General features: G+C 42.0%; 1 protein-coding gene across 1 annotated transcript; it reads right to left on the bottom strand.

The window, feature by feature from the left end:
• Nucleotides 1–13,132: 13,132 nt before the first annotated feature.
• On the bottom strand, nucleotides 13,133–100,660 carry LOC124622933 (juvenile hormone esterase-like). Its single transcript, XM_047148724.1, has 10 exons — nucleotides 100,577–100,660; nucleotides 92,078–92,212; nucleotides 65,791–66,055; nucleotides 54,222–54,407; nucleotides 50,670–50,890; nucleotides 34,246–34,411; nucleotides 30,731–30,897; nucleotides 26,333–26,456; nucleotides 19,532–19,664; nucleotides 13,133–13,376 (listed from the first exon to the last, which is right to left on the bottom strand). Exons 1-10 carry the CDS (start codon nucleotides 100,658–100,660, stop codon nucleotides 13,229–13,231), a joined length of 1,629 nt encoding a protein of 542 aa, XP_047004680.1. The 3' UTR covers nucleotides 13,133–13,228.
• Between the last annotated feature and the right edge of the window lie 11,227 nt (nucleotides 100,661–111,887).

Below are 111,887 nucleotides of genomic sequence, written 5' to 3'. Positions count from 1 at the left end.
AACGACTGCGTTTTACTGATTACTTATTCAAGGCACTCTGCGGATGCGAATATTACGTAAATATTTATTTCATGCAACAGATTTGACAACTATTTCAAACTGAATCTTCAGCTTCAACGGATCACTGAAAAAGTAAGGAACCACAAGAGTGCATCGTGTCAGCGTAAGACGTGATAACTTCCTTATAGCCGACTGAACTAAATCGTACCGCGCAAACACTGCTGTTAACAGGATCCGTTGCTGATGTACAGAGCGGTAATTTACTTATTTTGCAATAGGCTTACAGCCTTTAAAGGAATTAATAAACAAAAGGACCACAAAATCATTACATGTGCGAATCCTCCCAACCAGCTAAGCACAATCCACTTGAAGAATACAAAGAGGCGATGAAAATCATGGGATACCACTCAAAGTCACGTAGAACCTCCTTTTAGCCAGCGTACTGCAGCATCTTGGCGTGATACGGACTCAACAACTCGTTGAAAGTCCCTTGCAGAAATACTGAGCCAAGCTGCCTCTGTAGTCGCTCAGAATTGAGAAAGTGTTGCCGGCGTAGGATTTTATGCATGAAATCACCTCTTAATTATGTCCCATAATGTCGGGCAATCTGGGAGGCCAAACCATTCTCTCGAATTGCCCACAATATTCTTCAAACCAATCTCGAACAACCGTGTCCAGGTGACACGGCTCAATGTCACCCATAAAAATTTCATCGTTGTTTGGGAACATGAAGTCCATGAATGGCTGCAAAAGGTCTCCAAATATCAGAACATAACCATTTCCAGTCCATCTCGGTTGAGTTGGACCAGAGCACCCAGTCCATTTTATGTAAACACAAACCACACCATTATGGAGTCACCGCAATCTTGCACAGTATCTCTTTGACAACTTGGATCCATGGCTTCGTGTAGTCTGCGCAACACCCGAACACTACTGTCAGCTCTCACCAACTGAAATCGGGACTCATCTGACCACGCCACGTTCTCCAGTCGCCTGGTGTCCAACCGATATGGTCACGAGCCCACGAGATGCACTGCAGGCGATGCCGTGCTGTTAACAAAGGCACTCGCATCAGCCGTCTGCTGCCATAGTCCATTAACGACAAATTTCGCCGCTCTGTCCTAACGGATACGTTCGTCGTATGTCTCACACTGATTTCACTCAGTGTAGCTTGTCTGTTAGCTCTGACTGTTTTATGCAAACGCCGCTGCTGTCGGTAGTTAAGTGAAGGCCGTCGGTCACTGAGTTATCCGTGGTGAGAGGTAATGCCTGAAATTTGGTATTCTCGCCTCACTCTTGACGCTGTGGATCGCGGAAGTTTGAATTACCTATTTTCGAAGTGAAAGGTCCCAAGGGTTTAGCTACAACTACCATTCCGCGTTTCAAAGTCTATTGCCGTCGTTCGTTCATAATCACCTCGGAAATCTTTCCACACGACTCACCTGAGAACAAATGACAGCTCCGCTAATGCACTGCCATTTTATACCTTCAGTACGCGATACTACCGCCATCTGCACGTGTGAAAATCGCTATTCAATAACTTTTGTCACCTCATTGTAATACTGACATATTCTAAATTCCATGAGAATAGTCTGAGCTAGAAAGTGAGTAGGAACGTTAGTATACACGATCAACACTACGCTGTCGAGAAATGGGACGCCTTTTACTGTTTATCCATGATTTATGGTTAGTGCAGTTACCCGTGATACTCAATGCTGTCTGCGTTTGAAGTGAAACTTCAAGTTGTGCCCTCAGTGCGAGTTTGATTACAGCCACATTTTCCATGTTGGTGGGTGGTGGGGGTCACGAAGAAAAGACTGCAGGTCTTTGAACGAATGTGTTTTGGAATACTAATGAATAATTCATAGATAGACAAATGAACAACTTTTTAATAAGACTGAAGAATAAACTAATGCTGGGCTGTAAGGTTGTGGACAGGATAAATTTATAGACATTTCTCTTTTATAATAAATAATATAGAAAAGTAATTGATAGAAGAGTGTGAGAGAAACTCTAACACTTCAGTGCACATGTAAAATTGGTAAAATGTTCTGCATTGAAGAGATTTGTGGAAGCCTGTGATAAATAGAGGACTAAAACTGTTATCGACCAATCTGTGGCTTGAGAAATGAAGAAAACCCAAAAGAAGAAACCTAGGCAGCCACAGTGTATGGAGATCTTCACCGATTAAAAGCAGTAAGTAATGACAACTGTCAAACCTATACTGCATGACATTTGGGAACTGTATAAACTTCAAACCCACTTTCGCACACATTACGCAATATCCTATAAAAGTAATTAAGAAAGTGCCTTTATAAACCAGTTTCAGCAGTTGCGTTTAATTTAGTTATTTGAAGATTCTGTTAATCATATTTATAATGTATCATAATGAGGTAGAACTTTTTAGGTAGCTGACAAATACACAGAATATTTTCTTTAGGATCTGGCCACACATGATTGGGTTACATATTTCTCTCGGAATTCACTTAAATTGATTAACAGCGTCTATCCAGGAACAGATCTGTAGACTAGAAGGAGAGTCAAAAGAATATTTGACCTTTTTTGGCGAACTTTGCTGCCTTCTCTGTAAAACAGACAGAGAGAAACAGCCTAATAGTGAGCGCACAGGGGTCGACGGTTCGAATCCGTGTACAGCGATCAAGATTTAGGATTTCCACAGTTTTCCTAAATCGCTCCAGGCAAATGTCAGGAGGGTTCCTTTGAAAGGACACGACCGATCATCATCCTTACAAACCTTCCACCCTTTCTTCTTTTCTTTAAGAAGATGGTAACGGAGGAAATCTTTGTCGCAATTATTATGTTTGTAGCTGGTACTATTACTTTTAAATTATCGTCAATGATTTTCCTCACAACGTATATTTGTGCAAAGAGCTGATACAGAATTACTTGTTTCTGAATTATTGACTGCCCCAAAATATTGTTCAATATGCCATTAATGATTTGTGGCACTTAATTTACAAAAACCTTCTGTTTCTTCTGTAGTAAAATCGACACTCACTCACAGATTAAATGTTGTTGAACTACCGTAATTCTGTGTCACATCTGTAATATGGGACTTCTGATTCCGGTTCTTATCAATTTAATTTCACTTTTTTCCTTTCTGTCATACTCTGTTATGATTCATGATGTTACATCATGTTTTTCTTCAAAATTAAGGGACATCTGGTGTCTACAATAAATTCAAACAACCGTTGCCCCAGCTTAAAAAAAGTCTCTATTAGAGTCGAAACTTCTCCAGTTAGCTCATAAAAGAAAGAGCTTTATTGTTTGAATCAACAATCTTCTGACTAGTTTGTTGCAGCCCACCACCAGTTCATCTCCTGCGTCAACCTCTTCATCTCTCAGAATAACACTTGCAACCTATGTATCCAATTATTTGCTGGATGTGTTCAAATCTCTGCCTTCGTCTACAGTTTTTACCCTCCGCAGTCTGTTACTGCGGAGATTATTCCCTGATCTCTTCACACATGTCCCATCATCGTCTCCTTTTTCTTCGTCAGTGTTTTCCATAACGAGGTGGAATCCAAAATTTTCTGGACTGGTGCTGCCATCTGGAAAGTAGGAATAGTAGATCTTTGCACCGCTAGGTAGCGAAAGCTGCATATCTGATGAGTGAGTGTGCAGAGTGGCATTCAGCTGGGAGGACGTGCTGCATGTTCACAGTGATTTCCGTAATACTCTGTGTTTAGTGTGTGGCGATTTTACGATGGATCCGTGAACAGAACAGCGCATCTGTATCAAATTCTGTGCGAATCTCGGGAAAAGTGCTACAGAGACCCTTGCAATGATTCAACAAGTGTTTGGGGGGCAGGGTACGAGCGGTATGCATGTGTTTGAGTGGCGTGCTCGGTTCAGGACCGGCTGCACACACGTCGAAGATGATGCTGACACTGGAAGGCCCGTTAGCCTCACAACGCCAGACATTGTTGCCAGACTTCAACAATTGGTTCGTGTGGATCGACGTCGAACAGCTCAAGACCTTGCGGATGAAGTGGGTATTGGTTATGGGACACGTCCACGAATGTTGACTGATGAATTGGGCATGCATCACGTCGCCGCAAAATTTGTGCCAAGGATCTTGACTGCCGATCAGAAGGCAAAGCGTGTTGAAGTGTGCATGGACCTTCATCACACCGCATCTGATGATCCAACCTTCTTGTCACGGCTTATCACTGGCGACGATAGCTGGATTTAAGGTTATGATCCAGAGACAAACTAACAATCATCCAAATGGAAGAGCTCGGGGTCTCCAAGACTCAAAAAAGCGAGACAGGTGAAGAGCATGATCATCGTTTTCTTTGATACCAAGCGGCCGGCCGGTGTAGCCGAGCGGTCCTAAGCGCTTCAGTCTGGATCGCGCCTTGGGCATGGATGTGTGTGATGTTGTTAGGTTAGATAGGTTTAAGTAGTTCTAAGTTCTAGGTTACTGATGACCACAGATGTTAAGTCCCATAGTGCTCAGAGCCATTTGAACCATTTTGTGGCGTTTTGCGACGGCTCCGCTAAAACGTGCGGTGACGATGGCATTAACTTTGGCGTCAAGGAACTGGCTGCTGCATCACGACAACGCGCCCTGTCACACGTCCTTGCTCACCAGGACCTTTTTGGCAAAAAACAACATGGCGATTGTACCCCACGCACTGTATTCGCCAGATTTGACACCTTGCGACTTCGCGCTATTCTCAAAACTGAAACTCAAGTTGAAAGGCCATCGATTCGACACTCTAGAGAGGATTCAAGAAGCATCGCTGGCGGTGATAAACACCCTCAAACAACAGGACTTCCAGAAAACGTTTGACAAGTGGCAGAAGCGCTGGTACCGGCGTGTACGTGCGGATGGGAACTACTTCGAGGGTGATGGTGACCAGTAGTCCAAAGGTAAGGTTTTCAACAGTTGGCAGCACCAGTCCCGAAAATTTTGGATAGCACCTCGTATGCCTTTCCTCGCTGATTTTGTGGAGAACCTCCTCATTCCTTACCTTATTAGTCCATCTAACATTCAACATTCTTCTATAGCACTGCATCTCAAATGTTTAGTTCCTTTTCTGTGCCAGTTTTACTACAATCCAATGCTGTGCTCCAAACATACAGCCTCAGAAATTTCTTCCTCAAATTAGATAGATTCTATCACAACAAAAAGGCTGCTTGTTAGGCATCAGTATCAGGAAGAACTCACAATGGTAAGTAAAGCTGGATTCCATATATTATAACAATCCTGCATTAAAACATTCACTCAAGTCACTGTACTTGTGTAGAGATACAGAAATCCAACGTATTAAATTATGCTCATACGTAAAGTAAGCTACTATCATAAGGCTTCATTAAAGGGTGGAGGGTCAAGTTTATATATATTAGAAAAGGAACACAGGTTAAAACCAGGCGTGACCTTACAACACTTAGTGACGTGAGACAACTTGAAATATCAGGTATTGAAGTAAGAGATATTAGTATTTACAAATAATAATAATAATAATAATCGTTATTTGTGTGCACAGATAGTCGTACTATAGACAAATTTTTCAATAAATTAAATGAAGTTCTGTACAAAGTTTTAATATACAAGAACTAGATAATTTATCTGGAGACGTATACACAAATACCATGGATGAAACTAGTAGCAATCTTATAAACATTCTTCACATTTCTGGCACGCTGTAGTTGGTTAACAGTGCAACAAGAGTAACAAAAGCATCCGTATGAGTAATCTATTGTATTATTACAAATGTAAACAGGAAACACTGCATTGTGCGTGTAAGAGGTACTCGGCTCTCTTATCAGACCTGACAATCAAAGTAAAAGCTGTGGTGGATAAGGTCACCAGGTAGCAGGACTACCAAAGACCTATGCGAAACAAAAATTAAGGATTTCGAGGGTGTGGTTAAACCAAAGCCAGGAGTGTATGCAGAAAACAGTGTACATACAGAATTCTCTAAGTTGTGTAGAATATTTTAACTAAAGTTAAGTATTCTTTCCCTAAATTGTTCACGTCAGTAGCAATGCCAAGTGAAAACAAATAAATAACAGCATGTGTAAGAAAGTTCTCCCAGACCATTGAATATCTCAGGTCCATAAGAAAATCGAGTAGTTAGTGACACAGTTCCTAAGCTGTCATTGAAAATATAAAAAATATTTACTGGAAGATGTTTCCCTCAAAAAGTCAGCAAGTAACAAAACAATACTTAATGGTGAAAGTAAAAGCAAAGGATTCCTGGTAAGTTGTAAAACAAGAAACAGGTGACAGGAAAAGAATCACAAAAAATTACAGATAAAAGAAGGGGAAAGACGTTAAACGAAGCATAGAATCTAGAAAATTTTGTGAATGATTGTTTTCAGGTGTAACAGAGACAGCACAACAAAAATTACTTCAATAAAATATTGTCCCATTAAAAAACTGTGCTGCAAGTATACTGTTGTTTTTCCCACCACAGAGTACGAAGTCAGGAAAAGTGTACAAGGATGTTAGAAATAAGAAGGCAGCAGGCATATATAAAGTGCCAGTGTACATAAAGAATGTATGGACAGAATACAAGCTTCAGTAACTAATGTAACAAATGAAATTTTCAGCCCTGATAACTCTAGTATATGAGTAGTCACTCAACTAAAGAAAGATGATGTAGAATATATGGAAAGGACATTCCAATTACTTTTTGTCACCGCTCTAAAATTAGCGGAATCCGTTATGAAAGACGCTCTAGAGGATTACTTGACAAATTTAACATCCTCAATGAAGCACAGGTCGGTTTCTAGGGTAGTAGAAGTACTGAATCAGTCATAGTACAGTTTACAATGAGGTAGACAAAGATGAATGTGTTGCAGATATATTTTTAAATCTTTGAAGAGCCCTTAATAATTTGGCCATAAGATTCTGCTATAAACTAGAATAAACTGGGAATAAGAGGAATTTCCAAGGACTGATTTCGATCACATGTGAAAAACAGTGTGTAAATGGCGGAGGTAAAACTGCTTCAAATGAAACAAATCTTTAGTGAAACGTTTATCAGATTCCATCGATACTAATATACGAGTCCCTCGGAACAGCACCATTAGACCAACATTGTTTTTGATATATATCAATGACTTTCAAGACAGTGTTAGATAGGGGGAAAAATTCTCTTTGCTGCTGACAGCGACGTTGTAATCACAGAAAAAACACCAAAACTACAAATAGAGAAAGCAATAACTGTATCTTAAGAAGAACAGCATTAATTTCAGCTTAAAAAGCTGGGGATTCTAATTGCGCTAAGTGAGTAGGTGTATCAATTGGTTATGCTCATCAAAAGCAGATAATTCAATTGTAAACACCAACATTTACAATCCTGGTGCAAGAAGCAAACTTATATTTAGTGAAAGCAAATAAACAGAAAATACAAAACAGTAATTTTAATAGGGAATAAAATTGTAGAATGAACTGCCTAAGGACATTAAGGAGACATGTAAATCTAAATATCTAAAGAATCATTTACAGCACAGAACGAAGTCCAATCTTATTTAGATAAGGTACAGTAGAGAATGGTAAAAATTAACGTTGTTTAGTAGCAAAGAACTGTCATCCCACAGTTTTCAGTCATAGTTAAATGGATCTCGCTGTGAAATCCTGTGCCCAAGATCTGTGATAGATAATTCTAACCTCTTTCCATTTTTTGAGCTCAACATCTCAGTAGTTGTAATGATGTACCGACTCACCTTTTTCGGATGCATCAAGGAAACAACCCGAAGAAATCGATAAAATGGCAAAGGTATCGTAAAGATCTTATATATTTCTCCTCGTTGCAACATGGAATGTTTATATCTAGAACAAATATCATCTTACTTGAACAATAGAATTCGATGACTCAAACGGCTTACGATTAATTAAGTCACTATGAAGGTTATTTACATGATGTGAGAGAAATATAGAATATTATTCTTTACTTCTGTCGATATGTTGCAAATTAATCTGGTAACATACATTTCTGAATGGATTAGTTCATACATATAAATAAAGGAAGAAGAATTTCTTTACCTTTTTGGTTTTCTATTGCTTCGAGCACATAAGTTAACAAAACTCCAAACACACACTATGTATTACAGTTTGAAATATATTTGACTTTAGTAGCTTTTTCCCAATAATATTAAAATGCTTTCGCCTCTTACAATGACGGTTAATTTTATGTGGCGGCGGAGCTCATTACAAAAACATGTAATTAACCTAGCTAATGAATGAAAACTGAATGCAAACTGATCTTCGTCTCCGTAAGGAGGAAGACAGTTGAATATCTAAACAACAAGAACACACCGTTGCCTCACTGCAAGTCGTAGGAGATCATATCTCTACATTATATGGGAAAAGCTTGAAATTTACTGTGCTGGAGGCTTAAAAATGAAACTGGGATACCGCATTGCTCCCAACATAGGTTGAAATTATACATTTCGGATCATTTCAGCCTACTTTCAAATTATAGAATTAGAGCTATTCTCTTATCCTTTTTTCTCAGGCTCGATCGTAGTGCTCTCAGATATTGCCGTAATTTCATCTCTGCATTTGATTGATGTCGACAGTGTCGAGTTTGTAGTTATTTGCATTTCTTTACCTTCAACATCCTTTTTTAATTAGGCCTATTTGCCTTAGGGAGCTCCAATTTTGTTTTAAACGAAATAGCTGTTTCTTTGCGTTCGGATTAATCTGGCACTGCGTGCTAAAAAGAAGACAGTACGGTGCCTGTCTTTAAGAACAATAACTTGAAATGAGGTAGACTCAAAATTAATTAATTTAGACTCACAAATGGCCGACTTCTACACATCCATCACCGACTACGTAAACAGGCTAAAGTATTGTGACAATGGAAGTACCCAGAGACAAGCGGTAATAAAGCAGCCGAAGCAACCACAGCTTGCACTGTTCGGTATTAGGGAAAAAAAAGAAAAACAATATATCTGCTGACAACGCGACTTCTGAAATTAAGTACGAGGGACTCAAGCAAATTTCGGCGTTAGCATTTAGAAATTTTTAATATATTCGCGTGTTACAAATCTGCAGTATCTTAATGTATTGTATTTGGTTGTATAAATTTTATTTTGAAAGAGTCATAACTATTTTGGCAGTTGTAAGAGCTGAGGGAGTAATGTCATCTTGCCTCAGGACGGGGCAAGATGACTTGAACCACGGGACATGATGACAGTACTGATAAAAGTAGAATAAACATTTAATCTTATAATGTATAAGGCAGAACACTGATTAACTCTACTCTGATGTGTTCCTTATTGAATAGAAGAGATTACTGCGTTGAAAATTAGCTCTAGATGAAAGTTTTTATCATAAAAAAACCGGACAACTGGGAGTAGGAATCGCGATATGACTTTACGTACAAACTTAATTATGTTTGTAGATAATAATTATAGTCATAATTTCGTGCGCCTCAATGACCTGGTGCAAGGCTTTCTATTGGGCGCCACTTCACCGACTTGCGTGTTTCAAATCTAGCATAGTTATCCAACAGGGGAAAGGGGACCTACAGATTCACGTGGAATCCGAAACATGAATTGTTTTTGGCGACTCATCACATTGTTGAGTGGCGAAGGCTACATTAAAATGAAGACTGAAAAATCCGTGGTCCGACCGAGATTCGAAACAGTGACGTTTCGGTTTCCAGGTACGGGCTTTATTGATATACTTCCCAGCCATCTATAAGTTTTTATAATGGGACTAAGTAGAATAAAATATTTAGTGACAGTGAAACACATTGTCTGTTTAGCCGTCTATAATAAAAAATGATCAAATGTCTGACCAGTTTTTCCACAAGAGTTTGTTTTAAAGTCTTGAATATTAATAACACATCAAGCAGTGAGCGCATAAAGTGTATATGGTAGTTGTTTTACGCACACTGACGATAGCGGTTTCACTGTGCAAATTTTTAGTGTCTCGCCGTTGACACGTTAGGGGCACCCGATTGAGTATGCTACTTGCATGTTAGAAGTATGAACTTTCACTACGTGGTTAGTCATCTTATCCCGCTCGTTACCTTCATTTGATCACGAGAAAAGCGAAATCTATTTGTGTCAGACGAATTTTATTTCGTTTAGAAAGAAAAAAAATGCATCAGGTGTCCTAGTATTTTGTTAGATCGCAGTATTACAGTGTATTTCTTTCCAGTTTAATATGTCAGATGTCCTCAACAAATAACAACTACAATAAAACGAAAAAAATTTGCTTTCCTGTGATTATTCTCACTATTTTGTATGACTGTATTTTACTGTTACGTACACGTTGATGTCTTCAGGTATACGAGGTTTCTTCGACAATTTATTGATACTATATTTGCAATTTTAAATGGGAAACCTCTGTCGGAGATAAAGAGAAACTTATTTGGAATGAACTGCATTTAGACTTTCCGTCTCTTCTTTTGTATACTTCATTTCGGCTGATATTCTGAAGGTCTCTTCTGAAGCTGTTTATTGTGACATAATTGAATGTTTTGTGTTTCTAGTTTAGACTGCACTTTTGAACTATCACATCGCCTATTGTGTGTAGCTGACCTTCAGTATCTGAGACTGCTTTTTAAAGTAAACAAACGTAAACTTAGTACTCACATACAAAAATGTGACTTACAAGATTCATCTACCCTGCACGCTTCTTTCCCAGGTATATTGCCGTCGTTACATTGAAAATATTAAGCAGTTTTCCTGTATGTTATTTCTGTCCAGACTCCTTAAACGTTGACAACGAAAACGCCACTCTATGTTGAACACTATCACATTAACTTTTAATCTCTTTAAAACTCCTGAAAATATTCCATAGGGAATGTGCGAAGTGTAATAACTGTAGGTGTGTTGCTAGCTAGTGTCCTTTCTCAATCGGATCGTGTGTATAAATTTGAATATGGTTATTTTGTATATAAAAAGTAATGAGTGTTCTTTCCTCAGCCAATATATTTTTATACAAATAGCCGATTTAGATATCTTTATGTTCCATTATGAAATGTTTCGATTGCCAAAAATTAATACAAGCTCTTGTGCTTGCATCTCTTTCCTTTCGTGAAGTGTCTGACTGACCCATTAAAACGGTTACATTTTTTTCACAGACATAAAAATGGTTAAAATTGTTTTTAGGTTCTGATCAAAGAGATTTTTATGTATACGGCGACAGCCTGCTAAAGTATTTATTGTGCTGCTACCTGTTTTGACCGTAAGTCATCATCTTGCAGACTTTAGAAAGTCTCCGGATGAGACGTATGGTCGAAACAGATAGCACCACAATACATATTTTAGCAGGTTGTCGTCTTATACATGTAAGTGTCTTTGAAAGCTGTTTAATACCCCATTGTGCTTTTGCAGTAGTAAGATGCTAATTTATAGTTTTAAAAAGCTTACTTTCATATTAATTTTTTAATAACCTGCACCAGCCGTAGAATGTTGACAGTATTCAATTTCCTTACTAATTTAAACAAACAATAAAACTGATTTTCTGCACCATATATCTGGTGTACCTGGACTGGAGATCGAACTTCCATTTCTATGTAGGTACGAGAATTTAGAGACGATATGACATCATGAGTGTTTGCTCGAGTACCATAAAGTATGCGCTCTTATAGGCTAGCGATATTAGCATGCATACCAAATGAAGGAACAAGTGTGGGAGTTTACAAATTAAATCAATCGAGCTCTGATACTTGAGAAGCGTGTTACGGAAAGAGAAGACATGGGCTAGCTGAATAAAGCCAATTTATACAAATTGAATGTGATATGTACAATTCCACTTGTTGTCAAAGTTTCATCAGAGAATATACCTGGTAAACGTGGCACTGAAATCGAAGCTCTTCTTTCATTTCACATATCAAAGACATTCAAGGTGTTTCTTAAAGATTTATCTGATTTCTAAGACTATATCCTATGCAATTTTCACTGACGAATTAGAATATAAAGTTTTCATTTTTCAATGGATTTCAGATTTCATTTATATTTCACAGAAGTTTAATGTGTCATCCAGGTGACTTAAGGTACATATATAGATGACAGTCAACATCGTTGCATATATTACCAAGTATGTCCGAAATACTGCATTCACATTTGCTGCCACGCAGCGTCGCAGTTGACATAAACTGAATTTCACGGCACTTTTTTCCCCCTCCCATCCTGTCTGTCGTGAGAGTAATGCTATGGTGCTGTCAATTATCGGATATTTTATTACAGAGATTCGAGTTTAATTAGAAGGGAATGAATACGCCTATTGCAAAATGAGTTATACTTGTTGTAACAAGTGACAGTTGAACTGCACGTGCTGGATTCAGCGTGTACACACACATATCCTGTAAAAGAGAGTGGTGTGGTACCAGCTGTCCATCACAATGGAAGCAGACAGATGGATATTAACAACAAAAGTCACCCATACAGTTGCAAACCAACACCCAGCACTATACTTTGAAATAGCTATGTAACTTCCTGTACATCGTCTGAAGCTGAGCCTGAAAAACGCTTCATGGAAGAAATAACTGCTTCAGAAAATGGACTGGTTGCAGTTTTTCTGTATTTTCTAATCTTGTTGTAATGCCAGGAGTGCTGAAAATACTGTTAGTGTCTCACGACTAACTAAAGAGACAATCATAAGCGCGAAATAATGAGCTGTGAATATCAACAGGAAAACGGCCTACAATACTGAGGACTGACCGTTCTCGACACAAAATTTAAAATGGTACGTATCTCAAGAAGTATTTTCTTTCCGAACACACACGTTTACAGGAGGTGTTTTTTTACACGTGTCGCTCTGTGTGTTCCAAAATTTCTCGAAATTTGTCTCAATCACTTGCTCTGGAACTTAAAGGTGCATCCTTCTCTGAAGTCTTCGAGTAGATTTAGGTGACAAGTAACTGTGGAACTTCATATTTTTTGCAAGGAAACTATATTAATTACTACAAACAATTTTCATAAAAGTACTTGAATAGTTAGTGTATGATATTTGTATGAGAGAACGCAAATGTAGGACTGGGAATACGAAAAAAAAACTGGGCACTTCATTTAGCACGGAAACGTACTTACTATATCATGCTGGACCACAAACGACAAATCATCACTGAAACCATCCACATCTAAAAACTTTAAATGAGAAACTGTGGGTCAGAACTTGAAATGAAACTCAGACTGACATTGTGATTAAATGTTGTTTTCAAACTAAACGCATTAAAATTTATTTTGAAGTGTGCGGAACATAACAAAGAATATCACAACATTCAGCTCTTTAAGAAGCTAGTATATCTCTCCAGAAATCCATCCGTTCCTTGAGGACGTCCTGACGTGTTGTAAACTCCAGTTGCATATCAAGATAGTTGGAAGTATTCGCCGTCAGCCTTTCCCAAACCACTGGACTTCCGGATGGCGCCGGATCACTGGAATACGAAAAACAGCTTGGTCAGTTTATTGTACAGACTTTTGCACTTGGTAGCTGCTGGTTTGCGTGCAATACAATAGAAGCACGTATGTGGAACAGACTTTGACACCAAAGAACCTCCCTTAAAGGCGATGTATGATTAAGCCATGACTTGCGGGTTTCTGCTTACCAGATATTAGTTATTGGAAATAAGTACTCAGTACAGTAGCACTTGGTAGTTACACGATGCCCTTCTTTAAACAGACTCAAGCTGTGCAAAACCGTCTTGAGAAAACGTTTGTGTATGTCGATAAAAGTTCGACAACACTGCGTTCGTCTAGCAGATGAATATATTCAGCAACAAACACTTCAGCGCTAGAGATTATCAGCATGATCCCCGACATTAATATCATAGGGCACTTTTGGAATGAACCCATGAGACATGTTGTTCTCACAGTCGTTCTCCAAACGCCCTTGCCAGAGAGCAGTTTTGTATGACGTTGCTCATTCACATCTCAAGGAAGTTGCTGGTACCATCATTGCTGTATTGGTACTCCCGTTAATCACACAACATATTAGAACTATTTGGGCTGTAGTAGACTGGTATGCTCTTTTTATACTTTTTAAAGCTTTTATGTATGTACATGTGGTCTTTGACTGAACTGGGCTCTGATACTGGGTTCATAATGTGTCTTGACATAGTACATCTATATCGCATCGATAAATAAATCTTAGATTTGTCATTATTATTCACAGTTGTTCCTTTTTTCATATAAAGCTGTACCGGTACCACATTGTTTGAAAGAAATCAACAAATACAGTCTCACTATGCATCAACTGGACGTATCTGGAGTTCCTATGAGGAAATCATTCCACTCTGCAGAGTATACTTGTAGGTTTCACTCAATCACAACGCTCTCAAGTTTACACTTTTAATTTATGAAGCAATTGGTAATGACCACTTACTGAAATCAGCTAATAGTGTAGGATAAAATATTGGTAATGGGAGTCATTGATTTTTAACGTTCTGAGTAGTCCAATATGGTGAAAAGGCTATAATCATAAAAAATGCAAAGCTTCATTGCTTGTAGAACTGCCTCTAGTTAAATGTCGACGTCTGATTGCCAAATCTTAATGCTTATAATACATCCAGATTGTAAGCTTTCCATTTTCAGATACAGTAAATCAGAATATTAGTTCCAAAAATGTAGATTATTCTACTGTGTGCATACGGGGCCATATCAACTCTTTCGATAATTTCTTTCTGCATCAATCGAGTCGTCGTCTTCAGCTGCCCCAAGTAAAAAACATACAGCAACAATAGTACAGCTTCATCGTCCACCTGAAGTATTTTATTTTCCATGTTTTGGTCATAGATAATTTTAGTATTACTGAACAGATTTTTAGGTCAACACTCAAAGATGCCCTTCTAGTGTTTCGCATTGGTTATGGAATTTTATTTGCACGAAAAGCAAACATCAAAATGTTGTCACCTAAGCAAAGGTGGTATACATGTGTTTCAGTAGCACAGTTTACGCAGTTCAAAGACCTGAAAACTTCCACTTGGACTGATAAGAATGATTTGGGTCATAAAATTATGTTATTCCCTATCCTGGTTCCTTATCTATTTCTGAATGGAAGCATTTTACTGACGCATAAATTCTTCAGTGTACAAATATTTCTCAAGGGCATTGTCCTTTATGGAGAGATGGTTGATAGGTACAAAAGTTTTTGCCTCGAGAAGTACCATAATTACACCATTTTCCCAGTTTTCTAGAACTGTATTCCTTCAGTAATTCAACAAATTCTTCACGTATTATTTAACTTTCAACATTTCTATTGCAACACCAGCATCTAATCATCACATCGTTATTTTCGTTATTGCTCTTGTTTCAGATTCATATCTTAAACAACACAATGTTGCTAGCTACGTCATCTTAAGAAATGGAGTGTGACGTTTAGCTAGCACTAGTTTCTGCTTGTTTTCTCCATACCATTTCACTATTTTCAATTGTTTCTTTTATGCAAATTGACGTGGTTTTCTCACATACTCTCGAATTTATTTACGCGTAATTTAGATTAGCCCAACACATTCTGTAACATTCGCTCTATCATTTCTTGGAAATATTGCCTCTTTCACTGCTGCCTTGTTCCACTTGCGATTTTATTTTTTTTAACTTTCTTCATATCTGAAATATCTTTCTTGTTTGCATAAGAATCTTTGTTAAATAATATCCTCATTCAGCTATGTATACTACATCCACTTTGAAGGTTCATGTAATAAAACTCCCTTTTTATATAAATTATCATAGTATACATTTCTGATTTGCTGCTTGATGAGTGTTCGTTAGAAGATTTTTTATTCATTTTTGCTCAAGTTCTTATGTGACTAAGATCACTTAAAATTGTAAAATAGTTTAGGGTCATCACATACTATACAATTTTGTTGTTGTTTGCTACAATATAATCAGTTTTATTTTAATGCCATTTGATTCTTATCATGGCCATTTACTACTTGTTTCGTTGTGGAAGAATGTATTAACGGGAAATAAGCAGACTTTTGTAATACTTATGGTCGTCATTTGTAACATATCCAAAGTTCCCCACTGAAGAGTCCTTATTTCGTGTCCTAATTTCTCATTAAAATCTCATTTTTATTCATAATGAAATTTACTATTCTGTCTTCTACATCCTGATAAGAAATAGGTGAATTGCAGCGGTAATCAACGATACCATCTGAATGTGTCGAACATCCGCTTCGAGCAAATGTTATGCCACTTATACGATGTTATCTTGCAGTAAAACCGGTAAGTATACTTCCAGAATGCGAGAATCTCGGTAATGATTTCAATAAAATCTCTATTGTTTACTTTAAAACTTATCTCGTTATTCTTCCAGAAATCCGTTCAATATCTGTAACTTTTTTTGTAGTTTGAGTTGTAAATCTAGCACGCACCGTTATTTCCTCCCTACTGTGTCCCTCTGTAATGAAACATGTTCTAATTTTAATTTTGGTCTGTATTTTTAGTAGGATTTTTGATCACTCCACTACATACCATTGCCATTCGATTTTAATTATTCCTCTTCCAACGCTATTAACACATGTTTAAATCTCGCAGCCATGCAAATTATTGTCCCTAAATAAAATGTGATTGCAAAACTGTTATTTCTAAGGTACATGTTTTAATAGTGTTGGCTGCAGACGTAACGGATTGTGCACATGATGACGACGCAGGAACTTACCATGGCCTCCGATGACCTAACCTAAACTCCACGAGCCTGCCAGGACGCGCAGTGTTTTGTACTGACTCATAATAGACGTCGACAGAACTGTGCTCATTGCAGTTTCAACCCAGACTGCGAGCTTCTAAATTACAAACCCCTTGATCAAAGTGCCGAATTCGCATCGCAATCAGTTTTTATGTCATTAATGATACGTTTAGATCAGATATGAACATTTATCTGCAGTTCGGTAAAGAATAAACTCTTATTCTTTTCCACCCCATTACTCAGCCGTCCTCACAGCTTCAATTCGAACCATATCTCGTCTCCTATCTTCCAAACTTCACAGAAGCTCTTCTGCAGACCTTGAAGAACTAACGCTCTTGGAAGAAAGGGTATTGCTGAGACATGGCGTAGCCACAGCCTGGGGAATGTTTCCACAGTCAAATTTTCGCTCTGCAGCGGAATGCTTTGCCATTCATGGGCATGTGATGTACCATCTGAGCTACTCAGGGACGGCTCACGACCCTTCTCACAGCTTCAATTCCGCCAGTACTTCGTCTCCTACCTTCCAAACTTCACAGAAGCCCTCCTGCAGACCTTGTAGAAATAGCCCTCCTGGAAAGAAGGATATTGCGGAGACATGGCTTAGCCACAGCCTGGGGGATGTTTCCAGAATGAGAAAGACATAGATTCCGAGTTCGAGTCTCGGTCCGGCACATAGTTTTAATCTGCCAGGAAGTTTCACATTAGTGCACACTCCGCTGCAGTGTGAAAATTTCATTTTGGATAGTAACTGTGGTCTACAAGTTTCGGTCAATTAGATTTGTTTGCAGATCGCACTCTAATAGTCTGCAATCTCTCACTTCCTGAAAAAGGGGAAAATTGAAAAACGTATCATTAGCGGAAGCTTCCTGTCCACATTCACTGATTGTTGTGTTACTACATGCCACTCGATCCAAATGTTTGGGATATGGATCGTGACCTGTCAATAGGTGCACCATACCTCGAGTAAGAGCAGTGTTGCGCAGTTTGGGGCTGTTCTCGATGATTGGAAATATGCCGTACTTCTAGTGTTCCAGTCAGACTGCCATTCATCTAACCTGCAGGCATGTAAACGTCTTTTATTAGTAATATAAGTGATGTGACCTCGTACGCACGATCACATTGCCCACGCCCCAACCAATTCAGCACTGCCCTGTAACGTACAACAATATCCATCGGACATATACCGCGAATCACCAGCAAGTCCTCGACCAGTATAGAGCGCAAGACGCCGGTGAGCCTCAGAAGTACGCTCCAGTGAATTGAGGGCAGTATTGTTTCACAGCTTCCTTGTCGAAGGCGATGCATCTAGACTCTGGAAGCCCGCAACGGTGTAGGAGATAGCTTCATGATATAACCGCACCACAAGCAACGTCAATTTATAATCAGCAGTGTCAGTACGGGCAGTCGTATTCATAATATTAGCCGATTTCTGAGTACCAGCTTTTATATTTCCTAGGAGTTTCTTTTCTCGTCTAGAAGAACACTTAAATACCCACAAATAGTGCTGCGTTTTGCAGAGTTTTCGTGAAGCCTCAAAAAAGGATTTCTGGCAAGAGAAAGTCTTCCCTTCAGACGTATGTGTGTGGTTTTATGAATACCAATAATCAGTTTATTGTCCTTGCACCATTGCAGCAGCTGAGCGAGCACATCATTCGTCTTTGCATCAAGTCCCGCCTGGAGTCTGCAGACACAACTACGACAATGTCATCTGCGTGTGCAACAACACGTTCAGTAGCGTCTGCACGTCTAACAGATATAGTAAGGTTCAATACTAGATCCCAAAACAACGGACCACTTATGAATCCTTGAGGACAGCTCTTGGAAATCTTTCTGTTTATAGTGCTCTGCCCCGCAAGTCACTGGATGTGACGTCCACTAAAATAATCTACAAAGCTCTTCTATAGACGTTAGTGTAACGGGTGAACGGATTCCCATCGCCATTTTCTGCCGAATTGGGTGAAAAGTTATGGTGTACGTGTCTTCATCACCAGATTACACGTCGATGTTCTGGGTTAAGTTCCAAAATTCACTGGAGTGTCTTATGGAGAGAAGGCATGAGGGATTTGATGGTGATCTGCTTTCGATAACCCCTCCAATGAAAGTGTTACTTTCGGCGACCCTTCCGGTGCTGTCCGAGACGATTAAGTTATGTGCCGACATGACTTTTCAATCTCTCCCTTCTTTTTCAGGACAACCAACAACGCAAACATCATACCATACAGCCGACCGCTGTGACAGAGCGATTATAGGCGTTTCAGTCTGGTACCGCCCTGCTGCTACGGTAGTAGGTTCGAATCCTGCTTCCGGCATGGACGTGTGTGATGTCCTTAGGTTAGTTAAGTATAAGTAGCTCTTCTAGGGGACTGATGACCTCGGATGTTAAGTCCCCTAGTGCTTAGAGCCATTTGAACATTACCATACACACACTCATACCAAACGCAAATCTGGACCATTACCTTCAAAATATCTTACACGGAAGCCTTCCAAGTAGTCAAATTAGGAAAAAACATAGGCTTGGACTAGGCCCTGAGATACAAGGATAAATAAAATTACCTGTTTGTATGTCAGCTCATCTCTCTAGAATGTGTCATACATATAACTGAGATCAACAGATAGAACCAAATATTTCAAATCAATAAAAGTTGTTAGTGAAGGCATTTGTTCAAAACATGGCTGCCAGAATGTCTTCTAAACTATCTGATCATTTCACTTGTTACTACAACATACGTTTCGTTTCCAGTGATTAAGTATCATTTTTGTTGATTATTATGCGGTTACTGGTATACAATTTATGATATATTCGCGTTAATATTTTAAATACCACTAGTTAACAACTCATTATCGATTTAGGAAGCTATTGCTCAGCAAAATTAAATAAGTAAAATTCTTATTGTCATGCCTTACCCGTATTTGGGGAAATTGGTCCACAGAGTTGTCAACAGGTCTGCCACCTGCCCATCGTTGGAATTGGGATCCGTGTCTGGTCCCGATGAGTTGCTCGGAAACAGATACGGAGTTTCCCCTGCATGATTCATACCTGCAAAACATTTGTACAACAAACATAATTGGGAATATAATAGGCAGGTTTTCGCGGCCAGAGCCAGTTGACATGAAAGTTTTCTGGTGTTGCAGTAGGGAGCATGTGCATGACAGTGTGGAGAATGCTTGTGGTTTTACCGTACAAATATCAATTCTTCATTTGTATGTATTGTATTGTATGTTAACCGGAGACCTAGAAACGACGGAGAGGCTCCATCCCCGCCGCAGCTGCAGTGGTCCACAACCCTACGACGACTACCGCAGTCCACTTCACCCCTCTGCCGCCCCACACCAAACCCAGGGTTATTGTGCGGTTCGGACCCCCCCCCAGGGAACGTCTCACACCAGACGAGTGTAATCCCTATGTTTCGTGGTAGAGTAATGGTGGTGTACGCGTACATGGAGAACTTGTTTGTGCAGCAATAGCCGACATAGTGTAACTGAGGCGTAATAAGGGGAACCAGCCCACATTCGCTGAGGCAGGTGGAAAAGCGCCTAAAAACCATCCATAGACTAGCCGATTCACCGGACCCTGACACAAATCCGCTGGGCGGATTCGTGCCAGGTCCCAGGAGCTCCTTCCCGCCCAGAAAGCTGTGTGTTAGACCGCACGGCCAACCGGGTGGCCATTCTTCATTTACTAATGAACATTACACTTCATTGTAAGAGGAATATCACTACAGCTGGCCACAATACAGTTCAACCTCCAGGTATGTTTTGAGAGCAGATGATCTGGACATGTGTCCATCGAAGACAGTAAATTTGAAAGACTGGATGTCATGAACTGATATACACTCCTGGAAATTGAAATAAGAACACCGTGAATTCATTGTCCCAGGAAGGGGAAACTTTATTGACACATTCCTGGGGCCAGATACATCACATGATCACACTGACAGAACCACAGGCACATAGACACAGGCAACAGAGCATGCACAATGTCGGCACTAGTACAGTGTATATCCACCTTTCGCAGCAATGCAGGCTGCTATTCTCCCATGGAGACGATCGTAGGGGTGCTGGATGTAGTCCTGTGGAACGGCTTGCCATGCCATTTCCACCTGGCGCCTCAGTTGGACCAGCGTTCGTGCTGGACGTGCAGACCGCGTGAGACGACGCTTCATCCAGTCCCAAACATGCTCAATGGGGGACAGATCCGGAGATCTTGCTGGCCAGGGTAGTTGACTTACACCTTCTAGAGCACGTTGGGTGGCACGGGATACATGCGGACGTGCATTGTCCTGTTGGAACAGCAAGTTCCCTTACCGGTCTAGGAATGGTAGAACGATGGGTTCGATGACGGTTTGGATGTACCGTGCACTATTCAGTGTCCTCTCGACGATCACCAGTGGTGTACGGCCAGTGTAGGAGATCGCTCCCCACACCATGATGCCGGGTGTTGGCCCTGTGTGCCTCGGTCGTATGCAGTCCTGATTGTGGCGCTCACCTGCACGGCGCCAAACACGAATACGACCATCATTGGCACCAAGGCAGAAGCGACTCTCATCAATGAAGACGACACGTCTCCATTCGTCCCTCCATTCACGCCTGTCGCGACACCACTGGAGGCGGGCTGCACGATGTTGGGGCGTGAGCGGAAGACGGCCTAACAGTGTGCGGGACCGTAGCCCAGCTTCGTGGAGACGGTTGCGAATGGTCCTCGCCGATACCCCAGGAGCAACAGTGTCCCTAATTTGCTGGGAAGTGGCGGTGCGGTCCCCTACGGCACTGCGTAGGATCCTACGGTCTTGGCGTGCATCCGTGCGTCGCTGCGGTCCGGTCCCAGGTCGACGGGCACGTGCACCTTCCGCCGACCACTGGCGACAACATCGATGTACTGTGGAGACCTCACGCCCCACGTGTTGAGCAATTCGGCGGTACGTCCACCCGGCCTCCCGCATGCCCACTATACGCCCTCGCTCAAAGTCCGTCAACTGCACATACGGTTCACGTCCACGCTGTCGCGGCATGCTACCAGTGTTAAAGACTGCGATGGAGCTCCGTATGCCACGGCAAACTGGCTGACACTGACGGCGGCGGTGCACAAATGCTGCGCAGCTAGCGCCATTCGACGGCCAACACCGCGGTTCCTGGTGTGTCCGCTGTGCCGTGCGTGTGATCATTGCTTGTACAGCCCTCTCGCAGTGTCCGGAGCAAGTATGGTGGGTCTGACACACCGGTGTCAATGTGTTCTTTTTTCCATTTCCAGGAGTGTATATACATATATATATATATATGTATATATATATATATATATATATATATATATATAATTACTTTTGAACACTATTAAGGTAAATACATTGTTTGTTCTCTGTCAAAATCTTTCATTTGCTAACTATGCGTATCAGTAGTTAGTGCCTTCAGTAGTTAGAATCTTTTATTTAGCTGGCAGTTTTGGCGCTCGCCGTATTGCATAGTTTGTGTAACGAAGATTTTTGTGAGGTAAGTGATTCGTGAAAGGTATAGGTTAATGTTAGTCAGGTCCATTCTTTTGTAAGGATTATTGAAAGTCAGATTGTGTTGTGCTAAAAATATTGTGTGTCAGTTTAGTGATGATCAGAATAAGTAAAGAGAGAAATGTCTCAGTACATTCAGTTTTGCTCAGCTGTTTGAAAATCAAATAAAGTAAGGGGTTTATCAGCACAGTAATGCACTGATTTTTCTAAGGGGACGTTTCACAGACTGCACACGGCACAGTCAGTGATTTTCATACAGAGTGCTACATGATGTTACCAACATAAAAACCTAAACAACCTACTACATAGTCCACATGCTCCCCACAAAAAAATTTTCGAATTGTTTTGGGCAGTGCCCAATACAGATTTGAGGAAATTTTTCATAATTACAATAACAAAGAAATCAAATGCACACACTTATTGATAAAATGTTGGTCAAAAGCTAAAATTTTCTCACAGTCAATAAAGACAGTCCTATCCTGGCAGGGTCGCCATATGTAACGTCCCCTGTCCCCTTCGAAAAATTAGTGAATTACTGTGCTGATAAACCCCTTAAGTTATTTGATTTTCAAACAGCTGAGCAAAACTGAACATACTCAGACATTTCTTTGTTTGCTTATTCTGATCATCACTAAACTGACACGCAATATTTTTAGCGCAACGCAATCTGACTTTCAATAATCCCTACAAAAGAATGGACCTGACTAACATTAACCTATACCTTTCACGAATCACTTACCTCACAAAAATCTTTGTTACTCGAACTACTGCAATACAGCGAGCGCCAATACTGCCAGCTAAATAAAAGATTCTAACTACTGAAGGCACTAACTACTGATACGCATAGTTAGCAAATGAAAGATTTTGACAGAGAACAAACAATGTATTTACCTTAATAGTGTTCAAAAGTCATTATATATATATATATATATATATATATATATATATATATATATATATATATATATATATATATATCAGTTCATGACATCCAGTCTTTCAAATTTACTGTCTTCGATGGACATACGTTCAGATCATCCGCTCTCAAAATTCCGGCATTTCTCTCCCCACATCCGCCACTGCTGGAGGCTGACCTCCAACTGCACAACACTACGTGCTGTTAACAGCCAACTGCCCAGCACTACAATAGCAAATTCCAACAATGCAAACCAGCCACAGACTGCACACAGCAGAGTCAGTTATTTTCATACACAGCTTACATGACGTTACCAACATAAAAACCTAAACAGCCTACTTACAGATTTTCATTGTGTTTTGGAAGGAATCGAAATCTTTATACGCTCACATGCAGACCCTGATAAAATATTAAACGAACAAACGGACCTAAAACATAAAAATTTTCTAGATAACTTTACTGAAATCTTACAGCTCGATTCGGGTTAGTTGTAATAAACACACTACAAAAATGTAACAAAGATTGTAATACCATGCCATAGATAATTACAAATGAATAAACAAATTGTAATCATACAGCATCGCTGGATTAGTTGCAGATCACAATAGTTTATACAAAAGGTAAAAGACCTAGCTTAGATCTGCGAACATCAGAAATTAACAGACATTAAGACAGATATTTTAAAACTTGACTGTAGTTGGAAACGACTTACGCAACAGTAAGATTATAAGACAACGACTGCGCCACGTTGCAATATAGAAGCAAGTCGGAGAATGCTCAGGAAGCAAAGGCAGTTGCACACGCGGTACAAGAAAGATCGGGAGAATGAGGACAGGCAAAAGTTAGTAGAGATTCGTGCTGCTGTAAAAAGAGCGATGCGCAGAGCATACAACCACTACCACCGTCATACCTTAGCAAAAGATCTTGCTGAAAACCCAAGGAAATTCTGGTCTTACGTAAAATCGGTAGCGAGTCGAAGGCTTCCATCCAGCCACTCCCTGATCAGTCTGGCCTGGCAACGGAAGACAGCTAAACGAAAGCTGAAATTTTAAATTTAGCATTTGAGAAATCTCTCACGCAGGAGGATAGTACAAATATACCGCCGTTCGAGTCTCGTACAGATTCCCGTACGGAGGACATAGTGATAGAGATCCCTGGGGTTGTGAAGCAGCTGAATGGGTTGAAAATAAATAAATCGCCAGGTCCTGATGGGATTCCAATTCGGTTTTACAGAGAGTACTCTACTGCATTGGCTCCTTACTTAGCCTGAATTTATCGCGAATCTCTTGCCCAACGTAAAGTCCCGAGCGACTGGAAAAAAGCGCAGGTGACGCCTGTATATAAGATGGGTAGAGGACGGATCCTCAAAATTACAGACCAATATCCTTAGCATCGGTTTGTTGCAGGATTCTCGAACATATTCTCAGTTCGAATATAATGAATTTCCTTGAGACAGACAAGTTGCTGTCCATGCATCAGCACGGCTTTAGAAAGCATCGCTCCTGCGAAACGCAACTCGCCCTTTTTTCACATGATATCTTGCGAACCATGGATGAAGGGTATCAGATGGATGCCATATTCAATGACTTCCGGAAAGAGTTTGACTCGGTGCCCCGCTGCAGACTCCTAACTAAGGTACGAGCATATGGGATTAGTTCCCAATTATGTGAGTGGCTCGAAGACTTCTTAAGTAATAGAACCCAGTACGTTGTCCTCGATGGTGAGTGTTCATCGGAGGTGAGGGTATCATCTGGAGCGCCCCACGGAAGTGTGGCAGGTCCGCTGTTGGTTTTCTATCTACATAAATGATCTTTTGGATAGGGTGGATAGCAATGTGCTGCTGTTTGCTGGTGGTGTACGGGAAGGTGTCGTCGTTGAGTGACTGTAGGAGGATACAAGATGACTTGAACAAAATTTGTGATTGGTGTAAAGAATGGCAGCTAACTCTAAATACAGACAAATGTAAAATAATGCAGATGAATAGGAAAAAGAACCCTGTAATGTTTGAATACTCAATTAGTAGTGTAGCGCTTGACACAGTCACGTCGATTAAATATTTGGGCATAACATTGCAGAGCGATATGAAGTGGGACAAGCATGTAATGGCAGTTGTGGGGAAGGCGTATAGTCGTCTTCGGTTCATTGGTAGAATTTTGGGAAGATGTGGTTCATCTGTAAAGGAGACCGCTTATAAAACACTAATACGACCTATTCTTGAGTACTGCTCGAGCGTTTGGGATCCCTATCAGGTCGGATTGAGGGAGGACATAGAAGCAATTCAGAGGCGGGCTGCTAGATTTGTTACTGGTAGGTTTGATGGTTTGATCATCACGCGAGTGTTACGGAAATGCTTCAGGAACTCGAGCGGAAGTCTCTAGAGGAAAGGAGGCGTTCTTTTCGTGAATCGCTACTGAGGAAATTTAGAGAGCCAGCATTTGAGGCTGACTGCAGTACAGTTTTACTGCCGCCAACTTACATTTCGCGGAAAGGCCACAAAGATAAGATAAGAGAGATTAGGGCTCGTACAGAGGCATATAGGCAGTCATTTTTCCCTCGTTCTGTTTGGGAGTGGAACAGGGAGAGAAGATGCTAGTTGTGGTACGAGGTACCCTCCGCCACGGTCCGTATGGTGGATTGCGGAGTATGTATGTAGATGTAGATACTAGCACACAGCAAAACAAAATTGTTATTAGTTATAATGTTACAATTTTAACAAAGCGTATTTAGTTGCAGATAACCTGAAGATGAAGATTTTGCCAAAATAGATCTATTGCTAATCTAAAACGTCTAGCAACAATTATAGCAATATTCTGCAACATTACCACATTTTATTTTATTTATATTGAAATGTTTCAGCGTCATATTCGTTGCTTCGGAGGTTTTGAAACGACAGAAAGACTCATCCTTTATATGCTTGTGTGTAGCATAGGCTAAAATAACTGGCTGACAGTAGGTTCAGTCTCTGCTATATTGCTTTCTGAAATTCGAAGAAACAAAACTGACAACTATGTAGTGAGTAATACGCCACACTGAAAAGAAAATGCTATAGATTTAGACAACTAGCAGTATTACCCAATAATTAAAGTTATTCTGGATTAGGATTATTGTCACATGTTGTAAAACTAAGACTGCACACAAGTAAGCACACCTTGCAGTAAATGGTTTATTAGAACTACGAAATTTTCGCTAATACTATGGACGTCATTAATACCACAAGAAATGTAGTCATTACGCTTCTCAGGAACATAATACATTTACTTGCAACAGTAACGTCTCAAGACAAACACATACCATAATCTGTAGAGCCAGTTCCATTGTACTCGAAGAAATAGAAGTGAACAGGTAGGCTGTTGGAGTTGGCTACGGTCCTAGCGAAGGAGTCCGCTGATTGTATGAAGTACAAGTCTGAAAATAGCTGCAAATAAATAGTTAAATTGTAGAAATACTTGGGAGACAGCAGATAATTGCATCAACACATACAAAGTAGCACTTGAGACGTCTGTCCTGATAGTGTTTCGCAACAAGCGTATAAAATTTTTGCCATTTGAACCGTCTTACAATACCACTATAGGGAAACACAGCTTATTCGGAGTGCTTAAGCCACTTAATTGGCATTAGGGAGAGGGAGCGCCTCGAATTTCCATTCTGTCTTCCATGCTTATGTTTTCCGTGGTATTCCAAAATGGTTGAAGATGAATGCCGGTATGATTCCTTTGAAAAGAGCGCGATCGATTTCCTCACAGATCTCTACAGAATTCTTCCATATGTCCACCTCCTGACGGACTGCAAAAGACTTATCTTCGTCTCTTCCAACGAGACAGTTACAGCAACCCCAGATGAACGAAATGCAGAGCTTCCAGAATCACTCACTGGGAAAGCGATGGACAACATACTCTGACGTAAACATGAAAGACAAAAAAATAAGCGCATTTTCGGAGTATGAAACACAGTCTACCCTAACAGTCCTTATAGTATGTTTTCTTTACTAGGAATAGGAAACATAAGGCTTTGTCTGTCTTTCGCGGTACCTCTCACTATTTTCATATGGCAAATATAAGTCGAGATTGATTCTGTGGTCGTCCGTCGCCATCTGAGCTCGCTAAGAATGTTGCGGATCTTCAGCTGCCTTCACTTCCGGTTCCTAGATTTGTGTGTCAGCGTTGTTAATAAAACCCTTGATAGTTATAAATTCACGCTCTTCCAGTAAGTGAAATGAAAATTTTATTACTGTAAAAGAAAACACGATTGTAAGGTGGGACGAATCGTGCTTTCGCCATGCCATTTTAACTTACTATTCTGTTTTGACGAAAAGAGTATTAGTAGCAGCCTTATCGAATTTTTTTGTAGCAAGTGTATCATTTCTAACTTTGTTAATGATTTGACAACTCTGCAGGTATCTATCGCAATATACATTTACCACTACTGTTGACAACATATGTCCCACGACTACAAACTATCCCACTAACATTTTGGCACAAAAACATACAACAAAAATGTTTAATTTTGGTCTTTAATATGAAGGTAATCTTTTGGATTGGACCCACCGTATTATCTTGACGCTCTCAGCAGTCTTTAAAAGGTATGGCCTACCGAGGACATAGTGACATTTGTAAATAGTATTCAGATAAAACAGCCACTGGTGTTTGACTGTGTTGCCGATCCATACTTTTGATCTCGTTGTGTCCAGGGTAATCTGACGGTGCTCGCGGCAGAGAATCGAAACCAGTTATGGAAAATGAAACAGTTTGCGACCTGTGGCTGTTTTATCTGTATGTTAGACAGTAGTATGAAAATCCTGACTTCCGCAGTAGATAAAATCAAATCCCTAAAGGAAAAAATGTGATGAGAGGTGGAACACTGCTCAAGAATCTATTCAGGTAGAGGAGGCAGTAAAGCAGTGAGGACAAAAATGTAGGAAATGTAAACGCGCCGTAATATGTTAGTGATGTCAAAGCCCTGGTTAGGAGGTAACTATACTTAAATGGCCTTCCGTAATTTTGTGGTTTCATGGGTTTTTAGTGGCACTGTTTTATTGCTCTCACTATCATATCTTCAACACATGCCGATGCTTAGGACAAGTATGCAATGGTCCGTTTTGTTTTATGTTCTGTTGGGATGAGCAGCCTCTTCCTTTTCCATTACCAGGTCCCGATTTCCTTATCTGCATGATGTGGAAGCATGGGTGTGTATTTTCGAATGTGCGGAGTACATAAGAGAAGTTTCCTTCCCACAATAGTGTCCACACCAACCTTCCGGTTTATGCTCCTTTCCTCTCAGTTTGAGCTGCAATAAAATAACGTGTAGCGAATCTTGAGCGTTACTCGTCTTTCTGTTTTTCAAGTAAACAAAAAAAAAAAAAAAAAAAAAAAAAAAAAAAAAAAAAAAAAAAAAAAGACCACCGCGGATTTTGAGCTTTCCCGTTTTTCTAGTTTACTCGATTGACTAGTCTAGGGGCGCAATACCTTCCCTTTGAGAAAAAAGCGAGGCCGCTTTCTCAATGGACGAGAGGAACCCAGTTTTTTTTGTGGTCTCTCTTCCTGCAGACTCCGACGTGTGAGTGTAGCGATTCGTTTGGAAAATGGTCTTGGTATAAGCCGGATTGAGTTGTGTGAGTTAAGGTGTTGTTAGATTTGAAAGTATCAGCGCTTTCGTTTTCAGTTTCTGATCAATAGTATTCCGCTGAATACCAATAGATTCGTGTGCAAATTAAGGCCTTGTCTTCAAATTTTGTTCTTCGTCCTATCTGTCGATATCTTCCATGTCTTCCCTCAGTTAGCCAGTGCTCTTAGTTTAGCGGAGTAATGATTGAACGAAATGCTTAACGGCAACGAAATTCTAGTAGTGGAGTGGACTTTGTATCTTTTATGAATGAGCGCTCCACGTACGTCCATCCTTTGTGTGGTGCTGGAGAACATTTGGGGACAAAGCTGTGTTTTACGGTTAATAATTCCTTTTACCAGAGAGAACTCGATTCTAAGAGCATAGTGAATATCCATATCAATAATATCAAGTTCTTCTAATGAATTTTACATGAGTTAACGAACTTTGCTGACGTGAGTTGGTCCGTTTCCATTATCCATTCTTAGCCTCTGAACTAACCGTGTGACACTAGTTATCCTGAATAGAATGAACCCACACACACATGGTGATGCTTTCTTTGAACAGGTATTACCGGAATAATTAAATTCTTAAAGAGCATGTTCATCTTGGAGCTTTCTTCTCTCCAGTGCAAATGACATCCCACCTATTAACGAGAAGTGTTCTTGCTCATCAATGTAATTAATTTGATCAATGTCTTTTCATGTGTATAGAAGACCACAGTAATCTAATATTTATCCCTGATAAGGTCGTTCTTTATGTTAAACTGAAATTTTATGTAATAAATAACTGATTTCTATGGGAATTAATCTTCAGTTTGAGACACCCCTTGAAAGACTCCCCCACTGCCGAAGCATCTGAGAGATGCACTAAAATCCGAAGTGTGTGATGAATCCCAATAAAATTGTTCGTCACCGTATGTAATCACGTGCGCTTCCATTGTGTGCTTTTATCATGAGGATCAAATATATTCGGGATTAATCTCTTACCATACTACGATTCAGTCCGTCTCTAATGACCTCGTTGTCGACGGGACGTTAAACACTAACCACCACCACCACCTACGATTCAGTACGACCCTTTTACGTACGATACTTAAATGAGAATAGAGAGAAGTCAGACACATTGTTACTATCGCCAGTTCTGTGTCGGCAATCGACCCAAAATCCATTTTCTGTGGTGAAAGAGGGGATTCGTTAGAAGATGATTGACGAACGCTACAGTAAAGCCTAACATTGAATGATTTCGTGGTTAATCATAAAAAGGCAATAGCAGATAATGATAATTTTATTGCTTCACAACTGTTGATTGCAAGAACTTGGAATTTTCAACAAGATTGTACCTTTTTTAACCTAAGTCTATCAACGATTATTCGATATTTTAACAGTATCAGCCGTTAGCAATATGCTTTTCCAAGTCAAAAAGTGATATACGAGATTAAATATTATACAAGAAAGATCATTCCTGTTTACAATAGTTTGTGTTGGATGTAGCAATGAGTTTGATGGTTATTGTCTACAAATAACACGGGACCAATAAACTTCGATGGATTATTGTCATTGTAATGACAAATGATGGTTGCCCCTTTTTAAAATACTAACTCGGATAATGTTTTACTCATTCTGTAATAAGAACTCTTGAAACGTTTTAAAAGTTGTGAGTTACACAGTAATTTTTGTCGTGGTTTCCCTACGGAGAGTCAGAATGATGAGGGTCCGTCATGTATTACTCGTATTATTATATTACATACAAGATAGCAGAATTAAGGAAGCACAAGCTTCTTATTTTGTATTTTCTACGACACTATCAATAAACCCCATTTAATGATTATCGATTTAATGAGTACCTCTCATGTTAGAATCCAAACCATTCCAAATAAGTTGGTCCTCAGGTGGAGATACACACGCAACTCTTTTGAAACATTTCTTTTGTTTTCAGAAACCTAGAACCTCAACTTGTTGTTGAGGATGTGGTTCTTCCAAGTGGGCAAACCAAGTTTGCCTCTCAAATCGACTCTGAGACTGACGTCATCTCAGCACTACCTTAGAAGATTTCTCTGCTACAGTAGAGTGGTGAATGACATATACTTACATCAATAACGGCTTGCATGTCGTCCGTGGAGAAGCCCTCGTCCCCAAAGTAGAATTGCTCCAGCTGCTCCGCAGCACGAGTCCGCTGTTCCTCCGTGGGCAGCGGCAGCTGGGAGCCGATCAGCACCGTGAAGTTCTCCTTCAAGTCCGCGATCTTTGCTTCGGTCACTAGAACAAACAGACAGTTCTGCAGTAGCAGCCGGATTCTGCGCGCTACAAGCCGATAAAATTTGAGTCCAGCGGCTTCTACAGGACTATGGGTGAACAGTTTCTGATTCCTGTGGCGTGCACTTACATGCTTCTTTAAATTTACGAACTATCAATGTTAGATTGACACATTAGTCTGGTGGTCTATTGGGAGTTTGTTGAGATCTAGTCTGTACTGGCAGCTAATTATTTTCTTTCAATACTACACGAAGATTCGTCACAGACAACGTAAACAAACATCAACAAGATAATAAATGAAAAGCGTTATGAGCTGCCCTACGAAGGTCATTAAAGGCTTTAGAACTTTCCATGCTCCACTCTTGATATTGGCAACTGATGCAGCTGTGACGACCAATATCCACATGGATCAGAGTTTAGCTTTGTTCAGGAGTGTGCAGTAATCGAACTTTATTGTGAACCGAGTACTTTAACAACTACAGTTAGATACAAATTCCTCAAGCCACTGTGCGGTGGAGGGCGGAGGGTACCACGACCATTACTAGTCATTTCCGTTCCTGTTCCACTCGCAAATAGAGCGAGAGAATAACGACAGTCAATGAGCCTCCTTATGACCCCTAATTTCTCTTGTCTTATCTTTGTGAACCTTACGAGAAACGCACGCTAATGGTGGTAGAATCGATATGCAGTCGGCCTCAAATGCTCGTTCCCTTACTTTCGCAGTAGTCCCTCGCGAAAAGAGCGCTGTTTCCGAAGCATCTCCATGATTCTCGAGTGCTGATCGAACCTGCCTGTCGGAGATCTGACAGCACTCCTCTGAATTGCTTCGATATCTTCCTTTGATCCGACCTTGTGGAGATCTCAAAAACTCGCTCAGTAGTGAAGGATGGGTTGCACTAGCATTCTACGCACCGTTTCCTTTATAGATGCGCTACACTTTCTCAAAATTCTCTCAATAAAACGAAGTCGAGCATTCGTCCTCCCTACTACCAACTTCATGTGCTCATTTAATTCCGGATCGCTTTGCAAGGTTACACCTAGATATATAGTCGATATGATTGTTAAGCAGCACACTGCTAATGCTGTGTTAGAACATAATAGGATTGTTTTTCGTACTCATCGGTATTAGCTTACATTTCTCTGTATTTAGGGTAAATTGCCATTCATCACAGCAACTGGAAATCCTGTGTAAGTCAGCTTATGCTCCTACAGTCACTCAACAACAAACCCTTCCTGTAGACTGCCGTGCCATCAGCAAACAACTGTAAATTGGTGCTCACCCTGTCCGTCAGATCATTATGTATGTAGAGATTAAGAGCAGTCCTGTTACACATCCGTGGGGCACTGACGAACACACGCCGTCGAGGGCAACGCAGTGGGTTGTATGAGGGTAATCCCAAAAGTAAGGTCTCCTATTTTTTTATAAGTACAGAACTCTGTTTGTGTGGCAATTGGTCATGCAGCACTGAGGCGCTCAATGTTGGCTTGGCAGCCGTTGAGAATGGAGCTCCCGTTGGATGTTACCGTCAAGTGCGAATTGCGCGTAGTTCTTCGGTTTTTGAACACAAAGGGCACTGTGCCAATTGATATCCATCGCCAGTTGACGGAAGTGTATGGTGAGTCGTGCATGGATGTCAAAAATGTTCGTAAGTGGTGGGGAGAGTTTGCAGCTGGTCGGACCGAAATTCACGACGAACAAAGGAGTGGGAGACCGTCAATTCCTGAGGAGACAATGTTGAAGGTTGAGCAAAGCATGCGTGAAGATCGGCGAATCACCCTGGATGATCTCTGCACGTTGGTTCCTGAGGTTTCCCGAAGCACCGCTCACAGAATTTTAACGGAAACATTGAACTACCAAAAGGTGTGCGCAAGATGGGTGCCACGCATGCTGACTGAGGACCACATGCGGCAACGAGTTGATGCTTCCCGCGCATTTCTTCACCGCCTTGCAGCCGAACAGGACAACTTTCTGGACTCAATTGTCACGGGTGACGAAACCTGAGGGTACCACTTTACACATGAGACCAAGCAACAATCACCCCAGTGGCGGCATCCTTCTTCGCCAAAGCCGCGGAAATTCAAACAAACGCAATATGCCGGTAAAGTCATGACAACCGTTTTTTGGGATCGGAGAGGGGTATTGTTGGTCGAAATTATGCCCACTGGGACCACAATTAACGCTGACAGGTACTGTGAGACACTGAAAAAACTCGAACGGTCAATTCAGAACCGGAGAAGAGGAATGTTGAGCAAGGGCGTACGCATTCTCCATGACAACACTCGGCCACACATCGCTCGGCAAACCGTTGCTCCCCTGCAACAGTTTCAGTGGAACATAATCACTCACCCACCCTACAGTCCTGTCTTGGCGCCCAGTGACTATTACCAGTTCCTTAGGTTCAAGGAACATTTGGCCAGAAAGCGATTCAGCTCCGACGACGAGGTGAAAGAAGAGTCTCATAACTTTCTGAGCAGCATGGCGGCGAGCTGGTATGACATGGGGATACAAAAACTGCCACAGCGTCTACGAAAATGCATCGACAGAAATGGTGATTATGTCGAAAAATAGCTACATGTACAAGTTGTAAACTGATGTAAACCATTGTAGAAATTCGCAGGTCTATTTACTTATAAAAAATATGAGACCTTACTCTTTGGGATTACCCACGTATTACTTAAAGAGGCTTCGAGTCACTCACGTATCCAGGAACGTAGTCCAAATGCTCGGACTCTCGTCAGTGTCTACGGTGAGGCACCGCGTCAAACACTTTCCGGAAATCTGGGAACATGGAATCTGCCTGTTGCTCTCCTTCCTTGGTTTGTAGGAAATCAAGTGAGAAAAGTGGCAAGCTGAGTTTCGCACTAGCGAAGCTTTTTGAATCAGTGCTTATTTCTGGACAGGAACTTTTATGTCTCAAGGAAATTTATTGTATTCTAACTCACAAAGCGTTCAAGAATTCTGCAGCAAACCAAAGGACATTGGTCCGTGATTATGCGAGAGCGTTGTTTTACCTTTGTTATACACAGGAGTCACCTACCTTTTTTCCAGTCGCTTGGGATTATTTTATGGGCGAGAGATTAACGATAAACGCAAGCTAAGTAAGGGGCTAATGCCACAGAATATTTTCTATGAAACCGAATTGGGGTTCCATCTGGACCTGAATCAAAACATGGTGACCTTCGCAGAAATCGTAATCAGAATAACGAAGAAGACAATAGAACCCCCCCCCCCCTCCCCTCCTCACCACAGTATAGTGTATAGATGCAACTATTACAAAAGCTGCATGTATATCATATTTGATTCAAGTAGACGAAGCATAGCAGGGAATGCGCACAGATCATGTTACTTACAGGTGGGTACGACGGTGCCTTCTGCGGAAGTGACGCCCACAATTATGGGCACCTGGTTGTAACTGCCGGTCCTGAGAATGTCTGCTGGAGGCTCGACGATGACTGCCGAGTCCGATGGTGGTTCCACGGCGGGTGCGAACGCCAGCGATAGTGGACAGCGGTTTTCCTGTAAATTTTAGTGGTACCAAAGATATCAGTTACTCTGTTAATATAAATAAGAAATGATCGTCATAACTGTCACAAGATATCATCTAAAGTACAAACTTACTAAAATCAAGTGTATGGAAACAGTCTACCTAGGGTAGTGTGTAACTACAAGACACTAGGTTACAGCTCTAACAATATCTCTTTCAGAATGACTAGTATTCATTGTATTGTATTTCCATGATTCTGCTCTCCGATATCAAAGGATTTTGCTGATTACACCAAGAGATCTGGACCACTTCTATTTTGATTCATCTGTTGCTTCTCATGTACATCAATGACCTTCCATTAGTATTGTTAAGAAATGATAATATTATACTTTTCACAGATGATAGAAGTGTATTACTATTTTTACTTTATATTGAAAAACAACGAGAGTTAATCAAGAAATACAGTAAATACCTTTAAATTCTGAGAAAACATTTGACAATGTTGTAGTAAAAACTGTGAAAAGTTATAAAGTAGTAGTAGATAATAGATCAGATAACTGCATTTCAGACGAAAAAATTATTTATGTTACATCTAGGTGTGGAACTGGCAGACTCATTCGTAGAAAAAAGTTATGAGAATGTAATTTATTCACTTGAATAATGATAGTTGTAATCCAACGTCGTTTACTCAAAATGCGATATCAGTTTCGACGCCAAAAAGCATAGAAACTGATACCATGTTTTGAAGAAATGATGTTGGATTACAATGCAAGTCTCGGTTTCAGTTATCAGTGTACAAGTACTTCATGTCCGGCAGTTGTCCCACTGTCCTCGATGGATTACCGGTGGATGTGATATACCCCCTGCCCTGTTTGATATTTACATCGATTACGCTGTTTGCAGATGAAGTTTTAAATTAAACACGGGGATACACCTAAACGATGCCATATTAGAAGACCTTCTTTGCACTGACTGCCTTAAACTGCTTTCAGGAAAAGAAAATGTCCTCAAGATAAATTTTGATGAATTGAACAAAATGTATTACGAATATGATGGTTAAATTTCAGTACAGAAACCAAAACAATGGCTTTTATTGGAAAGCACTGTGAGGAGCCTGCACCCTCACATAGGATATTATTTATAAGTGCAGTGTTTGCTTCCTATCTCAATCATGTCATGGCTAGTCGGTATCAGCCTGAAATCCAGAGGAAGAATAGATAACTATCTCTGGCACACGATTATAGATACGTTATTGCTGCTTTTAAATTGCGAGTAATTGTGCAGTTGGTGTGTAAGGGTCGTCATTGGCAGTCCTTTGTAGAGCGTGGAAGTATTTTGTACACCATAGTCTTCGAGGATAGTGCTAGTTAGCATTTTCCTGAGACTTATGGAGGCAAAAGTGCGTTAAAGATTAACTACGTTGATAGAATGGAAATAAATGCATTTGTTTACCGTAATTAAATATAAGTTTGAGAGCAGGTACACCTCTCTCTCACTTTAACGACACTGTCAGTCAGATTAAGATTCATATTTTAGGCCATGATCTCGATGTTCCCCAGTACTACGTTTGGTTTATGAGTTTTATACATGAGTAAATTGTGAGCAGAAAGTTCTTATAACAGTACCTGCAACGTGTAGAGAACCTGTACTCGAGGGTCCATCATGGAGGTAACAGAGAACAGGGAGGGAGAGATGGAATGGGGCCTTAAATTCTGAGAGCAACGACAAGGCTATGTGAGTGATTCTAGGAGGCAGCACTCAGTGGATCGTACCTTCAGAGGGACTTCCGGACACAGCACACTCGTCCATCTGCTTAGGGCTGGAGAGGAGGGTGTTGGTTTGCAAAACACTTTACTTGCGCCAGGCGGCAGTCCGTCGCGAAGGCGGCCAGTTGGTGGAAAGTGGATGAAAGAAGCCATTTAAGAGAGACTGTTACAAACTGAGCCTTTGTGCAAATGGTGGGAAAGTCATTCAACTATAGGGATTTTCATGTTGGAAGGTGGGACGATACAGACAGAGTGCCTGGCGTACGTGTTTAGTGAAGGCAAGACTACATCTCCCCTGGCGCCAGGAAGCGGAAATAAACATACATTTCATGGGCATGACTGTCTGGGGAGCATAACAGCCTTCTTTCAGAAATCGGAAATGATCGCCTGGAAAGATTAGATCTCTCCATAAATTAGGGACTGTGATCCCATCTAGACAGTTTTCTTTTGCCCAAACCTGGTCATGCTTAATGTGAGAACGATGCCTTCCTAGCCCAAAATCTCCTTTTTTCAGACAAGAGAGATTTGGGGTGGCTGATTGGCTTCTCCCAGGATACGCAAAGTGAAGGATTGCTCCACTAGCATGGGAATCCTGATGCTGTGTCTGGATTGTTTACCAGGCCAACACAACAGTCGACAGGGCAGATTCGATGAGTCGAGGATAGTTTGACTGGTTTGGACAATATGGTTCAAAAATGGCTCTGAGCACTATGGGACTTAACTTCTGAGGTCATCAGTCCCCTAGAACTTGTTGTTGTTGTGGTCTTCAGTCCTGAGACTGGTTTGATGCAGCTCTCCATGCTACTCTATCCTGTGCGAGCTTCTTCATCTTCCAGTACTTACTGCAATCTACAACCTCCTGAATCTGCTTAGTGTATTCATCTCTTGGTCTCCCTCCACGATTTTTACCCTCCATGCTGCCCTCCAAAACTAAATTTGTGATCCATTGATGTCTCAGAATATGTCCTACCCTTCTTCTAGCCAAGTTGTGCCACAAACTCCTCTTCTCCCCAATTCTATTCAATACCTCCTCATTAGTTAAGTGATCTACCCATCTAATCTTAAGCATTCTTCTGTAGCACCACATTTCGAAAGCTTCTATTCTCTTCTTGTCCAAACTATTTATCATCCATGTTTCACTTCCATACATAGCTACACTCCATACAAATACTTTCAGAAACGACTTCCTGACACTTAAATCTATACTCGATGTTAACAAATTTCTCTTCTTCAGAAACGCTTTCCTTGCCATTGCCAGTCTACACTTTATATCCTCTCTACTTCGACCATCATCGGTTATTTTACCCCCTGAGTAGCAAAACTCCTTTACTACTTTAAGTATCTCATTTCCTAATCTAATTCCCTCAGCATCACCAGACTTAATTCGACAACATTCCATTATCGTCGTTTTGCTTTTGTTGATGTTCATCTTATATCCTTCTTTCAAGACACTGTCCATTCCGTTCAATTGCTCTTCCAAGTCCTTTGCTGTCTCTGACAGAACTACAATGTCATCGGCAAACCTCAAAGTTTTTATTTCTTGTCCGTGGATTTTAATACCTACTCCGAATTTTTCTTTTGTTTCCTTTACTGCTTGCTCAATATGCAGATTGAATAACGTCGGGGAGAGGCTACAACCCTGTCTCACTCCCTTCCCAACCACTGCTTCCCTTTCATGCCCCTCGACTCTTATAACTGCCATCTGGTTTCTGTACAAATTGTAAATAGCCTTTCTCTCCCTGTATTTTACTCCTGCCACCTTCAGAATTTGAAAGAGAGTACTCCTGATAACGACGTCCTCTTGAGTAGTCCCCGCCCGGAGATCCGAATGGGGGACTACTTTACCTCCGGAATATTTTACCCAAGTGGACGCCATCATCATTTAACCATACAGTAAAGCTGCATGCCTTCGGGAAAAATTACGGTTGTAGTTTCCCCTTGCTTTCAGCCGTTCGCAGTACCAGCACAGCAAGGCCGTTTTGGTTAGTGTTACAAGGCCAGATCAGTCAATCATCCAGACTGTTGCCCCTGCAACTACTGAAAAGGCTGCTGCCCCTCTTCAGGAACTACACGTTTGTCTGGCCTCTCAGCAGATACCCCTCCGTTGTGGTTGCACCTACGGTACGGCCATCTGTATCGCTGAGGCACGCAAGCCTCCCCACCAACGGCAAGCCGGCCGGAGTGGCCGTGCGGTTCTAGGCGCTACAATCTGGAACCGAGCGACCGCTACGGTCGCAGGTTCGAATCCTGCCTCGGGCATGGATGTGTGTGATGTCTTTAGGTTAGTTAGGTTTAATTACTTCTAAGTGACTGATGACCTCAGAAGTTAAGTCGCATAGTGCTCAGAGCCATTTGAACCAACGGCAAGGTCCATGGTTCATGTCCTACCAACCGTTCCTTTCTTCTAGTCAAGTTGAACTTAGAACTACTTAAACCTAACTAACCTAAGGACATCACACACATCCATGCCCGAGGCAGGATTCGAACCTGCAACCGTAGCGGTCGCGCGGTTCCAGACTGTAGCGCCTAGAACCGCTCGGTCAATCAGGCCGGCGGACAATCTAGGGACGGTTTCATTTTTGCTAATTAAGCCCCCGTACTGAGGCTTGGTGGCCAGTGGTTGTGATTCTTTGCATTTTTGGTCTTCTGGTCCTCCCCTGGTGGAGAACTCCAGGTCTTTCCCTAGAAGGTAAGACTTGAGGTCTGCATCTTGTGGTGCACTAAGAACCAGTGACAGTTTCCAACTGTGCTGACAGTGGAACTGCGTATCATCTTGGACATATCATGTGTCACGAGGGTGAACTTATTCCTCTTGAGTCAGCCATCTGACGTTTGACAATTCCAGCTTGCACCGTTGTGCTTGTGAGTCTAACTTATTTGTAAAATTTGTGGTAAGATCTTATGGGACCAAACTGCTTAGGTCATCGACCGCTAATCTTACACTCTACTTAATCTAACGTAAACTAACTTACGCTATGGACAACTCACATATGCATTCCCGAGGGAGGACTCGAACCTCCGACGAGGGGGAACCACACGGACCTGCCGCGATTTCAGGGTTCTGATAGGAAAGTTCCCTGCGTGCTGATAAGCAGAACGGCAGACGGCGTGGTTTGCAAATTTTCGTGGACGCGTCAGAACAATGCAGCTGCGACAGTGGGCCGTTACTCGCCCACGGCGCACCGTTTTCTGCTGCCGCCTGAATCAAGTAGGGCTGTTAAATGATATTCACAGCTCTCTGTTCTCCAGTGAACCATAGTTTATGGTGTACTTGGTCGTACTTGATTCCATCTGAATAGAGTTGGACCCCACAGTGGAGTCATGTAAACAAAGCCAGATTGCGTTGTAAAAGGAATTACTTCAGGAAAGAATTTGTATAGCTTACACCCCAAAGTATGCTTTGTCAGTCACACACCATTCCTTTTATGATGTGTGTTTTTCATTTTTGTGTAAGAGAAATCAACTAGTTGTAGTTACAAAAGTATTAGTGAAACTTATCATTACTTTGTAAACTTAAACGCACCACTGTAACCACTCACACTCCCTCAACTACTCACGGTTTTTATTTTATTGTGGTGGTACGTGGGTGCACCAGCAGCTTAAGGTCAATGTTATTAAATTAATTAATTTGTTTATTAATTAGAGCTCTGAAAGTAACCCCAGGCATAGACAACAAAAGCAGTATGAGTGAATTCACTAATTTCATATATAAAAATTATGGGTGTAGCTCACGATTTGAATGTTCCTGAGAAAATAATACCTTTCTTTGCGTTAAGATGATAATATTTGGTATCACTCAGACGCGAATTTATGATTAAAGTAAGTGACAGCTTGCAAGATTCAGTGTGAAAATACAGACAATACCTTTAGCGCTTAATAAAAAGTTGCATATGGTACTTTTGGTGTAACCTATCTTAGAGCAATAAACAATCACTATTTTTACTTTAAGTGTGGTCATCATTATCATTATCAGATAGAACTTTTTGTGAGTCACTTTCCTGTTTAACCATCCAGAAGGAAACAAATGCGAGTAAATCTGAATGCCAACTGTGCCTCATACTGTGTTATATTATTACTGTCATATATGTTACTGTGGAACTTCCAAAGATATAAATATTAACTCTTCTCAGAAAAATAACAAGGACTCTGTAATCAATTAATATGATCTGCGAATGTAATTGCGATCTCTGTATTTTTGCAAAAAGATTCCTTCTCTCCCCTTTTCTTTATTTTTCGGAGTATAAGAAGCCGTTTTGTGACGAGGCACGAAAAAGTGTAAGTTTCATGTAATATTTAGCCTAAATATAATCAAATATAACTTAAAAGTGTTGCCAGTTTTTATATGCACCAGCTCCTACATTCATGAAGAGTTAAAATTAATTTCTTTACCCAAATGTTATAGGGTAACATTGGTGCAGAGGTCAGCGCCATTGCTTTAAGTGATAACGGAGCAGAGTCGTAATAAATATCTTAATATTCCCTAAGTTTGACAAGTAAAAATAAATGTAAATGTAGGAGATTTCTCTTGATTAGCGGTTCTTCCTTTGCAACAATAAAAGTAATTTATATTTTCAATATTGAATCATATTTGAGTAAACTGAGTTCAGTAAATTTTTTCAATTCTCACTTAACAAAATCGTGAGAACCTCCATAGCCTTGCATTTTTACAAAAGTAAAAATAACAAAAATCAGTTTTAATAACAAATACCGTCACATATCTGGAATTTTGTTTGCATATTGGATCAGAAGTTTAAAGCCATGAGATACAAAAAAAGTCGTGCTCTTAAGCCATCCGCATTATACAGATTTCCCTGCTGATACAGAGTTAGCAGCTCGTACGACTGTTGTTGTTGTGGTCTTCAGTCCTGAGGCCGGTTCGATACAGCTCTCCATGCTACTCTATCCTGTGCAAGCTTCTTCATCTCCCAGTACCTCCTGCAACCTACATCCTTCTGAATCTGTTTAGTATATTCACCTCTTGGTCTCCCTCTACGATTTTTACCCTCCAATACTAAATTGGTGATCCCTTGATGCCTCAGAACATGTCCTAAGAACCGATCCCTTCTTCTAGTCAAGTTGTGCTACAAACTTCTCTTTCTCCCCAATCCTATTCAATACCTCCTCTTTAGTTATGTGATCTACCAATCTAATCTTCAGCATTCTTCTGTAGCACCACATTTCAAAGGCTTCTATTCTCTTCTTGTCAAACTATTTATCGTCCATGTTTCACTTCTATACATGGCTACACTCCATACAAGTACTTTCAGAAACGACTTCCTGAAACTTAAATCTATACTCGATGTTAACAAATTTCTCTTCTTCAGAAACGCTTTCCTTGCCATTGCCAGTCTACATTTTATATTCTCTCTACTTCGACCATCGTCAGTTATTTTGCTCCCCAAATAGCAAAACTCCTTTACTACTTTGAGTGTCTCATTTACTAATCTAATTCCCTCTGCATCACCTGACTGAATTCGACTGCATTCCATTATCCTCGTTTTGCTTTTGTTGATGTTCATCTTATATCCTCCTTTCAAGACACTATTCATTCCGTACGACTATACAAAGAGAAAGCCGTGAGCGACCTGATTTCACTATTTCTTTCGATTTGTTATTTAGTATTACAATGTACGCCTTAAGGTGAATAATGCACTAGCTTATATTTGAGATGGCGTCTTTTAAAATAAAAGTAGCAAGTCGGGCAAATTAACTGCGAAAAGCACCACAACTGAGTCAGACAGTGTGCCATGAGCGAGAGTGCTCTCTCTGCCTGCGCTCCTACCCAGCGCTTCGAGCGCAGCGGCGAGTGACGCTGAGGAACGAGCAGGAAAGGGAAAGTAAAGGCTGCAGCGGAGGCCGCTGGTGCAAAGTATTGGCCTTGTCGGACACCAAGCGGTCGCCTGACAATACAGAGTGCGATAAATTAGATTTTCGTTCTGCATTAGGAATACTGTGGCGTCTACACCGTTGTCAAAAAAAGAAAAAGTGGAGAAGCCACATCGTTCAATGCCGAAACGGAATTGCCTTACTTTTCATATCGTTTGAAGGCCATGCAAAGCGCTGAATAAGCCATCACACTATTATGAGCTGGAAAAACACTCATTGGAACGTCATTATAACACCAGCCAGAAAGACGGTACGATGGACTTATCTCCCAATGAGCGACAGTGAATGCTGAAGGTGGCCTTTAGGGAAAAACTGAGTTAATGGTAAGTGGAGTGGTGACAAGATCTTAAACAGGCAACATTACCGATTATTTCAATTTTATTAAGTGTCTTAATGTGAGGAGAGAATCATCTGATAGGAGATGTGGCAGAAAAAATTGATGTTAACAAACAAAAAGTAATCCTGTGCAAAAATCAGCTTCGAATTCATGACATGAGGCATTTCCCGTAGCTCAAGGCAGTCAATTGTGGACGAGACATGACGGACTACGTTTTAGCAATTGAAACAGTTCGTCATGAGTTGTTCAAGAGGTTCCAAGACATTGCACGAATGAAGAAAGATTTCGATTTATTTGTCAGATCATTCTCATTTTTGGCAGGTAACGTACCTCATTATCTCCAGCTTGAGCTAATAGATGTACTCATCTCAAAGAACTGTTTATTCCATGCAAGAATTTACAAGACTTTTATAAAATGTTATTCAAAGAACAATATCCTCGACCGCACTGACAGTCCGCTAAACTTATATCAGAATTGTATTCTCCACATGGGCCGCGAATATTTCTTTTTATGTTATGAAATTGACAAAGTTCCACCAACGTTCAAGTTTAACAGATTTTAGTCTGCGTAACTCCATGTTTTTGACTGTATCACGAACCTTAGACCCAGATATATTACATATTCTGAATTTTAAATGTGTGTAAAAGTATAAACATTACAACTTAATGTTAAATGCTTGTGTGGAAAGATTTTTGTAATTCTGCTCACAGTATTCGCACATTCTAAAATACTTCTTTACTAAAGCAATAAAAGCTATAACTTTCTCAAAAATTAAACGTTAAAACATTCTGCTTATACAAGTACGCTGCAATTATCGCCTCTTAGGTGTAGTTTCAGTAAGTTGCAAACACCTGTTCCTAAGTTTTCCGTGTGTGTAGCCTTTGACACATAACCGTCTCACTCACACACCCACTCGGAACAGCGCAATTATAGGGCAACTGTGCTCACCGAGTGCGAGCGCGCACGGGGAGCGTAGATCTTAGATTAGATTAGATTAGTACTTGTTCCATAGATCATGAACACGACACTTCGTAATGATGTGGAACGTGTCAGCTTAATAAAAGGTCTCCAAACAAGATATTACATTATACAAAATATTACATGACACTTAATTTACTTTGGGTGGGGGGTACGGAAATTACCCACTTACTATATCCAAAAATTCATCTAATGAGTAGAAGGAGTTGCCATTCAGAAATTCTTTTAATTTTCTTTTAAATGCTATATGGCTATTAGGTAAGTGACCAAACACTTTTGTGGCAGCATAATTTACCCCCTTCTGAGCCAAAGTTAGATTTAATCTTGAGTAGTGAAGATCATCCTTTCTCCTAGTGTTTTAGCCATGTACACTGCTATTATATTTGAATTCGTTCGGATTGTTAATAACAAATTTCATAAGTGAATATATATATTGTGAGGTTACAGTGAAGATCTCTAGCTCTTTAAATAAGTGTCTGCAGGATGATCTTGGATGAGTTCCAGCAATTATTCTGATTACACCCTTTTGTCCAATGAACACTCTTTTACTCAATGATGAGTTACCCCAGAATATGACGCCATACGAAAGCAGAGAATGAAAACAGGCGTGGTAAGCTAATTTACTGAGATGTATATCGTCTAAATTCGCAATGACCCTAATAGCATAAGTAGCTGAACTCAAACGTTTCAGCAGATCTGCAGTGTGTTTTTTCCAGTTCAACCTCTCATCAGTGCATACACCTAGAAATTTTGAATATTCTACCTTAGCTACCGATTTCTGATTCAAGTTTATATTTATCAATGGTGCCATTCCATTTACTGTGCGAAAGTGTATAACCGTGTTTCGTCAAAGTTTAATGAGAGGGCATTTGCAGAGAACAACTTAATGATTTTCTGAAAACATCGTTTACAAAATCATCAGGTAATTCTTGTCTGTTGGGTGTGGTAGCTATACTTGTATCATCGGCAAAAAGTACCAGCTTTGCATCTTTGTGAATATAGAATGGCAAGTCATTAATATATATTAAGAACAGCAGAAGACCCAAGACCGAACCTTGCGGCACTCCATTCTAGATTGTTCCCCAGTTTGAGAAATCACCAGTTTTTTTGCATATTATGTGAACTGCTTATTTCAACTTTCTGCACACTTCCAGTTAGGTATGATTTAAACCATTTGTGCGCTGTCCCATTTATACCACAGTAGCTGAGCTTAGCCAGGCCCGACGTATGGTGAGAGAACTTCAAACTTTCAGCGGCTCCTTGGTTTTTCAAGCAACGTTGAACAGGAAAAACTATAGATAGTGAACTTTTATTTCGGTTATGGAAATTACATGTGCGGTGTGCGTGTTTCATTTACTATGGTTGGCAAAATTTAGAGGAGTGACGTAATTAATCAGGAGCAGCAAGGAAGGAAGATCTGTGTTTTACTTGCCGTTGGTAGAGAGGTAATTAGAGACGGAGCACAAGCTCGGATTGGGAAACAGGGTGTTGGGAATGGGGAACGCCGTTGTAAAGGAATCATTCTGGCATTTGCATGAAGTTTAGGAAAATCACTGTAAACCTAAATCTCGATGGCCAGGCGCAGGTATGATCAGGGTACTATTAACAGGAATGTCATTAATGAATCTGAGCTAGTTACCAGAAGTCAAACTGTGGAAGAAATCGAACGTGTAAATTTGAATTTGAACATAGACACCGAATCACGAGATGCGGGAACAGCCAACACTCGTATTCATAACGTAGCTAATGATAATGTGATAGTGCAATTGGTACAAGAAATAAGGATAGATATTCAAAAGTTCAATAATAATAATCAAGAGCTGAGACCTGATGTGAACAGAAATCAGATAATAATAATCAAGAAGTGAACGCAGAAATAACAGTTTTCAAGCACGACATTCATAAAATGTTGGACCAAAAAGTGATAGATATTCGTAATGACATGCAAATCAGTTCAACAAATTTAAAAAAGAATGTAACAAATTGCACAGTGCACCACGATTTGAGTTCATGTGCAAGATAAAGATGCATTGTTACAGACAGAAGTGGATGTTACCAAAGATTAGGATCTCATAAATTTTGAAACAAACTCTTGTCGACAACGCAGGAATGGATAACGAAATAGCTCGTGCGCGAGATCTCTGTGAACAAAATTAAAATTCCGTTTTAATCTAACAAGAAGTACGAAACATAATGAAAGAAAACCATATCGCGAGCTGTTGCACGAACATTATCACTGATAACCTGAACAGTCAAAGACAATTTAAGGAATTCGACCCGTATAAACGATCTCACCCACTCGTGCACAAATTCTCAATGATGCGAAACACTAAGGCAGGAAAACTTTGAATGCCGAGATACAACACCGTGTGGTGCAGTGCAAGACAGATTTTAGAATCGTTCTCCTCTCCAAGCCTCGGGTAAAACCTATGATAAAAAGAGTGTATCTGGATAAACTAAATATAGTTTCGAATGAGACTCGTTCCGACCATGCAATCAATTTAATGGATCATCTCAGAAGATACAATGTTGAAGTGTGATACGAAAGACATCAACGCTGAATTACTAAGAGGAAGAAGAACAAATTACATATGAAGCTCTAAATCCAGTCACTGAGCATAGTGTAAATGGTCGTAAGCTCCAGCCACTACATCCATGAATTTGTATAAAAAACTTCCTGAAACAAAAGAGACACCTTTACCTCTGGCAAACCTTGTACATACAATCACAGCAACAGGTCAGTGAAGTCGCGCCGTTACTGAGCAAGTGCTCGTTGGGTGCAATGGACTGGATTTGTGGTAATGATTGGCTGACAGCAATAAAATTTAGAGCTGTTTTTAGAACAGGATGTTGAAGCACTTGTAATAAGAGTGACGATTTTGGAAATTATTTTCGTCAAATTCAGCAAAGCAGAATAAGAATTAGAAGTTTCTGCAGATTTACCAGATTGACAATGGGATGAAAGCGCCAATTTATAGATAATGTGTACACCGCAAGAGAAGAAAAGAATCTCTAAGTTATACCGAAAATTCAGGAAATGATCGACGGTTTGAGTAACTTTCCCACATCCAACAGAGAAGAATCACCGAAAAGCATGCGTAAGCATGCAGATATAATTTTCAACAAAAATGGATTGATGAAAGGACATCAATTTCAAGTTAAAGTAGGGCCACAAGAAATATTCAAGACGAAACTGTATTTAGTAGTATTAGTTAGAAAATCTGTAGAATAGAAAGTTAATTGTGTGATAGAGAATGATATAGTCGAGAGATATGGCAGTGAATATTACAATCCAATATAAATGTTGATCCAAAAGAATGGCGGCTCAGACTAGTTTTAGATGCCCTAGCTATCAGTCATGTCATGCAACCTCAGCAAGATCAGTTAGAAAACTTGGAAGAGCTGTTGAAACAATGTAATGGCACTTGTTATCTTACTGATTAGATATGCCAAGTAGTTATTGCCAGCTGGAGTTGGAGAACAAAAGCCATAACTTCAGAAACGCTGATTACAGAAATGTAATAGCTTGTGCAGAAACCAGACGGCAGTTATGAGTCGAGGGGCACGAAAAGGAAGCAATGGTTAAGAAGAGAGTGAGACAGACTTGTAGCCTATTCCGGATGTTTTTCAAAATGGTTCAAATGACTCTGAGCACTATGGGACTTAACTTCTGAGGTCATCAGTCCCCTAGAACTTAGAACTACTTAAACCTAACTAACCTAAGGACATCACACACATCCATGCCCGAGGCAGGATTGTATCGCCTAGAACCGCTCGGCCACTACGGTCGGCGATGTTTTTCAATCTGTACAATGAGCAAACAGTAAAACAAAACCAGGAGAAATTAGGAAAGGGAGTTGAAGTTTAAGGAGAAAGATAAAAATCTTTGGGGTTTACCAATGACATTTTGTGTGTGTGGCTTACGGGCGCTCAACGTCGAGGTCATCAGCACCCTGACACACGTTAAAAGAAACGAATGTCGACAAATTTAGTAAAACGGAAGCAGACACGCAAAGAAAGGGGGAAAAGATGAAAAATGCTGTATAAGGTAATGAAACGCAAGGAAAACGAGAAAAGAGCGACAAGGACGCCACCGGAAACTGTCACTGGGTGGCCACTTACGTAAAATATGAGCGAGCCAGTCATCTTGTGAACAAATTAAGACTCTCCCCCCCCCCCCCCCCCCCCCTAAAACCGAGCGAGGTGGCGCAGTGGCTAGGACACTGGACTCGCATTCGGGAGGACGACGGTTCAATCCCGTCTCCAGCCATCCTGATTTAGGTTTTCCGTGATTTCCCTAAACCGCTTCAGGCAAATGCCGGGATGGTTCCTTTGAAAGGGCACGGCCGATTTCCTTCCCAATCCTTCCCTAACCCGAGCTTGCGCTCCGTCTCTAATGACCTCGTTGTCGACGGGACGTTAAAACACTAATCTCCTCCTCCTCCTCCTCCTAAAATCTTGGTAAAAACATTGTACAAGTCACAGAACTTTAAAACTTTAACCACATGCGTTTGAGTATTTCCTAAAAGAGATGGCATATGCGCCGGCAAGTCAGCCGCGGCCCGCTGGTCAAATAAAACGCAAGCCAATAAAACGTGGCGCACAATGACCTGGACGCCACAAGTACCACACATTGGAGGGTCCTCTCGCCGGAGCAGGAGGCCATGCGTCATAGGACTGTAGCCTATGCGAAGACGAGTGAGGAGAACCTCGTCCCGTCTACGGGGCTGGAAAGAAGTACACCACACTCGCGTTGTGGGCTTGACTAAAAGCCATCGCCGCATGACTCGTGAGCTCAATAGTGAGGTGAGTGCGTGCAGGGAGTTGGCACACTGAAAAGCTTGCGGATTGAGACATGCCTCCTTGGCTGCGGGATCTGCCCTTTCGTTCTCAGAAATGCCGACGTGCCCTGGAACCCAGCAGAAAGCCACCTCCTTCCCCAGTCGTTGCAGTTGGAGCAGGGCATCCTGGGTGTTCTGGACTATTTTATCGTCAGAGATGCAAAGGCCTTGCAAGAGCAGTTTTACGGAACGGATAGTCTCTTGAAAAGAGGTTTTAAGATTAATATCTGCAAAAGTAAAAGAAGGGTAAAGGAATTTTTCTGTATTGAATAAGAAATGCTGATAGGATAGGAAGAGAAAGTAATATCTGCTATTTGTTATTTGGTCAGCAAAGTAACTGATGATAGCCAAAACTGAGAGGATACGAAATGGATACTGGCAACACCAAGAAAAGCGTTCTGAAGAAGATTATTTGTTAATATAAATTTAAGTGTAAGGAAGTTTTTCTGAAGGTATTCTACTGCCGGAAAAAAATAAGTACACCTTCTTAGAGGTTTCTGATTCACTCAGGATTTATTGTTGCAACAGTGCATGTGGAGTACATGAATTGATTACGTTTAAAGGTCAATAGCACAAGCGGTTCTGAGTACCAGGTATCAACCCATGCTGAAACATCTACATTAGTACCTGGTTAGCCTCCACGGGCGGAAATACAGGTATTGACTCTGGCATCCAATCGATCGTGCAGACGACGATTACTCTCCTCGGATACATTTTGCCACGCCTGCTCGACCTGTGCACGTAGTCCTGTGAGTACTGTTGGTTGCCGAGTCGCGCGACTCACTTCTCGTCCAATCATGTCGGCTGGAGACAAATCTGGAGATCGTGCTCGCCACGGAAGTTGCTGCACGTCTTGCAGAGCACGTTGAATTTCACGGCCAGTGTGTGGGTGAACATTTCCTGTTGGGACAACATATTACCTTCTTGTTGCAAGAAAGGCGAGAAAACGGGTCTAACAACATCCCGCACTTACCGAGCGCTGGTTAGCATCCCCACCCCCAACAAACACCAAATCTGAACGAGGGTTGTGGCTTATCTGACAAGGCCTGGGATGGGGCCGGTGTGTAATGGGCAATGAACTCTACGAGACAGCGCTTACTAGGTCTACGACGCACGCGCAGAGGACTATCAACTGCGTGGAGGCAGTATCTTCTTCTATCGCTGAAGACCACGGCACGCCATTCCATCTTCTAAGTTTATCTTCTGACGGCACGTCGATGCTGTGGCGTGAGTGGAAGACGGGCTACAAGTATGCGTGTCCGCAGTCTCACTGCTAATAACCGGTTCGCAACAGTTCGTGTTGACACGTCTGGGCTCACAAGCGCTGCGCTGTGGTAGCTGGACAGTCTGCCACTGGTGCCCTTACAATACGACAAACGGCGCTGCTTGGACGTCCAGAATCTCGCCTACGGGTGTGAGGATGTTCACGTGACCACTGATACCAGCGTCGTTGCACAGTTGATACAGCACGTCCAACTTGTGTGGCAGTTCAACGAAAGGATATTCTGCCACTCAGAAGGCCACGATTTAACCCTTTTCAAACTCGTTCAGTTGGCTGTAGGAAGCACGAGTGCACCTCCGTGATATGGTTGCCTGCTTGCTTCACACTTTTGCAACACACTGAGCCTTCTACCTGCGAGAATCCCCTTTTAAAGGGTAGACACAGATGGCGCCCTGTTATTATCTGTTGGCAGACGACGTTGAAACCATTATCAGTACGTGTACCATCCACGTTCGGGGTGCACTCAGCCTCGTGATGCCAATTGAGGAGCTACTCGACCGAACAGTAGCGGCTTCGGTCATGAATACCATCATAACGACCGGGAGAGTGGTGTGCTGACCCCACGCCCCTCCTATCCGCACCCTCCTCTGAGGATAACACGGTCGGATGGTCCCGGTAGACCACTCGTGGGCTGAAGACGGAGTGCTTTTTTTTATACCACCCACGAGCTGGCATATACTGTCATAGGATCAAAATCGACATCGTTTTTCCGGGTGTACCAATATTTTCCGGCAGTGTGTATGGACTGTATGTAATCTTGATAACAGAAACAAGCTTTTGAAAAGTAGTTCTACAGAAGAATGTTGAAAATTAGTTTGGTAGATTGAATACAGAATGAAGATGTACTGAATCGAATTGGGAAAGCACGAAATTTATGGCGCAACTTGATTCAAAAAGGGGATCGATTGACAGGATGTGTCCTGAGGTATTAAGGAATTGTGAATTTGGTAATCGAAGGGAGCAGGGGGGGGGGGGGGGGGGCTAAAACAGTAGAGGAAGGCCAAGGCTTGAGTACAGTACAATGTTGGAATGGATACAGGTCACAGTAGATATATGGAGTTGCAGGGGCTTGCACAGGATGGACTGACGTAGAGAGCTGCATGGGACCAGTCTTTGGACTGAAGACAACAACGACAACAATATGCTTTGAATATATGGTTCGAGCGTAATTTGTTCATTAAAGTTCATGGTTCACTTACGAGATCCGAGAGTGCGATTGAGGTGTCGTTAATGAGGTCTGAGTAGTTGGCAGCGCGAAAGAAGGCAGCCAACCGTACGTCGTCGTCCTCAGTGTGGTTGTCGCTCTGCGCCTGGAAACCGAGCGCCGCTGCCATACGGTAGGCCTTCTCGCGAGGATTGTTAGCCAGCGCCCAGGGGGTCGTCGCTACTCCACTCTGCATGATCACTTGGCTGAAGAGCCCTGTCGAGAAGTTCCAACGAAAATGGATGACTCACATATAATAATCACATGTAGTAATCACAAATGAAATTTATCCCCTACTGTCTTGCATTGATTGTATGTAATATTCGTAAGAAGATTAAATTTTGTATCATGCTATTATTTCAGGACAGGTACCTGTGTTTCACGAGCAGCAGGTTTTAAGATCGGAGATTCTCGAACAAAAACTTGATAAGAAACAGTAAGAACCAATAAGACTGTTGACTAACACACTTAAAACAGAGTCTGATACCTCACGACTAATGCCTCTGTGTGCGCATCCTATTAGTCAGTATCCAATGATCGTTCTACGTGTTTTCAAAGCAATTTTAAATTGGTATTTCGGTTGTTTTGGTGGGACAGGATTTGACTTAGGTTTTTAAATACAATTATTCGTATAAATACAATTACTTATATATTTGGAGACTGAGTGAAACGTAATAATGTGCAAATAACTAGACTCCGTTCAAATTACCTGTTGCTTATTGGCATCACGCTAAGAATATACAGAAACCAAACTATAATGGCCGACTCATGAAAGGCTGTCAGAAGAAAAGAATAATTACCTAACCATGATCATTGCAGTAGGTCGTGTAACTTAGTGGAGACATACAGTGCAAGCCGCTTTCGTCAGTTCAGTAGGAGGTCATATGCATTGAGGAACTGATGATTTCACGATCGCTGATTGCGAATTGAAGGCAAGGCGATGCAGACATGCAACACGCATAAGCAAAAAGGCCCAAAGACCGTATATAGAAGCCCTCAAACATCAGAGTTCCAGACGGAGAAGAGTTGCATCCAGCAGCCTCGTATTAACAACGGCCTGCAGCAGATACTGTGTGATTGAGCATTACATTCAAGTAAGCTTGCACAGTAACAAGGACATGTAAAGCTTGCGTGTTCGTACCTTTGGACTATGGTCACTGATCTAATTCGTATATTTGTCTTCATGTACGTGCTTCTGTTTGTCACTTCCATGGTGAAGTGTGCAACTGACTCTAAGGTTTCGATTAAGAAAACCGGATCTGGCTGTTCCATGACCTGTGGTGTGTATTACCATACGTTGCTACTCTGTATGCCCGAATCCTGAGAGAGTTATAGGCCGGTGTGGCTATTGTTCTTATTACTGACTGGCCGCATTATCTATGTATTACACTTACTGAATTTATAAAACTGTGTCTGTGCTCTTCTCCATGTTCATGGTAAACACATGAAGAAGCATTAAGGGCAGACCAGTAAGCCAACCCAGATTCTCATTTCCTTGTCGTCCCCATCTCTGTCTCCTTAGCCTGACATGGGACTCACTTTGTACTGTCTCAAATCAAAGAGACCTGAAAAATCTCAGCGTGATCCAACTGCTATCTCACTTCTGTACGCATCAGCTCGCTTGTCAGAGGTGGATGACCTGAAATCCCTCGTCATCTCTCATCAGAGTGTCAGCGTCTAAGTAAGTACGTTGCGACGTACGTAGTGTTACGACAAAGTGAAGAAATACAGTCACATTTAAAAAAATGGAAACAGGTACTTAAAAAACGCCGCTCTTGACATATTGTATAAGCTGATGAGGATGCCACTGAATGGAAACATGAAGCAAGACGGTAAGAAAAAAAAATTGTAAACTACATTCATTGATTTATACTACTCAGCCATGCAATTGTTATCCACGGGTATGTTACAGAGATATGTTGTGATACTGAAGTTGTACAAATACAATCTGGGGTCAATGATCATGCATTTCATCTTTATAATTAGGAGTTATAGAAGTTCTCAGAAAACAGAAATTGGAACACTGTGGACTGCGACGAGGCTTTACTCCTGGAATGTTAACATAGAGAGAAGTTTCTTTCTGCAAATTCTGCTTGGATAGGGGTCTGGATAGATGATTTGTATTGTTAAGAGACGCCAATTTTGTAATTGTAAACTTATTGTCCGAGCTTTGGATGAGATTCAGTATTAATGTAATAATCAGTAGTAGGGAAAAGTTTTTCCAAACTATGAGAATATAACTCACGTGTATAAAAGGGAATTTCGACGTGTTACTGTCAATATTAATGATTCTGCGTACAATTGTACGTCGGCGGGTTATGGATCGAATGAATCAGTGGAACGAACTTGTACTTCTGAATTAGCCCTGTCTGGGGAAATATTCAAATTAATTTTAACATACAGTACGACAGCTACGATCCATTAGCCACTGACAGCACCACACTTGAACAACGTGTGAACTTCCTTCCACTTATAAACTATTAAAGAGATTCGAAGAGCATCTTGACTTAACTAAAAAAGCGACCTTTACTATAAGATATTGTTACACCTTCTGAGGAATGCACCTTTCGCATCCAGAGAGAACGCGTAAGACAGTAGTCATAATAGTTAGCTCAATTAGTTACACTCAAATCTTATTATTAAGATTAAAAACTAATAAAAATTAAGTCGTCATGTGCTTTACTATTTAATGAAATTCCAATGCTTGAGTCAACACTACAAGTTTCTCGCTGATTTGTCTATTCAGTGATTCTGTCTAATGATACGACAGGATTATGTAGTGTGTGTACTGTCTTTATTGTATTCGTTGGTAACAATTGTACTACGTTTATGCTGCATGTTTTGAGATTGGTGGAGGATACAGGTCCAGACGGTATCGAATCAAGGACCATCATAAACGAGCTTCATAGTACAGTAGCAGAAAACAATGTCAGTCGCACACACTAACTTTTGTTACCAGATCTCTCCTGTACTAAACTGTCAAAAAATAGTGATCCTTCTAGTTAATTTATTGGTGTTGGGCTGCTGCTGTGGACCGAAATCAAACTGGAGTCTCTAAATACAAGATGAACAACACCAAATACTGTCTCAAAGAGCAAATGCTATTTGTTTCTTGCTGAATACTGATGTAAAGCCAAGATCCCAGATTTCTATACGGTCCAGGGTTCAATTAACATCTGAAAAACTGAGATTAATTTACAATATTTTTAACAGAAAACTTTAAAAATTTGTAAAACGAATAGAGTAAAATGGATGGAACTCAAAAAGAATAACAGAGTGCATAACAACGTCTGTAAACAATAATGACAAGGAGACTAAACTTCCCAGTCAAGGGTTTCACATAACGGCCAACAGTCTGATGCAGAAGGTTGTGACACTCGTTTGCTAACTCAAAGGCAAACACAAGTGGAGTAGGGAAGTGACGAAAAATTTTAATTCCGTCTAATGAGGTGATATATTTTCTTTCTGTATCTGGTTTAGAAGTCTTATAGTTCTTGAGTGAATCCATATGGTTTATACCCTTTATAACTTAAGGGGTGCTTCTCACCTCTGGTCGCTGGCGAAAGGAAGAGATGTGATGTCGAGGCGCCGCCAGCACTCTCACCAAAAATGGCGACCTTGCTAGGATCCCCACCGAAGGCGGCAATGTTGTTCTGCACCCACTGCAGCGCCAGCACCTGGTCCTTGAGGCCCGCATTGCCCGGGATGTCATCGTTCTGCAGGCTCATGAAACCTACCACATGCCAGTAACACATAAGTTTCTCAAACTACTAGACATCAGCTACTTTGTTTATCCAATTTACAAGCTCCTTAAAGTCTAGTTTCTGAATTTTTTGTTCTGAAAAACAAAAATAAAAAGTCCAACATAGAAACAATAGAAAACTAGTCAGAGGAGTCTAGTTAGCGACATCTGCCAGATGACTCTTTATGGTTTCTTTGTCTGCTGTACTCAAGAGTCATATGTATCAATTTTCTATAGGTGCAGGTTAAAGTTGTTGGATATGACGACGCAGTGTCATACCCTGACATGCTAATCTTTAGAACGTAATGCATATGGTTTTTGTTTCATTCAAAACATTAAACTTTTAAATGTATTTTCTGTTTTACATTAAAGACAGTGAACCACTTCACGTAATGGAATACTTCGTCAGCACATCACCGGCTGTATGTTCCATTTGCCAACAGGTCATGCAAGGACATCACGATAGACCAATATGACTGTGGGATTGAAAATTTATTAGAGATATAAAACGTGTCAAATACTGGAAAATACTGCACACTCACTATCGTAATAAATGAATCCAGATTGTTTTGGACCATGCCTAGAGCAGTTTATTCAGATGATAGCAGACTCGAACTTACGAAACGGTCTTTCATGTCAACATGGAAACAATTCTACAAACGCCAGTGTCATTTTACTGTGACCTCAGACTTGTGATATTCTTCTGTGCAGTTTTTTTGAAATATATGACATTTCGCGTTACGTCCTTACTGTGGAGGAAAGATTTATGTCCTCAGAGTCTTTCAGGCAACATAATTGAATAATATCTTCTCAGATTTCAAGACACATGGTTTGCGATAAAATACTCGAGCGTTCCATGACTGTTTCCGCATCGTCGTCAGGCGTCAAAATCACTAACTGCCGGGGCTAGTGTGGTTTCTGTTTATATAGGTATGACTCCAGCATCTGGCACTAATCATAGAGGGCCGAAACGTCGCGTCGCGGAAGGTGACTCGGTTAGCTCTTAGCAGCTCCTTCTCGCCATGAGGCTGGCACCACGTTTGAAACTCCTAAGAAGAAGGATGCGAGACTTGATTATTGTTCCGTTATTTCATTATGGTATGTAGGGTGTGAAAACAATGAAAATTGATCTCCACAACATAAATGTCAGGTACTGCTAAGATGTGCACGACACATTGAGATAAATCCCTTTTCTTAGAGAACCTCTGATAATCTGCATATATTCTTCAATGCTAGATAATACCTTCATCAGCCGACTGACGTAATGTGGATCTGACTCGGCTGTGGAAACCATTGTAACATTTTCTTTAGGCAAGATGTCTGGACAAAGCGAGCTGCGCATATCGTTTTTTTGGTAGAGAGAGATGTTGGCGACTGGGCATGATTATTGGATTCTAAACGAATGAAAAAATTGCATTTATTTTTCTGTCGTAAGTGTCTGAAGCTCAAATCTTGCTGTTGTTCAGCACATACCATGTACTGGGCTCTAGTATGGAAAAGAGTCCACCCGTCGCAAGTATATCACAATTAATAGAAATCAAGAAAAAAAATAAAGACAATTAAAAGAAAAAGCAGTAACAGCGTTACTTTCACCCTTATCAAATATTAACATCCCATTATAGTGATCAGTCTCAAGACACTACGGTGCAGCATATCTCGTGCAAGTCTTTCATATTCTTTCATTTTTCTTCGTCGATGGACGAAGATGTATCGATGACAGAAACCGTAGCTTTCGTAGTTCAGCGGCGGCCCCGTCAGAAGCGGAAGTAACTGCAGAACATAACCGCCAGGCATGCAATTCACACGCCTGGGGAACTACAAAACTGGCGATGTAACTGCCAGCAGGGCAGATGGAAATAAATGCTCTTCCTGCAGCCATTTCAAGAAGGTCCACGTCAGCTGTGCTATGCCACCGTCTTCCTTCTACGACCACCACTGGACACTGCCAGTCTCCTTTGCTAGACTTGCCCAATGCCTTGCCTCGTCATGCTCTACTCCCACAGGAGTTCGCCAGCAGCGTTCGACTGCGGATGATAGGCTCGGAAACATTTTCACCGGATAGATGTTCTACCGATGTCTGGGTCGTGTGGTGCTCTCTGTACTTTCTTACGTTATTATCAAGTGACTGTAACTGGATCCTGTGATAGACACTGATCTCCTGAACTTTGTCAGTTCCTTACACTTTTTGATGACTAACAAATACTGTAAGTGAAAGAATGTTTACTCGTTACTGTAGGTTTCAGCACATATGTATGTGCAGTACCCTGCATCCACTTGAACCTCTTTACTGTGTTCAAGCTTTGGTCGGTACATTTTTTTTTACATGCACAATTCCTTTACCAGTGCCTTGATGCCTCTGTATATCGCCTGTTCATTAATATCTCTCAAATCCGTAGAACCAACTCAATGTACCTATTGAATTTTCAGCATTCGTCTGTACCACCGCATTTCAAATCTTTTATTCTCTCTCGTTGTTCGTCTACGTTCGACGTCAACGTGAAAACAATCACTCACAGGCGGCAGGTGGCAGCACTAGCAGTGGAGGGTAAATGAAGCGTGTCGTGGTTTTGGGGGAGGGGACACGGAGAACAGTGCAGTCGTTGTCGTTACACAGAAACGGAGCGATTTATCTGGCATCCAAAAGGACATGATCACTGGCTTTCGAAACAATAGTTGGAAGCATTTTGAAAACAGCGAAGTTTGTAAACTGCCGTGGTTAAAGCATACCGTGCATGGCAAAATGGTCTATCCAAAACTGGAGCCAAAGCAACTGTGGCGCACCACGAGCCATAGATGAATGGAGTAAACGACGGCTGCGGAGATGTGTACAGGCGAACAGACGTACAACTGTTGAGCAACTGACCGCCCAGATGAACCAAGGGGTTACCTACAGTGTCCCCTCAACGACGATTCAGCGAACGTTGCTGAGTATGGGTTCTCCGCAGCTGGTGCCTGAATTTGTGCTCAAAACTAACTACAGGTGATCGGTGATGAAGGCTGGAACTTGCACGCCAATGCCGCAAATGGACATCCTTTTCAGAAGTTTCACGTTTTGTGTACCATCGGACAGATGGCCGTTGGCGTCTGTGACATGAAACGTCTGAAAACAAACATCCTTCAACAATTGTCGAATGCGTCCGGGAGGCTGGATGGAGCGTTACGGTCTGGGAACTGTGACTGGACAGTGTATATAAAAAATCTTTCAGGAAGGACTTCGTAATAAGACCGCCTAAATTAGGAACTCCGATTATAAACTTCAATTTTTCGCGGCGATTCCAGAGGAATTATCCGAATTCGGACAGAAAATTACCGTCCAGTTGTACACTTCTTCTCACGAGCCAAAACATTATGACTGCTGGTCACAGTGAAACCGAATGAGTTCTGATGTGCTTGTAGATGTGCGAGGCGATAAGGAAGTATATAAACAAAGCAGACACGAATGGGGAATCATTCTACAGATGATGCTGGCCGCAAATTGCAAAATCCAGTGATATATCGCGGTCGTTGACGTGCGTATGTTGAAAGTACGAGTAGGCGACGAGATATTGGACATCCACGGCATCAGAGAACTTTGGGGTTGGGCCATACCCTCCCCTTACAAGTGGGCCGAGCGGTTCTAGGGGCTTCCGTCTGGAACCGCGCGACCGCTAAGGTCACAGGTTCGAATCCTGCCTCGGGCATGGATGTGTGTGATGTCCTTAGGTTAGGTTTAAGTAGTTCTAAGTTCTAGGTGACTGACGACCTCAGATGTTAAGTCCCATAGTGCTCAGAGCCATTTGAACTATTTTTGTTGTAGATCAGGCTACAGAGTACAATGCTGCTGCAGGCAATTAATTGGAGGGTAATTTTCTTTCCGATTTCGGATAATTCCTCAGGAATCCCCACAAGAAGTTTATGATCAGAGACCCTAATTTAGGCAGTTTTATTACGAAGTCTTCCCTAAAATGTATTTTTATATACAGTGTCGAGTCACATTTCCCAGACCGTAACGCTCCGGCCTCCTTCCTGGACCCTTTTAATGATTGTTGCAGGATGTTTGCTCTGAGACGTTTCACGCCATACACGCCTCTTTCGCCAGACACCATTACGTGTTTCCGTGATGACCCAACGACATTGTGCAGTGGGCACAGGATCAACGAGACTGGACCGTGGATGAATATAAATATGTCAACTGGTCGGATAAACCACGTTTCTTGTTGCAGAAGGTCGGTAGTCGTGTCTGGATAGCCATTTTCCAGGCGAACAGCAGCTGGAAACGTACACCGCGCTACGGATGCAGGCTGGTGAGAGTAGTACGAGGGCGAGTCAAATGAAAACTTTAAACATATTTTTAAATTTTATTTATTGTGCAGAAGTAGTACAAAGCTGTATCACTTTTCAACATAATCTCCCCCATGCTCAATGCAAGTCCTCCAGCGCTTACAAAGTGCATAAATTTCTTCTTTAGGAAAAAAAACTTTTGTTAGTCCGCGGAACCACTCATGCACCGCGTGTCGTTCCTCTTCATCAGAAAACAACTTTTTTCCTCCCATTGCGTCTTTGAGTAGTCCAAACATATGGAAATCACTTGGGGCAAGGTCCGGTGAGTATGGTGGATGAGGAAGACACTCAAAATGCAGGTCTGTGATTGTTGCAACTGTTGCACGGGCAGTGTGGGGCCTTGCATTGTCATGTTGCAAAAGGACACCTGCTGACAGTAATCCACGTCACTTTGATTTGATTGCAGGCCGCAGATGATTTTTAGATCTGTATATGATGCACTGGTGACAGTGGTCCCTCTAGGCGTGTAATGCTCCAAAATGACGCCTTTTTCGTCCAAAAAGAGAATCAGCATAACCTTGCCTGCTGATGGTTCTGTTCGAAACTTCTTTGGTTTTGGTGATGAGGAATGGCGCCATTCCTTGCTCGCTCTCTTCGTTTCCGGTTGGTGGAAGTGAACCCAGGTTTCGTTCCCAGTAACGATTCTTGCAAGGAAGCCATCACCTTCTCGTTCAAAGCGCCTAAGAAGTTCTTCACAAGCATCAACACGTCGTTCTCTCATTTCAGGAGTCAGCTGCCATGGCACCCATCTTGCAGACACTTCGTGAAACCAGAGCACATCATGCACAATGTGGTGTGCTGACCCGTGACTAATCTGTAAACATGCTGCAATGTTATTCAGTGTCACTCGGCGGTTTTCCTTCACTATGGCTTCAACTGCTGCAATGTTCTGTGGAGTCACAACTCGTTGTGGCTGGCCTGGACGAGGAGCATCTTCCGCTGAAGTCACACCATTTGTGAACTTCCTACTCAATTCGTAGACTTGCTGCTGTGACAAACGTGCATCATTGCACTGAACCTTTATTCGTCGATGAATTTCAATAGGTTTCACACCTTTACTACCCAAAAACCGAATAACAGAACGCTGTTCTTCCCTGGTGCAAGTCGAAAGTGGGGCGACCATCTTTATACTGATACTCGGGCGGTATGTGTGCATCTGCACTATGCTGCCACCTACATGCCACTCTGCACGCTGTTTGTAGCACGCTTACCAACTTACAGGATAACGGCGCGAAATTTCGATTTGTTATTACAAGTTTAAGGTTTACATTTGACTCACCCTCGTTTTATAGTATGAGGAACATTCATCTAGGCCTGCATGGAAAGTGTGGTAATAAACGAAGGCACCATGGCAGCTGTGGACTACGTGAACATTATTGTGTACTACCTGCAGCCCTTCATACTTCATGTCTTCCCTGACAAGGATGGCCCCTTCTAGCAGGATAGCTGTTCGTGTCACCAGGCCAAAATCATGCCACTGTGGTTTGAGGAACGTGATAGTTAATTCACGGTCGTGTCTTGTCCACTAAAGTCACCTGATCACAAAACAACGGAACGCATTTAGGACGCCATAGGTCACCAGCTCCGCCACACAAACAACTGACCCTATTTTACGGGAATTCCCTGCCCTGTGCGTAGAACTCTGCTGCCAGACACTTCCAAAAACCAGACACACCCAGAGACCTACCAAGGAGTTTTTAATTCCATGCCATGCAGAATCATTGCGTTCCAAGAGTTGACCAACATGCTATTATGCAGGTGGTAAAAATGTACATCGGTGTATACAATGTGCGACTGGACCATGATGATCACTCACGTCTTGTTAATGCGATGTTCTGAGTTTTCATGCAGCTCTAATTTTTTCTGTGAGTTCTATTACTTTCTTAACTCAGTTTTGCACCCGTTTTCTTCTCTGTCTCAGTCTGACTGCACTTCCCTTCTGTCAAAATCTTATATGTATTGGTTCTGAGAACTATGGTACTGAACTTCTGAGGTCATCAGTCCCCCATAACTTAGAACTACTTAAACCGAACTAACCTAAGGACATCACACACATCCATGCTCGAGGCAGGATTCGAACCTGCGACCGTAGCGGTCGCGCGGTTCCAGACTGTAGCGCCTAGAACCTGCTCGGCCAGCCCGGCCGGCCTTATATGTACTATTTCTGTATAAAACGTCCGATGAATTTATCTGAACTCTATGTAGATCGTTTTTAACGTGTTGAATACGGAGTTGTTGCTTGTACGAGTATCTTAAAATTTCGTGGGAGTTTGCTGGGAGTTTGTGGATGCTCCCCTAAGACTTTAATGTTCTTTTTCGAATCCATGCGGCGATGTCGAATAATTTTTCTGTTGTTTCATTTGAGTTTGGTTTGTATCCATCTGTTCTCACCCAGCATATCTCACATATCACCTCCTACAAGGGGCGATCGACACCTTTTCGTTCGAAGTCAGTACAGTCCACAATCGGTATGCCGATCACGCAAAATTGCCGTGAGGATTCTACGTCTGCATCTACATCTACATGGGTACTCCACAAATCACACTAAGGTGCCTGGCAGAGGGTTCATCGAACCACCTTCACAATTCTCTATTATTCCAATCTCGTACAGCGCGCGGAAGGAATGAACACCTATATCTTCCCGTACGAGCTCTGATTTCCCTTATTTTATCGTGGTGACCGTTCCTCCCTACATTGGTCGGTGTCAACAAAATATTTTCGCATTCAGAGGGGAAAGTTGGTGATTGGAATTTCGTGAGAAGATTCCGTTGCAACGAAAAACGCCTTTTTTTTAATGATTTCCAGTCCAGCTCCTGTATCATTTTTGTGACACTCTCTCCCATATTTCGCGATAATACAAAACATACTGCCTTTCTTTGAAGTTTTTCGAAGTACTCCGTCAGTCCTATCTGGTAAGGATCCCACATCGCGCAGCAGTATTCTAAAAGAGGACGGACAAGCGTAGTGTAGGCAGTCTCCCTAGTACATCTGTTATATTTTCTAAGTGTTCTGCCAATAAAACGCAGCCTTTGGTTAGCCTTTCCCACAACATTTTCTATGTGTTCCTTCCAATTTAAGTTGTTCGTAATTGTAATATCTAGGTATTTAGTTGAATTTACGGCTTTTAGGTTAGACTGATTTATCGTGTAACCGAAGTTTAACGAGTTCCTTTTAGCACTCATGTGGATCACCTCACACTTTTTGTTATTTAGGGTCAACTGCCACTTTTCGCACCATTCAGATATCTTTTCTAAAGCGTTCTGCAGTTTGTTTTGATCTTCTGATGACTTTATTAGTCGATAAACGACAGGGTCAACCGCAAACAACCGAAGGCGGCTGCTCAGATTGTCTCCAAAATCGTTTATATAGATAAGTAACAGCAAAGGGCCTATAACACTACCTTGGGGAACGCCAGAAATCACTTCTGTTTTACTTGATGACTTTCCGTCAATTACTACGAACTGTGACGTCTCTGACAGGAAATCACAAATCCAGTCACATAACTGAGACGATATTCCATAAGCAAGCAATTTCACTACGAGCCGCTTGTGTGGTACTGTGTCAAAAGCCTTCCGGAAATCCAGAAATACGGAATCGATCTGAAATCCCTTGTCAATAGCACTGAACACTTCGGGTGAATAGGGAGATAGTTGTGTTTCACAGGAACGACGTTTTCTAAACCCATGTTGGCTGTGTGTCAATAGACCGTTTCCTTCGAGGTAATTCATAATGTTCGAACACAACATATGTTCTAAAATCCTACTGCATGTCGACGTTAACGATATGGGCCTATAATTTGGTGGATTACTCCGACTACCTTTCTTGAATATCGGTGTGACCTGTGCAACTTTTCGGTCTTTGGGTACGGATATTTCGTCTAGCGAAAGGTTGTATATGATTGTTAAGTATGGAGCTAATGCATCACCATACTCCGAAAGGAACCTAATTGGTATACAGTCTTTCGAGGCAATCATCCCACCGGTGCACCAGGTTGAAGATATCCGTTTGGTAAAATACCGTGTCCAGCTGAGTGGAGAGATCCGTAAGTGCCTCCTGCACATACCTGACCGACAGGAGTCGTCGACTCTACAAGGCCTTCGTTTAGGGACTCGATGCGTGTTATTCGCAATGGTAGAGATCGGGACTCTGGGGCGGGTGCTCCAGTGTCTCCCACTTGGATTGGCGGAACTTCTGATTCCCTCCCAGACCTTGTGTCGAATCGTGACCAGCACGAAACTTGGCACACCATTCCACTACGGTGGTTTTCGGGAGACATCTCCCCCATACAAATTCTTCTTCCTCCCTTGGATGTCCACCGGCGTTTGCCTTTCGGCAGCTAAGAAAAATAACAGCACATTGCTCCCGTTTGAATGCATTTGGTAATAACGTCGTCATGGTTCACATACTTGGATTTACCGCACGCACGTCGAAAAGACACAAATACCTACACGTCGGTTTTTATATACCCGCATCGGAACAACGCTCTAACGGAAACACACTACTGGCCATTAAAATTGCTACACCACGATGATGACGTGCTACAGACGCGAAATATAACCGACAGGAAAAAGATGCTGTGATATGCAAATGATTAGATTTTCAGAGCATTCACGCAAGGCTGGCGCCAGTGGCGACACCTACAACGTGCTGACACGAGGGAAGTTTCCAACCGATTTCTCATACACAAACGGCAATTGACCGGCGTTGCCTGGTGAAACGTTGTTGTGATGCCCCGTGTGAGGAGGAGAAATGCGTACCATCACGTTTCCGACTTTGATAAAGGTCGGATTGTAGCCTATCGCGATTGCCGTTTATCGTATCGCGACATTGCTGCTCGCGTTGGTCGAGATCCAATGACTGTTAGCAAAATATGGAATCGATGGGTTGAGGAGGGTAATACGCAACGGCCTTGTATCACTAGCAGTCGAGATGACAGGCATCTTATCCGCATGACTAATGGCTGGTGCAGCCACATCTTGATCCCTGAGCCAATAGATGCGGACCTTTGCAAGACAACAACCATCTGCACGAACAGTTCGACGACGTTTGCAGCAGCACGGACTATCAGCTCGGAGACCATAGCTGCGGTTACCCTTGACGCTGCATCACAGACAGGAGCGCCTGCGATGGTGTACTCAACGACGAACCTGGGTGCACGAGTGGCAAAACGTCATTTTTTCGGATGAATCCCGGTTCTCTTTACAGCATCATGATAGTCGCATCTGTGTTTGGCGACATCACGAAGAACGCACATTAGAAGCGCGTATTCGTCATCGCCATACTGGCGTATCACTCGGCGCGATGGTATGGGGTGCCATTGGCTACAGGTGTCAGTCACCTCTTGTTCGCATTGACGGCCCTTTGAACAGTGGATGTTACATTTCAGATGTGTTACGACCCGTGGCTCTACCCTTTATTCGATCCCAGCGAAACCCTACATTTCAACAGGATAATGCACGACCGCATGTTGCATGTCCTGTACGAGCCTTTCTGGATATAGAAAATGTTCGACTGCTCCCCTGGCCAGCACATTCTCCAGATCTCTCACCAATTGAAAACGTCTGGTCAATGGTGGTCGAGCAACTGGCTCGTCACAAAACGCCAGTCATTACTCTTGATGAACTGTGGTATCGTGTTGAAGTTGCATGGGCAGCTGTACCTGTACACGCCATCCAAGCTCTGTTTGCCTCAATGCCCAGGCGTATCAAGGCCGTTATTACAGCCAGAGGTGGTTGTTCTGGGTACTGATTTCTTAGGATCTATGCATCCAAATGGCGTGAAAATGTAATCACATGTCAGTTCTAGTATAATATATTTGTCCAATGTATACCCGTTTATCATCTGCATTTGTTCTTGGTGTAGCAATTTTAATGGCCAATAGTGTATCTTGCTCGCCCCATATATATGAATATAAGATTTTTGCAGGCATACAGGCCTTATGATTTGATAATTATGTTGTAGAGTTTGTTTTTTGTATTGTGTGCTTGAATTTCTATAGAGAAGTTCTCTGTTCCATTTTTATTTCTTCCACAGTAGATCCAAGGATCTCGCATAGGAATATTAAGTACGGAACTCCCTCGAATCAACCATACTTTGTGGACAATTTTTCTATGTCGTGGTTACAGCACATGAACTGAGTTCTTTTTTGGGAGAAAGTATGTAAGCCAAGCTTTTGAGCGTATTAACTATCCGAAAAATGTCACATTACAGCCTTAAGCTACTGGTTAAATTATTTATACAACCTTTTCAGTCGTCTGACCGTCATCAAGTTCATAAAAGTACTCGCAGCATCATGTGATATTGCTGAAGACTTGGCAGATGATTGGTGGCAGCGGTGGTGATAAATCCATGAACAATAGACTGTCACCATATTTTAATAGAAATTATGTCGAAAATCTATAAAAACTGTGCTGCGGAGAGCACACGTTCATAACAGGATTGCAGTTTTAACGTGAGTGTGTACACTCCACAGCACAGTTCTTAAAGATCAACGACGTATTTTATATTGCGACAGGATGACAGTGTATTGTCTATGTTTTTATGAACTGGCAATAACGAGTTTATATTTCTTCTAACATGATGCTGTGAATAATTCTATGAACTTGATGATGGTCAGACGATTGGAACTGGTTGTATAAATAAAGTATTTTACCAGCAGCTCAAGACGATAATACGACATTTTTCAAATGTATATAAGCTGTTGGGCACTCCCTCCTGAAAATATATTAATTTCTGTTTCATTCCAGTGGTTTAGAAATTTGCTAATATTGCCAAACAGCGAAAGCACAGGATGATATACCATCATAAACACATTTTTTAAGTATCGATCGTAAGATTTCGATTTGTCTCTTGCTGTGCTCATTTCGGCGTCGCACGATTCTGTGTTGGTTTAATCGCCCTAATCGATTTCCCTTAAGACCAGAATCTTCTGGATTTCTCGAAAATATTCGTAGCTAACGCCTGTCCTGAAGCAAATAAAACGATTTACTTACCAAGGGCGCCGAGACGATAGGCGGTTGTAACCAACCAGAAGCAAATAAAACGATTTACTTACCAAGGGCGCCGAGACGATAGGCGGTTGTGACCAACACAGCGCCCTTCTCCACGAAATAGTGTGGAGTACCATTGAAAGAAAAACCCTTTGAGAAGCCGCCACCGTGAATGTAGACCATGACGGGGAAAGGACCACTCCCCGTAGCCGGCACATACACGTTGAGGTAGAGGCAGTCTTCGGAGCCGTCGTAGTCGGTCTGGGGGCAGCCTCGCGCGAGGGTAAGCGCGTCTCGAAGCCCGGACCACGAGGGAGCCGGCTGCGGGTCCTGCGCACGTCAGCACATGGTCAAGACCAATCGCTACTGCCACACACACATGCACGCGTCACAGTACGACATATTGATCCACACATTTAAACATTAATACACTTTGGGAGGTTCCTACCCCATTCCGTGGCATCTAATAGTCAGGCCCAGTAGATGAGTGGGTTGCCAAGCGAGTGCATCAGAAATATTTTCATGATTATCGTACCCACTGAAACTATGCTTCAAATATGAACCCTAGTGCCTATCAGTTAAGCTATAATTTATTCTCGTCCTTACTTTTTAATGCAACCGAATGGATAACGCATCTGACTAATAGCTAGTGCACATTTCTGATGGACTCACTCCTCTCTGGCAAGGCCACGTTTCCTTCCTGTGGTATAGATTTTATTCAAAACTTGGACATCCCCGCAAGAAAATGGAGGTTATGGTGAAATAATTCAACAAAGTGGCTACCCACAACTCAATAAACAAGACCACTATTTGTCTGATATATCTCCACTTTCATTGCAATAAATTCTTTCATGCTAATGTTGCAAAATATCTTGCATTACACTTAAACACAATAGTAAAACAAGTGATTCTCCACCCAATGGGCATTATACTATGGTCTCGTAATGTTTCTGTCTATTTCTACTGTGCTCATTCTGGACTGGTAAGGAATCTTTTGCTACTTCTTTCTCTCCCACACTCTCATACTCTCATTCATTAGCAACATAACGAATTTACTAACTTTCGTGCTGTACTAGGGAGAATCATGCTTGATCCACTAAATTCGCTACTGTCTCATGCAAATCACACAGATTAAATACACATAATAAATCACACTAACAGTATAAAACACATCTCTAAAAACAAAATGTTTGGTTTTCTACTCGTTCTGCTTTCCCACACCAAACAATAGTCATCCCAGATTCACACGTCACTGACCAACGTAATAATTTTCCTACCAAAAACTCTGGAGGATTTGTGCACATCTCCCTGTGCAATGCAACCCTCATGGTGTTGCCGGGTAGATGGCTGACTCACCTTAATTCACTCTCAGAGTATCTGAATATCAAACTGGCGTCACACAAATGTATCTCATAATGGAAGTTTTGGTATCTTATTTATTTCACACTTGGATTCTCAACTGAATGCTAGCAAAGCACTTCTAATTCTTTTTATTGTCTCATAGTCAGGTTGATACTCACACTGTACTCACAATGTGGAAGTGCTTGTCTCTAATTCAAGTTCTGCACACGGAAATCTTAATTATTTTCAACTTAGATTTAGACACGCAAGTATTTCATATTAATACTACCACACGCTAGTATTTCGTCTTATCATTACAACACGTGGTTTCTTTGTCACCTCGGAAGAATCCTATGTTCTCCATGAATTTTTATCTGCCTATCTTTCTCAGAACAATTTACATCAGCCTCCCACCAAAAGTTTCTAAAAAGAGAAATTATTAGTTCACCTACACCTAAATATTCTACTTGCATACCATTTTCATTTAACTTCGTTTTTCTGGAGCACACATAGAACACGTCTTCACACCTCAGGAACCAACGACAGAGTGCTGAAACATGGTCGTTCATGCGGTCATCCCGCGCTTCCGCAGAAGTGAGGGAGGGCCTTGCCACCGTATTGGTCAGCCACATTCCAAGCCCTCTGGTGCTCTGGTCTACTTCCTCTCTTTGGTTCGGCCAAAGGTGACCAGAGAACCGTCTCAAAGATGATTATAGTATCTACCTTCACTATCTGGGGTCAGCAGACGACCAGCCATTCATTCAATTCACAAACATTACCAAACTGGAATCAGGGATCTATTTTAAGGAAGTGCACATCTGAATAATTAAACATACAAATTGCCCTTCTTTCCTACATTGGTAACTGGCTTCGGTGTATTAAATAAAATTGTGTCATTCTATAAAAAACGCTGTTCTGACAAGAACAACAAAGTATGTTGTTGCACATGTTTTCTATGTTGGGCAGTACTGTACCCTTTCAACTTAAACAACGTTACTCTGCACTGAAGGGGAAAAATCGCAGCAGCAAAAAGTAATTAATGTAGACTAATGAAGTTACGGGAATACATTTGTCTAGGTAACATTTTTAAGTGATTAACATTGCAAATCGCAGCTTAATGCAAGTGTGAAATAAGCCATAGCAAATGTGAAATGCTGGTACATTAATAACCGGTGTAAATGCTAAAATGTTGAATGCGAGCGTACAAAGGCGCTTGCGTTGTGTTGTATAGGTGCCGAAGGTCAGTTTGTGGGTTGGGGTTCCAAGCTTGTCGCACTTGGTCGGTCAATACAGGAACGGTTAATGCTGTTTGTGATGGACAACGCTGGAGTTGTCATCCGATGATGTCTCATATGTGCTCGACTGGAGGCAGATCCGGTGGTCGGGCAGGCCAAGATAACGTGTCGGCACTCTGTAGAGCTTGTTGGGCTATAAAAGCGGTAGGTGGGCGAGCGTTGTCCTGTTGCAAAACACGCCGCAGACTGCTGTTCATGAATGGTATCACAACAGGTCGAAGCACCAGAATGACTACAAATTTGCACTCAGGTTGCATGGAATAACCACGAGAATGTTTCTGTTGCCATACGAAATCGCAATCCAGACCAAAACTCCAAAACCGCCATGGACGCGGACAGGGCAGCCTTTAAGGCTACCCTGACTGCAGAGACGGAGGAGGCATGCAACCAGCTGCGACAATTGCAGATGGCGCACGACATCTGTGCGGACGCCGCAGGCGAAGAGAAGACGCCAGCCGCAGCTCCCCTGACGCAGCAGCCGGCAGAAGGACACACCGCGGTGGACACACTGGACACACCGAAGAAGACGGAACGCGCAGCAACAACGCCGAAGCCTAGCTAGGGCTCCGAGCAGCTCTGCTCTGGCGAATGGGCTACCAGGGCGATCAGGACGCTCAAGGGCATGGGCTACGTCGTCCGCCACACGGGAAAGACTCAGCCGCGGCGCTTGGCTTCGACGCACGCCCGCCAGACACCGATGGACGACCTGGACCCTCCCCCGCGCGAAGTCACCACTGACAGCACGGCATTGGGCTCTCACAGCTCAAACTCTAGCACACAGTGCTGCAATATCGTCACGGACTGATCTCTTATGACGAACACTTGGCATGAGATGGTATCCGATTGCATGACACCCGCTTCTAACTTAACTCATCCTTGCATGACCTATCGCAGTCCGCAAGACATCTGCTACTGCTCTTATTACCCGACCTAACTATCGTAGAGGTTTTTTTTCCTTGGCGCGTGCCTTGACACTTTTTTCCCTCTGACCTTCAAACCGCTTCCCTTCGTTCGACTTTCGACCCAATCTGTCTCCAGATGAGCGCGTATTAATGGTTAACCTTAACCAAACGTACGCAAACATTGCAGTACCCACATCCTGCGACACCTCACTTTAGTGAACACTAACCCTTATGCACAGATGGCAGTAGACCTTTTGAGTTGGCCATGATGCCGGTGTGGGCGTGGAGGGGCTCCACTTCTTAAAAACAAAATCCAGCTGTAGGTCGTGCGTGTAGCACGCCGAGAGGTTGGTTTCAGGCCATCAGCTGGCCTCCTTCTAACCAAACACGACTGTCACTGGCACTGAAGCAGAACCAGCTTTCATCTGAAAACCAAAAAGACCTCCGCCCTGCCCTCCAATGAGCTCTAGCTTGACAGCACTGAAATCGCAAGTGGTAGTGGTTTCCGGTCAGTGGGATGCATGCTAGATGGCATCTGCCTCGGAGTTGTCCTTGAAGTAACCGATTAGTCACCGTTCGTTGTGTCACTGTGATGCCAAATTCTGCTCAAATTGTTGTTGCAGATGCTGAACGATGCTCCAGAGCCATACGCTGGACACGATGGTCTTCCCTCCCGGCACTGTCACGTGAGCGTCCGGAGCCCAGTCTGCCTGTATCCTTACATCCTAGTGACTACCGCTGCCAGCGGTCATGTACAGTAGGTACATTTGGTTTAAATGGTTCAAATGGCTCTGAGCACTATGGGACTTAACAAACATCTGAGGTCATCAGTCCCCTAGAACTTAGAACTACTTAAACCTAACTAACCTAAGGTCATCACACACATCCATGCCCGGGGCAGGGTTCGAACCTGCGACCGTAGCAGTCGCGCGGTTCCGGACTGAAGCATCTAGAACCGCTCGGCCACCGCGGCCGGCAGCTACATTTCTGCCACGTCTTTCAGCAATATCTCAGGAGACACAGCCTTCTCGTTGCCCTATTATACGACCTAATTCAAACGGAATGAGATGTTGAGAACGGCATTTTTTGTCGCCTTAATGGCGTTCTTGATTAACATCTACTCAGCACGTCCTGGCTCAAAGGTAACTTATACCCACGACCGTTGTTGTGTGTATTTGAAGCAAACCTGATCCGCATCGTCATAGTGATGCTACTAGCGCGACTCTTATGAGACTGGCACGATATATGAATAAACATCATCTTTCAGATGTAGAAAGATGCCCTCCAGCAATCTTTGATGTAGCATAACTCCTTCAGGCAACGATAGGTTCAAAGTTTATTTATTCATTTATTCAGTGATTTGGTCTGGGCATATTGAGATCTCCAGGTCCTCAGACCACATCAAACACCTCACATAAGTTTGCAAAATTTTACACACTTGTCGCTTTGGAGCGCTACATACAGGGTTTTAGGGATATGAGAGCAGATATTTTTATTGATGACTGAAGACAGTGTACTGAACAACATTATATCGGTATGTACTTCATCTGCAGACTAACAGTTATAACTACTAGGAGTAGTATGTTTCTAGATAGGTTAGTATCTACAAATAGTTGTGCCAAGAGATTTCATTAATGCTTACGAGGGCTGTTCAGGAAGTAAGCTCCGATCGGTCGCGAAATGGAAATGACAGTGAAAATCCGCAGCAGCTTTGCACAGATGTGTTGAGCAGTCTCTAGGAAGCCTGTCGATCGTTTCACGTATCTCTTTTTAGTTCTGACAAGGGAACCTCCCCATCGCACCCCCCTCAGATTTAGTTATAAGTTGTCACAGTGGATAGGCCTTGAAAAACTGAACACAGATCAATCGAGAAAACAGAAAGTTGTGTGGAACTATGAAAAAAATAAGCAAAATTTACAAACTGAGTAGTCCATGTGCAACATAGGCAACGTCAAGGTCAGTGTGAGCTCAGGAGTGCCGTGGTCCCGCGGTTAGCGTGAGCCGCTGTCGAACGAGGGGTCCTTGGTTCAAGGCTTCCCTTGAGTGAAAAGTTTACTTTCTTTATTTTGGCAAAGTTATGATCTTTCCGTTCGTTCATTGACGTCTATGTTCACCGTAATAAGTTTAGTGTCTGTGTTTTGCGACCGCACCGCAAAACCCTGCGATTAGTAGACGAAAGGATGTGCCTCTCCAATGGGAACGGAAAGCATTTGATCGCAAGGTCATAGGTCAACCGATTCCTCCACAGGAAAACACGTCTGATATATTCTATACGACACTGGTGACGGCATGTGCGTCACATGACAGGAATTTGTTGTCGACCCACCTAACTTTTAGACTTGGCGAATGGGTAAAAAGATTCTTCTACCTTGCCCGATTTAGGTTTTCTTGTGAATGTGATAATCACCCCCAAAAAAGTGATGAAAACGTAAGAGTTAGTTACATAAACAGCAACAAATGAATGCAACGGTTTCACAGCCGCACAGTTTTCCCTGTGCTCTGTCTAAACATATGTTTTTAACGTTTTCAAATTTTTCCGTGTGTAGACCGTCAAATCCTGCACATGTCCAAGCAAATCTGAGCATGTCCTGGAATTTTGGAGAGCGAAGTTGATTATGTGTGAGTGCCTGAACTTTGATAATTGACACACGATCACGTAAACAATACTGCTCTGTGTACCTGTACAGCTTCGCAAAATCATAGACTTTTCACAAAGTATTTCACTTGCCTAAAACCAAACACATCTCACGGTTGCACAAGAGGTGTCCAACCTGGAGGAATGGTAATCGCGTCTACTCCCACACTAAAATTGTACAATGCCTGATCCTTCTTTCCTGTATAGGCTGTATAAAAAATTAAACTTTTCACTCGAGGGAAGCCTTGAACTTTTCACAGCTGCACTCGCTAACTACGGGACCACGGCGCTCCTGAGCTCGCACTGTCCTTGATGTTGCCTATCTTGCACATGGACTACTCAGTTTGTATATTTTGCTTACTTTTTTCATAGTTCCACACAACTTCTTCCTGTTTTCTCGATTGATCTGTGTTCAGTTTTTCAAGGCCTATCCACTGTGCCAACTGATAACTAAATCTGAGGGGGGTGCGATGGGGAGGTCCCCTTGTGAGTACACAGTGAGCACGTTAAGATGCCTAGACCAACAGTGTCTGCCGCTAAGTATGGGTCCGAGAGATTTCTCCTGATTTCATGCAACCCCACATAACGTAACTCTCAAACATTTCTTCCTTCATGACAATTCTTGGCCGCACACTTCAGGGGCAATGAGGACTCCCCTGCAGCGTTTTAGATGGAACATATTTGATCAACCATCATGCAGTCTGGACTTGGCTCTCTGCTCACGTGAACCGCTGGCTATGAAGACATTTTGGTGCAGACCAGCGTATAGAAACCACAGGCAGCTGTTTTTTTATGATAGCGTGTTGGAAAGATGGTACAATGTTACGAAAAAATGTCTAAGTCGGAGCGACGCCTATGTAAAGAAGTAACTGGAAGGTATAGCAAACTGTTGCAAATAAAACATTTTTGATTATCACTGCGGTTTCCATTTCGCGACCGATCGATCCTTACTTTCCGAACAGCTCTCAGTTACTTTCTCCTGGGTAGCAGGTCAGGTGACGAAAGGTGGACGCATGGACGCAAAACGTGTAGCCTATAGTGACAGTTGTAGTCCACTTAGCGGTGCAGTTACGACTGTGCAGAAAGGATCAGGTAGTAAATTATGTGACTTGTTTGTGGGATGAGTGTTAGACGTAAAGAGAAACACACACACTGGAGTGGACATATATTATGGTACCAACGATCACAGTATCTGCAGTTAAACCTCTAACACCCTGTATAATGCAGTACTGATACCAGGCAGTCATGCGAACGTCCACCTCTGACGTAAATCATGACAATGAAGTGGTGAGTATGTGCCAGTCAGCTGTATGGAACGAGCGCAGTAAGAAGGACGATGTGGAGGAATATCAGAGAGAAGCTGTCATGTTTGAAGGTGCCAATGATGGCACCGAGAATGAAGTTGCAGGATGTCTTAGTGAATCAACGAGGTCTGCTCGACATGACTACAACAAGTGGTGTATCACTCGCAACCACGTAACATAGTGTAAGAATAGTCGTAAAAAGATGCTTACCGACAGACTCTAGAGACGAGTGTCACTCCTGTCGACGACAATCGATTTCAAATCCGAGACAGTAATTGCTGTTCAGTGGAAGGAGGTCTATCTGAATCAGTTATATTGCGAAGGGAAGTGTGAAGAACAGACCTTTTGGGTCGAGGCATTGCTGTAGCGGCACATGTCTACAATGGGCCAACACAGCTGGATAGTTGCTGACGGCAGGCGTGGCGTTCGTTCAATTGGTGCAAGACGTCGAGTGAAGCGACAGTCCAATAAGACGTTCAACTCATAGTGTAGAGCGGATGTGGCTCTGGCTGGAGGTGGTTCTGTGATTTTTCGGGGGTGAATGTCGTTTCGAGACTCTGGCTCACTTATCCACCTTACCGTGAACATGAAACTGGAGGTTTATCTCAGCATTCTCGGTAATCTTGTGTTGCCCTTTCTTCAGCGTCTTCATGAAGAGTGCGGTGTGGATAGTCTCGTCTTCCGAGGTGACAACAGCCAGGCACGCTATCGGACCTCGACTGCTCGAGTGGCTCGTTGAACCACCCGACCTTAAGCCGTCGGCACATGGGCCGTGCTGTCGAACGTTAACGTTGAGCGTGCCAAGTTCAACGTGCTGCTGAACGCTCAGGAAATATGCGAGTTGTGCATACGGTACGTGGGCCCCAACGTGGTATACGCGATCGCAACTCACTGCAGCGGCAGTTGAGGGGTGTTTCTAGTTCGTAAATCACACTGTATAATCAACAGGCGCGCGTAAAATTCCCACATTAGCTCTATTGAAACGCACATTTCCTCCATCGTCCACGAAAAGGAAAGTACCATGTCCAACCAATAAGAACACAGGTTTATAAAAGTTCCATTACAAACACTACTGCCCGAACGGTTCTAGGCGCTTCAGTCTGGAACCGCACGACCGCTACGGTCACAGGTTCGAATCCTGCCTTGGGACATGGATGTGTGTGATGTCCTTAGGTTAGTTAGGTTTAAGTAGTTCTAAGTTCTAGGGGATTGATGACCTCAGATGTTAAGTCCCATAGAGCTCAGAGCCATTTGAAACATTTTGAACAAACACTGCGGTGCAAATTTGGAATACTTCTCCGCATAAGGTAAACATTATTTCATCATTTCCACATTTTGGTAAAACCCCAAGGTCAGTCTTACTTTATTACTGTTCCTACCCAGTAGCAGAATCTTTGCAACATATGAATTACGAAGCGTAAAAGGAAAAGGAGCAAAATATCTTTATACAAGTACCGCAAGCTGTCCTGTAGATTAAGCCAATCGAACAAAGTCACCCCTCAAAAACAGGTAAACTTATATTTACATAACATCAATTATTATAGCATATACTTATATTAAACTAATAGTAAAGTATCAGAACCCAACAAAACGCGAATGTTAGGAAAAAATTTGGAAGTGTTAAGACGCGATCCACCGTCCCAACAAAGACTCACTACCGGACAGAGATGCTACTCATTAGGCTAATCCAACAACGCGCTACTTGCACTTAATCATATTTCATTACTCTTGCTAAAACATTAATCGTAGATAATCATGTTACTAACAGAAATTTAACTATAACAAATTGTACCAAGAACAATGCATTTTGGGTGGATCTTCAGTGAGTCGCTGCCTTCAAATAGCCTACTCTCATAATACTCAAGTTACAATAATTCTTCTGCCACGAATATGATGTTTCTCATTATTTTATTAGAACGAATCACTCAACTAACAACGGGTTTCCCAGTGATTCTCAATTTTCTTGTGCTCAGAAACGGCATATGTACGTATATTCTTGAAATGAATGCCTCACAACTCTGTACTGAAGGGGGACGGCGTGCGTGTGACGTAGGTGGCGTTGTGCCATCTCATTGGTCAACGCTCAGACGCACGCTCAGAATATCTGACATGCCAGATATTGCTCTGCACGTTCCGAAAGACTCCCGAACGTGCTATTCCACGCTATGACGCCAGAAACTCGGCACGCTCAACGCTCAACGTTCGGATGTACGGTCCGCTAACGTTAGCGTTGCGCTCTACGAGTTTTGTGACGTCACTTTCTCCTATTTCTCGTGGAGGACCCGTTTTGTCACGTTAAACACAAGTTCTGTGATATTTCGGAAACGTGCCACGTAAATTAGAACCAATGGGAAGCAAGAACACTCCCTACGTCACAAGCAGAAAGCGAGACCCCATACTATATTTGTCGTGCTCAGTAGAAGCCCTTATTCGGTGGGTTTACGTTATACGTTGCAGCCTATGAATATATGCTGTTTCTAAGAACCAGCACACTGAATGCCTCGAGAACGATTTGTTTTAATAGAATGATGGTAAACATCGTATTGGCGATTAAAGAATCTGCATACTTAGCTATTTTCACGTTATAATTCGCTTGTCATGCCGCTAAGGTGAAATAAGGCGACGACTCATTGAAGAGTTACGAGAACGTGTCGTTCTTGTTATTTGTTATCGTTAAATGTCAATAAAAATTTGGCGGTTAAAGCCTTTAGGAAATTGTAACATAAAGTATGTGGCGGCTAGACCTTCACTTTAATCTGTCGCCGCCGCGCGGTTATAGTGGCCGGTTATGTGTGCGCAGCGTTCCCGACAATGCAAGTCACTGGCGTTTATATCGCGCGTGTTTTGATATTTACTCTCTGATTTCAAGTGGAATCTCAAGTGCGAAAGTGTACACTGAAGTTTAGTTCCAGTTTTAGTACTGATTATCCAAACATTTACGAATTTGAAGATTGGTTCTTGGGAACATTTAAAGTACCGGAAGAAGACGTCTGTGGACTGGCATACGACCTCCTGAGTGACGTACACACGGTGAAATTGCGGAACGAGGAAATCTGCCGAAGAAATGTGTACACACTAACGTGGATGCCGAGTACGAAACTATGCGAGGAGACTCGTGATAACATTACGTACGCTTGGTTACGTCTCGGAACCGTAAAAGTGCATCTGTTACCATTTGAACTTGATCTGGTGTACATTAAACAGGCTGTGGAGGTAACACGCACTACAAAATGGATAATGGTGTGAGAACTGTTAAAATTGATTTACAATCCCGCATACTGCCCTTTCTCAAAGTGTGCGGATTTCAAGTTCTCGTAGTTTTTACGAGGGGTAACCACGTACTTGTTCTGCCATCTTAAGGCGGAGTGTCCGCTAGGACGAAGGGTACAGCCGCCTGCCAAGGTAGACAGCCGGCACGGTAGCTCAGCGTGTTCGGTCAGAGGGTTAGCTGCCCTCTGTAATAAAAAACTGAGTTAATGGATCAACGACGAACTGAAACGGATGTCTTGCGACGTCCGGCCCCAGCAGTTGAAACGAACGAAAACGATCAAAATGAGATTTAAAAAAAAAGGTAGATTCCGGAGGCAGGCCCAGGCTCAGTATGCCGCAGTCGCCATCCGTTTGTTTACGCGCAGCGACACCGTCGTGCGCCCTCCCGATGACGTAGCAATCGCTGCCGCTGCGGCAGTAACTGAAGTGTTGCAAATTAAAGCACTCCCTGTGAGAGCTGACTTGGAATGTCCAACGCTCAAGCAGACATTACAGCGACGCGCAAACTAATTTTGTTCCTGAACTTAGTTCCCCTTAACGCGGCTTCGTGGGTGTTTCAGCTCTGGAAGAATCTGTTGCTGGGGAAGAAGGTACATCTTATGCACCGTTGCACAACACCACTATCAAATCCACCGTTCCTGCCACAGACTCTTTAAATAAGCGTAACAGCACCAACGACAAGAAGTGACATGACAGCTTGGAAATAAGCGTCACAGTTCACACTGAAGCCGGCCGCTGTGGTCGAACGGTTCTAGGTGCTTCAAGCCGGAACCGCGCTGCTGCTACGGTCGTAGGTTCGAATCCTGCCTCGGGCATGGATGTGTGTGATGTCCTTAGGTTAGTTGGGTTTAAGTAGTTCTAAGTCTAGGGGACTGATGACATCAGATGTTAAGTCCCATAGTGCTTAGAGTCAATTGAACCATTTTTGAAGTTCACACTGAGGAGCTTGACGTACATTCGGGTGCCACTGAATAAGCAGTTCCTACCTAAAAAAAAGTCCGTATCCGAGTGTTCCGGCGTAACACGAAGCTGAAGAACGCTAGAGCAGAGAAGGCTGTGGTGACGTCAGCCAAAAAACAGCTCTCTGACTAGGACCGCACCACAACAGGAGCGCCCGCCTTACGAAGAGAACATGAGCGCCGCTCCTGACAGCCTTGGCCGGGCTATAGAAGACGGACACTAGCACAGCGGTCTAGATGAGCAGTGCTATTAACGATAGCAGTGACTTATGAGCGACTGTGAATGCTTACATGGACATTGTATATAATGAAGGACCACTGACTGTTTGCATGTCGCCCATCGCTTGCGACAACTTGTTGTTAAGTACTGCCAATATACTTTATTGTAATAAAAACCATTAATGTGATTTGCTTGAACTGTTGTATAGCTGTCCGAGTAAGCAGCATCCCTTAGGCACCCTATAAGAGACGAGTTGGCAGAACCCCTCACCGAGTCCGAGAAAGATTTCCAAGGCCGATTGTCGCCTGACAAAATGAAACTTCGCGTTGCTCGCGGAGGATTTACTGAGGCAGCACAACAATTATGGCCTGTAGCCCAACAAGTGGCTGCAAAACTGAAAAACAGCCAACCTGAAACAATGACACCATTCACAACTGCCACCTTAGCACCCATGGGCTCCGACGACAATCGAAAATTACCACCGCCTGAGCCTTGGTGGATGGACAACGAAACCGATAAAAATGACAGCTAACCGTAGTTTTATATTGCGATTAGTGTGTGAATGTGAATGCATCGACTGAGCGGCATCTCCTTCTCAATGAGCGATACTTTCAAATACAACATAACAACAGTTAATATTAACAGAATTCAGACTGATGTAAAATTCAGCGCTCTCACAGACTTCCTATATTCCGCCAAGGTGGACATCGGGCTCTTATAGGAAGCATGCGTAGAACCGAAAGTAGCGCGATTTTTAGCCATAACTAACAGCCAGAGGACTATACAGCAATCGCAGTCCTGCTAATGGCTGGTATCCATCACTCGAATGTAATACGGCTAACGAATGGAAAGGGCATATCCTGCAGAATCCATGGCATTCACATTGTCAACTTTTACGCACCATCCTGCAGGAACCGCCGACAGGAACGTTCTTCCTTTTATAAAAATGATGTGCCTTTTTGAATTGATGGATCTGCCGCCAATTGCATCGTACGGCGAGATTCTAACTGTGTTGTATCACCAAAAGACCAAACACCGAACTTTAACAAATGCACAGAACTCGACCACCTCGTCTCTGGACTGAAACTACTTGACAATCGGGAAAAAATATACCGGGCCGCGTCTCATTCATATATTCGCATTCATACAGGTAGCCTCAGATTCCGCCAGCTGGATAGACTACTTACGTCTCTGCCGCTCTCGGCCATAATGTAGTGAATGGCTTTTCTGACCACAGTGCTCAGCAATGCTACATAAACCTCCAGCGCCCAGAAATGTTTCGTGGGAGAGGCTATCGGAGAATGAAAGTCAGCCAGTTGCAAGGCAAGCAGCCGCATGCAGACATCCAACTGGCTGAGCAGAAAGTTCAAATGGTTCAAATGGCCCTAAGCACTACGGGACTTAACATCTGAGGTCATCAGTCCCCTATACTTGGAACTACTTAAACCTAACTAACCTAAGGACATCACACACATCTATTCCAGAGGCAGGATTCGAACTTGCGATCGTATCAGCAGCGCGGATCCGGACTGAAGCGCCTAGAACCGCTCGGCCACAGCGGCCGGCGAGGAGCTAGTAAAGCGCTCTCAAAACCAATGCAGATCGATTATTGAATAGTGGCTACACAGTACCAAACCGAAACTTAGATCAACAGTACATAGTTATACTCTGCAGAAGTCCTATTGGTGCAAACAAACAATAGAATTTTCCTTTCTTCTGGGAGAGATGGTTCTGCAAGTTTCGCAGGAGAGCTTCTGTGAAGTTTGGAAGGTAGAAGACGAGGTCCTGCCGAAATCAAAGCTGTGTGGGCGGGTCGTGAGTTACGCTTGGGTAGCTCAGTTGATAGAGCACTTGCCCTCGAAAGGTACGGTTCGGCACACAGTTTCAAACCGTCAGGAAATTTCATATCAGCGCACACTCCTCTGCAGAGTAAAAATTTCATTCTGGTAATAGAATTTTAACTTGTCATGTATCCGTGAATAATACCATTCCACCGACAACACAGCTGATGACGTTTCTTGCCATATAAACAAGTACAAGGCGAAAATTACGAACCTGTATAGTAAACTAATTAAGGCGCCATAACACGATCCCAATTAAAGGACACCGTGTCAGAAGAAACGGCCTCACTGTTCCACAGTTTATAAAACTTGCCGCGACAGAAAGCTAATTGAAGAGGTTGTTGATGAGACGGGGACTAGTTACAAGACACCTCGATATCTCGTCGCATGTATACTACAGAGAACTTTACGACAGGCAGCAGATCAGTGACGCACGCTGCTCCGAAGTGGTTCATGAAATAGTCTGCATATAGTCACGTGACGACAGTGATACACTTGAGGCCTCATTCAATGAAAACGATATACAATACGCCGTGCTCAGGGCCACGAAACGAAAACCTCCTGTACCCAACAGCCTACACACTAATGGAATATCTTGGCCCCAACATTAGTCCAGCTTGTGAACGAATTGTGGCAGTTTGAATCTGTACCAGGAGAACGCAAATAAGTCTTCATTGCGTCTTCACAATAAAAAGGAAACAGCAAAAAAAAAATACTTGAAATGCGACCAATCACCTTACACGACTCAGACTTTAAAATCATAACAAGGAATGTGAAACAGCGAAAGCAAACGGTGTTAGATAAAATACTCGGAAAACCCCACTACCTGGAAGCAATGTGATATCAGCTGCCTGCGATCTACGGGATGTGGGGATGTAGTTTGTACTCTGGTGGACAATGAAGACACGGGCACGCTATTGTTTATAGACTTTGAAAAAGCGTATGAACTCATAAATCATGAATATATCATTAAGACAATGACGAACATGGGTTTCGGCTAACGTTTCGTCAACTACTGCAGCAATTCGTTTCAATACATCGCATATCTTGATTACTAGCCACCTGGCTGACAAAATAATACACACATCGCCGGCCGGAGTGGCCGTGCGGTTCTAGGCGCTACAGTTTGGAACCGAGCGATCGCCACGGTCGCAGGTTCGAATCCTACCTCGGGCATGGATGTGTGTGATGTCCTTAGGTTAGTTAGGTTTAATTAGTTCTAAGTTGTAGGCGACTGATGTCCTCAGAAGTTAAGTTGCATAGTGCTCAGAGCCATTTGAACCAATGCACACATCAAAGAAAGTGTTGCATCATCCCGGTCCTCAGAACTCCTGAAGATAGACGTTGACTGTAGGTATTGTACACAGACACAGTCCCTTTGACTGTTCAGAGATGTCACTAAACCCTCACAAAGATGTAAACCACCATACATGGGCAGTGCCTATTAGACGAAGGTGGTCCAACAGCCGATCAGTTCCAGTCATTCCACCAGGAAGGAGGTAAAGTGTTCGTGTTGCCTGTAACTCAACCATGCCTAGACGGTCAATATCGCGGCTCGATCGCGTCCGCATTGTTACTTTGTGGCAGGAAAGGCTCTCAACAAGGGAAGTGTCTCAGCGTCTCGGAGTGAACCAAAGCGATATTGTTCGGACACGGAGGAGATACAGAGAGACATGAACTGTCGATGACATGCCAAGCTCAGGTCGCCCAAGAGCTACTGCTGCAGTGGATGACCGCTACCAAAAGATTATGGCTCGGAGGAACCCAGACAGTGACGCCACCGTGTTGAATAATGATTTTCGTGCAGCCACAGGACGTCGTGTTACGACTCAAAATGTGCACAAAAGGCTGCATGATGGGCAACTTCACTCCCGACGTGCATAACAAGGTCCATCTTAGCAACCACGACACCACGCAGCGCGGTACAGATGGGCCCAACATGCCGAATGGACCGCTCAAGATTGGCATCACGTTCTCTTCACCGATGAGTGTCGCATATGCCTTCAACCAGACAATCGTCGGAGACGTGTTTGGAGGCAACCCGGTCAGGGCGAACGCCTTAGACACACTGTCCAGCGAGTGCAGCAAGGTGTAGGTTCCCTGCTGTTTGGCGGTGGCATTTTGTGGGGCCGATGTACACCGCTGGTAGTCATGGAAGGCGCTGTAACGGCTGTACGATACGTGAATGCCAACCTCGTACCGATAGAGCAACCATAATGGCGAGGCATTCGTCTTCATGGACTACAATTCGCTCCCGCATCGTGCGCATCTTGTGTGAATGACTTCCTTCACGATAACGACATCGCTCAACTAGAGTAACCAGCATGTCCTCCAGACATGAGCCCTATCGAACATGCCTGGGGTAGATTGAAAAGGGCTGTTCATGGACAACGTGACCCATCAACCACTCTGAGGGATCTGAGGGTTCGCCATTGAGGAGTGGGACAATCTGGACCAATAGTGACGTGATGGGCTTGTGGATAGTATGTCACGACTAATACAGGCATGCATCAATGCAAGAGGTATTAGAGGTACCGGTTTGTACAGCAATCTGGACCAGCACCTCTGAAGCTCTCGCCGTATAGTGGTACAGCATGCAATGTGTGATTTTCATTAGCAATAAAAACGGTGGAAATGATGTTTATGTCGATATCTATTCCAATTTTCTGTACAGGCTCCGAAACTCTCGGAACCGAAGTGATGCAAAACTGTTTTTAGTATGTGTATTTGCGATATGTAATAGGCAACGTTGTCCCCTAGCAATGGCGTTCTACGCATCAGCCAGTGATCACTTGGAATCAACATCGGAACGGAGAAAGTGGCTTCCATTGCTTATGCTGACTACGTTTGCTTAGCAGTTAAATCCATAGCAGATCTGACGGAACTGGGGAACCTGAGCGTCTTTAACACCTTCGTCGGTGCGAAGCTAACCAAGAGAAAGCCGACGGTGCTCCATATAGGAGGGGGCATTGGTGATGCTACCCATCTCGTTTGGCGTGCAACGAGAGCACAGCACGGAGTTTACTGGGGCGCAGTACCAGATGTGATGGCGACAAAAAACAGGACAGACATGTTGCACTAGATCAGAATCACAACATAAATTTATCCTGACAAGGACTTGGATCTCCTGCAAAGAGTGCACACAATCAGACTATCTACAGCTATGGAACGTTGGTCTTACCAACAGCACGAGGAGTACGTGGTCTCATTAGTGCCAGACGTAAATGTCGGACATTACTGAACATCCGCATGCGTAAAACTATCACCAATGACATACCAAGCTTAATTAAGAACTTAACGTCAGAATGGAGGCCATGCAGTATAATGCTACCAATTAACCTTTCGCCATATTAGACTCTACTACAACGAGTTTAGTTACCTACAAACGAAAAGCTGACAACATCCGTCCACCTTAGAGCAACACGAGAATCTATACCTTTCTCATAGCAGATGACAGAGAAAACAGTCAAATTCAAAAATAGCAGCAAGCTAAATGGAATACCATCCGGAGAAATAACCATAATACTGTATTACCATCACGGGTCCGGTCTACATGGTATCTAATCTCTAACGATAAATTTATCACCAATGAGATGTTCCACGTCATTCACCTGAACCCACACCAGTTGTGTCACATGCTGTCACGTGGAAACCTTAATTCACATGCTGATCACGGCACAGGATCTGCACAACGTCCACATCAGTTAACCAGACCAGAAAAGAAAGATACCCCCGCAGGAACCACAATGCCGCTGGTTGGAACACACCGTTGATTATATCACCAATACTTGAAGAGTACTGTGCTTATATGGAATATGAACATGCAAAGATAAGTGGAAAAAGCGATTATGTTGACACATATGGTAACATGTTGAAAATTATGATGCAGAAGCGAATCAATTTCTTTTGAGTCAGTACCTAGTACTAAATAACATATCACAAGCACATGAAAAAATCGCAGCTTGTCTTAGACCAGGGAGACACCACACTCAGAACACCAACATCTGGAAACTGACATACTACTCAAATTAAGACAAGATGTGGAAAAACCACAAACTCAAACATTCAACAAGAAGAAATTTTATACAGGCACTACGCTGAGATAGGAAAAAAAGTTTCAGCACAAGGTACAAAAGAATCTTTAAGTTACTATCAATATTATTCGTATCTTTTTCCCATATTTGGCAAGGAGCCAATTTTAGTTGTGCAAGAACACATTTTAAAATAGAAAATTTCGATTTACATTCCTTTACGTGAAGAACAGGTATTACTCGCCATACTAAGATGGCAGTTTTCTTTTTACTTATAAAGAAAAAAGTAAAGCATAGTTGGTTGAGGCATTACGAGTTGGAATGGAAGAGGTTTCGCGTCATGATGCATCCAATTTTTTTCCACCTTCGCATTTTCTAAAATCTTATGGAGTTTCCCACGAAATCTGTAGAGATAGTTTCTGTAATATTTGATGTAATGAATGCGCTCTCTATCATGAGGGAGTTTGTTCCATTAGGTGAACATTTGTAAGCTGATGTCCCTCCGGGAGTAGACATGTATCTTTCCTTTTGTCTTACTACACGTCCGCGTTTATCGAAGTTTTATGTCTGTACGCCACAGACATAACATGATTAGCATATCGTCAAAAAAGGAAATGTACATTTTGTCATGTTACCTTCCATTCCGAAGGCTGTTGCACGCAGCGACTGTTATATTGACTTGTAAATAATAGATTTCAGCTATCATTCGTCCTTTTGAAATCTTATTGGCAGATCTAGATTTCAGCTAGAAACTACCCATTATCAATGCACTATCATTTTTGATCAATGTATGTAATGCCTGTTGGTCGGGCTTCATCCACAGTTCATTGAATACTAGTATTTGCATTGATCAAAAACGATAGTGCATTGAGAATGGCTAGTTTCTAGCTGAAATCTAGATCTGCCAATAAAATTTCAAAAGGACGACTGATAGATGAAATATATTATTTACAAATGTGGCTTTTAGTAGGGCTAACGTATGAATTCCATGCGCATCCATTTGCGTGAACAAATTATATCGTTTGCGAGCCACATAAATCCGACATGTCCGGCTTGATGGCGCTAAAAGCGCAAAAACACGTTAAGCAGCTCCTGGCCTTTGCCGACGGCGGCCGGTGTCCCGTGACGGGTATCCGTCTACGTGCACGTCAGAGTTAGCTGCCTCGTCCCGTGTGGCGACGGCATAAATCCCACAGAAATGTAGAGACCTACTAGGAACAGGGGGTAGACCGTAGCAAACAACCTACTCGTTGAAACTTCCGGGCAGATTAAAACTGTGTGCCGGACCGAGACTCGAATCGGGACCTTTGCGTTTCGCGGGCAAGTGCTCTACTGAGCTACCCAAGCACGACTCACGCCCCGTCCTCACAGCTTTACTTCTGACAGTACCTCGTCTCCTACCTTCCAAACTTTACAGAAGCTCTCCTGCGAACCTTGCAGAACTAGCACTCCTGAAATAAAGGATACTGCGAAGACATGGCTTAGCCACAGCCTTGGGGATGTTTCCAGAATGAGATTTTCACTCTGCAGCGGAGTGTGCACTGTGAGGACGGGGCGTGACTCGTGCTTGGGTAGCTCAGTAGAGCACTTGCCCACGAAACGCAAAGGTCCCGAGTTCGAGTCTCGGTCAAGCACACAGTTTTAATCTGCCAGGAAGTTTCATATACGCCCACACTCCGCTGCAGAGTGAAAATCTCATTCTGGAATCTTCTCGTTATTTGTTAGCTCAACAGGGTCTGATTAACAATGAATGTCCGTGAGATAGTTGAAGCACCTTGTGTACAACTTCCTCGCCGAATTAGGGCCATCACAAAGACAAAGAGGCTATGTTGACACATATAGTAATACGTTGAAAATTGTGTTCTATTGGCCGGGTGTTTCTATAAATTCCTTCCATTGTAATACTGTTTTACGTATTTTGTGATAACTGTAATATAATCAGGGCTTAAAGCATCACTTTATATACTTTTTTTCCCTTCTCCCTCTGCCAAACTCTTCATCTCAGAGCAGCACTTGCAACCTAAGTCCTCAATTATTTGCTGGATATATTCCAGTCTCTGTCTTTCTCTACAGTTTTTGCCCGCTACAGCTTCCTCTAGTTCCACGGACGTCATTTCCTGATGTCTTAACACATGTCCTATCATCCTGTCCCTTCTCTTTGTCAGTGTTTTCCATACATTCCTTTCCTCTCCGAATCTGTGCAGAACCTCCTCATTCCTCACCTTATCAGTCCACCAAATTTTCAACACTCGTCTGTAGCACCGCATCTTAGACGGTTCGATTCACTTCTGTTCCGGTTTTCCCCACAGTCCATGTTTCACTCCATACAATGCTGTGCTCCAAACGCAGATTCTCAGAAATTTCTTCCTCAAATTGAGGCTTATGATTGACGCTAGTAGACTTCTCTCGGCCAGGAACGCCCTTTTTGACCGTCTTTGTCTGCTTTTGACGTCCTTCTTGCTTTCTCCGTCACTGGTTATTTTGCTGCCGAGGTAGCAGAGTTCCTTATATTCATCTGTTTCGTGACCATCAATCCTGATGTTAAGTTTCTCGCTGTTCTCATTTCTGCTACTTCCCATTACTTTCGTCTTTCTTCGATTTACTCTCAGTCCATATTATCTACTCATCAGACAGTTCATTCCATTCAGGAGATACTGAATTCCTCTTCACTTTCACTCAGGATTGCAATGTCATCAGCAAATCGTATCATTGGTATCCTTTCACCCTTAATTTCAATTCCACTCCTGAACCCTTCTTTTATTTCCATAATTGCTTCTTCGATGTACAGGTTGAACAGTAGCCGCGAAAGACTACATCCTTTTCCTACACCCTCTTTAATCCGAGTGCCTCGTTCTTGGTCTTTCACTCTTATTATTCCCTCTCGGCTCTTGTGCATATTGTACATTACCCGTCTCTCCTTGTAGCTTAGACCTATTTTTCTCAGAATTTCGAACATCTTGCACCGTTTTGCAATGTCGAACTCTTTTTCCAGGTCGACAAATCCTTTCAACGAATCTTGACTTTTCTTTAGTCTTGCTTTCATAAACAACCGCAACGTCAGAATTGCCTTTCTGGTGCCTTTACCTTTCCAAAAGCCAAACTAATTGTCATCTAACACATTCTCAATTTTCTTTTCGGTTCTTCTGTATATTATTCTTTTAAGCAACTTGTATGCATGAGCTGTTAAGCTGATTGTGCGATAATACTCGCCCTTTTTAGCCCTTACAGTCTTCATGATTATGTGGATGATATTTTTCCGAAAGTCAGATGATATGTCGCCAGACTCATACATTCTACACACCAACGTGAATAGTAGTTTTGTTGTCACTTCCCCAATGATTTTAGAAATTCTGATGGAATATTATCTACCCCTTCTGCCATATTTGATCTTAAGTCCTGCAAAACTCTTTTAAATTCTGATTCTAATACTGGATCCCCTATCTCTTCTAAATCGACTCCTGTTTCTTCTTCTATCACATCAGACAAATCTTCCCCCTCATAGTGACCTTCAATGTACTCTTTACATCTATCCGCTCTCTCCTCTGCATTGAACAGTGGAATTCCCGTTACACTCTTAATGTTACCATCCTTACTTTTAATTTCTCAGAAGGTTATTTTGAATTTCCTATATGCTGAGTCAATCCTTCCGACTATCATTGCTTGTTCGATTTGTTCACGATTTTCATGCAGCCATTTCGTCTTCGCTTCCCTGCACTTCCCTTCATTCCTCAGCGCTTGTATTTCTGTATTCCAGAATTTCCCTGAACGTTTTTGTACTTCCTTCTTTCATGGATGAACTGAAGTATTGCTTCTGTTACCCACGGTTTCTTCGCAGTTAGCTCTGTTGTACCTAGATTTTTGGTTGCAACTTCTGTGATTGCCCTTCTTAGACATGTTCATTCCTACTCAAGTATTCTGCCTACTGAGCTATTCGTTATTGCTCTAACAATAAGATTAGGGAACTTAAACGTATTTCGTTATTCCTTAGTACTTCCGATTCCTACTTCTTTGTGTACTGATTCTTCCTGACTAATCTCTTAATCTTCAGTCTACTCTTCATAACTACTATATTGTAATCTGAGTCTATATCTGTTCCTGGGTACGTTTTACAAACGAATATCTGATTTCGGAACCTCAGCCTGACCATAATGTTATCTAACTAAAACCTTCACGTATTAGCCGGCCTTACCCAGTATATCTCCTCCTCTTGTTATTCTTGAATAGTGTATTCGCTATGAATAGTTGAAATTTATTACAGAACCTAATTAGTCTTTCTCCTCTATCGTTCCTTGTTCCAAGCCCATATTCTCTTGTATCCGTTCCTTCTACTCCTTCCCCTACAACTGCATTCCAGTTCCCCATGACTATTAGATTTTCATCTCCCTTTACGTATTGTATTATCCTTTCAGTATCCTCATATACATTCTCTGTCTCTTCGTCTTTAGCTTTAGGCGTAGGCATTTATGTCCTGAAATATTGTTGTCGGTGTTGGTTTGCTATCGGTTCTGACAAGAACAACCCTATCGCTGAGCAGTTCACAGTAATACATTCTGTCCCACCTTCCTATTCACAACGGATCCTAAACCCGTTATACCATTTTCTGCCGCCGTTGATACTACCCTGTACTCATCAGACCGAAAATCCCTGTCTTCTTTCCATTTCACTTCACTAACCCCTGCTGTATTTAGATTGAGACTCTGCATTTCCGTTTTCAAATTTTCTAGCTTCCCTACCATGTTCAAGCCTCTGGCATTCCATGCCTGACTCATAGGACGTTATCCTTTCGTTGCTTATTCAATATTTTTCTCATGATTACCTTCCTCTTGGCAGTCCCCTCCCGGAAATCCTAATGGGGGACAATTCCGGAGTCTTTTGCCAATGGAGGTATCATCTTGACACTTTTTCAATTACAGGCGCATGTTCTGTGGGTACACGTTATGTGTCTTTATTGCAGTTGTTCCCATGGCCTCTTGCACCCTCACGCCGTTGATCATGAGTGATTCTTCCACCTTTGGGGACAGTTTCTCACCCCAAGGACAAGAGAGTGCCCTGAACCTAAGTCCGCTCCTCCGCCCTCTTTGGCAAGGTGACTTATGCCGGAATTCTTCGGCGGCCAATGCTGATTATTAATCAAAATTTAAGCGGTGACTGGTTTTGTATCCGATTATTAATCAAAGACGCTATCCCCGTTTTTTCAGTTTTTTCGGTATTGTTTGTTGAGTTTGGTCTCGGCGGACGTCATATGACATCCGTTCAAGTTGATCGTTGATTAATTTACTCAGTTTTTATTACAAAGGGCTGCACGCTGAGCTACCGTACCGATAAAGTTACTCAGAACCCCTAAAACATTGGTGAACTATTTATAGTCTTTATATTATACATTCTATACATTTCTGAAATGCTCTCTCAATATACAGGATGAACTACACTGGTGACAAGTTACACCCCTGAGGTACTCCTGTCTATACAGAAGCCGCTCGTACTTCACCAATTCTGTGTATACAGTTAGAACCTCAGTTTACTGAAATGGCTGGTAGTAAGGAGAAAAGTACTGATTTTGTACTAATGGTATTAAATTATAAGCCACTTGTACTTCACCAATTCTGTGTATACAGTTAGAACCTCAGTTTACTGAAATGGCAGGTAGTAAGGAGAAAGGTACAGATTTTGCACTAATGGTATTAAATTATAAACCACTTGTACTTCACCAATTCTGTGTATACAGTTAGAACCTCAGTTACTGAAATGGCTGGTAGTAAGGAGAAAGGAACTTATTTTGCACTAATGGTGTTAGATTATAAGCCACTTGTACTTCACCAATTCTGTGTATACAGTTAGAAACTCAGTTACTGAAATGGCTGATAGTAAGGAGAAAGGTACTGATTTTGCACTAATGGTATCAGATTATAAGGCACTTGTACTTCACCAATTCTGTGTATACAGTTAGAAACTCAGTTTACTGTATTGGCTGGTAGTGAGGAGAAAGGTACTTATTTTGCGCTAATGATATTAGATTATAAGCCACTTTTACTTCACCAATTCTGTGTATACAGGTAAAACCTCAGTTTACTGAAATGGCTGGTAGTGAGGAGAAAGGTACTTATTTTGCGCTAATGGTATTAGATTATAAGGCACTTCACCAATTCTGTGTATACAGGTAGAACCTCAGTTTACTGAAATGGCTGATAGTAGGGAGAAAGGTACTTATTTTGCAATAATGGTATTAGATTATAAGCCACTTCACCAATTCTGAGTATACAGTTAGAACCTCAGTTTACTGAAATGGCTGGTAGTGAGGAGAAAAGTACTTATTTTGCGCTAATGGTATTAGATTATAAGCCACTTGTACTTCACTAATTCTGTGTATACAGGTAGAACCTCAGTTTACTGCAATGGCTGATAGTAAGGAGAAAGGTACTTATTTTGCAATAATGGTATTAGATTATAAGCCACTTGTTCTTCACCAATTCTGTTTATACAGTTAGAACCTCAGTTTACTGTATTGGCTGGTAGTGAGGAGAAAGGTACTTATTTTGCGCTAATGGTATTAGATTATAAGCCACTTGTACTTCACTAATTCTGTGTATACAGGTAGAACCTCAGTTTACTGAAATGGCTGATAGTAAGGAGAAAGGTACTTATTTTGCACTAATGGTATTAGATTATAAGACACTTGTACTTCCCCAATTCTGTGTATACAGGTAGAACCTCAGTTTACTGCAATGGCTGATAGTAAGGAGAAAGGTACTTATTTTGCACTAATGGTATTAGATTATAAGCCACTTGTACTTCACCAATTCTGTGTATACAGGTAGAACCTCAGTTTACTGCAATGGCTGATAGTAAGGAGAAAGGTACTTATTTTGCACTAATGGTATTAGATTATAAGTCACTTGGACTTCACCAATTCTGTGTATACAGGTAGAACCTCAGTTTACTGCAATGGCTGATAGTAAGGAGAAAGGTACTTATTTTGCACTAATGGTATTAGATTATAAGCCACTTGTACTTCACCAATTCTGTGTATACAGGTAGAACCTCAGTTTACTGCAGTGGCTGATAGTAAGGAGAAAGGTACTTATTTTGCACTAATGGTATTAGATTATAAGCCACTTGTACTTCACCAATTCTGTGTATACAGGTAGAGCCTCAGTTTACTGCAATGGCTGATAGTAAGGAGAAAGGTACTTATTTTGCACTAATGGTATTAGATTATAAGCCACTTCACCAATTCTGTGTATACAGGTAGAACCTCAGTTTACTGAAATGGCTAGTAGTGAGGAGAAAGGTGCTTATTTTGCGCTAATGGTATTAGATTATAAGCCGCTTGTACTTCACCAATTCTGTGTATACAGTTAGAACCTCAGTTTACTGAAATGGCTGCTGCTAAGGAGAAAGGTAATGGTGTTAGATTATAAGGTCATTTAAAATAATACTAAGACATAGCTCGGTTCTTCCCTGTAGTCCTTTGTTGTTGTTTGTCGACCCTAGATAAGGGTCACCGTAAAACGGTACGAGTCTTCATGTATTTCACATGAACTGTAGCAGGTTACAGAAAGAATTATTTGTATAATCAGTTAAATAAAATGATCAACGTGCTTACATTGAGTTTAAAACCCATGTGAACTGGTCTGCTCTGAAAATGAGGAAACAAATAAGATTACGTGGGGCGTTCAATAAGCGGTGAAACATATTTCTTTCTCGACCAATTTCGGTCGGAAAAATTCAGAACTTGTTGTGGACTATCGTGAAATATTCCCGCTTCTGTACCTGTAGTTTCATGAAGTTCCGACAGGTGGCAGTGCTATAGCTAGGCTACGATGCGTCTGTAACGGAAATGCGTTGCAAACACAGCGCTGTCACTGAGTTCCTTTCGGCGGAAAACCACAGCACTGCAGATATTCATAGGCACTCGCTGCATGTCTGTGATGACCTGGCAGTGAACAGTGGGCGAGGAGTCTCTCACCACTGCAAGGAGCTTGCGAAAACCAGTCCGATCTCCCGCGTGCCGGCCAGTGCACACAGTTGTGACTCTTGCGGCGAAAAAAAGACTTTCAGCGTGTCCGTCGCCACAAAAATGCAAACGAGCTTCTCCTTTCCATGACAACGCAAGGCCTCATACAATTCTGCGCACCCGAGAGGAGCTCAGAAAACTTCGATAAACTGATGTTCTTCTTCTACCCTACAGTCCGGATCTCGCACCTTCCGACTTCCATCTGTTTGGACCAGTGAAGGACGTACTCCTCAGAGAGGTGTACTTGGATTATGGGGAAGTTATTGATGCTGGGAGGACTTTGACTTCTACCAGTGGAGTGGTACCATGCAGGCATACAGGTTCTCTCCCCCTGTAAGGTGGGGTAAGGCAGTTGCAATGAACGGAAATTATGATGAAGAATAGGGATTTGTATCCACACGAGTGGGGAATAACATGTTGATTGGGATCCTGAATAAAACCAATCTGCTTTCAGAAGAAAATGTGTTGCGTTGCTAGTTGAACGCCCGTCGTTTTTACAGAGTTGCCACACTATTCAGAACTTCCACATCTAATACTCACACGGAATCGGAGATCTCCCACAGGCGGCGTGGCGAACGGTATGCCCAGGAACTGGTTGTAGAGAGCGCCGTTCAGTGACGTGGCCACCACGCCCCTCAGGTCGCCGTTCTCTACAGTCACGATCACGTCGTCTCCCTGTAACAAGTTCTCTGCTCAACATTACGATGACTGGTGTCGCGTCGAACGCGCGTGCAAAACCTATCAAACAAACTTTAGGAATAAATTAAATGAAACCACTCCCCCGAGGTCTGACTGACAACCATCAAGCCATCAGGAGTCTTTTCTTCCCTCGCCTTTACCCCGTATCTCCACGGGGTCGGCGTGTTAATGTATATTTGGCAATGTGAGTGATAGAGTGTGGCTGAGTGTCCTTCCTGTTGTCTTCCTTTACCCCTTCGAGCCGGAATTTGTATAACCCAACTGTCTGTGCCGGGTGTTAGCAAGGTTAAAGCATGAGAACGTTTACCGTAGTGTTTGCGAAGAGTGTAACTGAAGCAGCCGTGAGTATCAGCGTGGTATTCACCTAGCCGGATGCAGGAACCCGCCTAAACACTACATCCAGGGTGACCAGAACACCGAAACTCGTCGTGAAGGTTGTAGACGGGGGTAGAAATTTTTATTGGCTTAAAATGTTCGTTAGAGAGTCTATATTTAATATTAATTCATACCAAGTGCGCCGTAAATGTTAAAATATGTTAAAACCACGATTTACTGCGTGGGTGTCTGGTGCATCCTAGAGGTCGAACGTAACCGATGTAATACTATAATAGTTAACGACGGAATAAGGGTCGTGTTAGTTTCGGCTAGTATCACAGACGACATTAGTATAAAGTAAAATAGTATTTTCAACGAGATTTCTCTTCATAACATGATTCGTTTATGGTGAACAGTCTGAAAACATGTGCCTGTCTCACGTCTGTCATTTCACTTGTTCTTTTGTACGAAGTAAAACGTAAGTGCTACAAAATGACAAACAAATGTATTTACAGGGTCGAAAAGCAATCCCAGTCGTGCAAAAAACGCTTCGATCGGTAAGCGGAAGCCATTTAATCGACATAATTGCGTCAAAATGAGTCTTTCAACATCGGCGAGAAAAAGGCCAACTGAACGGTGCTACCACTGCAGTTTAAACATTTGTTCAGTTTCAACATTAAAAAATACAGGTTGAAACTTAAAACGTTTGTTTTTTTGAAACAACGTTTTCAAGTTGGTGAGAGTTGTATCTCATTAAATATACACTCAGTTGCATTATAACTTATTGTAAGTTGTGAGTCGGCGTTTTCTATACTGTAGTACGTAGGATTTTTGCGGTATATTTTAATTTCGATTTTTTGTGCACATTCTTATAACGACATTTGTGTCGAAAACACTGACTTTCATCAAATTATGCAATAAATTGCAGAGAATCGTCCAAGTTGCAATATTAATTTTCCTTATTACTTGACGACTAATTTCGGGCATAAGGTCATCCACTAAGCTATGCAGTAACATCCATTACGACAGCCGCATGCCTATTAATTGCACTTAAACACATTTTGTAAATTAGTGCATGGCTTAGTTAGATGAATGAACTTCAGTCCTACATTAATTGACAAGACGTGATTAACTAACTGGAATGAGTAGACATGTGGCAGTTATATTAGATGTTACTCCTTAGCTTAGAGGATGATTTGCCAAATGAGATAGGGCTTGAAAATAGTAATCAAGAAATAAATAAAATTAATATTGCAACTTGGATGGTTCCCCTAAACCACAGTTGCTGACGTCATGCCTTCCAGAATCTTGGAAATTAGTAAACTGACTTATTTCAGAGTGCTGCCAAAACCAGTTTTTTTTTAAAAAAACACCTACGTACCTCGTTATACAGCATCAACAGTTTCAAAGCAGTTTTTAAAAATCTGTGCTAGGTTGAAAATTGTGGCGTTCAGAGCTCCCACCAACCCCCTTCGCACTCCGTGAAGGCCCTTCGTTCATGTCGTGTAATGTCCTTTGTATGCAAACTTTTTACTTAATAAAATACTTAATTCAATATTAAGGGTATACAACAAAGGTCTAAAGTCAGCTCTGTGATGTGTTTGTTGTTTCATCGAAAAAAATCATTAATGTCCGTTCCAAAATAGAACCATCACCTGGTTACACCCTCAATCCACGGGCCGTGCTCCTCCATGAACCCCGGAAGCGGCTTAAAGAGAAGAGCAGACGAATCCCAGTTGTGCTAATATGGTTTAAGAAGTTTATTTAGTTGGTGTAAACCACTACAGGAGACTCCGAGGACCATTGATTAAAGCCTTCTTGTCATCCTCGCTACTAAGTAGGGAGCCAGCCCACATTTTCTACCAACAGCGCCAGTGAATACGCACTAGCGGTCACTGACAAGCACGCTCATAGTTCTTCAGTGACGCACTTCAAATGGTTCAAATGGCTCTGAGCACTATTAGACTTAACATCTGAGGTCATCAGTCCCCTAGACTTAGAACTTCTTAAACCTAACTAACCTAAGGACATCACACACATCCATGCCCGAGGCAGGATTCGAACCTGCGGCCGTATCAGCAGCGCGGTTCCAGACTGAAGCGCCTATAACCGCACGGCCACATCGGCCGGCAGTGACGCACTAATTGAAACTGTTAGAACTATGACAGTCCGTTTCGGACGTGCCATACCTCTGCAAGCAGTCTACCTTCCTACTGGTATCGCTCCTCCAGAATTAACAGAGGAGAATACGATGGGAAGAAGCAGACGTCTAACCAAAGACATTACGATGCCCAAACATCCCACCACCGCTCCATGTCTCACATCGAGGAAGAGCTTCATCAAGAGAATCACACCCCTGGAGGCCACACATATACAACTTTGGAAGTAATCTACCCCAGAACATCAAAAATTTGATACAAAAGAAAAAAAGTCGTAAGTGAAGACCATTTACAATACGGAAATTAGGGAACACTCAATAGGCTGACTAAAGTGAAATGGGAATATAATGATGAAGCCGATTATGGAAAAGTCTATACTCCAGAAAATTTTCCCTCCTGCTGAAATCTAGACGAAGCTGAGCTACAGCTTAGATTTATTCCATGAATGTTGTGGAACATTGCAAAATTAAGAATTATTTCTCTATGGACTCAAAAAATGAAGAAAGTGTCTGAGCCGCTGCTTTGCCTTTTATAAATTTGATATCTAATAGGACTGGATAAGAGCTCAATAAAAATCAACAACAGTACGGCCAAACACTTCCGGCGTAAGAAGTCATCCTGTTTTTGACGACGGTCTTACCAAGAGGGACGAAAAGTGGACAGAGGTACAGAGCACTCTTTTGCCCTTGGGCTGGAAAATTGTCTCTAAATGGCGGATGAATCAGCAATCATCGACGGGATGAGGATGCGGAAGGCCGTGGGACCAATACATTAAACAGAAATAAGGTGTATTCATACAATGGCCTGTAACTGAAAGAGTGTCGTGAAGATATATCTAAGGCTAAAGGTTTCGTATTGGTCCTCCATTCAGATCTCTGGACGAGGACTACCAAAATGGAGGTGACCTTGACAAAAACATGAACTAACAAAGGAAAGGCTAATATTCTACATATCGAAGCGTCTGAAGGTAAAGTTGGAATAGCTAAGGCTCATTCTAGATGTAGTTGGAGTCAGTGAAGTGAAAAGAAGACATATATACCTATTTCGACGAGCATGGGGTAATAGAGCATGGGGTAATATCAACAGTGTTGTGGATTGGCAGGAGCCAACCCACGGGGTTTGGAGGAAGCAGAAAGGCACGCGTTTAAGCTCACGCAGGCTGGCGTGAGGTCTGGAACAGGACACGGAAATGAGAACTAGAAAAACGGACGCAGATGGTGTAATACTTAACTTCAATCCATAAATGGTGAACATCGCTCTTGACGGTACATGTTTTACAGCATCAATAGTAACTGGTAATGGCGCCTTGCTAGGTCGTAGCAAATGACGTAGCTGAAGGCTGTGCCAACTATCGTCTCGGCAAATGAGAACGTATTTTGTCAGTGAACCATCGCTAGCAAAGTCGGTTGTACAACTGGGGCTAGTGCAAGGAAGTCTCTCTAGACCTGCCGTGTGGCGGCGCACGGTCTGTAATCACTGATAGTGGCGACACGCAGGTCCGACGTATACTAACGGACCGCGGCCGATTTAAAGGCTACCACCTAGCAAGTGTGGTGTCTGGCGGTGACACCACAAACAGCAACTGAAAATGTTAAAACGGGAGAACGATTCGCTATGAAGGGAAAGGTAGATTACTGAGTTAGTTTGAACATTTCAGTGATAGGATTGTTCCCATCAGAATCAGCAAACTGACGCTGATAGGAATAGTCCATGTATATATGCCGACGTCGCAAGCAGAAGAGATAGAAAATTTATTTCAGGCTATTGAAAATGTAATTTAGTACGCAAAAGGGCAATAATCATGGGGGATTGGAAAGCAGTTGTAAGATAAGTAGCAAAGAATGCTTTACAGGAGAATTTGTCCTCGGGAGTAGGAACAAGAGAGGAGAAAGACTAATAGAGTTCAGCAATAAATTTAAGCAAACAACAGCGAATACATGCTTCGAGAATCACAAGATGAGGGGTTATACTTGGAAAAGGCCTGGAGGCAGGGAAGATCACATCTTAATTACATCATGGTCAAAGAGAGTTTCCGAAATCCGATATTGGATTGTAAGGCCTATGCAGTAGCAGATATAGACTCATAAGCTGGTAGTGATGAAGAGTAGACTGCTGTACATGAGAGTCTTACGGAACTATTAATGTGAAAGGACGTGGGATATCGAAATAATGAGGAATGATAAGATGCTTTTCAAATACGTTAGAGATCAAGGTACTGCAATAATGAAAACCATGGCAGGCACTACTGTTGAAGAGGAGTGAGCGTTTGTAGAAAGAGCAATCACAGATGTTGGAGAGGAAAACAGGTATTAGGAAGGTAACAATGAAGAACCCACGGGGATCAAAAGAAATACTTTGATTGGTCGACTGAAGGAGAAAGTACAAAAATATTTAGGGAAAGAGAGAAATACAACAATATAAATCACTTGGGAATAACATAAACAGAAAGTGTAGGGAAGCCAGGCCGAAATGGCTGAAGGTGAAATGTGAACAAATCGAAAAACAAATTATTGCTGCAAGGTCTGATTTTCCACAAGGAAAATTTCAGTTCAACTTTCTGTGAGATTAAAAGGAAGAGCGTCAACATTCAGATTGCAATCGGAATTGTCGAGCAGGGAGTGGAGAGTTGGAAGTTGTATTGAAGGTGTCTATGAGAACGAGGAATTCTCTGCTGACGTGATAGAAGAAGAAATTAAGGTCGATAGAAATGAGATAGGGGATTGAGTACTAGAGTCAGAATTTAAAAGAGCACTCGGAGACTTGAGATTAAATAAGGCAGAAGGGATATACGAGGTAAGACAATAAAGTAATGAGACTGATGTGAAAAAAATGTTGCTTACCGTTTCAGTCAAGTTTAGTGTTGTCTCCTTCAAAGTAGTTCCCTTCTGATTGTACACACTTTTCCAGCGCTTCTGCCATTGATGGCAACATTTCTGGAACTCTTCTTCTGTAATATCCTCCAAGACCCTCATCACAGCTTTTTGGACATCTTGTGTTGTTTGAAAATGGTGTCCCCTGACCGCCGTCTTGACTCTTGGAAATAGAAAACAGTCGCACGGAGCGATATCTGGTGAATAAGGTGGCTGTGGTAGTACTCAAATTTGTTTTGAGGTTAATGATTGCTGTACTGACAGAGCAGTATGGGAAGGTGCATTATCGTGATGCAGAATCCAGTTATCAGCAATGTTGGCACAGACACGAAGAACTCTTTTACGCAGTCTTTCTAAAATTTCTTTGTGGTAATATTGGTTAATGGTTTGTCCAGGAGGCACCCACCCACTCTTTATGAACAAGGTGGCCAAGTTGACACCCGTCCGTGAGGTTGATAGTCGTCCACTGCGGTCTTCATCTTCAACATTCGTTCTGCCTTCACTAAACATTTTATGCCAATGAAAAACTTGACCTCTTGACATAACCTCCTCTTCAAAAGCCTTCTGAAGTTTACCATAAGTTGTCGTCACGTTTTCACCCAATTTAACGCAAAAAGAAACGGCATACCATTGCGCGCTATTATGCGATTCCATTTCCATGACGAGAGACACAAACACATGTTAACTTATTACAGTACAACTCACGACTGAGCAGTTGCATCGATGTGCCGCTTGGACTAGAAGCAGCTTATAGACCGAGGTCAAAGATATTGTGCCTACACAAGCCTGCAGGGTTGCCACATCTTGCAAAGAAAATCAGTCTCATTACTTTATTGTCACACCTCGTATAAGATCCAATCGAAATCTCTGAGTTTATTGAGGAAAGCACAACCAAACAACTATTTAAGAAGAATCTATGATACTGCCGACATACCACCAGACTTATGGAGAAAAACTTACCTGCACAATTCCGAAGATTTCAAGAGCTGATAAGTGCGACAACCATATCACAGTCAGCGTAACAGCTTGTGCATCGAAATTGATGACAACAATAATATTAAGGAGGATGGAGGAAAGGCCGGCCGGTGTGGCCGTGCGGTTCTAAGCGCGTCAGTTTGGAACCGCGTGACCGCTACGGTCGCAGGTTCGAATCCTGCCTCGGGCATGGATGTGTGTGATGTCCTTAGGTTAGTTAGGTTTAAGTAGTTCTAAGTTCTAGGGGACTGATGACCTCAGTAGTTAAGTCCCATAGTGCTCAGAGCCATTTGAACCATTTTTGAGGATGGAGGAAAAAGTTGAGGATGTGCTAGATGACGATCGTTTGGCTTTAGGAAAGATAAAGGCACCAGAGTAGCAGCTCTGGCGCTGCACTTGGTAATGCAAGCAAGACTAAAGAAAAGCCAGGACACATTCATAGTATTTTTCGACTTGGAGAAAGCATTCGGCAATGGAAAATGGTGCAAGATGTTTGAAATCCTGAGAACAATAGGATTAAGCATAGGGAAGGACGGATAATATACAGTACAAGTATGTACAACAGTCAAGAGGGTAACACTAAGACTGGGAACGCAAGAGTAAAGTGCGCGGATTAAGAAGCGTGTAAGACGTGGACGCAATCTTTCGGCCCTACTGTTCTATCTAAACAGCGAAGAAGCAATGAAAGAAATAATAGGAAGGTTCGAGAGTGGGATAGAAACTCAGCATGAAAGGATATCAGTGATAAAATTCAGTGACGATGTTCTTATCGTCGGTAAAGCTAAAGAAGAATTATAGGTTCTGTTGAATGGAAAGAATCCAGCGAGAACAGACAATAGTGTGAGAGCAAACCGAAGAAAGGCGAAAATAATGAGAAGTAACAGAAATGAGAGTATCAAGAAACTTAACGTAAGAATTGGTGATCACAATGTAGGTGAAGTTAAGAAATTCTGCTACCTTGGAAGCAAAATAGCCTATGACGGAAAAGCAGGGAGGTTATAAAAAGCAGACTAGCACTGGCAGAAAGGGCATTCCTTGCCGAGATAAGTCTGCTAGTTTCAAACACAGACCTTAATCTGAGGAAGAAATGTTTGAGAACGTACATCTGAAGAACAGCGTTGTATGCTAGCGAATCATGGACTGTGAAAAAACCGAAAAGAAAGAGAATCGAAGTATTCTAGATGTGGCGCTACTGTGAGATGAAGAGGTTGTGGCACAGTAGGGGAAATCATTGTGAGCCCCATCGAAACAGTCAAAAGACTGATGAATGTAAAAACGTGTAACAGGACCTTATATTTTAATCCTGCACTCATGATAACACATTGACGTATTGTTAAATGCAATCTCGTAAGCAAAACTATATTGCTCTGCCATCTATTGGCGACAGGAAGTATTACTTCGTCAGCTAATTTTAAGTGTAGGGATGTGTGTTGATTGTGATTTTTGTTACGAGATGTATGAGGAAATCAGGAACTACGAATGTGCATGTAGAAAGAAAAAAAGTATAATGTACTAAGTGAAAAGATTTAGAAGGCAACTAAATCTTTCAGAGTGTGTTCGTAACTTAATTGTTGGAAACTTACGGGAAGAGACTACGGCGTAGGAGTTCGTTTCGGGCCGGCCGACGTGGCCGAGCGGTTCTAGGTGCTACAGTCTGGAACCGCGTGACCGCAGGTTCGAATCCTGCCTCGGGCATGGATGTGTGTGATGTCCTTAGGTTAGTTAGGCTTAAGTAGTTCTAAGTTCTAGGGGACTGATGACCTTTGAAGTTAAGTCCCATAGTGCTCAGAGCCATTTTTTGAAGTTCGTTTCGGAGATTGCTACCAAGTATACCACACTGAAACTTCATGTTAAAGCGTTATGTACGTTTCAAACGTAACAAATGTCTGTCTGTGTCAGCACTAGAGCAACTTAAATAAAAATCTGAATTCATCTGTCAACCTGCTAGCAGATTAAGCGCGAAAACGAGAACTGCTGACTTCAAGGGTTAGCTTTACTTGATTCGTTGTCGATTAACGTACCTCCTCAACCGTGGAACGGCGCGGAACAGCCGTTACCCTCGCGGAGAAAGCGGCAGCAATCAGCAGCAGCGTGATGGAATACATGTATACGTTTGGGAGAACACATTCGTGCTGTCGATATATACCTACATGTCGCAGAGGAATTATCTTTCGTCTGATTTAGGATAAGATAAACCCGGGCAGTACCTTAGTTTCAAGTATCTCATATCCAGTTCGAGGAAAAATATTGTCTCTTTCCTAGTACAGTCAATATTTATTTATTTAATCTGATCTGATTATGGCCATCAGGACGTCTCTTACATCGAACAAGGGTTTCAAAGATACAGTGTGCCATCATTTTAATTTATTTAAGTCCATCCCACATGCAAAACCGTTAGCAGTGGATTTATAGGTTACATTAGCCTGGCAATGTGTGCATCTTTTCTGTTTCATTGCTACTTTTTTTAGGTCAGGCCCCGTTCACCCTCTGTGGTACTGGTTGACTCGGAGAACTAGTTTATACTTCACCCTCATGGAATCTCGCATACCACTTGACAAACTTGCTAGATTTTTTACATGACTGGTACAACTTTCTCGTACCCAGCCAAGGTGTAGCCTGATTTTCACACCTGTATGGTCCCTATTGACGTTAATTAATTTCAAGAAGATTCGCTCTTAATTTTCCCTGTTCTTCGTAGCGCCTGAAGATGGGGTTGTGTTTACGATTTTACCCACATACAGGATTTGCCAAGTACAACTGTAGCAGATTTAGTCATCACGAAGAACTTTCGCAACGGCTGTGGAGGTCCCGCAAACAGTAGATTTTACAATACCTTTCTGCATCATAGTTATCCAACAAATAACAATTTTAATACGACAATTAGTATTAAAAATGCCGCCCATGTGGCCGAGCGGTTCTAGGCGCTTCAATCTGGAACCGCGCGACTTCTATGGTCGCAGGGTCGAATCCTGCCTCGGTCATGGATGTGTGTGATGTCCTTAGGTTAGTTAGGTTTAAGTAGTTCTAAGTTCTAGGGGACTGATGACCTCAGATGTTAAGTCCCATAGTGCTTAGAGCCATTTGATCATTAGTATTAAAATGATTTTAGTGTTTGAAGTAGCACTCTTAGTGCTACGTAATAGCACTGACCGTCTTGTTTTCAGAAATAGCTCATTAGTAATGTATCTACAAGCTCTGAACATAATCAAACATATTCACATAAAACATGACGCATCATTGTCTTCTGTAATCAGCATATTATATAAGTAATTAGCATTTCTTTCTTTTAGAGGCTGCAGCTACAGCGTCATCACCACCAGCAGTTAGATCATCAATTCATCATCATTATCATCATCACATTCTTCTTCATCTTCTCTATGTCAGCACCTTCACTGCCATCACCTAGGCTGTTTCAATGCCCTGTTGTGTTTGTGTCAATCCTGATTTTTCTCTTTTCATCACCCGGTTTTTAAGATCGTGGTTTGCTTGCCCTTTTTCCCGTTTCAGTGAATGATTACTAAAAACTATCAATGGCACAGGAGATTTTTGTTTTTATCATCAGTCTTCTAAGTGCGTCAATGGGCCGCCACCAATTCTTGGCCGGCCGCGGTGGTCTAGCGGTTCTAGGCACGCAGTCCGGAACCGCGCGACTGCTACGCTCGCAGGTTCGAATCCTGCCTCGGGCATGGATGTGTGTGATGTCCTTAGGTTAGTTAGGTTCAAGTAGTTCTAAGTTCTAGGGGACTGATGACCACAGTAGTTAAGTCCCATAGTGCTCAGAGCCATTTTTTTGAACCAATTATTGTCCTGTTACAATGTCTTCACCTCAAAGTAGCACTTGCATTCTACGTCCTCAAATATTTGTTGGGTGTATTCCAATCCCTGTCTTCCTCCATATTTTTTACCCTTAACAGCTCCCACTGGTAGCTTGAAAGTTATTCCATGTGTCTTAAATGTCCTGACCCTTCTTCTTGTCAGTGCTTTCCATACGTTCTTCTTTGCGCCAGTTCTGCTGAGAAGCTCCTTATTCCTTATCTTATCAGTCCACTTAATTGTCAGCCTTCTTCTGTGCCAACACATCTAAAAAACTTCGATGTTCTTCTGTTCCGGCTTTCCCTCAGCCCTTGATTCATCATATAATGCTGTGCTCCACTTGAAGATTCTCAGAATTTTTTCCTCAAAATAAAGCCAATGGCTGATACCCACAGACTTCACTTGGCCAGGAATGGCCTTTTGGTGTGTGCCTGTCTGCTCCTTGTGTCCTTGTTTTGTCCATCACGCGTTATTTTGCTTCCAAAGTAGCAGAATTCCTACGTCATCAGTTTTGATGCTAAGTTTCTCGTTACTCTTGTTTCTTCTACTTCTCATTACTTTCATGTCCACCCGTCGTAGATGAGTGGTCAGCGCAACAGAATGTCATACCTAACGGCCCGGGTTCGTTTCCTGGCTCGGTCGGAGATTTTCTCCGCTCAGGGACTGGGTGTTGTGTTGTCCTTATCATCATCATTTCATCCCCATCGACACGCAAGTCGACGAAGTGGCGTCAACTCGAAAGACTTGCACCCGGCGAACGGTCTACCCCACGGGAAGCCCTAGTCACACGATATTTCCAATACTTTCATCTTTCACCGGCTTATTCTCAGTCTATATCCTGTACTCATTAGACTGTTCATTCCACTCAACAGAACTTGTAGTTCGTCTCCGCCTTCACTGAAGATAATAGTGTCACCATCGAATCTAATAACTGATATCCTTCGACCCAGAATTAGAATCCCGCTCTTGAAGCTTTTATTTCCGTGATCCCGTCTTCAAAGTACAGATTGAACAGAGTGTGTGAAAGACGGCATCCCGATTTCACACCCTTTTTAATCGGAACCCTTCGATCTACTTTCTGAATAATTTACTTCACTGTTTAATCTGCATGTAGCAGTTTGAAACAAATCTGCTAAAAAATTAGAAGTAAATCGGTCAAGTACTTTTCGAGATGTTGAGTAGCAATGCTACTCTTTTATATATAAATTTATATATCGTGTATATTTCAAATATATATATATATATATATATATATATATATATATATATATATATATATATACGTCTGCCCAAATGTTGATTAGGAGCTCAAATTTAAATTTGAAGTATATCTGCTATGTCGCCAGTCACACAGATTTTCCACACCGACCGCCAGCGTGAGTAGTCGTTCTGTTGCCACTTCCCCCAATGGTCTTAGAAATTCCGATGGAATGTTCTCTATCCCTTCTGCCGTATTTGATCTTCCAACGTTCTGTTCAATTCTAATAGTGCAACCCCCTGTCTCATTCCTATCGACCCCAATCATATCAGCAGAGAATTCCTCGTCCTTATAGACGCCTTCAGTTTCATCCTTCCATCTATCTGCTCCCTCCTCTTCGTTGAACACCGAAATTCTCATTGGATTCTTAATGTTGCCGCTCTTCCATTTACTTTCACAGAGAGCTGAATTGACTTTCCTTTGTGCTAAATCAGTCCTTCCGACAATCATTTGGTTTTTCGATTTTTCAGATTTTAGCTTCAGCCCTTTCGGCCTGGCTTCCATGTATTTCCTATTATATTGTTCCTAACTGATTTATGTTGCTGTATTCCTCTCTTCCCCTGAGCATTTTTGTACTTCTCTTTTTAGTCGACCAATTAAAGCATGTCTTTTGTTCCCCAAGGTTCTTGTGAGGTACCTTCCTTGTACCTATGTTTGCCTCTTCAACATTTGTGATTGTTTCTTTACAGACTCCCGCTCCTCTTCAACAAGTGTCTACCGTGGTATTCCTTATCACAGTATCCAAATCTTTAGCGGGCTTGAAGAGCATCTAATCATTCTTCACAAGGGAAACTCCCTCAGATTTAGTTGTAAGATGGTCCAGAGGATAGCCTGTCAAAAGCTGAACACCGATCAATCATGAAAATAGCAAGAAGGTGTACTGAACTGTGAAAAAAGAAGTAAAATAGAAACAGTGAACGGTCCAAACACAAGATGTGTAACATCGAGCGAATTCGCAGAGCCACGGCGTCATGGTTTTGCTGTCACGGTACTGGTTTGTGAAGGGGCAGATCCGTGATCAAATCTTCCTCGTACCCCATATTTTTTTATCACAAAATTATGAATTGTGTACCCGGTCATTGGCGTGTCTGTTCGCTATATTGCGCTGTACTGAAATCTGTGTCTGCGTCGTGGTGTATCGTCACTTTGCAACAGCGATGTATAACGAAGGGGCCTCCAGGCGTACGCACCTTCTATTTATTCTACACAAGCACCACACGTTTTGACTCCTGCATTCCCTTTTGGAATTTTTGACTGTTGAATTCCTTTGTTGTAGCATAGTTGACACGCTCTTATTTGTTGTGTTCATTTCAGTGAGAGGTCTACGCGGCATCTCGCCTGCTCTCACTATTCATCACATTTGCTTGCGACGGTAATATATCCTTACTACTTAAGTCATATTCTGTAACCAACGTAAACCAAGATTACAGAAGCAGAATAGACACGTCAATGACCGGACGAAAACTTCATAATTTTACGAAAAAAATCGTGGCACGAGGAAAATTTGAACATCGATATTCTGGTTTGTCGGCCAACACCGTGACCACACAACCACGACGCCGTCAATCTTGTAGTTTCTCGATGTTGCACGTTTTAAGCTTGGACCGTTAATTCTGTATTTTGCTTCTTTTTTCATAGTTCAGTACACCTTCTGTTTTCATGCTTGATACGTGTTCAGCTTTTGACAGGCTTTCCACTGGGCCATTTAACCACTAAATGTATTTGCTAATGTTGTTGTAATGCTAGAAGTGCTCAAAATACTGCTAGTGTCTTACGACTAACTAGAGAGGCAAACATAAGCGTGAAATAATGAGCAGTGAATGTCAGCAGGAAGACTGCCAACAATATTGAGGACTGACCGTTCTCGACACAACAATAAAATGGTCCATATCTCAACAAGTATTTTCTTTCAGAACATACGTATTATACTACGTGTTTTGTAATTTTGATCAATAGTTGCCTCTGTGGGGATACGGGTCAGCTTTTTTAAAACACGTTGCATACATGATAACCATTTCTGCAGGGACCAACTTCTGAATTTGCTTTCACTTGCAATTTCTAGAAAGAAAAATTCATAAGATCATGGCCTTGTTTCTCCACTAAACAAATGAGACTTGGACGATAAAAAGAAGCAGTCACACTTCATCGTGAAAGTTGATGGAACAAAAAATACCACTCAGTCTGTTTTTTACAGACGAAACACAAACATGGAATTTCAACACTTTTATGAAAACATTTGAGATAAATGTCTTAAAAAGTAACGTACTGAAAATTAACTGTAACAAGAGAAATAATACTAGGTCTAGAACTTTGCTTCCACCGTTTTTTCAAGAAGTTCTGGGCTTTATTGTGAAAAACGTACAAAAAATTATGATTCATAGTATTGCCCATCGGTGGCCGCTACATTCTCCCATCTTTCGGATAGCATACGAATCCCGTGGTGGAAGAACTTGGCGTCTTTTGTGGGGATCCATGAATCGATTCAATTTTGCACTTGTTCATATGATCGGAAGTTCTGGTCAGACAGACTGTATGACACTGATCGAAAAAGGTGGTAGTCCGAGAGAGCAACGTATGGAGAATACTACGGGAAAGGCAGGACTTCTCATTTCAAAGTTTCCATGAATATTTTGACGGGTTTTACGACTTGGGGTCGAGCGCTGACCTGCTGCAAAATTACCTTTACGTGTCTATCGCTGTGTTGTGTTTCAGTGCTGGGCTCGAACGCATGAATTGCTTTCGATAATGATGTCCTGTGACTGTCTTCGTCTGTTTCAGCAGCTACGAAAACGTTCTGTCTTCCACCGCCATGCCCGTCTTCGACATCAAAAACTGCGTTCTTAAGGCGTTGAAAACACTTCCACTAATAGTTCCCTCACCATTGGTCTTACCCAGCGTTTTAAGAGCCACAGCCGCAGATTTCTTCACGTTTCAGTAGAAAATCAAAACTTCCCGCAAATGGAGAGAAATGGGTACGTAAGTTGACGTACTTAATCGAGAATAACCTGATGATGCAATCACTAATGGACTAATATTTTTATGGCATTATGTTTACAGATGCCTAAGCTTATTTTATTACACCTATGACCAGCCACCTGAACCCCACTGCCGTCTATTGCTAAACGGAGCAAGCAAAGTTGTAGACCTAATAATGAAGATGTTATGAGTGATAAATTTTAAAAAATGGCAAAACATATCTTCTGCACAGTGTCATTGCCCATTCCAGTACTCTGTTACTGAAACAAAATTATCAAATATCTGTGACAATCTTATGGCGTATACTCAGTCATTTTCTTCACCTACTTCACACTTTTTTAATTCACTGCGATAGCTTCAGAAGGGTAACGTAAGAGAGTTAGGAAACCTGATGTTCCGAGATTGCATCTCTAATTAATCCAGTTGCGATATTCCGCTGTAAGAGGCACGCCAATGATTTATGCGCTGATAAGGAACGGTTTACACTACAAAAAGAACAATTACATTTGACAGTTTGAGTGCGTCGTTCTGTTTGAGTATTACAAAATTTCTCGAAACTTGTCTCAGTCACTTACTCTGGAAGTAGAAGGTGAATCCTTTTCTGAAGTCTTGGAGAAGATCCAGGTGACGCGTAACCTTCCTATTTCTGTAAGGAAACTATATTAATTACTAAAAATGATTTTCATAAAAATACTAGAATAGTTAGTGTGTGATCTTTGTATGAAAGAACGCAAATGTTCGATTGGGAATATGAGAAAAACTGGGCACTTCATTTAGCGTGGAAACATACTTACTACGTCAAGCTGGACTACTAACGACAAATCACTGCTGGAATCGCCCACATCTAAAAACTTTGAATGATAAACTGTAGGTCAGAAATGAAACTGAGACTGACATTGTGACTAAATGTTGTTTTCAAACTAAAAGCATTAAAATTTATTTTGCAGTGTGCAGAACATAACGAAGAATATCACAGCATTCAGCTCTTCAAGACGCTAGTATCTCTCTCCAGAAATCCATCCGTTCCTTGACGACGTCCTGAATTGTTGTAAACTCCAGTTGCATGTCCAGATAGTTGGAAGCATTCCCCGTCAACGTTTCCCACACCACTGGACTTCCGGATGGCGCCGGATCACTGGAATACGATAAACAGCCATATGATAAATTGTACACACCTGTAGGAGGTAAAACGTACAATGACGCTGCTTTCCTTGAGCTTCGACATATGCACTGAACTTTTACGTGTGCCGAAACGGAAACGAAATTTTTTAAGTTACGGCATAATGCAATGATTAACAATATCAGCCTTATCGCGAATGAGACAGAAACTGATTATCTGAGAGTACACTGCATGCTGTGGAATTATGGGAAGACAAGTCGCATCGTTGAGTCATGTTCTTGCCACAAACAGCAACTAAAGGCCAATATCAGCTGCACAGAGTAAGAATCGCTAGGTGTTTAATAGCTTGCCCTTCTGGTATTCGTGGCAACAATTTTTGACCATAGGTTTAACGTTCAGTGGATTCAGGCAAGGATAACCAAGATTCTTTGACCGTTAGTTTTTGTTGTGGTCTATGGTGACCAGAATGCGATACCATCAAATCACGATGAACTCTTACGAATGCACTGAAATATTGTTGTCATTGAGAACTATACGCAGAAGACTTCTGGAAGGTGGCATGCAATTGAGCCGATGTAACGCATTCTTCCTGTCACAGAAGAAAGATTTTTCAAACGGCTCTTAACACGTGCACTGCACTAAGGTCGATGACAAACGTTCTCCTGTTGGGTGAGTGTGTTCCATTAACAAAGCTAGCATGTTTTTATCTAGCGAGAAATTTGTCAAACATTTGTGAAAAGAATGTGTCGTCGAGGCAGTGAACGTACGTTGCTGATTTGGTTCATGCCGAAGATGTAGAAGATGGCATCCTTGTACAAAGACAGTCATCACGGAAACACTTGAGGTCAATGGAGAAAAGATTTTATTTCCAGGAAACTAGTCATGGTTTAGCAGTGTAGCAAGTATAAGGAAGGTTTCTAGGGGGAAAATACATGGTTCCTTCTAGTTTCAGAATCTGTGATATACACATGCGTCTATTACACATTTTCCAGCGGTCATCTAGTGAAAAATAGAGAGCCTATTACAGTGTTAAGCGCACTGTTCAAATGAAATCGTAACATAAACGTGGTCAGTTTATTGTACAGACTTCTGCACTTGGTGGATGCTGGATTATGTGTAATACAATAGTAGAACGTATATGGAACAGACTTTGACGCCAAAGAACCTTCCTTAAAGGCGATGTAGTATTAAGCCATCAATTGCAGATTTCTGCTTACCCGACATTAGTTATCTGTAAATACGTACTCAGTACAGTAGCACTTGGTGGTTCCACGATGTCGTTCTTCAATCAGACTCAATCTGTGCAAAACTGTCTACAGAAAACGTTTCTGTAAGTAGATCACATTTCGACAACACAACGTTCGTCTAGCAGGTGAATATATTCAACAACAAACACTTCAGCGCTAGAAATGATCAGCATGATCCCCGACATTAATACCAAAGTGCACGTTTTGAATGATCCTATGAGACTTGTTGCCACTCACAGTCGTTTTTTAAACTCCTTTGCCGGAAAGCAGTTCTGTATGCCGTTGCTGATTCACATCTTACGGAAGTTGTTGGTATCTTCATTGCTGTGTTGGTACTCCCGTTAATTACACACCATATCAGAGTTATTTCCGCTGTAATAGACTGCCACGCTATTTTTATACCTTTCAAAGCTTTTATGTATGAACACGTGGTTTTTGATTCAACCGGGTTTTGATATTGTACTCATAATGTGTCTTGACATAATCCATCCTCACCACAATTGATAAATAAATCTTAGATTTATCATTTTTAGTCTGAGTTTTTCCCTGTTTCATACAAAGTTGTATCGGGACCACATTGTTTGAAACAAATCAGCGAATACAGTCTCACTATTTTCTGTTGTTTCTTTTTTGCAAACTGACACTGTTTTTTCTCGCATACTCGCGAGTGTATTTACTGAACGTATCTGGAGTTCCTATGATCAAATCATTTATCAAAGTATACTTGTAGGTTTCACTGAACCACAAAACTCTTAAGCGTTCACATTTCATTTATGAAGCAACTGATAGTGACCACCGGCTGAAGTAAGCTAATAATGTGGAATAAAACATTGGTAAAAGGAGTAATTGATTTTTAACGTTTTGAGTAGTCCAACGTGGTGAAACGGCTATAACCATAAAAAAAAATAAAAAAAAATGCAACGCTCCATTGCTTGTAGAGCAACCTTCAGTTAGATGTCGTTGTCTGATTGCCAAATAACAATGGTTGTAATACATCCAGATTGTGCTTTCCATTTTTCAGATACAGTAAATCAGAGTATTAGTTATGAAAATATAGATTAATCTACCCTGTATACTCCAGACCATATTAACTCTGTCGATAATTTCTTTCTGCATCGATCGAGTCGTTGACTTCAGGTGCTCCAATTAAAAAACATACTGCAACCGCTGTACAACTTCATTGTTCATCTGAAGTATTTTCTTTTCCATGTGTTGCTCATAGATAAAGTTAGTATTACTGAAATTGATTTTTAGGTCAACACTCAAAGCTGTACTTCTAGGGTTCTACATTGGTTGTTGAATTTTATTTGCACGAAAAGCAAACAGCACAATGTCATCACCTAAACAAAGGTGGTGTACGTGTGTTTCATTAACACAGTTTAATGATTTGGATCACCAAATTCTGTTATTCCCTAACCTGGTTCTCCATCTCTTTCTGAATTTTCCATTTCGCTGATGATATTAAATGGAGGCGGTTTACTGACGCATACATTCTTCAGTGTACAAATGTAACCTGAATTAGTCTCTTGTTTCTCAAGGGCATCGTCCTTTATGGAGAGATGGTTGATGGGTACAAAAGTTTTTGCCTTGCGAAGTAGCATAATTTAAAAAAAATTCCCAGTTTTCTAGAACTGTATTTAGTAAGGAATTCAGCAAGTTCTTCCTGTATTATTTCACCTTCCGCATTTCTATTTCAACACCAACATCTCATTATCACCTCGTTATTTTCGTTATTGCCCTTGTTTCAGATTCATCTCTTAAACACGAAGTTGCTAGCTAGTCATCTCCCATCTTAAGCAACGGAATGAGACGTTTAGCCAGCATTAGTTTCTGCTTGTTTTCTCCATACCATTTCACTATTTTCGTTTTTTTTTCTTTTTTTGCAAACTCTCACTGTCTTCTCTCGCATACTGTCGAGTGTACTTACGCATAATTTAGATTAACCCAGCACATTATGTAAAATTCCCTCTGTGATTTGCAGGAAAGTCTCGCCTCTTTCATTGCTGTCTTGTTCCACTTGAGATTTTCGTTTCTTTAAATTTCTTCATATCTGAAGTATCAATCTTGTTTTCATAAGAATCTTTGTTCAAATGTTCAAATGTGCGTGAAATCTTATGGGACTTAACGGCTAAGGTCATCAGTCCCTAAGCTTACACACTACTTAACCTAAATTATCCTAAGGACAAACACATACACCCATGTCCGAGGGAGGACTCGAACCTCCGCCGGGACCAGCCACACAGTCCATGACTGCAGCGCTTCAGACCGCTCGGCTAATCCCGCGGAGCGAATCTTTGTTAAGTAATGTCCTCTTTCAGCAATGTATATCTACATTTACTTTAACGCTTCATGTAATAAAACTCCCTTTTTATATAAATTATCATAGTATACATATCTAATTTGGTGTTTGATGAGCGATTATTACCACATTTTGTATTTATTTTTGCTCCAGTTCTCGTGTGGCTAACATCGTTTAGAACTGTAAAATGGTTTAGGGTCATCACATACAGTACAATTTCTTTATTGTTTCCTAAAATATAGTCAGTTTTATTTTAATTTCATTTGATTCTTATCATGGCCATTTACCACGTGTTTCCTCGTGGAAGAATGCGTTAACGGGAAATATGCAAATTTTCTTAATACATCATCGTCATTTGTAACGTATCCAAAGTTCCCCATTGAAAATCCCTTATTTTTGTCTTGATTTCTCATTAAAATCGCATTTTTATTCGTAATGTGATTTACTGTTCTGTCTTCTACATCCTGATAGGAAAATCGTGTATTGCAGCAGTAATCAACGAAACCATCTGTATATGTTCAACATCTGCTGCGAGGGAATGATGTGCAACTTAAACGATGTTATCTTGCAGCAAACCCGGTAAGTATATTTGCAGAATGCGAACATCTCGATAAAAGAC

The sequence above is a fragment of the Schistocerca americana genome, chromosome 7 (assembly GCF_021461395.2).
Source record: "Schistocerca americana isolate TAMUIC-IGC-003095 chromosome 7, iqSchAmer2.1, whole genome shotgun sequence".
Taxonomy (NCBI): Eukaryota; Metazoa; Arthropoda; class Insecta; order Orthoptera; family Acrididae; genus Schistocerca; species Schistocerca americana.
This window is presented reverse-complemented; position numbering and strand designations above follow the sequence as displayed.

Bases quoted from the DNA above. Each gene is read 5' to 3' on its own strand.
- LOC124622933 (XM_047148724.1), bottom strand. From the start codon at position 100,660: ATGTATTCCATCACGCTGCTGCTGATTGCTGCCGCTTTCTCCGCGAGG. The intron at 92,213-100,576 runs GTACGTTAATCG...AACTTGTTACAG, and splicing joins GCCGTTCCACGGTTGAGGAG to GGAGACGACGTGATCGTGAC. The intron at 54,408-65,790 runs GTAAGTAAATCG...GGCATGTGGTAG, and splicing joins CTATCGTCTCGGCGCCCTTG to GTTTCATGAGCCTGCAGAAC.